Source organism: Bos indicus x Bos taurus, chromosome 28, assembly GCF_003369695.1.
Source record: "Bos indicus x Bos taurus breed Angus x Brahman F1 hybrid chromosome 28, Bos_hybrid_MaternalHap_v2.0, whole genome shotgun sequence".
Classification (NCBI taxonomy): domain Eukaryota; kingdom Metazoa; phylum Chordata; class Mammalia; order Artiodactyla; family Bovidae; genus Bos; species Bos indicus x Bos taurus.
The window spans coordinates 20803844-20948022 of record NC_040103.1 but is presented as its reverse complement, the minus strand read 5'-3'; positions in this window follow the sequence as shown (position 1 = coordinate 20948022).

Below are 144179 nucleotides of genomic sequence, written 5' to 3'. Positions count from 1 at the left end.
GGACATGACTGAAGCGACTTAGCAGCAGCAGCAGCAGTCTCTTAGATACCAGATATTTGAAGAAAAACTTGGCAAAAACAACATCCAATTTATAAGATAATACATATGTACTTGTGTTGCTGGTCTTTTACTTTAATGTTTGGCCAAAGTGAAACCTCTGCAACAATTATGCTATGTGATTCCAAATACAATCATCCTTCCAATGGAGTTATTTCCAGTCCTCAGGATCAGAAAAGTCAAGATTGCATAACGTTTTTTAAGGTTAATTCAATTACCTGATGAATTTTCTCTTTTATGTTCATTAAAAACTTAGCAAAACTATATTTTTATGGTATTAGAGAACATCCTCCCACTTCTAGTTTGCACTGATGCTGTTTGGTTACTTCCCCGTATCTGCCTCTTTGCAACCCAATGGAGTACAGCCCATCAGACGCCTGTGTCCATGGGATTTCCCAGGCAAGAATACTGAAGTGGGTTGCCATTCCATTCTCCAGTGGATCTTTCTTATTGAGGGATCCAAACCAGGCCTCCTGCATTTCAGGCAGATTCTTTACCATCAAGCAATCAGGGAATCAAGCACTGTACCTTATATGTCTAAAATAATAATGAAAAAAGAAATAGTATTATAATCACTATCATCACTGCAACTTTGCAAATCCTCTATTCTTGTTATTTTGAAGTATGTGCTCTAACTTGAGACAGCTAATATTTAAATTAAATATGAAAGGCTGATAGATCTGAGTCCATTTAGTAGTTTAGGAGTCTATTGCATCAAAAGAAATTAGCGAACTGAGGATAAGGAATACTGGTTGTTCTTAGATCTCTTTTGATTACAACCCTTAGAGCATAAGTGCTCACTGTGGCTATGATATCCCTGACATCAGCTAAAAGCTAAAGTTCAGAAGAGAATCACAAAGGAAGGTAATGAAATTTCCATCAGTTCAGTTCAGTTCAGTTCAGTCACTCAGTTCAGTCCGACTCTTTAAGACTCCATGAACGGCAGCACGAAAGGCATCCCTGTCCATCACCAACTCCCAGAGTTTGCTCAAACTCATGTCCATTGAGTTCGTGATGCCATCCAACCATCTCATCCTCTGTTGTACCTTTTCCTCCCACCTTCAGTCTTTCCCAGCATGAGGGTCTTTCCCAGTGAGTCAGTTCATCCCATCAGGTGGCCAAATATTGGAGTTTCAGCTTTAGCATCAGTCCTTTCAATGAATATTCAGGACTGATTTCCTTTAGGATGGACTGGTTGGTTTTTCTTGCTGTCCAAGGGACTCTCAAGCATCTACTCCAACAACACAGTTCAAAAGCATCAATTCTTCAGCATGTGCTTTCTTTATAGTCCAACTCTCACATCCATACATGACTACTGGAAAAATTATAGCTTTGACTAGATGGACCCTTGTTGGCAAAGTAATGTCTCTGCTTTTGAATATGCTGTCTAGGTTGGTCATAACTTTCCTTCCAAGGAGTAAGCGTCTTTTAATTTCATGGCTGCAGTCACCATCTGCAGTGATTTTGGAGCCCCCAAAAATAAAGTCTGACACTGTTTCCATTGTTTGCCCATCTATTGGCCATGAAGTGATGGAGTCAGATGCCATGATTTTAGTTTTCTAAATGTTGAGTTTTAAGCCAAAATTTTCACTCTCCTCTTTCACTTTCATTAAGAGGCTCTTTAGTTCTTCACTTGTTGCCATAAGGGTGGTGTCATTTGCATATCTGAAGTTATTGATATATCTCCCGGCAATCTTGATCCCAGCTTGTGCTTCATCCAGCCCAGTGTTTCTCATGACATACTCTGTATAGAAGTTAAATAAGCAGGGTGACAATATACAGCCTTGACGTACTCCTTTCCTTATTTGGAACCAGTCTATTGTTCCACATCCAGTTCTAAATGTTGTTTCTTGACTTACATACAGATTTCTCAGGAGGCAGGTCAGATGATCTGGTATTCCCTCCTCTTTAAGAACTTTCCACAGTTTGCTGTGATCCACACAGTCAAAGGCTTTGGCATAGTCAGTAAAGCAGAATTAGATGTTTTTCTGGAACTCTCTTGCTTTTTTGATGATCCAACGGATGTTGGTATATTGATCTCTGGTTTCTCTGCCTTTTCTAAAACCAGCTTGAACATCTGGAAGTTCAGGGTTCACGTACTGTTGAAGCCTGGCTTGGAGAATTTTGAGCATTACTTGCTAGTGTGTGAGATGAGTACAATTGTGCAATAGTTTGAGCATTCTTTGGCATTGTTTTTCTTTGGGATTAGAATGAAAACTGACCTTTTCCAGTCCTGTGGCCACTGCTGAGTTTTCCAAATTTGCTGGCATATTGAGTGCAACACTTTCACAGCATCATCTTTCAGGATTTGAAATAGCTCAACTGGAATTCCATCACCTCCACTAGCTTTGTTCATAGTGATTCTTCCTAAGGCCCACTTGACTTTGCATTCCAGGATGTCTGGCTCTAGGTGATTGATCACACCATCGTGATTATCTGGGTCATGAAGATCTTTTTTGTATAGTTCTTTTGTATAGATCTTCTGTATAGTTCTTCTATAGTGTATACTTGCCACCTCTTCTTAATATCTTCTGCTTCTGTTAGGTCCATACCATTTCTGTCCTTTATTGAGCCCATCTTTGCATGAAGTGTTCCCTTGATATCTCTAATATTCTTGAAGAGATCTCTAGTCTTTCCCATTCTATGTTTTTCCTTTATTTCTTTGCACTGATCACTGAGGAAGGCTTTGCTATCTCTCCTTGCTATTCTTTGGAACTCTGCATTCAAATGGGTATATCTTTCCTTTTTTCATTTGCCTTTTGCCTCTCTTTTCACAATTATTTGCAAGGCCTCCTCAGACCTTATGGTAATGTAAGTACCTTATGGTAATGTAAGTTTCCATGTTACTCTCTCCATACATCTCACTCTCTCATCTCCACAAGTCCATAAGTCTATTCTCTATGTCTGTTTCTTCATTGTTTCCCTGCAAACAAATTCTTCAGTATCATTTTTCTAGATTCTGTATCTATGCATTAGTATACAATATTTATCTTTCTCTTTCTGACTTCCTTCACTCTGTATGATAGGCTCTAGGTTTATCCACATCATTAGAGCTGACTCAAATGTGTTCCTTTTTATGGCAGAGTAATATTCCATTGTGTGTGTGTATATATATATATATATATATATGTATATACCACAACTTCTTTATACAGTCATCTGTCGATGGACATCTAGGTTGCTTTCATGTTCTAGGTATTGTATATAGTGCTGCAATGAACAATGGGATACATGTGTATTTTTCGATTTTGGTTTCCTCATGATATATACCTAAGAGCGGGATTGCTGGGGCATATGGTGGTTTTATTCCTAGTTTTTTAAGGAATCTCCATGCCGTCTTCCATAGTGGCTCTGTCAATTTACATTCTCACCAACAGTGCAAGAGTGTTCCCTTTTCTCCACACTCTCTCCAAAATTTATTGTTTGTAGACATTTTGATGATGGCCATTCTGACCAGTGTGAGGTGATATTTCATAGTAGTTTTGATTTGCATTTCTCTAATAATGAGCGATGTTGAGCATTTTTTCATGTGTTTGTTAGTGATCTGTATGTCTTCTTTGGAGAAATGTCTGTTTAGGTCTTTTTTCCACTTTTTGATTGGGTTGTTTGTTTTTCTGGTATTGAGTTGTATGAGCTGCTTGTATACTTTGGAAATTAATCCTTTATTGGTTGTTTTCATTTGCTATTATTTTCTCCCATCCTGAGGGTTGCCTTTTCACCTTGCTCAGAGGTTAAAGCATCTGCCTCCAATGCAGGAGACCCGGGTTTGATCCCTGGGTCGGGAAGATCCCCTGGAGAAGGAAATGGTAACCCATTCCTGTATTCTTGCCTGGAGAATCCCATGGATGGAGAAGCCTGGTAGTTTACAGTCCACGGGGTCGCAAAGAGTCAGACACAACTGAGCGACTTCACTATATACTAGTTTCTTTTGCTATGAAAAAGCTTTTAAGTTAATCAAGTCCCACTTGTTTACTGTTGTTTTTATTTCTATTACTCTAGGAGGTGGGTCATAGAGGACCTTGCTGTGGTTTATGTCATCCAGTGTTGCTGCCTATGTTTTCCCCTAGGAGTTTTGTAGTTTCTGGTCTTACATGTAGGTCTTTAATCCATTTTGAGTTTATCTTTGTGTATGGTATTAGGAAGTGTTCTAATTTCATTCTTTTATGTGTAGCTGTCTTGTTTTCCCAGCACCATTTACTGAAGAGGCTGTCTTTGCCCCATTGTATATTCTTGCCTCCTTTGTCAAAAATAAGATACCCATAGGTGCATGGGCTTATTTCTGGGCTTTCTATCTTGTTCCATTGGTCTATATTTCTGTTTATGTGCCAGTACCATACTATCTTGATGACTGTAGCTTTGTAGTATAATCTGAAGTCAGGAAGGTTGATTCCTCCAGCCCTATTCTTCCTCAAGACTGCTTTGGTTATTAGGGTTTTTGTTGCTGTTGTTGTTGTTTCCATGCAAAATGTGAATTTTTTTGTTCTAGTTCTGTAAAAAATGCCATTGGTAATTTGATAGGGATTACATTGAATCTGTAGATTGTGTTTGGTAGTATAGTCAATTTCACAATATTGATACTTTCTACCATGAACATAGAATATCTCTCCATCTGTTTATGTCATCTTTGATTTCTTTCATCAGTCTAATAATTTTCTGTGTCCAGTTTTTTGACTTCTTAGGTAAGTTTATTACTAGATATTTTATTCTTTTTGTTGCAATGGTGAATGGAATTGATTCCTTAATTTCTCTGATTTTTCATTGTTCATGTATAGAAATGCAGGTGATTTCCGTGTATTGATTTTGTATCCTGCAACTTTGCTAATTTCACTAATTAGCTCTAGTAATTTTCTGATAGTATCCCTAGGGTTTTCTATGTACAGCATCATGTCACCTGAAAACAATGAGAGCTTTACTTTTCTGATCTGGATTCCTTTTTTTAAATTTTTCTTCTCTGATTGCTGTAGCAAGGATTTCCAAAACTATGTTGAATAATACTGGCGAAAGTGGACACCCTTGTCTTATTCCTGCTCTTAGGGTGAATGCTTTCAGTTTTTCATCATTAAGAATAATGTTTGCTGTAGGCTTATCATGAATGGCCTTTACAATGTTGAAGTAGGTTCCTTCTATGACCATTTTTTGAAGAGTTTTAATCATAAATGGGTGCTGAATTTTGTCAGACTTTTCCTGAATCTATTGAGATTATCATATGGTTCTTATCATGTGGTTTTATCATGCGGTTGTATCACATTGATTGACTTGCAAATATTGAGGAATCCTTGCATCCCTGGGATAAACTTGATCATGGTGTATGAGCTTTTTAATGTCTTGTTGAATTCTGTTTGCTAAAATTTTGTTGAGGACTTTTGCATCTCTGTTGATAAGTGATATTGACCTGTAGTTTTCTTTTTTGTGTGTTGTCTTTGTCTGGCTTTTGTATCAGGGTGATGGTAGTCTCGTAGAATGAGTTTGGAAGTGTTCCTTCCTTGCAATTTTTTGACAGAGTTTTAAAAGGATAGGCATTAGGTCTTCTCTGAATGTTTGATAAAGTTATCCTGTGAAGGCATCTGGTCCTGGGCTTTTGTTTTCTGGGAGATTTTTGATCACAGCTTCAATTTCAGTGTTTATAATTGAGTTGTTCATAGTTTCTATTTCTTCCTGGTTCAGTCTTGAAAGATTGAACTTTTCTGAGAATCTGTCCATTTCTTTCAGGTTATCCATTTTACTGCCAAATAGTCGTTCATAATAGTGTCTTGTAATCCTTTGTATTTCTTCATTGTCTGTTGTAACCTCTCCTTTTTCATTTCTAATTTTGTTGATTTGATTCTTCTTTCTTTTTTTCTTGATGAGTCTGGCTAAAGGTTTGTCAATTTTGTTTATCTTCTCAAAGAATCAGCTTTTAGTTTTTTCAGTCTTTACTATTGTTTCTTTCATTTCTTTTTCATTTATTTCTGCTCCAATCTTTCTGATTTCTTTCCTTCTGCTAACTTTGGGAGTTTTTTTGTCCTTCATTTTCCAGTTGTTTTAGGTGTGAAGTTAGGTTGTCTATTCGATGCTTTTATTGTTTCTTTAGGTCGGATTGTATTTCTATAAACTTCCCTCTTAGAACAGCTTTTGCTGCATCCCATAGGTTTTGAATTGTGTTTTCACTGTCATTTGCTTCTCGAAATTTTTTGATTTCCCTTTTGATTTCTTCAATAACCTGTTGGTTATTTAGAAATGTATTGTTCAATCTCCATGTGTTTATGTTTCTTACAGTTTTGTTTTGTTTTGTTTCTTGTAATTGATATATAGTCTCATAGCATTGTGGTCAGAAAAGATTCCTGATACGATTTCAATTTTCTTATATTTACTGAGGTTTATTTTGTGACCCAAGATGTGACCTATCCTGGAGAATATTCCACATGCCCTTGAGAAGAAGGTGTATTCTTCTGCATTTGGATGGAATGTCCCTAAGATATCAATGAGATCCATCTAATCTAATGTATCATTTAAGACTTGTGTTTCCATATTCATTTTCTGTGTTGATGATCTGTCCATTGGTGTTAGATCTGTCCATTGAGTGGGGGGTGTTAAAGTCTCCTACTATTATTGTGTTACTGTCAATTTCTCCTTTCATGTCTGTTAGTGTTTGTCTTATGTATTAAGGTGCTTCTATGTTGGGTGCATAGATATTTACAACTTGAACTGATTGTTCCCTTGATCATTATGTAGTGTCCTTCTTATCTCTTGTAATATTCATTTTAAGGTCTATTTTGTCTGATATGAGGAAAGCTACTCCAGCTTTATTTTGCTTTCCATTTGCATGGATTATATTTTTCTATCCTCTCACTTTCAGTCTCTATGTGTCTTGAGGTCTGAAGTGGGTTTCTTGTAGACAGCTTATATATGGGTCTTGTTTTTGTACCCATTCAGTCAGCATGTATCTTTTGGTTGGAGCATTTAATCTGTTTACATTTAAAGTAATTATTGATATATATGTTCCTATTTCCATTTTCTTGATTGTTTGGGGTTTGATTTTGTAGGTCTTTTACTTCTCTTGTATTTCTTGACTATATAGGTTCCTTTAACATTTGTTGTAAAGCTGGTTTGGTGGTACTGAATTCTCTTAACTTTTGCTTGTCTGAAAACTTTTTATTTCTCCATCAATTTTGAATGAGATCCTTGCCAGGTAGAGTAATTTTGGTTGTAGATTTTTCCCTTTCAGTACTTTATATATAGCCTGCCATTCCCTTCTGGCCTGCAGAGTTTTCTCCTGAAAGATGAGCTCATAAATGTATGGGGCTTCCCTTGTATGTTACTTGTTGCTTTTCCCTTACTGCTTTTAATATTCTTTCTTTGTATTTAATCTTTGTTAGTTTGATGAGTGTGTGTCTTGGTGTGTTTCTCCTTGGGCTTATCCTGGATGGGACTTTTTGCACCTCTTGCACATGATTGCTTATTTCCTTTCCATGTTGGGGAAATTTTCAACTATAATCTCTTCAAAATTTTTCTCATATGCTTTCTTTTACTCTTCTTCTTCTGTGACCCCTATAATTTGAATGCTGGTGCATTTGATATTGTCCCAGAGGTCTCTAAGACTATCCTCAGTTCTTTTCATTCTTTCTAATTTATTCTGCTCTTCTGAAGTTATTTCCACCATTTTATCTCCCAGCTCACTGATTCGTTATTCTGCTTCAGATATTCTGCTCTTGATTCCTTCTAGGGTGTTTGTTAATTTCAGTAATTGTGTTGTTTGTCTCTGTATGCTTATTCTTTAATTCTTCTAGATCTTTGTTAATTGATTTTTGCATTTTCTCCTTTTCGTTTTCATGGGTTTTTTTTTTTTTTTATCATCTTTACTATCGTTATTCTGAATTCTTTTTCAGGTAGTTTGCCTATTTCCTCTTCATTTATTTGGGCTTCTGTGTTTCTAGTTTGTTCCTTCATTTGTGCAGAATTTCTCTACCTTTTCATTCTTTTTTAAACTTATTGTGGTTGAGGTTTCCTTTTCCCAGTCCTCAAGGAAAGTTGAATTCTTTCTGCCTTTTGTTTTCTGCCCTCCTAAGGTTGGTTCAGTGGTTTGTGTAAGAGTCATATAGGGTGAGAGTTATGCTAAGTTTTTTGTTTGTTTGTTTTTCCTCTGATGGGCAAGGCTGAGTGAGGTGGTAATTCTGTTAACGATTGGGTTTGTATTTTTATTTTGTTGTTTGGATGAGGTGTCCTGCACAGAGTGCTACTGGTGGTTGGGTGATGCCAGGTCTTGTATTTAAGTGGCTTTCTTTGTGGGAATTCTCACTTTGATATTCCCTAGGGTTAGTTCTCTGGTAGTCTAGGGTCTTGGAGTCAGCGCTCCCACTCCAAAGGCTCAGGGCTTGATCTAGATTTGTGTCTTCTCTATGCTCCCTCTAGAACAAAGTCCATACTCCAGGCATCCTGGTAGTTGACAGTTGCAATTGGGAATACCACGGTTCTTATTGTGGCACAGTTCAGTAGCCTGTCTCTCAGTAGCAGAGATTCTGCATTCAATGTGCTATCAAAAGCTGTTGATAGAGTTCTAATTTTTTTATCATTTTGTTGACTGAAAATTGCATTTACTTCTCACCCAGGCTGAGTTGAGATACCAGGAAGCCACCTGTTGCCAGAGCACAAGATCTGGCCTTGATTTTCTGAGATTTTCTTCTACAAGGCCATGTCAATGCTGTTATGGATCTCTCATTCCCACCTAGCATTGCTCCACCAAAGTACTCGGCTCCTACCACATTCCTCAGAAGTGTGACTTCCTGGGTGATGTGAAAGTCTCAGCCAAAATTTTGTTTTTTAAATTAAGATGAAATTTAAATAAACTGGAAAAGCTATGAACAAATTACAAATATTATATTAATGATTGCAGACATCCTATCTGAAATAATACAGTATTTTATACAATTGTAACAATTAAAACTGAGTGAGCAAAATGGCACTGGCAAAATAATCTGTAGAGAGATCAATGAAATTGAATACTTATCCCTGAAATAAAACCTCATACATGATACAGTATATTCTTTAAGACTTTATTAAGCAGTCCTTTTCTTTTATTAGATTTTGGAGGAGGGTTGGAGTGGAGGAAACGTGTGAATCCAAGTGATTTTGGAAAACTCTAGATAAGCAAAATTTAAAGACTTTCCTATAAATAGAATGATACAAATATATGATAAAAGTTTTTAAGAGATAATTACAATGTTTACCAAATAGAAAACTTGTTTATGGGGAATCTTTCATGACTGACAGAATACTCTGTCTTGGAATATATGTATATGTAATAAAATACTACAACACAACTACTTTAAAGCCAGATTATGCTTTTAGAAATACTGACAAGCTATTTGAATCAGAAAGGCTTAAAATAGATATTTAACAAATTCAAAGCTGGATAAGAAATTTCTAAAGATAATAATAATAATGGAAGACATAACTGAGGGAAAAATGTTCAGTTAACACTTAAAATTTCTAAACACCCATAGAAGCCATTTATAGCATTAAAAATTACTAAAAGATAAAATCATAATAAATATGAGAAACAAATGGTTAACACCCTGCAATCTAAACATCTAACTTTAATAATAATGGCAATAAACATCATTATTATTATGCTAATTCTTTTAACTAAGACAATAATCCCAAATGGGAATTTTTTTTTAAAGTTTTATGTAACCACATATAAACCAAGTTAAAAATAATTAAGCGATAATTCCGAGATTGCTGTAATAATAATCATTGCTGCTACCGTTTTTAAACATTATCATTTCAGTCAAAATAGGTTACAGATAGAGATAATTTGGGGCTTTTTCTTAAGTTTCTATACATAATCAGGATTTCTGTGTTGTCAACATTATTATCTTTATCATCAATATTACTGTCTTCATCATTATCATTTTTTCTGCATGTTGGGTTTCAAAATGAGACAGATAATCCCTAGGCAATTGCATATTTTTACTAAACTTCTTATTAAAATTTATGATGTTTAGAGATGACCTTAACAATAGATACATTCAGGGATTTTTTTTTTTAATAACGGCATAGATGTTACTTGTAAGATGCCACGTTTCTCTTCCTTCAATATGGACTGTTTGTATAATGGAGTTTAATATTTCTGTACGAGCAGTTTTACAATGATTACCTCGAAGAGGAACAACAAGAAAAATATATTTATCAAATAGATTGCATGCTTTATTCTATGTTTGCATCTTAATTTTATTTGGGCTGAATATCATGATGTTTAGGAAATGCTGATGGCTTGCCATTATGATCATAAGAATAAAACAAAAACTGAGTAGCAATGCATTGATTTATCTAGAATACTTGAGTTTGAGTCAGTACTGGGGAAAAAAAAAGCATAATTTTGTATGAGCAAATAAGCAACTAGATTCCAAATTAAGAGGATAGAAGATCATTTTATGAAGCAAAATATTTTGACAATTGATTTTTTGGTAGGCTATCAGACTGGGAGATAATGATTTGTACCACAGAACTGTTATAATATTTGCAGTGAATTGAGCATACTGACCTGGATTGTTTCTGGTTTCTATTCATTATTCAATTCTATAATCTTATGGATTATAACCTTGCTATTCATTGACATAAAGCCTAATTCTATCCTTTACATTCTTATGAACTTGCTCTTAGTTTAACTATACAAAGAGTTAAAGCAGTACTTTAGAAATGTAGCTAATTTCTTGTGGTAAATAAACATTTTTAGGATTAATATAGGCCACATTGGTTCCATGTCATGAACATGTAAGAACTATATTCTGTAATCACAACTTATTCAGGTGGCATTTCAGTCTCCCATATCAGGAAAAAATGGGTTATAGATTAGAAGCTGTATTCATAGTTCTACACAATGAATAAATTTACCTTCAAAGTCCATAGGTATACATTGCTCTGCTTTATGTGTTATCAATTCATTTTACATATATATATATGTGTGTGTGTGTGTGTATGCTGCTGCTACTACTAAGTCGCTTCAGTCGTGTCCAACTCTGTGCGACCCCATAGACGGTGGCCCACCAGGCTACCCCGTCCCTGGGATTCTCCAGGCAAGAACACTGGAGTGGGTTGCCATTTCCTTCTCCAATGCATGAAAGGGAAAATGAAAGTGAAGTCGCTCAGTCGTGTCTGACTCTTCGCGACCCCATGGACTGCAGCCTACCAGGCTCCTCCACCCATGGGATTTTCCAGGCAAGAGTACTGGAGTGGGGTGCCATTGCCTTGTCCAATGTGTGTGTGTGTGTGTGTGTGTATATATATATATATATATGTGTGTGTGTGTGTGTGTGTGTGTGTGTGTGTGTATGTGGGAGGGGGTGTTGAATTACTAAATGAAATTGCATTTCTTATCTTTTTAAGTCAGATTCCTATTGCAATGTTTGTGTGTATGTTTGTGCAAAACACTTTGACACTAAAATTTATTTCTATTACCATCTTCACTGGAGAGATGAGAGTTTCGGCCAAAATAGTTTAAAAACTTTGCCTAATGTATCAGAGACAGTGAAACCAGTCTCAGTTCACATTCTCCTTAATTTCCAATCCTTGCATCTTCTCTATTTTTGGACTCTGACATTGTACCATGCAAAGAAAGGCGTTTATAGATTTTTTTTTTTATATTTCTGCTTTCTTTGTGTCACTGCCTCCACTGGCTTGAATATGTGAGGACTGAATTCAAATCAATATTTTTTTTGAGCATCATTTAGTGCCAAGAACTGTGGTAGGCATTTGTAGTACAATAACAAGTAAATATCACTTCTCTTCTAACAACTACACTTTTTGCTGGAGAACAGAACCATTCCACAATGTAATATGATGATAATGCTATGATTAGTAAGGGTAAAAATAAACAAAATCATAACTTACATTCTTTAGTGCCCGTGATAGCATTTTTCTATGTGCTTTGTTTATACACTGTATAAGCCAGTTACCCTCACAATATCTTATGAAACAGGTATTCTTGTTTTCTTCACTTTGTGTATAAGAAACCTGAGCAAACAAAGTGGTTATGTAAAATATCACCAAAGTAAATGGCAGAAGTAATATTCTAATCTGAGCACTATAGTTCCTGGGCCTTTCCTTGAAACCACTATACTACCTCTCTATTGAAATCATAGTTTTATACAACTTACATTTAAGGGCTAAGGAGAACTGATGTCAAGGAAATTTCACAGGAGAAATACAAGTTAAAATGGGCCTTACTTCATGTGTTTGATAGGTAGATACATGGTAGATAAGAGTATAAAACATTATGGGAAAAGCATCAACCTAGGGGAAATGACTACCACACAGCTCCATGGAGACAGAGACCACGTCTGATGCAATGCATGAATGCTGGGTAATTGCTAAATAGCATTAGGGACAAAACGCATGTGCCACTAAATTTTATATTCTACACCATAAGCAAAATTGTTGGTAGTCATACAAGCACCTTAAAGTGCTCACTGCAAGGATAGTAAGGTAAAAGATTTTAATTTTATATTTTTGTCTTCATTAAGTACTATTTGAAAATAATATTTTCTCAAAGCCCTCTCTCCCCACCCATAAACATCATTAATTTTTTTTAATTAATGGAAATGTAATCACATCCAAATATAATCTTTTTGATACTAAAGTTGTCATTATGCTATAAATGATCTTTTATAATTTTCATATTGGATGTGTTTTCATGATTTACTGAAGTTTTTTTTGAGGTTCCATCTCACATATTTCCCTTTTTTTAATATCTGGGGGAAATCTCCTTTGGAAAGCTAATGAAGTTATAGAGGTAATAGCTCAAACAAAGAAAAATTTAAATGTAAATAATCGAAGTCATTAAACTTTCAATGACAATTAAGGAAAGTTAACAATCTTGTTAACATACCTGAGTATAGCAACTGCACTTTTATAAATATATAAATGGATTCTAGATAAATATTCTCAAACCATAATCAAGATTAAGTGGCAAAGCAACAGTATTAAAAAAAGTGTACATTTTTATTAAATCATAATCAGCATTTTTAAAAATAAAATAATGATCAGACCAAAAAAAGACAAAGTAATTGAACAAGAAACTGATCATCATGAATTGGTCGAGTCTGTGTGCCAGTGTCATAGTGTAATGGGACAAATGTTACTACTGAAAATGCCACACCAGCATCTGGGTACATGTCCTTGACAATGAAGAGTTACATTTTCTTCGGTCTGAATTTTCAGAGCATTGAGGATACCTAACATATAAGTGACTTTTGGAAAGTCAGTCTTCAAACTCTCCTTGGCAAACAGTTGCCATCGTGGGGATTTGCTTTTCCATTCCTCTCTGAGAAAAGCTTCGCAGCTTTATACAAATGGTTCTTTATGGATGCTCTCAGCTGTGGATTTGTGTAGAAAAATGTCAGTGCTTCAATTATTTCATAATGATTAATGAAAATAAAACTAGGGATAGATGAAACATGAGATGACTTTTATATTCTAAGTCATTAGTAGCCATATAGGGAGTTCTGAAAAGCCCATTAAAATAGATTATTATAACAAGGCAAATTAATGGTTTCTTCAGAGTTTAGAAAATAAGCTTGATTAGTTATATGAGAAATTCATTACCCAAAATCATTTTTCATATCTGAATAATGAATTACAGGCTATATACAACTAATTTAGATCCATTTTTGTGATGACATATTTGACCTGCTTTTGTTTATGGAATAAATGCAACTGCTAAATGTGTTTCTATAATAACTAATTAATGTTTGATGGTCCATCAACTTGATCTATGAACCCTATTATAAAGAAAGCAAATAAAAGCTACCAAATTGCATGCCATGTCCTGACGTAGTCAAGATTCTCTTGGGGAAAATACTTTCAAAGAATTTTTTAGCAAGGTAATTTTATTATCTTACACAGTAATATGCAAATTAGATACATCGCTTCAGAAGTGCTGGTTTCCCCAAGTAAATTGATTACAAAGTCCTTACTCATTTCTTTCTATTTAAAAGGAACACACATTCATTTCAAAGCATCACTTTTAAGATAATGTATTTTGATGTGGGCAAGTTTAGTGTGAATACTTTATTTCTTATAATAGAAAATTGTATACCTATATTAGATTTACACGTGTGTGTGTGCTCAGTCGTGTCCGACTCTTTGAGACCCCATGGACTGTAGCCTGCCAGGCTCCTGTGTCCATGGGATTTCCCAGGTGAGAATAGTGGAGTGGGTTGCCATTTCCTTGTACATATTGACATTTTTCTATTCAAAATATAATAGTGAATGTTAAATTTTCTATGTAAATCATCACTGGAGAGCAGGCATTTGTCTTCACTCTCTTTTGAAACCCCACTGTCATTTGGTGAAAGCTATAAAAAGGAATAATCTGGTAAACCAAACAAAAACATGATGCATGTATCAGAAGATGAGAAATAGCAATACATTTTTAAGAAACAGAATATGCAAAGTAAATTGATGGATGAAGTGAGAAAAGCCACTGTCTGGGATATATACAGCTTAGGTGAAAATGCTCTGAGACCCCATGTCCAGGAAATGGACAGAGTGCAGAGGATCAACTAAAAAAGGAGGATTAACCTTGTGTTTAACTATGGAATTCTTAGACAATTCAACCACTCTCCACAGTCTCCTTAACATCACAGCAAGCAACCATTTTTTTTACTCCTTACTCAAAATATAAAGGAATTTTCTCCAAGTTTCCAAAGAAATTTAGTGAAATCTTTGGCTTTTAATATTGAAGTTAAACACCTCTGAACTGAGTGCTCTTCACTCTGACTTTTATTACCTCTTCATGGGGTCGCAAATAGTCAGACATGACTGAGCGACTGATCTGATCTGATTACCTATATAAAAGAAAAAGAAAACACATTTAGCAGCAGCAGCAAAGAGCTTTGAATTTTTCTGGTGGAGAGTGGTCATTAGAAGACAAGATATGGGAGCTAAGTGTGCTCATTGCTACTGGGGTATTGCTACCAGACCCTTTCAGTGAAAAGAATTGGTGAATATGTGTTGAACATACACACACACACACCCCTACACTTACAGGCATTTCTGTATCTATAAATATACACTGAAAACCACAAGTTCACACTGATATCTTCAATTCCAAACCAACACCACACAATTTTTTCTCATTTTCTCCCTTTCAATAATGGTAATTATCTTTTTCAAAAGTAAAAAGCCTGCTTCCAAAATTCTTATCCATTTAATGGTTTTACCAACCTCCTTTATGTAATCTATCTCCCATAATTACTGCCACCCTTTCTTCATGTAGATGCCTTCATCACTGAACTCAGGCAATTACCCAGCTCAGGCTTCAATACCTCACATATAGTTGTCCTTCCACAAGACATTCTCAGCCTGCTCAGACTCTGACAGCCTTCTCCAGGCTTCCCCAGTCTATAGACGTCCTTCTCACTCCTTTCAGGCTTCAATAAGACACCCTTCCTATGGATGCTCTTACTGAGCTTTTGGGGCTTTGACTCCCACACAGAGAAACTTTTCTCATTCAACTAAGGTGCCAGCACCCTCAGTCAGGTGCATCTTTCACAAGGAGAAGTTTCTCATCCAGCTTGAGCTCCAACACTGCGAGTCAGGCTGCCTCTTGGGACATTTTGCTCACTTCATTCAAACTCTAGCACCCAGACACCCTACATGAGTCAGACATCACTGGGATTCTTACACGGACTTCTTACACAGAAGCCTCTTAGACTTCTCTTTACACATTTTTCTACACTCTATGTTAGGTTACCACTTCCAGGCATGGACACCTCCTTACATGTCTTGGGTCTCCCCCATCTCTCTCAGATGTGGACCGTCATCTTACTTGACCCCTTCTAATTGCTTTTGGACTAAATTGCTCAATGAGGAAATAAAGAGATAGATAGGAGGAAAAAAGGAAGAGTAATGATTATGTTTTCATGAAAATGAATTTCTAGAATTCTTACCCTGATGTTTTATCATTTATAAATGGACTTCCTTACACAGTGGAAATGTTCTTAATATCATTAACCAGAAGAAAATTATGTTTATTCTTCCTTTTTTTAAAAAAATGAGATAGTTGAATGTTAAAAGTGATCAAACTTTATAGTCACTGAGGAAAGGGAGAACTCTGAAGGATTTGTCTATGCAGGACAAATAGATTATATTGGAAACAGATATTTTGTGCCTGGAGCCAATTTAGCAACTATTTCTAATTCTAAGAAGTGTCTGCATTATGCAATTATTCATATTTCTTAGCCTTTTTCTGGGTCACTGTTCCCTCTTGAGAATCTAATGAAAATTACAGCTCTTCTCAAGTAAAGCATATATACTGATGCAGATACACAGGCATGCATAAGTACACACAACTTGCATTCAAGTTCACCGTGTTAACATTTTTTTCTATAGAGTATTTAGACTTCAAGGTCAATGACAGACATAAGTCTTTCAATAATATGTGTGCTCCAAATGTTGTTCCTTGTTTATGGCTTGTCTTATCATTTTCTTGACATTGTCTTTCATGGAGCATAAGTTTTTAATTTTAATGAAGTTCAGTTTATTAACTATTTCTTTCGTGGATCGTGTCTTTCATGTTGTATTTTAAAAATTACCACCAAAGAAAAGGTCATACAGGTTTTCTATTATGTTACATTCTGGGAGCTTGATAATTTTGCATATTATATTTCATTCTATAATTAATTTTGAGAATTTTTTGTGATGGGAATAAAGTCTGGTCTAGATTATGTTTTTTTATTTTTGCACATGAATGTCCAGTTGTTTCAGCATCATTTTATGATAAGACTATCTTTGCTCCCTTGTACCGTCTTTCCTCCTTTGTTAAAGGTCAGTAGTCTATATTTGTATGGGTCTATTGTCTGATATTTTAAAGGCTAGTGTAACATTCTTAACAATTTTCACAACATCCCTTTGGAGATGTTTCTGATTTAGTAGCTGGGACAGACTCAAAAAAGAAAAAGAAAAAAAAAAGAAGAAGGGAAACTTAGGAAGGAAAGAAAGTTTAAAAAATTAAGTCTAATCTATTAAAACAAATTTACATGTAAGAATTGCACACATACTAAATTAACATCCAAAAGGTACATCATTTTCTGTTATAAAATTATTCCCTGGAGAAAATGTTAGTTAGAACTATGCTTCCAGATTCTTCTCAATGTGTAAATTATGCATGTAAAAATGTATATAAAGTTCCTTCCTACTCCATATTCGAACAGTTGTCACTGACGTAAAACAGTATTTTCCCTTTCATAAACCTCAAATTTCCTTTTTCTATTTTGGATCAAAAAGAAAAGACATACATGACAAAGTGGAGCTATTGATTCTTAATCTGGTTCCTGGGTATTAAAGGAATGAGATCCATGTACAGATACATTGGTAAGGAAAGTTTCCAGTTATTTTTATTTTTTTTTAATTTTGTTGAGATTAATTAGCATGATCTATCATAGACTCCAATATAACTTATACTTCCATTAAGGATAAAATACCTGCATGCTATATGTGACCAAGAGTATCAGTAGGTAAACAGACTCATTATGGGTGTGATTATTAGGTGCTTCAACCATATTAAGGTCTATTAATTGTTTTATATTTGTTAAAGATTCAGAAAATGTTCTATCATAGGACCACAATTTATATTCTTAACCTAGGTTGAAATGCATGGGCTTCCCTGGTGGCTCAGTGGTAAAGAACCCATCTGCCAATGCAGAAGATGCAGGAATCACCTCTGAAGAAGGAAATGGCAACCCACTCCAGTATTCTTGCCTGGCAGGCTACAGTCCACGAGGTCACAGAAAGAGTTGGATACAACTTAGAGACTAAACAACAACAGGTTGATATGCACAAATATGTATCATAAACCTGATTGTAATATGACAGAAATGAGGTTAGATTGAGTGCCTTTCCAATATCTGGCAAAGTGGACACTGATACTTTTCCCATATTATGTGAAATTAATTTTCTTCAGAATTTAGGTCATCTACATATACACTGTACTCAGCACAATGCCTGCTCAAGGTTACAGCAGAAAGGGATCAGAATGGGCATGTAGGGGACATCCTTGATTCCCAAACCAACCTCTTACTATAACTTAAAATAACTCTAAACAGTCTAGGAACTATGATTGTACACTGAATGGGAACTATATTGTGATACTCTGCTTTTTTGTTTGGATGTGTAAAATTTGCCAAGTTTCATTAAATAAAAAAAAAAACAAAAAAAAAACCTGATACATTGTGAAGATAAACCCATAGAAGCATATATCATGCTTTATCAGGTTATTCATCCCCTGATATATTCCCCCGCCCCAAACCATCACACCTCATTGGCAACATTAAGCATCCCCTAGACATCACTTTTCACTTTCATGCATTGGAGAAGGAAATGGCAACCCACTCCAGTGTTCTTGCCTGGAGAATCCTAGGGACGGGGGAGCCTAGTGGGCTGCCGTCTATGGGGTCGCACAGAGTCGGACACGACTGAAGCGACTTAGCAGCAGCAGCAGCAGCAGACATCCCCAAGGGCTTTCCCAGCGGCTCAGTGGTAAAGAATCGGCCTGCAATGCAGGAGACTCTGGAGACATGGGTTCGATCCCTGGGTTGGGATGATCCACTTGAGGAGGAAGTGGCAACCCTCTCTAGTATTCCTGCTGGGATAGGAAAGGAAGAAAGAAAAAAAGAGTAAGGAAAGGAGGGAGGAAGGAAGGAAAAATTGTCTTCCTGATTAAAAAACAATTAACAAAATATTTCATTATTTCCTCCACTCGAGTAATATAACTCTTTAGGTAAATTTGTATTTTATATGCTCTAAGATCTAGCAAGTGGAAGTCTTCAGTTAATGAGGAAACAAAATCAAAATGTATGCTTTATTTATTAATTCAGCTCCTGTCTATGTTTTGCCTGAGTGTTATGTAACAGTGACTGAGCAAGTTTTTACCAATTTTTCAGCATTTGTGTGGGACAGCCTCACTCAAAATACAGTCAAAATGATGTATGTGCTATTCCCTTGGGGCCTTTAGGAAGACTGCTATGCTCCATGGTGACAGACGCTGGGGTATAATAAGAAACCCATGTATTGCTGATCGGAAGAAATTCCTTGTGATTTCTGACACTGTAAAGAGTGGTTTCAGACTAAACTCCAAACTCAAAGACAAAAAAGTACACACAGAATTGCAAGTATTATTGTCTATGGAGACGCTTCTGTTTTGAGCAATGCTGCTCCAGGAGAAGCAGCCTCAGAATTTTGTTTGCTCATTGAAGGAGAATGATTCTGAGGACTTTCAGATAGGCCAGAATTTATTTTGAATATATGAAAGCATACGGCTTTAGCATATTAACAGTGTCTTAAATAGATCAGTGCATCATGAACATACATTCCTCTCACAATTTTAGGCTCCTGTCCTAAGCAATTTGGTTTGAGGATCAGAAGGATTCTGAAACCTAAACTTACTGATTTATAAGCAGATTGCTGCCACTGAAGTTCTAGTCAACTATCTGAAGTTCTAGCACCTACCCTTACAGCCCCTATAAATTCACAGTTCTTAGGGCTCTGGTCAAATAATCAACTGGGTCCATTTATATTTACATTTATTATGAGATTTGTGGTTAATATCTTCAGAATTCTGGTTCTTAAAATAGTGTTGATAATACTTTTAAAGGACTTTAATTGTGGAGATAAAAGTCAGCTCTTAAATTTGAATTATTTGCTTCCTGTTTGCAAATATATTCTTGACATATTATTATTTAAATCCTGAAAAAGATTGAAAGAGCACTTTAAGTTTTTAAATGGCAAGTAACCTATAACTTTAAGGGTCAAATTCTAAAAATATTCTAAACAATTTCTAGAAATTTAATACTTTTTATTCATAGATGGATTAAAAAATTAAAGATCTCTGTATTTAGTCTATCCAATATTGGAAACAATTATATAACAGTAAATTGAAAGAATGAACCATTTATTCTGATATCAACAATTAGTGAAGAAAACATCTTTGGAAAATATAGTTTAGTTTATGGTAGTTAAGTTTAAATATATTATTGAAAACTGTGATACATATTATCCTAGATAAAATTGAAAATAGCTCATAAACAATACATGAACAATTTAACAATGCCAGCTAATGTCTAGAAAGATATCATTTTTCAAATATATGTTTCTCAGCAATGGAAAACTTCCAACTTTCATAACAGCCTACGGAAAAAACAAATTTAGATATATTCAGTGTGACTTGAGAGTATACATATAGACCCACATAATTAGACAAGTTATATGCCAGAATTTTATAATATGCTTTAGCAATAATTATTACATGTTGACAAAATTAAATGGATTATTTCTATGAAAATCTAGAAAATCATCTCTTTTGAATATGGATAATTTTCTAGCTTTTCACAGAAAAATCCACCTCATTTTGCATATTCCTTTATTTTAGGTGAGATTTGGAAACATATGACTCTTATGATCCTTTCTGACATCTAATAAGCTATGATTTTTCACCCCTCCCCATTCACACAAACATACCGAAAAGTACAACTTTTCTAGCTCTGGGTTTGTAAAGCAAAAATGTCCTTTTGGGTTTATGCTACGGACTTTTTTCTAGGCACCAAGAGGAATTTTTCTTGATATTGAGCTGCAATGCTCTCCATGTGTATAGTCTGAAATAGCTCAGTTATATCTTGCTTCTCTGCTTAAGATTTATTTGGCAGGGTGTTCAAGACTCCATTTAAGATGATCTCTCTGCCACCTTTCCTGACACTCTTTCACTTCAACCAAGTAAAATCAGTCCTTTCTTTTTTCTTTTTATGGTTTGTATTCTCACTGCATTTTAAACAATTTTCTAAGTCATAAATCACTATAATGCTATAATGCCTATGATTCTTTGCAAATCTGTTTTCCCTTGGTAAACATAAGCTATTCAAGGACAAAACAGTATTCATCCTTTTTGTCTCTAGGGTCGAGCATAGGCACGTTATAGGTCAGTCAGTTCAGTTCAGTCGCTCAGTCGTGTCCGACTCTTTGTGACCCCATGAATTGCCTCCCTGTCCATCACCAACTCCCGGAGTTCACTCAAACTCATGTCCATCGAGTCGGTGATGCCATCCAGCCATCTCATCCTCTGTCGTCCCCTTCTCCTCCTACCCCCAATCCCTCCCAGCATCAGGGTTTTTTCCAATGAGTCAGCTCTTCGCATCAGGTGGCCAAAAGATTGGAGTTTCAGCTTTAGCATCATTCCTTCCAAAGAACACCCAGGGCTGATCTCCTTCAGAATGGACTGGTTGGATCTCCTTGCAGTCCAAGGGACTCTCAAGAGTCTTCTCCAACACCACAGTTCAAAAGCATCAATTCTTCGGTGCTCAGCTTTCTTCACAGTCCAACTCTCACATCCATACATGACCACAGGAAAAACCATAGCCTTGACTAGACGGACCTTTGTTGGCAAAGTAATGTCTCTGCTTTTCAATATGCTATCTAAATTGGTCATAACTTTTCTTCCAAGGAGTAAGCGTCTTTTAATTTCATAGTATCCAATAATTATTTTGAAAAATAAATAAATTCATGTATAAATAAGTGTTTCACAGATGACTCCTATAAGTTTGCTTTGTTTTCCAGAGTCTTTAAATTCTGTTAAAGTTATGAAATATGTTTTTTTTTCCTAAAACTTGATCTCCACTATAAAATAATTTCAGTATACTATTTAGAAAGTGTAAGATTTATATGAAAAGTCAACAAGAAAAAATTGTTTGTAACTAAGATTTTTAATTATTTTATTATGTCATTAAATATCAATCATCTCTAAAAACTGATATCTGATAATATAAACAAAATCCACTTCAAATTTAAAATAACCTAGTAAAAGAGGAGTAAATGAAATTACTGATCAAGACTTAGATGATATTATCAGAAATGTGAATTTAATATTTGCTTTCCATTTCCTATCGCACATAAGTCATTTCTTCTCATTTGATAGTTAACTTCTGAAAGACTGGAAATAAAGTTTATACTAGCCTGCTTTTTTCCAATCTGTCTGTGCTAAAGTATACATCATTAGAAACACAGGATATTCTTTAAAACCCAATATAAGCTGTTTCAATGTCTACTATCAATAAAATGGAATATAAATCACAGAGCAGGCTACAAATTTTTTTGGTAATGATTATATATACTACTCATTTTGATGTCTAAAAATGGTCGCTTTTAAAAATCTGTGTATGGAACCCATCTATTTCATCTGCTATATGGTATCAAAGAGACCCCAATCTTACTGTTAGTTAGACAGAGTCTCAGTATTTCCTATTGCAGTTTCAGATTCCCTTGAAGTCCATTCTTATTCTGCAAAATGTGATATCCAGAGACTTCACTGGCAGTTCAATGGTTAAGACTCCACGCTTCCAATATAGCAGGCACAGGTTCCATCCCTGGTTGGGGAAGTAAGATCCCACATGCCACATAGCCAAAAAAAAAAAAAGGTCCAGATGTCAGAGTTTCTTTTTTCATTTGGTTCACAGCATAATTTCAATGATCTTGGGGAAAAATTATTTTGCGATAATGATTTCTAACTCGGTAAATCCAGGGAAAAGGAAAAAAAAATATTATGATGAGAAAAACCATTACAAATACCTAAAGTAGATTTTAAAATAATTCACCATGAATCTTAAGGATTTCAATATGAATTTGCATTCTCAAAAGTCTGTATGTGATGACCAATAGGTACATGAAAAGCTGCTCAACATTGGTAACTATTAGAGAAACAAAAATCAAAAATATAATGAGGTACCACCTCACACCAGTCAAAATGGCAACTTTAAAATACCTACAAATAACAAATTCTGGAAAGGGTGTAGAGAAAAGGGAGCCCATCTATATTGTTGGTAGGAATGTAAATTGGTGCAGCCACTATGAAAAACAGTATGTGCTGCGTGCTCAGTTGCTTCAGTCATGCCCAGCTCTTTGCTATCCTATTGACTGTAGCCCACCAGGATCCTCTGTACATGGGATTCTACAGGCAAAAATACTGGAGTGGGCTGCCATGCCCTCCTCCAGGTGTTCTTCCTGACCCAGGGATCAAACCCACATCTTTTATGTCTCTTGAGTTGGCAGGTGGATTCTTTACCACTAGCTCCACATGGAAGCCTGGGAAACAGTATGGAGTTTCCTTAACAAACTAAAAATAGAACTTCCATATGATCTAGCAATCCCACTTCTGGACATATATCCAAACAAAATTATAATTCAGAAACATACCTGATCCTTCATAGCAGCACCATTCACAACAGCCAAGACATAGAAGCAACCTAAACGCCCATCAACAGATGAATAGATAAAAGAAATGTGGTACATATATACAATGGAATACTATTCAGCCATGAAAATAGAAAGAAATAATGCCATTTGTACTTTATGGATGGACCTAGAGATTATCATATTAAGTGAAGTTAAGTCAAAGAATGAAAAATACTGTATGGTATCACTTATATGTGGAATCTAAAATATGACACAACTTATCTACAAAATAGAAATGGACTCAACGACATAGAAGACAGACTTGTGGTGTCAGAAGAAAGGGTGATAGGGGAGGAATGGGTTCTAAGTTTGGGATTAGCAAATACAAACTATCATATATAGAATGGATAAATTGTGTCCATCCTATATAAGATCCTACTGTATAGCACAAACAAATGATATTCAATATCCTGTGATAAATCATAATGGAAAATAATATTAAAAAAGAAAATCTATATTTGTATAACTGAATGACTTTTCTGTATAGCAGAAATTAACATAGCATTGCAAATCAACTGTACTTCAATAAGATAAATTTTTAAAAGTTTATATGCAGATAGATTAGTATTAATCAAATATTATTAAAGACCAGTGATTGAAAGAGAATGTTTCACAAACCATTTGATTAAAAACCCTTTCATAAGGTGGTTTCAGTTTATCCTTAAAAATATGTTAACATATTTAGGGCATACAAAGTATTTTATGCTTCTTTTATATCCAACTATTTTTTCTAATGGTATGTTTCAGTTTTATCTGATGATAAAACTCCATGTGTTGAATAAATGAATAACATTTTGTGGTGTTAAAAATAGAAAAATATGAAAGTAAAATATTAAAGCAGTCATTTCTATATGGGGTAACCTAAACAATATAATTTATAAGAAACTTCTTAAATTGCTTTTATATTTTTCTAGAACCTGGTCTATTTTTTTTTAATTTTATTTTATTTTTAAACTTTACAACATTGTATTAGTTTTGCCAAACATCGAAATGAATCCGCCACAGGTATACCTGTGTTCCCCATCCTGAACCCTCCTCCCTCCTCCTTCCCCATACCCTCCCTCTGGGTCGTCCCAGTGCACCAGCCCCAAGCATCCAGTATCCTGCATCGAACCTGGACTGGCGACTCGGAACCTGGTCTAGAAAGATTATTAAAAGGTGGCAAATATTTCCACTAACTTTCCACTTATTAATGCTTCTTGAGAAAATTTTGTCTTTTTTAATTTTGCAAATAAAAGGGCACAGAATTTTTGTATGCAATACATTTGAGGTGACAACAGGTAGAATGCTTAAATCCTCAACACTTTGAATGCAGAAAGTTATGTGATTTTACCTCTTACTTTTCCTCGTGTCTCTAACCATTTCAGAGTAACTTCAACTTTCTTGTCATTGTCCTTTCATTTGATAAGCAGAACATAAAAATAGATGACATAAAAATCTGTTACCAATTCAGAGAATCTGTCAGAGGTGAGAAAACAGGAAGTGACAGCAGGTCAATAACTTGTTTAAATGTGAACTGGAGCGAAAGGGTATAAACCATTTGAATTCCAATTACTTCCACACTTTTCAGATATGTTGTTAGCAAGCAAAAGACAAGATGTAGAAACATTTAGTTCCTCTAAGTCCTTATCTTTTAGCTCCTCTCTATGAGGATTCTTTAGCTACAAAAGTGCATGTATAATAGTGAGCTATTTAATATAAAGATTTTAGTTTCTTATATTTTAGGGGAATCAAAAAACAATTAGCAAAAATAATGGTAAGTAAAAAGTTTTGTTTCAGACAAATACTTAACTCCAAAATGTAGAGTGATGGATTTCCCTGGCAGTCCAGTGGTTAAGACTATGCTCCCACTACAAGGTGCACAGTTTTAATACCTGATCAGGGAACTGAGATCTCTCATGTCTCACAAAGTGGCTGAAAAAAATAAAAAATAAATTTAAAAAGGAGACAAAAGAAGCTTATAAAGTCTTTCAGATAGAAATTGTTAAGATATTCTAGGAAAATTAATAATATCAGCTTCATACATCCATAGCTGACCCTTGAACAACATGGGTTTGAACTATTAAGGTCCATTTACATACAGATTTTTTTTCACTAAATATGTACTATGGTACTGCATGATCTGAGGTTGCTTGAATCCAGAGATGCAGAACTGCAGATACAGAGGACCAATTACACAATTATACAAGGGTTTTCAACTGCACAAAAGATTGGCACCCCAGTCCCTGTATTGTTCAATAGTCCACTGGATATGTCTTCTGTCTTCTGATTACAAAATAATGTATATTTATAATAAAAATAAACGATAATATATAGAAGAAAACAGTAGAATTTTTTTTTAATTTCAGTAACTCACATAGTTCTATTCACCAAAATTCTGCAATATGTTTTTTTATTAAATATCTGTTACATGTATTACTCCATGCATGCTAAGTCAGTTCAGTCGTGTCCGACTCTTTGCGACCCCATGGACTGTATGTAGCCTGCCAGGCTTCTCTGTCCACGGAATTCTTCAGGCAAGAATACTGAAGTGGATTTCCATGCCCTTCTCCTGGGGATCTTCCTGACCCAGGGATCAAACCCTCATTTCTTACGTCTGCTGCTGCTGCTGCTGCTAAGTCGCTTCAGTCATGTCCGACTCTGTGTGATCCCATAGAGGGCAGCCCACCAGGCTCCTCTGTCCCTGGGGTTCTCCAGGCAAGAACACTGGTCTTGTGCTTTGGCAGGCAAGTTCTTTACCACTAGCACCACTCGGTATTGCAGTGCCTTAAATAATTAGGTTTTTCTATTCCTCTCTCGTGATTTTCCGAAGCATTTTCTCTTTTTTGTTTAAACATATACCCAACTTATGTTTAAACTCATATAAATCATTTATAACATATGCAGATTTATTTTTTGAAAGAAAGAAACACTAATATGCTCAAATTTTGGTTTAAGGAATAACATTTTGCTGAAGAATATTTCAGATTCAACTGTCCCATAGGCACTTAAGAATATGGATGTATCATCAGAGATTATGTAAACTATCAATTTATACTGATAATCAAAAATATAGAACAAATATTGGATTACTTAGGAATTCAAGAAGTCTGAAGAGGAATATCAATTTATTAATTGTATAAGCTACCTGATATGTATTTTTACCTTTGTTGTGCCATAATTATAATACCTTAATCCTAAATTATTTATATTTTAATAGTCTGCTTCCTTAATCATGCTACTTTAAAATATGAAATATTCCTATAAAATGCTCTGGTACTTTTCAGAGAATATTCAAATCTAATGGTATACTCATTTCTTAGAGTATAAAAGCATACTTTTAAAAAATTAATGACTCTTTGGCCTGGCAGTTTACATCTATTTTTTTTTTATTATGTCTTTTTAAGATTCTATAATAGTTATTTTAGCAGCTTTAAGTTTCCATATGCATTTTAGAATCATGTTGCCAAATCACTTCTCCATTGCTTTAATTTTTTTTAATTAAAGTATAGCTGTTTTACAATGCTGTGTTTGTTTTTAGTACATAGCAAAGTGATTTCTGTTATGGTTTATTGAAGGATATTTAATATAATTCCCTGTGCTGTAGAGTAGGACCTTACTATTTATTTCTTTTACATATAGTAGTTGGTATCTAGTAACCCCAAACTCCTAATTTATTCCTCTTCTACCCACTTTTCCCTTTGATAAACGTAATTTTGTTTTCTTTTTCTGTGAGTCTGCTTCTGTTTTGTAAATAAAGACTTAAATATAAGACATAGCACCATGATACAAATGGGTATTGTATTTTAGATTCCACATGTAAGTGATATCAGATAATTTTTGTCTTTGTCTTACTTCACTCAGTGTGATAATGTCTAGGTCCATAAATGTCTAGCAAATAGTATTGCTTCATCCTTTTTTATGTCTGAGTAGTATTCTTATACATCTGTGCTAAGTTGTTTCAGTCATGTCCTACTCTTTGCAACCCTATGGACTGTAGCCTGCCAAGCTCCTCTGTCCATGGAATTCTCCAGGCAAGAATATTGGAGTAGGTCGCCATGCCCTAACTCCAGAGGATCTTCCCCACCCAGGGAATGAACCCACATCTCCTGAGGCTCTTGCATCACAGGTGGATTCTTTTACCAACTGAGCCACCTATATATACATATATATATGAATATTATATATATATAATTATATATATACACATATGTGAATATTGGGCTTCCAGAGACTGCCCAAGACTGGCAGGAATGTTGGAGACCCAGGTTTGATCCCTGAATCAGAAAAACTCCTTGGAGAAGTAAATGGCAACTCACTCCAGTATTCTTGTCTGGAAATCTGATGGACTGAGGTGCTTGGAGGGCTATATCTCATGGGCTCACAAAGAGTTGAACATAACAACATTTAAACCACCACCACCACCATCACTATATATATATACGCCACATCTTCTTTATCCATTCCTCTTTTGATGGACACTTAGGTTGTTTCCGTATCTTGGCTATTATAAATAGTGCTGCAATAAATATTATACAGCATATATCTTTTTGAATTACAGTTTTGTTCTGATATATGCCCAAGAGTAGGATATGCTGGATTATATGGTAGTCCTATTTTTAGTTTTTTAAGGACCCTCCACACTGTTCTCCATAGTAGCTACACCAATTTACATTCCTAACAACAACATAGATCAGTTCCCTTTTCTCCATATTCTACTGAGAATTCTGTAATTTCTTACCCAATTCAGTGGTTTGAAAGTTATCAGAAACTTATATTAGTTAAAAAATTCTTTCTGTGAATCTTCTTGAAGATAAACCATTTTTATCAAAGCATCAGAGCAAAACAATAGCTATCTATAAATGACAAAAGATTCAAAATGTTGTGGTTAAATACCTAATTATAATGCAATTTATGAAAAAGTTGGTTATTTCTTTGACATGTAGCTTTCTAAGATAAGATTTTAAGATAATAACTCAAATTATGACTGAAAACATTACAGATGGATGCAAGCTTATTCAGTTGTGTCCAACTCTTTGCAACCCTTTGGACTATATAGCCCATCAGACTCCTCTGTCCATAGCATTTTTCAGGCAAGAATACTAGAGTGGGTTGCCATTTCATCCTCCAGGATAGCATTATACCCAGATATATTCAAATTTTAGTAATACCATATATTGTCTAGCACATTTACACTAATAGCATTCATCCTTGTAGGGGAATAGAATTTGCTACCCCACAATGTGTCTCTTTGGCATATTAATTACTGGTTACTTTCTAAGAAAAAGAAAAATCTGAGGAAAAAACCTGAAAACCAAGTAGGAGTTACCCTTTTGAAAGAAGCATTTATACTTGTAAGAAAAGTCTCTATTTGTAGGCTTGTCTCCCTCACTGTACCAGAGGGAAGAGGATGAGCAAACTCTGGTCAACAAAGAAGACAGTGATTGAAATCTGCACAACAACCTCATCCTTGTTGACTGTGCTTTTCCTGATAATGTTCCCAAATTGACTCTCTCCATCCTCAACTTCCTCTTTTGGTTTTAGCTGAGGATGACATTTAAGGTGAAGGTTTTGGCCATTTGACAAGTTACTCAATTTTCCTGGGTCTCTCCCATGTATACTTGCTATTCAACTCTAGTTTGATCTTTCTTCCATTAATCTCTCTCATGTCAACATAATTCTTAGCCAAGTCAGAAGAACCTAGAAGGGTAGAGGAAAATTTCTTCCTTCCTGACAATCCACACAATATAACCCAAGAAGATTTATCATCACTTATTTGACAGTGCTTCCCATGTAAGTTAACAAGCCAAAAAGGATAATAAGTTTAATATTTCTTATTCAGATACTTCAGAGACTCTCTGAAAATTCTAAAATTTGCTTCAAGTCAAAAGGACTTCACTTAGAATTTGATTTGAGAAAGTTTGTCAAACGTTTCAAAAGATTTTAAAACTTTGGTCAAATAGGACCATAGGTCACTCTGAAACCATTGTCAGCTATCCGTTTAATCAAATCTAAGGCAATACAGAAAGTTAAACACGTGTTAAAAAAATAACTTAGTTCTTGTACTAGTGAAAAGACTCAGTTTAAGTAATCAAAGACCTGATAAAAACAGCACAGGAAATTATTTTGATTAAACATAAAACCCCTGCTTTTTAGGCAGACTACTAGAAAGTAAAGAAAATCCTTTTACAATTTATTTATCGAGAGCAGACTTTTGTCTTCTTAACAGAAAGAGAAAATCGAATTCTAATTTTGCAACAGCTTACTTTGATATTCCATTCCCTTAATTAAATTTATTCCAGTCTTAGCCAGCTTGACCAAGCATAAAATTCTTTTTCAGGGTTTTTTTTTTTTCCTCTATAGCTTGCTTTTTTTACATTCACATTTTGCCTTATATTTTCTCTGTCTCTGTCTCTTTTCCTTCCTTCCTTCCTTCCTCCCTTCCTTTCTCTCTATCACAATTAAGTCTAGAAAAGCTTCTCAATCAATATTTCCTCCAATTGGACTAAAATGTCTCCAAGGAAGGCAAAGTGTGGAAAAGTGGATAGACCTAGCTATTCATCCATTTTATTTGAAGTAATTTGCTCAGCTTCTCTGATCTGCTTCTTTAACTATTATCTGCAAGCTTCCCAGGGGGAGCTAGTGGTAAAGATTCTGCCTGCAAAGCAGGAGATGCAGGTCAATCCCTGGGTCGGGAGGATCTCCTGGAGAAGGAAATACCAATCCACTCCAGTATTCTTGCCTCAGAAATCCCATGGACAGAAGAGCCAGGAGGCCTACAGTCTGTGAGGTCCCAAGGAGTGGGTCATAACTGAGCATGCAACATAAAACTATTATCTATCATGTATAATTTATTTTGAATATTTAAGAAGATAACATGTAGAATATCACATCACCTACTCAATAATTTGTCATTATTTTAAAAACTGATTAGTCTTCACCATTTGACAATATTTTAAAGCATCTGATTAATTCTAAATAATTTAAATGAGTCCCTTTTGAAAGATAAATTCTTATATTTTGCTGTAAAGACAGACTTGGGTTGATTAGTTTTCATGCTTTTTAGAAAGCTTTCATGCTTTTTTTTCTGTGTGTCTGTGGCTTTTTATACTTGAGTTGTTGGCCACAGGTCCGTCTAGTCAAGGCTATGGTTTCTCCAGTGGTCATGTATGGATGTGAGAGTTGGGCTGTGAAGAAAGCTGAGTGCCAAAGAATTGATGCTTTTGAACTGTGGTGTTGGAGAAGACTCTTGAGAGTCCTTTGGACTGCAAGGAGATCCAACCAGTCCATTCTGAAGGAGATCAGCCCTGGGTGTTCATTGGAAGGACTGATGCTAAAGCTGAAACTCCAATACTTTGGCCACCTCATGCAAAGAGTTGATTCATTGGAAAAGACCCTGATGCTGGGAGGGATTGGGGGCAGGAGGAGAAGGGGACGACAGAGGATGAGATGGCTGGATGGCATCACCGACTTGATGGACATGAGTTTGGGTAAACTCCGGGAGTTGGTGATGGACAGGGAGGCCTGGTGTGCTGCAATTCATGGGGTCGCAAAGAGTTGGATACGACTGAGCGACTGAACTGAACTGAACTGATACTTGAGTTGCTTTTCCCCAAAGCTTGTCTTCTGCAGTCTGATAACATCTCTACTCTTCTTCCTGTGTATGAAGGGTTTTGCTTATTAAGACTCTCTATCTTTGAATTTCCAGACTCAAAGAATCAACTGACTAAATCTTCAATGTGCCCATGGATGAGGGATCATATAGATGAGTCCCTTGTCAAGTTCAATAGTTCTCCATTCCAACTGACTAGCAAATCCCCTGGAGGGATTTTAAAAACATCCAGGGCCACTTAACACCTCTAGAGATTTTAATTTCATTGGTCTGGGATGAGAACCAGGCATAGATTTTTTTTTAATTATTTACATAATTAGAAACCATAATAATGACTCCAATGGTTGGCCTTTGAGGGTCAGTCACAGGACTGGTTGATGGGAGTGACAAGAGAGGAGGTAAGATGGGACTTCCCTGGTGGTCCAGTGATTAAGACTTCACCTTCCAGTGCAGGGTGTGCAGGCTTGATTCTTAGTCAGGAAGCTAAATCCCACATGACTCAAGGCCAAAAAGCCAAAACATAAAAAAAACAAAAGCAACATTTTAACAAATTCAACTCCAAGCTAAGTTGCTTCAGTCATTTTGCACTCTTTGCGACCACATGGACTGTAGCCGGCCAGGCTCCTCTGTCCATAGCATTCTCCAGGCAAGAATACTGGAGTGGGTTACCATGCCCTCCTCCAAGGATCTTCCCTATGCAGGGATCGGACCTGCATCTCTTATGTCTCCTGCATTGGCAGGTGGGTTCTGTACCTCTAGCACCGTCTAGGAAGCCCTAAAATGGCCCACACCAAAAAAAAAAACCTTAAAAAAATACAAATAAAAACTGAAAAGAGGTAAACCAAGGTTAATAGCTCAGCTCAATTCCAAACCAATATCGACTTTGAAAATAATGAATTGCACTTACAATAGGCTAGTTTTTATTTCCGAAGTATTTTGGCTTTGTAGGTTGTTGTTGTTCAGTCACTGAGTTGTGTCTCTGATGCCAAAGCCCACACCTTTAGGAGCTACGCTGCATGCTTCCCCCAGCATCTCTACTGTGATAGGCACCCATCATTTTGATAACTGATGGTGCCAGCTCCTTGGATAGCCTGATTAGCAATAAAACACACTGATCATTCTTACCAGAAATGATGAAATCTAAATGAAGCTAATTCTTCAAACTGTCCCACTGGTTTGTGTTACCTTGATTTAGAAGGAGAAAAGTTCATGAGCAGGCAAATGGTTTATTTTACTTCTAATCACAGAAAGGCCCACTCAACAAAGATGCAATAATCACAAAGATACTGAATATGTACCTGATTAGTCTAGAAAAAACAACAGTGTAATACTAGTAACAGTGATATATAACTAACAACATGTATGATAGCCAGTATAAGCCAGGCACTCTGATTAGCCCCACTGTGCACTGTCGGTTGTTGGTGCACTCAGTCGCGTCTGACTCTGTGCCATCTGATTTAATTCTTATAAGAATCTTAACAAGTAGACACTTTATCATCATCCCATTCTATAGATAAGGAAACCTAGGCACAGAGAGGTTAAACAGTCTGAACAAGGCCACTTGGCTAACTGTAGTAACGCAATTGCACAGATGCATACCTTGGTGTATGAGTCTTGGTGTACTCATACCCTGGTAGCTCAACTGCTAAAGAATCTGCCTGCAATGCAGGAGATCCCACTTGGATTCCTGGGTTGCAAAGATCCCCTGGAGAAGGGAACGGCTACCCACTCCAGTATCCTGGCCTGGAGAATTCCATAGACTGTAAAGTCCATGGGATTGCAAAGAGTCAGACATGACTGAGCAACTGTCACTTCACATGCCTCTTGGTGTGCTTGACTTCTAGTCTCAAGCTCATTATTTTTTGCTCCATTAAGGAAAACTGTTAGTCACTCAGTCATATCTGACTCTTTGTATCCCCATGGACTGCAGCATGCCAGGCTCTTCTGTCTGTGGAATTCTCCAGGCAAGAATACTGCAGTTGGTAGCCATTTCCTTCTCTAGGGGATCTTCCTGACCCAGGGATTGAACCTGTGTCTCCTGCATTGCAGGCAGATTCTTTATCACTGAGACAGCAGGGAAACTCATTAAGGCACCAGGGAAGCCTAATAAAGAAGGTTCCTTCTAAAGATTACTTTTGAACCAGTGATTAGAAATTATTTTTTTAATTTAAATACTAGAAAAATAAGCTCGTTCAACTCATAAATGGATACTAGACCACAACACTTATCTGTGGATATCTAAAGAAGAGTGGAACATAGACTTGCCATTCACATCAATGAATGCCAATAGCTGTAAGTTTGATTTGGCACCTAATCACATGTATTTTATTAAAAGCCAACTTCATCTGGCTATAGAATTAAATGAGGTTGGCATTGGTCCAGGAACGTAACCTAAATTTCAGTCTGTTAAAAATTACTTCCTTCACATAACACAAAGAAGCTATGAACACAAAATTATCCAGTAGAAGAAAAGTTTCTCAAAGACTGGCTAACAAAGTAGAAATTTATTTGAGATAAAGCAAGCATTCTGTGAATTTGGCTTTACCTTTAACATTTGTACCATAAAAGGAGAGGGAGAGGTAAGACCAGAAAATATTAAAAGACAGTACTGATTTTACTTGAAATGCCTTTGCAGAATCTTTTTTCCATTTTTTTCTTCCATTGTGGTCCCTCCCCACTTCAGGGAGCAGAAGACCACAAAGCCCATCTTCAACATCAAACATAAGTGATAGAGATCTCAAGACCTTCGAAATTTGCTTAACATGAAAATCATCCTAGATATATCTTCCAGCAAAGTTAAGATACAGTGCTATGGCAAGGCTACATCCATCACATCCTAAAACTCTCTTTTGGGAGAAGGTAGCATCCTTCTCATCTAGAAATTTAGCATAAACATTTCCATTTCTATGGGAAATCTAAAAGCAATAAGTCAAAGTAGTAAACGGCACATAAAAGTTTTCCAATATTCTCAAGTGTTACACACACTGTATTCTTCCCATCCATCACTTTGATAAAGCTTTTTATTACTGGGTACACGAGGAAAACTGTTTTGTGTGACTGATTAAGACTACATTTTCCCTGGCTAAGGCTTTTTATAGGCTGTCTCCAGGTGGGATAACTGATCACATTCGTTAATCCACTTATTTCTGGTGGAAGCTTCAAATGGCATTACCTAATTTTAATACACTTCATAAATTTGCTCTGCTCTCTAAAACTTCTGCCTCAAATGTGCTTGTTTCTTTCTCAGCCTATTTTGCTTCTTCAATATATATCTCCTGTCATTCCTCCCTCTGAATAATCTTTCCTCTGCTTATCAGAGAACCATCCCTATCAGAACACTCCCAAATATGTCCTTAACTTGATTCATCTTTTCATACTTCATTTTTCATCTTTATTTTCAGTGAAAGTATCCTACTCCATCTCATATTTCTTTGTTTTTCTCTTTTTGACATTAGTTACTTTTATAAATGTATTTATTATTTACAAAAATTCAGTAGGGATATGTCCTTAGAAATACATTGCATGAAAGACGTTAAACACAATCAAATTTCACTTTTATTTTTCATTTTCAAAAAAATCAAAAGCTCAACTATTAATCTGCAGATAAAAGTTGTTGCATTTTCAGGCAGCCTCTCATGGGTCCATATAATGGTAAGGACTGGAGGTATGCACACACTTGTATCCCCAGAGGGAGATATTAATAATAGATATTCACTTTTTGTGGAATGTTCAGAGACAGAGTGACTTATCTCTCTACATCCCCAATTTTCAATGTTGTGTCTGCTTTGGGACAAAAAGGGAAAATTATATTTAATCCATGGTCTAGTTTCTCAAAGCTTTTAAAGTTATATGTGAGTTTAGAAGACTTAGCTAGAGTATTCTTGCCTGGAGAATTCCACAGACAGAAGAGCCTGGCATGCTGCAGTCCATGGGGATACAAAGAGTCAGATATGACTGAGTGACTAACAGTTTTCCTTAATGGAGCAAAAAATAATGAGCTTGAGACTAGAAGTCAAGCACACCAAGAGGCATGTGAAGTGACAGTTGCTCAGTCATGTCTGACTCTTTGCAATCCCATGGACTTTACAGTCTATGGAATTCTCCAGGCCAGGATACTGGAGTGGGTAGCCGTTCCCTTCTCCAGGGGATCTTTGCAACCCAGGAATCCAAGTGGGATCTCCTGCATTGCAGGCAGATTCTTTAGCAGTTGAGCTACCAGGGTATGAGTACACCAAGACTCATACACCAAGGTATGCATCTGTGCAATTGCGTTACTACAGTTAGCCAAGTGGCCTTGTTCAGACTGTTTAACCTCTCTGTGCCTAGGTTTCCTTATCTATAGAATGGGATGATGATAAAGTGTCTACTTGTTAAGATTCTTATAAGAATTAAATCAGATGGCACAGAGTCAGACGCGACTGAGTGCACCAACAACCGACAGTGCACAGTGGGGCTAATCAGAGTGCCTGGCTTATACTGGCTATCATACATGTTGTTAGTTATATATCACTGTTACTAGTATTACACTGTTGTTTTTTCTAGACTAATCAGGTACATATTCAGTATCTTTGTGATTATTGCATCTTTGTTGAGTGGGCCTTTCTGTGATTAGAAGTAAAATAAACCATTTGCCTGCTCATGAACTTTTCTCCTTCTAAATCAAGGTAACACAAACCAGTGGGACAGTTTGAAGAATTAGCTTCATTTAGATTTCATCATTTCTGGTAAGAATGATCAGTGTGTTTTATTGCTAATCAGGCTATCCAAGGAGCTGGCACCATCAGTTATCAAAATGATGGGTGCCTATCACAGTAGAGATGCTGGGGGAAGCATGCAGCGTAGCTCCTAAAGGTGTGGGCTTTGGCATCAGAGACTACAAGTCTGTGTCCTGATGTTGCCCTTCACAGAGGATTAATGACTCTTGGGCAAGTCATTAAGCCACTTTAATTTTAGTTTTGACACCTCAATAGTGGAAATAATGGTAGTGTGTATGCTTAGTCACTCAGTCCTATCTCTTTTGCGACCCAATGGATTATAGGCCTTCAGGTCCCTCTTTCCATGGAATTTTGTAGGCAAGAATATGGGAGTGGGTTGCCATTTCCACCTCCAGGGGATCTTCCTGAACCAGGGGTCCAACCCATGTCTCTTGCATCTCCTGCACTGACAGGCAGATTCTTTACCGTTGAACCACATGGGAAGCACCAAATAATAATAGAGCTTATCCCAAAACGTTTTTTGTTTGTTTGTTTACTTGTTTGTCTTTTTTGGTGGAGTTTAAAGAGATATTGTGTATAAGGTACTGAGTAGAATGCCTGGCATATGGAAAGTGCTTGCTGCATGTTGCCTCAACCAAAGCAATCATGACAATGGCAACAACGATGGTCACGGCTCAGAGCAGGGAGATGTGCCATCAGTGGAGCCAAGGTGTGGGTTAAGCCTAAAATAATAAGCAGGATTGGAATGGTGTGGTAGAATATAAAGAGTGGCACTGGCATCGTGGAGACCATAGCCAGAACTTACAAGGTGAAAGAAAGGCAAGAAGTTTCCAATAGAAGGTGATATGAGGTCTTTATATTTAAGAAGACTTTGCATGCAAGCCTTTAATCTTTCTGTTCAGTTTAAACTTTAACCAGAAGAATCATCATTTCTGAACTATACATCCAGGTTTTCTGAAACAGGAAATCTCAGATAGCATACAGGGATCAGCATTTATTCTATGGCATATGGAAGGCTCTATTGCAGGTGGTTTACAGATAACAATTTGAGGATTCTGCATTAATAAAGTGATGAGTCCCTGAAGGTAATCGAGAGGAGAGAGATTACCTTTATAGTGATAACGCTGCCTCATAGTTGCTCTTAAAACTGTACGTTCAGGATGGGGAACGCGGGTATACCTGTGGCGGATTCATTTTGATATTTGGCAAAACTAATACAATATTGTAAAGTTTAAAAATAAAATAAAATTTAAAAAAAAACTGTACCTTGGCTTAGGGGACATGTTAAAGAATGGATATGGTACCTAATTACTAGAAATCCAAATGAAGAGTATCCTGGAAAAAAATGTATATTTGAAGCCATAACCACAAGCAAATAAAGTTTACCTAAGGGAGGAATTTGAATGTCAGGATTAAAGGTTCTACTTAAATGTTTTTATGAAAATACAGTGGTGATATGCATCAAATTTTAGCTCAAGTAATTTGAAGCCTAGTGGGTTGCTTAAGGACACAAATGTAAGGAACAATGTCTAAATGTCAAATTAGAGGTTTGGGGCTTGAGATTTAAACTCAGAGCTGACCTAATCCTCCACCTGCCTCAGCTTCCTCAGTGTCTAATGAAGATAAGAATCCCCACTTTGTACAAGGGCCTTCAGAGATGTTGTGAAGAATGGGTGATAATATACTAAAACATGGTTGTCCAACTTTGCTTACATTTAAGATAATGAAATTTCTCTAAGTGTTGTGATAAAGGAATGAAATGGGGTGAAGTCTTAAATGAAGAGAAACCCAAACCTGAGACTGGAGGCAGGGAATCAGGAATGACTTCATAGAGGTGGCAGCATTACAGTGAGTCTTGGGGGATGGATTCCATGTGATGAAGGCTGATGGGAAGTGTGTGGGCCTTTCAGCTGGCCAAGGAAATAGCATGAACAAATGACTGAAGCTCAGGAAGGTAGGGTCTTTGAGAGTTATCAGAAGTGAGGGTCCTTTACTAGGAAGAAATAGTTAGAGAATATGGGGGAAATACGGTCTCAAGAGTCTGATTTTGATGAATAATAAGTTTGTTGTTAGGCTTTCCAGGTGGCACAGTGGTAAAGAATCCACCTGCCAATGCAGGAGATGCAAGAGACTCAGGTTGATCTGTGGGTCAGGGAGATCCACTGGAGTAGGAACTGGCAACCCACTCCAGTATTCTTGCCTGTGAAATTCCATGGGCAGAGGAGTCTGAAGGCCCACAGTGCAGGGAGTCTCAAAGAGTCAGACATGACTAAGCAGGCAATGAGGAACAAGTTTGTTGCTGTTATTTGCTAAGTCATGTCCAACTCTTTTGTGACCCCATGGACTGTAGCCCACCAGGCTCCTCTGTCCATGGAATTTTCCAGCAAGAATACTAGAGAGGGTTGTCATTTCCTTCTCCAGGGGATCTTCCTGACCCAGGGATTGAACCCACGTGTCCTGCATTGGCAGGTGGATTCTTTACCACTGAGCCACTGGGAAACCCAAATAATTAGGTACCATACTTCCCACTATGTGTTTTGGCAAGTAAAATTTCTTCTTTCAACTGCATATTATTCCAGATAGGGCAATTAATTTATTTTAGCATAGATATTTCCTTAATCCTGTGAAAAATAAATACACCTTAACGGTGCACACTCTCATATCTAGGATGACTAGCTGTCCGATTTGCTTGGGTCTAAGAAATTTTCCCATGACATGCAAACTTCAGTGCTAACATGGGTACAGTCAGTTTCAGGCAAACTGGAATGCTTGGTCATCCTAACACCCACGTACAGCACATTACACCCACAACAGCTTTATGTTGGGTCCATTAGGGAGTTACAAGTGGAGTTGCTTCTGATTAGAGGTAAGTTCAGTTCAGTTCAGTCACTCAGTTGTGTCCGACTCTTTGTGACCCCATGAATTGCAGCACACCAGGCCTCCCTGTCCATCACCAACTCCCAGAGTTCACTCAAACTCGTGTCCATCGAGTCGGTGATGCCATCCAGCTATCTCTCCTCCTGCCCCCAATCCCTCCCAGCATCAGAGTCTTTTCCAATGAGTCAACTCTTCACATAAGGTAGCCAAAGTATGGGAGTTTCAGCTTTAGCATCAGTCCTTCAAAGAACACCCAGGACTGATCTCCTTCAGAATGGACTGGTTGAATCTCCTTGCAGTCCAAGGGACTCTCAAGAGTCTTCTCCAACACCACAGTTCAAAAGCATCAATTCTTCCGCACTCAGCCTTCTTCACAGTCCAACTCTCACATCCATACATGACCAATGGAAAAACCATAGCCTTGACTAGACGGACCTTTGTTGGTAAAGTAATGTCTCTGCTTTTCAATATGCTGTCTAGGTTGGTCATAACTTACTCCTTCCAAGAGTAAGCATCTTTTAATTTCATGGCTGCACTCACCATCATCAGTGATTTTGGAGTCCCAGAAAATAAAGTCTGACACTGTTTCCACTATTTTCCCAATCTATTTCCCATCAAGTGATGGGACCAGATGCTATGACTTTAGTTTTCTGAATGTTGAGCTTTAGGCCAACTTTTTCACTCTCCTCTTTCACTTTCATCAAGAGGTTTTTTAGTTCCTCTTCACTTTCTGCCGTACGGGTGGTGTCATCTGCATGTCTGAGGTTATTGCTATTTCTCCTGGCAATCTTCATTCCAGTTTGTGCTTCTTCCAGCCCAGAGTTTCTCATGATGTACTCTGCATATAAGTTACATAAGCAGGGTGACAATATACAGCCTTGACATACTCCTTTTCCTGTTTGGAACCAGTCTGTTGTTCTATGTCCAGTTCTAACTGTTGCTTCCTGACCTGCATACAGATTTCTCAAGAGGCAGGTCAGGTGGTCTGGTATTCCCATCTCTTTCAGAATTTCCCACAGTTTCTTGTGATCCACACAGTCAAAGGCTTTGGCATAGTCAATTAAGCAGAAGTAGATGTTTTTATAGAACTCTCTTGCTTTTTCCATGATCCAGCAGATGTTGGCAATTTGATCTCTGGTTCCTTTGCCTTTTCTAGAACCAGCTTGAACATCTGGAAGTTCCTGGTTCACATATTGCTGAAGCCTGGCTTGGAGAATTTTGAGCATTACTTTACTAGTGTGTGAGATGAGTGCAATTGTGTGGTAGTTTGAGCATTCTTTGTTTTTGTCTTTCTTTGTAATTGGAATGAAAACTGACCTTTTCCAGTCCTGTGGCCACTGCTGAGTTTTCCAAATTTGCTGTCATATTGAGTGCAGCACTTTCACAGCATCATCTTTCAGGATTTGTAATAGCTCAACTGGAATTCCATCACCCCCACTAGCTTTGTTCATAATGATGCTTTCTAAGGCCCATTTGACTTCACATTCCAGGATTTCTGGTCTAGGTGAGTGATCACACCATCATGATTATCTGGGTCATGAAATCTTTTTTGTACAGTTCTTCTGTATATTCTTGCCACCTCTTCTTAATATCTTCTGCTTCTGTTAGGTCCATACCATTTCTGTCCTTTATTGAACCTACCTTTGCATAAAATGTTCCCTTGGTATCTCTAATATTCTTGAAGAGATCTCTAGTCTTTCCATTCTATTGTTTTCCTCTATTTCTTTGCACTGATCACTGAGGAAGGCTTTCTTATCTCTCCTTGCTATTCTTTGGAACTCTGCATTCAGATGCTTATATCTTTCCTTTTCTCCTTTGCTTTTCACTTCTCTTCTTTTCACAGCTATTTGTAAGGCCTCCCCAGACAGCCATTTTGCTTTTTTGCATTTCTTTTCCATGGGGATGGTCTTGATCCCTGTCTCCTGTACAATGTCATGAACCTCTGTCCATAGTTCATCAGGCACTCTATCCATCAGATCTAGGCCCTTAAATCTATTTCTCACTTCCACTGTATATCATAAGGGATTTGATTTATGTCATACCTGAATGGTCTAATGGTTTTCCCTACTTTCTTCAATTTCAGTCTGAATTTGGCAATAAGGAGTTCATGATCTGAGCCACAGTCAGCTCCCGGTCTTGTTTTTGCGAACTGTATAGAGCTTCTCCATCTTTGGCTGCAAAGAATATAATCAATCTGATTTCGGTGTTGACCATCGGGTGATGTCCATGTGTACAGTCTTCTCTTGTGTTGTTGGAAGAGGGTGTTTGCTATGACCAGTGCGTTCTCTTGGCAAAACTCTATCAACCATTGCCCTGCTTCATTCCGTATTCCAAGGCCAAATTTGCGTGCTACCCCAGGTGTTTCTTGACTTCCTACTTTTGCATTCCAGTCCTCTATAATGGAGGGGTAATCAGAGGTAAGGTAGAGTTTAATTTTGGAAGGCTTTGACTTTCAAGACAAGGATATTTTATTTAATTCCCTAGGAATCATGGCACCATCAAATGTTTCTGAACTTGGAAGTGACATCATTACAGATACACACTAGAACATTGATTTGGCAGCAGTATAAATGATGGGATTGTAGTATGAAAGAGATTTCTTAGCAGTTGGTATGGGTCTTGTGGAAAAGCCCAGATGAAATAATTACCATACTGTGGATAGGTTCTGAGCCAGATAGAGTCATCTTTTTGGAAACACCAAGAAAATGACTTCAGTACACTATTGTCAAATTGTCAAGTTTGGGTATTCAGTGCAACAACAATTACAGAGTGAAGAAGTCAGATGACTAATCTAGTAAATCATTTTGGATAAGAAAGTACTGGAAGAGATACATTTGACTTTTATGCTGATAGGGGAGATCAATCTTACTCATTTTTAATTGTCTTCACTACAAAATGGTTGTTACTTTTCAAAAATCCTGATCAAGTTAAAATAAATTTTGGTATCTTAGGTTGATTTTTCCCCAAAGCAGATCTTGAGGTGGGGATGAGAAGAATGAAAGGATTTTATTTGGGATGTGATTCCAGGAGAGAGTTAATGAGAAAAAGAAGAGAAAGAAGATCAGAAGGGTAGCATCAGAGAGCTTATTGCTGTGGGCATTTAGGAGCTCTGACTCCTAAACATCATTATAGCATATGCCTTAGGGTTAATCTGATGTGAATGGCAAAAAAAAAAAAAAAAAAACAACTCATGTAATTATTTTTCAGTTCCCCTTGGCTATTGGCTGATAGTTGTTTTCAGAAGCATTAATTTTACCTGGTGCCTATGATGCCTCACTGTTTCATTGCTCATTGACAGGAAATCCAATTGCTACAATTTATGCCAATTTCACAGAGGTCTTCCTCTGCCCATTGGGTTTGCTAAAAGTCCCTGGGAATTAGGGACTTTGCTTCTACCACAAACTGCCCAACTCTTGGCCCCTCTTTGGGAACCTCTAAGGCATGTATTCTATCCTCAGTTCCCAGAGTTTTCCAACAGAATTAGGTTCAAGTTATCCAAAGTGGCAGAGAAGGCAATGGCACCCCACTCCAGTACTCTTGCCTGGAAAATCCCATGGATGGAGGAGCCTGGAAGGCTGCAGTTCATGGGGTCTCTGAGGGTTGGACACGACTGAGCGACTTCACTTTCACTTTTCTTTTTTTTTTTAAATTTTATTTTTTAACTTTACAATATTGTATTGGTTTTGCCATATATCATGAATCATGTGGCAACATGAATCCGCCACAGGTGCATTGGAGAAGGAAATGGCAGCCCACTCCAGTGTTCTTGCCTGGAGAATCCCAGGGACTGGGGAGCCTGGTGGGCTGCCGTCCATGGGGTCGCACAGAGTCAGACACAACTGAAGTGACTTAGCAGCAGCACCCAAAGTGGAGATTTGTTTGATATTGTATCTTCATAGGCTCACTTCCATTCTGTGTCTCTCTCCCCCACTTTTCTAGCTGTGCTTGCAAAGATCACATCCAAAATTAAATATCTGCACTGGAATCTTTGTTCTAAGATCCATTCCTGGAAAATCCCAGGCAAAGAAACATTCACCATTCCTTTTCATTTTTAATACAAATGAAATATTTATTTCCAAAACTAGTTATAGGAAGACGACCTTTTATCCCTTTCTAAGGGCAATTGTTAAGGAAATAGGCATCAGTCATTTGCTCAGTATTGTTTCGGGTATAGTCTGACTGGTGTAATTTGGAAAACACTGGACAATTTTGCATGGCTCTGCTAATCCTTTCCTCTACTATTTAATTTTAATAATGACCAGATCCCAGCTGGGGGGAAGAGGAAGAAGGGAATATATACATTCAAATGCTAAAATGCCTTCACAGTTTATAACAGGTAATTAATAGCAAAGCATCCTAATTTCAGTCTTATTTCAAGCAAAAAAAATGTGGATCCTAAAACCAAAAGATGAAGAAATTTTACTTTAAAGTGAAATATAAAGCTCTGGGGTTGTATAACTGCATCATTACTCATCTGCTTAATGACTACAGTTATCATTTCAAAAAGGAAATAGATATTCAATGATTTTACTGAATGTTAAAGAATATAGCATACTACACAAGAGCTCATTTTTAATTGAAAAATGTCAATGTGCAATAGAAAATAACAGATTATTGTCACCAGGCCCTTACTCTATGCTTTAATATCATTATGTTGCCATATTTTCAGGACACATTGTTTCAGAAAATTAGTCTCAGGTTTCCATACTTTATGAGAAGATGATTTCATTAGCCATGGAATGTCTATTTTTGTTACTGCTAAGGGAAGCTTGGGAACTTCAAATCATAATTGAAATAGTTAATTGACATTGTAGCTTAGCAACAAACTTTTATACAAGCAGACTAATTATTTTGCTTAAAATTTTGTGACTTTAAACTTTTTAACATGTTGTCAGCAGATGACCTTGCTTTATTTTTTTTTGTTTGTTTTTTTGTGTTTTTTTTTTTGTTTTTTTAAATTTTATTTTATTTTTAAACTTTACATAGTTGTATTAGTTTTGCCAAATATCAAAATGAATCTGCCACAGGTATACATGTGTTCCCCATCCTGAACCCTCCTCCCTCCTCCCTCCCCATACCATCCCTCTGGGTCGTCCCAGTGCACTAGCCCCAAGCATCCAGTATCGTGCATCGAACCTGGACTGGCAACTCGTTTCTTACATGATATTTTACATGTTTCAATGCCATTCTCCCAAATCTTCCCACCCTCTCCCTCTCCCACAGAGTCCATAATACTGTTCTATACATCAGTGTCTCTTTTGCTGTCTCATACACCGGGTTATTGTTACTATCTTTCTAAATTCCATATATATGCATTAGTATACTGTATTTATGTTTTTCCTTCTGGCTTACTTCACTCTGTATAATATTATACAGAGTGACCTTGCTTTAAATGTGTATTTTCCTCCAAAGTTTTAAATGTATATCTGTATGAGATGTATGTTTCATAGAACTCGGCCAAAACTTGGTTTCCTCTGAACTGTCTCCATAGACCAAGTGGACCTGGCATCACTGAAATTATTGGAACTTTGTGACTTGCAAGTCTTTTTTTTTAACTTGACAAACAACTCAATTTATGCTCAGGCTGTTAGCAGCAATTAACTTTGTTGTCATTTCAAAACAACAGGCACTGAAAGGAAAAAAAAAAAGGAATTCCATGATGGTCCAGTTGTTAGGACTCCATGCTTCCACTTATAGGAGGCCTGGGTTCAATGCCTAGTCAGGGAACTAATCCTGCAAACTCAGGAAAAGACAAAAAAAAAACCAGACCCCGGGTCTCACATGTGCTCATTCTCCCAACCTCCTCATCACTGTTTGAGCCTTTCCACTTTCATTCACAGTCTCTGACGGAGAATATAGCCCTCAGATAACCAACATAGTAACAATCATTTCTCTGGTAAACTGCTCAGATTATAATAGCAAAATTTCTCATTCCTTTTCTTGTCAGTGTGTAATGTTTTCCATGCAGGTTCATAAAATGCTGTGGGTATAGTGGACAATGTATAAGCTCTGGAGTCACAGAGACTTTGGTTGAAGTCCTTGCGTCATTATTTACACTTAGGATAACCTTACCTAAGTTAGTTTATACCTCTGGGCCTCATTTACACAAGGACCATAGAAATATACCTTATAAAGGCTGTTATTAGAATTAGAAAGGATATGCACAGAGTGGATCCCTAGATGCAGGTGCTCAAGAAAGGTCAAAACTGAAAATGTGGCAAAAAGGTGTTTCAGAGATCATCTAGTTTAAGGTCAGGACAGACTACTGCACTCTGGACCAAACAACATCTAGATAAATACACAGCTGTTACACCTGAAATTGCCGGTCAGTGTATCTTTTCCATCAGAGTATATTCTGAATTATTACTCTCTGTTGGTCACCATGGTGTGTTTGGGAGGTTGAAATTTAGTGTAAAGCAATGCTTTCTGCTCTAAAGTCAGTGTCTCATTGGAGTGGAAATTGAGTTTAAAGAATATTAACTGTCCCTAGTCTAGACAGCATAATTTTAAATTTATTTAATATATAGCATTTGGATACATGTTGTTATTCCCCTCTTCTGTTCCATGTAAGTGAAATAGCATGGTCACATGTAATTCCACTGAAAACACTGGACTTTTAGTTTATGTAACTACCAGTCTAAAGCAAGCAGATATAGTAAGGGGTTAGCGTACTTGAAAACCAAGATATTTATGAAACAAAGACATACAATAGATTCACAAAAATCAAGAAGAATACTCAAGCCTAATACAAATGAATACCATCAAATCCACAAAAGGAAAAATAAAAAGAGGAAGAAATAAAGAAGAAATACAAAATCATCTGGAAAACAAAGTTTAAAACTGATAATGCTGCTGCTGCTGTTGCTAAGTCGCTTCAGTTGTATCCGACTCTGTGAGATCCCATAGACGGCTGCCCACCAGGCTCTCCTGTCCATGGGATTTTCCAGGCAAGAACACTGGAGTGGGGTGCCATTGCCTTCTCTGAAAACTGGTAATAGATACATACTTATCAATAGTTACCTTAAATGTCAATGGACTAAACACTCTGATCAAAAGAGATTGAGTGCGGAAATCCCTGATGGCCCAGTGGTTAAGATTCTGTGCCTCCAGTGCAGGGGAGCAAGAGTTCCATCCCTGGTTGGGGAACTAAGATCCCATTTGCTATATGGTGCAGCCAAAAAGCAAAAACAATTTTAAAGAGTCATAGAGTGGCCGACTGGATAATAAAACAAAAGCCTATAAAAGTGTTGCTCGCAAGAGACCCACTTCATAGTGAAGGACAAATACAGATTGAAAGCGAAGGGATAGAGAAAGTTATTTCATGCAAATCTGAAAATCTAAATCATTTTGCTGTACACCTGAAACTAAAACAGCATTGTAAATCAACTGTATTGTAATAAAAAAAAGTTTGTGTTTTCTCAATCTGATTGTGAAGGATGAAAGTAATGAAAGTATGCACCTACATTTTAATACAATTTTATCCATGTATGAAATTAAATTTTTACTTCCCACTAATGACTTAATTCAGCATAGTTGGAACAAAGAAACCTGCGCCATGCAGATCCAAGTATGATGGTTTGTAATCGTTCCTACAAAATAGAGCTCTTAAGGCTGATTTATCTTTAGTTATACACAAGAGGACACTGCTGGAAAATTCAGCCTTTCAACTCTGATCAAATTCAAAGTGAGCAAAGTCAGTCTACTGGAAAAAAATACAGTTTTTGTTGGATATACAATATCTTTAATGGAGGTGCTTATTTGCCTAGGGGAGTCCCAATTTTGTAGCTCTAAGATATTAATTGCATGTCTTCAATTAGCTTCTATTTATTAATAATCTATTTATTCTCTTGTACATTTACTGCTGACAATTCTCTTATCAGAACTTGGCAAGGTGGTGAGGAAGGGTTCAAAATGAGTACTTGTCTTTTTTTTTTTTTTTTGGCTGTACTGGGTCCTAGTTGCTGGTGGGATCTAGTTCCCTGACCAGGGCTGGAACCTGGGCCCTCTTCATTGAAAGTCTCAGCCATTCACCCACCAGGGAAGTCCTAAAATGAGTACTTCTGTCTCAATTTTTCGTCAGGCAAGTTCTGACACAAAGCTTGACAATTTCATTTAAGTTAACAGGAGGTTAACACCTACAATTATCTGTGGTTTTACCACGGAGCTTCCCAGGTGCTGCTGCTGCTGCTAAGTCACGTCAGGCATGTCCGACTCTGTGCAACCCCATAGATGGCCTTCTACCAGGCTCCTGTCCCTGGGATTCTCCAGGCAAGAATACTGGAGTGGGTTGCCATTTCCTTCTCCAGTGCATGAAAATGAAAAGTGAAAGTGAAGTCGCTCAGTCGTGTCCGACTCCTAGCGACCCCATGGACTGTAGCCTACCAGGCTCCTCCATCCATGGGATTTTCCAGGCAAGAGTACTGGAGTGGGGTGCCATTGCTTCCTCCGCAGGTGGTGCTAGTGGTAAAGAACTCCTCTGCCAACGCAGGAGATTGAAGAGACAGGGGTTTGATCCCTGGGCCCGGAAGATCCCCTGGAGTAGGAAATGGCAATGTTTCCTCCAGTATTCTTTCCTGGAGAATCCCATGGACAGAGGAAACTGGCAGGCTACAGTTCACAGGGTCACAAAGAGTTGGACACAACTGAAGTGACAGCATGCACCACGTACTTATGAATTTGTGAGGCAAATGTTTTCTGACAGTCACTACTGATTGCTTGTCTTAGTGCTTCTCTTCTATATGGAAGGAGTTGATCATGACGAACTGTAACAGTTTGATTATTTCTGTTATGTTTAAGATGTTAACTTACCTTCTTAGTTGATGGTATCCCAATCCCTGTGTCTGAACTAAGTTAGTTCTTACTTTTAACACCAATATATTTACATCAAAATACTACTCACATCATGGTTTTCATTCTGGAAGCTATTGTTCAAAGCAACATTTGTCTTGTCCTAATATAGTTGCTATGTAATGCAAATGTTTAAGATAGTTTTAACTCTTGTGCATGGGTGGTATTTGTGTCATGGATGTTGCTATTATGAGTCAGTATGTTGCCTAGATCAAATTGGAAGGGGGTGACATGTTTTGCTTTGTCTAAGGATGCCCCCAGCTCTTGTGTGGACGTAACTAGTGGCTGAAATGGTAAAGAATCTGCCTGCAATGCAGGAGAGTCGGGTTCAGTCCCTGGGTTGGGAAGATACCCTGGAGGAGGGCATGGCAACCCACTCCAGTATTCTTCCCTGGAAAATCCCATGGACAAAGAAGCCTTACGGGCTACAGTCCATGGGTTCACAAAAAGTCAGACACAACTGAGGGACTGACACCCACTTTCAGCTAATGTGGCAATGAACTATGCAGGACAACCCATTGGTTCTTTACTTATCAGCAGTCCTAAGCCAGTATTTTGGAAAGCAGCTGCTTGGATGGAAATCATCTGCACATATTACACTGTATGACTTTATGGTGCATAACTTCCTGTGCTGTGCTTAGTCGCTCAGTCACGTCCGACTCTGCAGGCAAATTCTTTACTTATAATGACCCAGTTTGCTGGAGCCCCACAGTTACATTATATCACTTTGGCACTGTGCTCTGATGACTGAAACTCTTCCAGAAATCCTCTGATTTGAAACTCTTTCCCAGTTCTTTGCTAGTTGGTCAATTGGTGTCTTTTTTTTTTTTTTTTTTTTTTTAAGTTGGTTCTATTACTGAGCCCAGGTCTGGTTGCTTGCCATTCAAAAGCCAATAAAGAAGCCAAGTTGGTGGAAAAGAAAGTTTGCTTCATATTGGATGCAGGCAATTTGGGGAAGGTAGGTGTGGGATGAACACCTGTCCCAAGGCCAACTCCCCCGCTTCACCCCTAACAATCAGGGGGCAAGAACTTTTATAGACAGAGAGAAATTAATTTTCAGTTTCAAAGCCGATTTGTTTCCATTTCCTGAGACCAGTTGTCAGAATTGTGGTAGCACATGTTATGGCTACAATCTGGTCATCATGTAGTTAACTTCTTCTGGTGTGAGTTTCGGGATCTATATGACAGCTAACAGAATATGCCTTAGAATATTATCTATTGCCCTTGATAAGGAGCTAAAGATCCTTGAGTGTGCTTAGTGATCAAAATCTTATTATTTGGTCTCCTTTGACCACTTTCCTTTGTTTCTATATTTTTTAACTTCTCTAATTAAACTTATTCTTTGGCTAAAGCTTTTCCACAGACAAAAAGGAGGCTAAGGACTTTTGCAGCAAAGACTTTAGGGTCCTGCTCTGTTTCAGTTCTGTTCCTGTTATCTGGAGACCCTAAATTTCTTCCTGAAAACACTCTTACAAAGGTGTTTGCAAAGGAAGTCTCTTTTTAGGGTTCTATCACTGTCTACTCTTCTGATATCATTACCATTCCAAAAAAAAAGTGCAAGAAATAGTTCTCATTCCTTTCTAGTCATTGTTTTTTTCTCAATCTCAAGTCATGGTCCCCTTGACCTACCCCCACCTACACCCCTTTGTTATTTAGTCATTCAGTCATATCAGACTCTTTACAATCTCATTGACTACAGCATGACAAGCTTCCCTGTCCTTCATCATCTCCTGGAGTTTGTTCAAATTCATGCCCATTGAGTTAATGATGCCATCCAACCATCTCATCCTCTGTCACCTCCTTCTCCTCCTGCCCTCAATCTTACTCAGCATCAAGGTCTTTTCCAATGAGTTCAGCTCTTCCCATCAGATGGTCAAAGTATTAGAGCTTCAGCATCAGTCCTTCCAATTAATATTCAGAGTTGATTTCTTTTAGGATTGACTGGTTGGATCTCCTTGCAGTCCAAGGGACTCTCAAGAGTCTTCTCTAGCACCACAGTTCAAAAGCATCAATTCTACAGCACTCAGCCTTCTTTATGGTCCAACTCTCACATCCATACATGATTACTGGAAAAACCACAGCTTTGACTAGACCAAATTTTTGGCAAAGTGATGTTTCTGCTTTTTAATATGTTGTCTAGGTTGGTAATAGCTTTTCTTCCAAAAAGCAAATGTCTTTTAATTTCATAGCTGCAGTCACCATCTGTAGTGATTTGGGGGCCCCAAAAAATGAAGTCTGTTACTGTTTCCATTGGTTTCCCATCTATTTGCCATGAAATGATAGGACCAGATGCCATGATCTTAGTTTTCTGAATGTTTAGTTTTAAGCCAGCTTTTCTACTCTCCTCTTTCTCCTTCACCAAGAGGTTATTTAGTGCCTCTTTCTGTTTTGCCATAAGGGTGGTGTCAGCTGCATGTCTGAAGTTATTGATATTTCCCCTGGAAATATTGATTCCAGCTTGTGATTCATCCAGCCTGTTATTTCACATTATGTATTGAGAGAGTCATTTCCTAGGCAGGTTGATAGGGAGTCTAGGGGTCCCCAAAGAGAGAGGGGTCTGGAATTCTCAAGGAGGAAAAAAGGACAAACTTTTTTCTTTCTCCACATTCCTTAGGATTATATACCAATAATGTATCCTGCCTAAGGACAGTCTTTGGATTCAACCTTCTGTTATTTTAAAAAGTTAATTATGGGAGTATACCTGGTCTTTACAAGGATGTATCTTGCCTGAGGACAGTGTTATCTTAAAATGTAAATTATGGGAGTAGGTCAGAGGAGGTCTTTACAACCTCCAGACATTCTTTGGATTATATAACCTCATTATTAACACTAGCAAGCGGGTACTCTTTCTGCCCCCTTCTGATGCCTATGTCAGAAGCTTTCTCTATCTCCTTTATACTTTAATAAAACTTTACTACACAAAAGCTCTGAGCGATCAAGCCTCGTCTCTGGCCCCGGATTGAATTCTTCTCCTCCGGGGGCCAAGAATCCCGGTGTATTCGCATGATTCAACAACAACCTTTCAGTATTCTGCATACAAGTTAAATAAGCAGGGTGATGATATACAGCCTTGATGTAGTCCTTTCCCAATTTTGAACCAGTCTGTTGTTCCATGTCTGGTTCTGACTGTTGCTTCTTGACCTGTTTCTCAGGAGACAGGTAAGGTGGTCTGGTATTCCCATCTTTTTAAGAATTTTCCACAGTTTCTTGTGATCCACACAGTCAAAGGCTTTAGTGTAGTCAATGAAGCAGAAGTAGATACTTTTCTGGACTTCCCTTGCTTTTTATATGATCCAATGGATGCTGGCAAATGGCCTACACCCTTACTGTGAAATTGCTACTTTCTGAAGCTATTCTGGAGGGTTTATCCTGGTATAAGACCTATAACAAGATTTTAAAAGGTGATAAGTCATGTCAGGATAGTAAATTATAAGCAATTTCTTCCAAATTTGTTAACATTGTTCTTACTTATGTTAAAAGAAACAAACAAACCAAAAAAAGAAAAAGAAAAAAAAATACCAAACTTGTATCTCTTGCATTATGGTAGAGAGATTAAGGCAACAGATTTGAAGTCTGGCTCAAGATAGAACCCAAATCAACCCACTTAGTCCTGTGACCTTGGAAATGTTACTCATTTACTATGTTCCTCAATTTTATCATTTTTCACAGGGGAGATGGAAGGATCAATGAAGATTAACATAATGACTGGCATAAATTAAAACTACAAATAGTATATGTTTTATCATTATAGTCCATAATCTTCCACCTGCAATTTTAAAATCCCCAAAGATCTAAATACTGAAATATTTTCAAAATTTTTGTGCTAAAACTTTTTTGGAAAAAAAAAAAAAAAAAGTTGACCTGAACAGATTCGAAGGTACTTACACTTTATTTCATTTTAATATTCTTTCATTTTTACATGGAAATATTACCATTGTTGATTTGGGGGTTCTGCTATATACACAGATTATGTTTCTAAAATCAAGGAAGTTCTGAATTCTGAAATATGTATGATCTCAAGGATTTCATAAGAAAGCCCAAGATTTGGCATTCCCGTTTCTTTCATTCACTCAGATTTTGCTTGTTATTCTTAATAATCCCCAGAATGTCATAGAAATCATTGCTGGGATTTGCTAAAGGTCAGTGCTTATACACTGGCACATTCCCCTTTTCCAAAGATCCTGAGAGCATTTGAAATAAGGATGAGATCTCTTCTGCACTTTTGCTGGCATTCATGTCATAAGATTTTCATAAAAGTCATTTAAAAAAACAAGAAAGCGTTGTCAGAAGTATGAAAATGGACTTGCTTTATGCTGCAAAAATTCTAATTTTTGAATGTGCTTTGTCTCATTTCAAAGTAAGTGCTTCGGGCCCCATGGGACACTCAGCTAAGAGCATTGAAGGGGCACCATGAGGCAAGGGGAGAGGATGGGTGGTGGCTGGCCTTGTGGCATACGACCCACCCACTCCCAAGATCCAGCTAGGAACTTTTTAACTACAGTAACTTTAATATATGTTATTGAAGCTGGACTTACCACTGACTCATTTATAATACTTAAAAAGGCAGAGTATTTTCTGATCTCCCTTACACATTGGTCTCTTTTGGGAAGTCTTATGAAGCAAGATGGAGAAGGCAATGGCAACCCACTCCAGTACTCTTGCCTGGAAACTCCCATGGACGGAGGAGCCTGGTAGGCTACAGTCCATGGGGTTGCTAAGGGTTGGACACGACTGAGCAGCTTCAATTTCACTTTCACTTTTCACTTTCATGCATTGGAGAATGAAATGACAACCCACTCCAGTGTTCTTGCCTGGAGAATCCCAGAGACAGGAGAGCCTGGTGGGCTGTCATCTGTGGGGTTGCATAGAGTCAGACATGACTGAAGCGACTTAGCAGCAGCAGCAGCAGCAGGAAGCAAGATCCCTGAACCTGTAATTCAGGAGCTTTCAGCAGCCACAGACAACAGACTATAATGTTAATTGCCCTCAGCTCCATGAGTTATTTAAAGCATGCCATGAAAACCACAATTCCTTTCTTTCTTTCTTTGATTGCTGTTTTGTTTGTTTCTTCTTCACCACTTACTTTGGGTCTTTCCCTTTTGTATGCTTTGCTTCTGGTCTTGTGTATGGTCAAAAGGTCACTGCCCTTCATTCATATAACCCTGACAGGAAGATGTATCAGTTCAGGATCTGCTGCATAACAAATTACTCCAAAATTTAGTGGTTTGAAACAACAAACATTTTTTTGGGGGGTGGGGTGGAGTTCTGACTCAGGCTCTCTCATGAGGCTGCAGTCAAGATGTCAAATGGGTTTGCAGTCAGCTGAAGGCTTGACTGAGGCTAGAGCATCAGCTTCCAAACACTCATATGGCTACTAGTCAGAGGTCTTAGTTCATCTCCATACGGGCTTCTCTGTAAGCACTAATTTGGGCTTCCTTACAGCATGGTGGCTGGGTGAAAGAGGCAAGCATGGTGAGTGATAGGATCATAAAAGCATATCATCTTTGACGAGCTGTCATCAAAAGCCACACCATATCACAATCTACCACATTCTTTTGGTCAAGGCAGTTGAGAGAATGAACTTTCCTTCTTAATGGGGAGTGACGGATTTCTGCAAGAGAATGCAGAAATGTGGAAATGTTGCCATGGCAAAATTTTTATAAAATTTTATTTATCACATTATGGATTTTCTCAGTCTTAGAGTGCTCAGACAACACAAGATTTCTGAAGGTACATTCAGGACTGAACTAGATGAAGAAAGAAGTAGTAGAGAGATAGAAGGACCACCAGCAGGCTTTGCACTGACTGTAAAGGTAAATGGCTGGGGCTTTCTCCCAGCTCCATTTTATCCACCATGTTTTGAAAATGTATCCCCATTTGATTAGGCTGACTGAAGACACGATCATGTAAATTTGAGACATATATCTTTGCACTTGGTTTTCTTACTTATAATTTCTTTACCCCTATTTTCTAAGGAGATAATTAGAAGTTAGGTGTTGAGATCATCATTCTTTATTACTCAGAGGGAACGGCCTGAAATTTATCTTAAAAAGTAAATTTTTCCTAATCAGCTGATAGCTGATTAGAATTGAATGATATGAGATCATAGCATATCCTTTTTTCAAAACTCTGATTTTTAAATATAAGCAAAATAGAGGTCAGTTACAGAAATAACGTGAATGCATGAGAAATTACAGGCAAATAATATAAAATGAACTCCATATCTCATATTAGGATGAGATACACTATGTATATCTATGTACATAAAGGCTATGCTTTGACAGAGTGTGACTTAAATCCGTCAGAATGATTCTTTTAAAAAAAAATCCATTGAGAGAAATGATCCCTCTTTAATCTTACTCTTTCCTTCTCAGGTTTATTTTTAGGTGTGAAGTTCCATTTAACTAGTTCTGTCCTAAAATGAAAGGCTCTTTCTGGAAGCTGTGGGGTTTATGTGCTTTAAGTTTGGCTGATATTAAGAATTCACTTTGAAGAGATCTTGTTTACCTGGAGGACAAGGCAAGATAAGGACCAGGAAGAATCCATATCTCTACCATATTAATCAAACTGTCTAGTTAGGATGTCCATATTGCAGGTGATTAATTCTGTCCTTGATTGACAAAAGCTTCACTAACACTTCTTTGTATATCCTTTGCTACCTATCATCCAAAGCTCTTACTGATTTATTCTGTGCATATGTAATTTGTGTCTATATAAAGCAACACGAACAAGGTACTCAGCTAACACAGAAACTGCTTGAGTTTTAAGTTGTGCAGGGAACTGTGTAAAAATATATATTAACCTAAGAAAGAAAACCAAATAAAAGGGTGAAAGGGAAATCCCCTCATATAGGAACAGTGGGATCTTTACCACTTAGAAACTTCTCAATTGTTTAATGTCTAAAAACATGGTTAAAAATTATGCTCATAACAGGTTCATTACTTTAGGACCAAGAACAGTTGGACATTGGCTTCTGTGGCTTCTGTTTAATTGCTATGACTGGATGTTGGAACATTTTCTTGCTGCTGCCTGCTCCATGAAGTCTATCTTCCTATTCCCATGTTTTAAGCCCTCCTAATGGCATGTCACCCTCAACCCTGGGACATCTGATTTCTACACACTTCCCAGTACATAAAGTCCTTTAGTCCTTTTCAGGGTGAATTTCTTGCTTTGTCTCATAGGCTTCAGGCTTCAGTTCATGCTGTTTCTTTGTTCTTAGAGGCAATACAACATTTATTGAGTGTATCCTATGTACCATGACTACCAGATGAAAGAAAGATCTTAATGGTTGGGTTAATAAGCTTTCACTTTTGAAGAGGCAAATATCTTAGTTTGGGTTATATTAAGAGCCAGTTTTTTTAAATATTAGCATACTTGTTTTCATCAGATTGACTACAATATAAAATTAATATTAACCATACCTTATAATTCTATCCTACTTTTAGAATTTTAAAAGAAGATACTCCTATTATTTTATTTGATGCTATGTAGCTCTTATTCCTATATTTTTCTTTCTGTACTGTGGATTAATACATTAAAACTCATACAATGTATCAAAGAATCATAATATAAGAAGTATATTCCGCAGGTAGGATAACAACCCATATGCCGTGATGATTAGCTGTATCCTCTTTCCACTAAACCACACCTTTTCATTTCTCACCAAGCTCCTGTGTCCATGGAATTCTCTGGGCAGGAATACTGGAGTGGGTAGCCTTTCCCTTCTCCATTTAATTTAATAGTTAACTAAAATCGTTGCACTCAAATAGAGGAAGTTGGTCCTAAGGGGGGAGAAAATAATTTCAGATTTTGGTACAGTGTTAGAGATTGCAACACATCTGAGTAGAGGGCTCTGTGTAATTGATTACAGTGAAGACCAGAGGTATTTGGTGGCCCAGCGGCAAGGTACCAGACCAAGCTTATCTATTAAAAATGTTGCTTAGGGTCAGCCCTGCATTTCAATGACAAAAATGGAAGCTTTTCCTTTTCTACTTCCTTTAATTTTTAAATTTAGCTATGATACTTCCTGCTCCTAGATCCCCAAACTGAAGACCAACACTATTTGTAGTTCTAATATTCTACAACTGATAGATTAAATTGACCCTTGTGGATCAATATAGGGACACAACCACTATGTATGTCTTGGTTCTATGTAACAATTCATGTCTAGGTTCTGATGATCCATTCTAATGTGAACTGTTCCTGCTGTTTCCTGTGTAATCCCATTCTGTTCTTAATTCAGAGATGAACTTACAAATTCTTAAAGCAGGACATAAAATTTAAGTGGACTTAAATTCTTTAAGAATTCTTAAGAATTAGAATCTCTGCAATTATATCATGGGTATGCTAATCTGGGGAGAAGGCAATGGCACCCCACTCCAGTACTCTTGCCTGGAAAATTCCATGGGCGGAGGAGCCTGGTAGGCTCCAGTTCATGGGGTAGCTAGAGTTGGACACGACTGAGTGACTTCACTTTCACTTTTCACTTTCATGCATTGGAGAAGGAAATAGCAACCCACTCCAGTGTTCTTGCCTGGAGGATCCCAGGGACGGGGGAGCCTGGTGGGCTGCCATCTATGGGGTCGCACAGAGTCGGACACGACTGAAGCGACTTAGCAGCAGCAGCAGCATGCTAATCTGGAGTGTAGACAAAACTGTAGTTTTCTGAGGGTGAACGAAACACAGGGATTCACATAACCCTCAAAGCCCCACCACCCCCCCCTTTTTTTTTTAGCCATGCAAATATAAAGATGGTGATTAGGTTAAAGGAAGGAAATGTTGATTAATCACCACAGTTAAAGATTCATGACTTTGACCTGAATATTAACCACATCAAATTCTACTGATTTGAAAGGAGAAAACTCTGTCATTGTCAATCATCAAATGTCAAATGTCGAAAATTGCTTGATGTTATGAGTTTTTTAGCTTAATGGGAATCCTTTACCTTCTTTTTAACCTCTATTTTGGGAAATAGCAACAGAAGACATTTCAAAATGAAACCTATATTTATATTGCTGCATTGCCATCTTCTAGTTTTGTTTTGTTTTTTAACTTTGGACAAACTTTAAACTCTTCAGCTTCAGTTTTCTCATCTGTGCAGACAAAACCCACTTTAAAAAGATAAGGTATTCAACACACCAAACCTGCTTTTTACCACATAGCAGACATAAAAATGTCTTTTCTTTTTCTTCTCAGCTCCAAACATATTCTGATATTATTTAAATTACACTTAGAGTTAAAAAAAAAAGAAATCTCATTTTAAAAATATGATGGCTATGGATTTTGAATTGTTAACATATTTTATTCTAATATATTTAAATTTTTTCTTAACATTTACAAATGCTAGACTATGCCCATCTTTTGAGCAGAAGGAAAATAGCTAACTTGACACCAAAGCAAATTAAATGCAAGTGGATAAATTGTTTTCAGTGTAAAAATATAATCTAAGATAAATACAAAAGCTTTCTTCTTGTAAGCCCCTTTGTCTTATAGCAGTTATTCATAAAGCCCTATGCAATAATGGCAGAGTAATGAGTCCATTTCTGTGGAAATGTACTCATTTCAATTCAGCTTGTTGATTCCCAGGGGAATTATGAATCGCTTTCCTAGTTTAAACACGTAGTTCATGAATCTCAAATTAAAAAAAAAAAATGTAGGAGTCAAAACTACCAGTTTACCTTTAGATAGCTAGACAACTGTTCAAACAGTTTGAAAACAAACTGAAGAGATGAAATAGAAAGGAAAACTGAACTACTTGTTATTTGTGGAAATTCCTACACTCTCTAAGTAATACAGCCTTCCTAGGATGCAGATAAAATGCACAGGGTCTACTACAAAGCCACAGTTATCAAGACAGTATGGTACTGGCACAAAGACAGAAATATTGATCAATGGAATAAAATAGAAAGCCCAGAGATAAATCCACGCACATATGGACACCTTATCTTCGACAAAGGAGGCAAGAATATACAATGGATTAAAGACAATCTCTTTAACAAGTGGTGCTGGGAAATCTGGTCAACCACTTGTAAAAGAATGAAACTGGACCACTTTCTAACACCATACACAAAAATAAACTCAAAATGGATTAAAGATCTAAACGTAAGACCAGAAACTATAAAACTCCTAGAGGAGAACATAGGCAAAACACTCTCCGACATACATCACAGCAGGATCCTCTATGACCCACCTCCCAGAATATTGGAAATAAAAGCAAAAATAAACAAATGGGACCTAATTAACCTTAAAAGCTTCTGCACATCAAAGGAAACTATTAGCAAGGTGAAAAGACAGCCTTCAGAATGGGAGAAAATAATAGCAAATGAAGCAACCGACAAACAACTAATCTCAAAAATATACAAGCAACTCCTACAGCTCAACTCCAGAAAAATAAACGACCCAATCAAAAAATGGGCCAAAGAACTAAATAGACATTTCTCCAAAAAAGACATACAGATGGCTAACAAACACATGAAAAGATGCTCAACATCACTCATTATCAGAGAAATGCAAATCAAAACCACTATGAGGTACCATTTCACACCAGTCAGAATGGCTGCGATCCAAAAGTCTACAAATAATAAATGCTGGAGAGGGTGTGGAGAAAAGGGAACCCTCTTACACTGTTGGTGGGAATGCAAACTAGTACAGCCACTATGGAGAACAGTGTGGAGATTCCTTAAAAAACTGGAAATAGAACTGCCTTATGATCCAGCAATCCCACTGCTGGGCATACACACTGAGGAAACCAGAAGGGAAAGAGACACGTGTACCCCAATGTTCATCGCAGCACTGTTTGTAATAGCCAAGACGTGGAAGCAACCTAGATGTCCATCAGCAGATGAATGGATAAGAAAGCTGTGGTACATATACACAATGGAGTATTACTCAGCCATTAAAAAGAATACATTTGAATCAGTTCTAATGAGGTGGATGAAACTGGAGCCTATTATACAGAGTGAAGTAAGCCAGAAGGAAAACATAAATACAGTATACTAACGCATATATATGGAATTTAGAAAGATGGTAACAATAACCCGGTGTACGAGACAGCAAAAGAGACACTGATGTATAGAACAGTCTTATGGACTCTGTGGGAGAGGGAGAGGGTGGGAAGATGTGGGAGAATGGCAGTGAAACATGTAAAATATCATGTAGGAAACGAGTTGCCAGTCCAGGTTCGATGCATGATGCTGGATGCTTGGGGCTGGTGCACTGGGACGGCCCAGAGGGATGGTATGGGGAGGGAGGAGGGAGGAGGGTTCGGGATGGGGAACACATGTATACCTGTGGCGGATTCATTTTGATATTTGGCAAAACTAATACAATTATGTAAAGTTTAAAAATAAAATAAAATTGGAAGAATAAAAAAAAAAAAAAAAAAAATGCAGTTAGGGAGGTTGCAGTGAAAATCTGGGCCACCACTGTGAAACTGTTATTGACTTTTCAGGGGCATAATTTTGTGCCCTGACCCATCTCAGGCTTTTATGAGACACGAAAGGCAAGAGTAATTCACAGGGAGTACCAGCAATTCTGAGGACCATGGGCAGCCCCAGGATTTATAAATGGCGGGCCCCAAAGCAGGTTGCATGTTGTAAAATCTTCTATTTAAATCCTGTAGAAGCATATTTTCTCTCCAGCTTCCCACAATCCCAGTCACTCCCTCTCATCTTCTATTTGGCTTCTGCACTCGTTCACTCTGACTCAGGTCTGGGTATTTGATTTGAACCCCATCTTCCCCTCTCCTCTTCTGTTACAGGGGAACAAGCAGTGATGGCCAGCCTCTGCCCTTTTTCGGATCCCCATCTCCTCTCTGCCACTCAAGTCCTTTGCTCCTGCCATTACTCCCCCTTTCTCCTGTTTCATGAATATCTCATCTTCTGTTGGACTTTGTTTCATTTAGCATAAAAACATGTTTTATGTTCTCCCACCTCCATGAAGACAGAATTTCCAGCTTGCCCTTGACCTCACACCCTGCTTCTGTCTCTGTTTTGTTTGGGTGCTTAGTGTCCTCTGCTGAATGCTGGGTGGCCTCTGCCAGGAAATGATGCCATTCATGCCAGGCATGAATGACACGTGGGCACCAGTAAGATATGAGATAAGCTTTATTGTTCACACATTAAACAACAAAAGTACTCACCAAGGAGAAGTGTTCTGGTTTGGTCCAGAGTGAAGCAAGAGCAAAGCAGGGTGGGTGACATTGGATTTTTTGATTTGGTAGGAGCCCGGGGTAGGTTGAGGTGGACTAGGGCACCTTGAGCACTGGATGGGGTTTGTGTGGGGTCAACTTTCCCATCTGCACCAAAGGAGGAAGCATGTGAACTTTCTTATTCAGTCACCCAGACATGGGCCAATAGGATCAAGGGGGAGGGTTGGGGCATAAGAGTGTTCAGAGATCAAACATGATAAATGGAATCTCTCTTTATTATGATCTTTCCTTCACCCTTCCCCTTCAGTATAAACCTTCTCCATTTCTACACTACCACCTAATTTTTAACTCCTTTCCAGTTGCCTTTTTAAATAATATTTTCTAGCTTTATTATTTTAATATTTATTTATTTGGTTGCTCCTGGTCTTAGCTATGGCATGCAGGGTCTCTAGTTGTGGCATGTGGGATCTAGTTTCTTGACCAGGGGTGGAACATGGGCTCACTTCATTAAGAACAGGAAGTCTTAGCCACTGGATCACCCAGAAAGGCACTGAGTTGCCTTTTAATTTCTAGTAATTCTACCATGAAGATTCTTGTCAGAGTCATGAATAGCCTCCATGTCACCAAATCAAATAACTTCTCTATGCTTATCTTACTAGACCCATCAGGCCACTTTACTCTCCTTGTTTCATTCTTATCTCTCTGTTTCTATAGCATTACACTCCCTAGGTTTTCTCCTATCTCCCTGGTTACTCTTCCCAGTCATCTTCATGTGCTACTTCTCTCTGACCTGAAATATTGGGGTCATTTAGGACTACGTCCTCCTTCTTCTTTTATATCAATCACAGAGTCATAGCAGATATCATTTACTTTTGTGACTTTACATATCTATATATCATAGCTATATGGTATTTTTATATATGGCAAATTTATATCTCCATATAGTTATTTCATATAATTTCCAAGCTTAAATACAGGCTATTTGAAAGTGCTAAATGGACTTCTCATAGAAATCCAAAACTTAGAATTCCCCAAGGAAAATTAGATTTCCCTTCCAAAATGTTTCTCTTTCAATCTTCTCTGTTTCAGTAAATGACATCACCAAGTTTCCATGACTGAAGCCAGAAACCTAGACTCTTGACTGATTAATTCTTCCATTCTCTCACCTTCTACATATACTCCTTTGGCATGTTTCATTGTTCTGCCCCTCAAAGACAGCTAATCCTACCCATCTGTCTATCTTTTCTATAGAATAAGCCATCACCAGGTCATCATCCTTCTCCCCAGGTCACTCCTCCCAACTCAGCTCCACCTTTGCACTCTTTCTCCGCCAAGCCAGCCTTTCAGAGTAGTCAGAGGGATATTTAAGCAATAAATCAGATCACATAACTCTCCTGCTTAAATCTCCCCAGTGGCTTACTGATGTACACAGAGTAAATTCCTGAGTCTCTATCATACCACATACAGTGCCCTCTGTGTGGCCGAAATGATTGGGTGATTATTCTGCGTTATACATTATTCTGAGGGCTTTCCAAGTACTCATTTATTTAATCTTCACACCAGCCCTGTGACGTAAATGTTACTATATCCAGTTTAGCAGAGGAAATGAACCATGGGGGATGTTAAGGATCCTGCTTAAAGAGACACAACTAAGTGGTGGATCCGGATTCAAATGCAAGCCACTTGACTCCAGGGTTCATCCTGAACCACCACATATGACTGCTTCTTGTGAGAAAAGGCATGGATGAAGAAACGAAGCATGAAATGAATGGTCATTCAACCATTTCTAAACTGATCTAGAGAAGCAAAACCCCTGCTTCGAAGGTCAGGACTGAGAAGCTTTGGCAATTCTCTGCAGCACAATTTTTGTGCCAGCAATAGGCCTGGGTTTTAACCTGATTGATCTTTTTCTTCTTTTCTTTCAACCATACTGTCAGCATAGAGACTTGTGGATTCCAGCCTGAGAGTGCTGTGCTGCTTGCAATTGGCATGGGGAGTATAGCAATGACAAAATGAGATCCAGCGCATTGCAGTGTGTCATGTACCTGCCATGGGCAATTAGCAGAATTGAATCCACCTTCCTTGTCTAGATATAAAGTTCTACCTTTGTGGCCAGCACCATTTTTTTTTTTTTTTTTTTGTACTTCCACAGTTCATTCTTCTGGTCATGTCAGTAAATCATTAATGTTGAATCCTGTTCTGTACAAGACAAAGTATGGGATACAGATTGAACTAGAACTAGTTTCTGCCCTGAAGATAAGAGGAAGAGACAGAAACTTTGTTACTAAATATAACAAAAGTCAATTCATGGAAATGTTATTTAAAATGCACAAAAATTTGTCAGAGCACAGAGAGGGGAATTAATTCTTCTAGAGGTAATGCAGTGGTTTCATGGAGAAGGTAATGGGCATTTATGAAATCAACAAATATTTGAATTTTTGGCTCTGGACTGGGTGCAGCATCCATTTCATGGGATTTATCAATTTAAGTCAGATAAGCAAAGAAAAGGTCATCTCTTGACTGCAGTCAATATTTATTTCCCAAGACTGAGAAAGTTTTTCTAATTTGGTAATCCTACTTGCTTAAAACACCCTCCTATCTTCATGGTGTGTGTGTGTTTAGTCAGTCAGTCCTGTCTGACTCTTTGTGACCCCATGGACTGTAGCCTACCAGGCTCCTCTGTTTATGGTATTCTCCCATGCAAGAATACTGGAGTGGGTTCAGTTCAGTTCAGTCGCTCACTCATGTCCGACTCTTTGTGACCCCATGGACTGTAGCACACCAGGCCTCCCTGTCCATCACCAACTCCCAGAGTGTGCTCAAACTCATGTCCATTGAATCAGTGATGCCATCCAACCATCTCATCCTCATCCTCTGCCTTCTCCTCCCACCTTCAATCTTTCCCAGCATCAGGGTCTTTTCCAATGAGCCAGTTCTTCACATTAGGTGGCCAAAGTATTGACACTTCAGCTTCAGCATCAGTCCTTCCAAAGAATATTCAGGATTGATTTCCTTTAGGATTGACTGGTTTGATCTGCTTGCTGTTCAAGGGACTCTCAAGAGTCTTCTCCAACACCACAGTTCAAAAGCATCCCCTTTTCCAGAGGATCTTCCTGACCTGAGGGGGGAAACTGGGTCTTCAGCATTGCAGATTGATTCTTTACCATCTGAGCCACTAGAAAAGCCTCTGTCTTGCTGGGAAAAGGCAGAAATTAGAAAGGATGGAGTCAGTTGCTTCTGCTCTGTTTTGGAGAGAGATGTCTAGGAATAAACTGCTCTTGATCATCAGGTAGTGAGACTATCAATACACATGTGATATTCTGGAAATTCTTGCTGGGACATGAAATTATAATTGTTACAGTAAAACAATCCTGTATGCAGGCTTTGAAACATTTTGAAAATAGTTTCTTTTGAAAGTTTCTGTTTAGCATTTTCTTATTAAATGAATAATTTGCATTTCCTCCAAACTTCTTCCAGTATATTCCATAATTGCATACTACCTTTGAGTAGTTGAAATGAGAAACATCTACTATGCTGTGCTTTTGAACCAGACATAGTAGTTATTCTGGGAAGAAGTCAGGAGATAAAAAAACAAAATAACTGCTAAGACAAAAGAATACATTTTTAAAAAGCAACCTGGTGTGTGATACACTTAGAATATCATTCACATCAAGCTCTTGACCTTCAAAAATCTTTATTTTGTTGTAGACTGCTGGGTTTGGAGTGGGGAAGAGAAGATACAGGGAAGATGTTTGAAGAGTTTTGTAAGTGCTGTTTTGGGAGATAATCTAACAGAGAGTGCTGTTGCTTCAGTTCCTAATTTCTAGGTTCATTTGTTCAGATATGATAGTCCTAGATTTATGATGTTGATTTAGCTGAACTCACCTGATTGGTATGATATCCTCCTTCAGCCTCATCAGCCTGAAAAGAGTGTTCTTGGGCATGCGTGGTTTGGTAACTTTTCAGAAACCTAAATTTTCTGGATGATACATCTGCCCTTCATGAAATTCATTTTACCTGTCCCCACAAGTATCTGTGGGGTGGTCAGGAATAAAAACACAACCCATAGAGTATAATATTGAATGCTATGAATTGTTTCTGAACACTTTGGATTCAGAAAAATCTAACTTTGAATTCTGTGCATGTTCTCACTTGTAGTGTGAACTGGGGTAAGTTATTTAATGTCTCTAAAACTTAGTTTCTTTATGTACACACTGAGATAAAGATCTTACAGTGATGAGAAGATAAAATGAGATAATCTATGTAAAATAGCATTTGTTATATGGTTAGTTCTTTGTCCAGCAGAGGGAAAAGTATAGAGACAAGTAATCCTGGGGTCAGAATCGATCCTAATCATTTCTACTGATGATCCTAGTTAGCCTGGCTGAGTGGGGAGAGTGACACCATGTCATGCCACTTAGATCCCTCTTAAAGAACTTGGCACTTACACTTAAGTGGTTGGCAGTGCTGACTGCTGACAGCTCAGAACTGCATCCCTTTCTGAGAATTGCCCTCTAATGAAAAGGCTGCTTACTTGAGGTTATTCCCTTCTCTGGGAGCAGCCCTTATCCAGAAATTGGTCACTATTGGGCAGTACTAAAGCCCATATTCCTTGCCTCAATAAAAACACCCTTGGAAGACTTCCAAGTTTTAGAACTTTTTGATTGATTGACTGAGGCACGTTGCAACCTCATCTCCTTTTGTCTTCTCCTTCTGTTCAACCCTGTTTCTGTTGCTTCCTAAGAGCTGTTGCTGAGAACACATCCCATTAAGCCTTCTGCATGCATATCTCAGCATCTTAGAGTTTCTTTGTTCAGGACACCTAGAGAGACAGGAGGCACCTCCCAGCTCCATCTTCCCACACCATTTTGTGTTGTATTGTTTCTGAGGGAAGGGATATAAATTTCCAGAGGTGGAGCTTCCCAGAGATAGCTGAGGGCATTTGGTGATAACAACAGTCCACAGAAGACTATTTTGTTGGTATTATCAAAATGGTCTTTTTCTTTCCTCTGTATATTTCAGGCTTCCCCAAGCTTTTCTGTATTTTTTGTCCACACAGTTTTGTTCACTCCAGATTAATTCTCTGCTTTTCTTCCTCTACCTGGGTGATCAGAGCTAGGAGCTAGACAGAAGACAGCAGCTCCTGACATCAATTCCACATGTTCCTTCATCCCACTGTCCTTTAAGAAAAAGTGACAGACACTTTACTAAGACAGTATAGAAAGAACCGAATGAAGAAATGGAATGCGAGTCCCTAAAAGACTGCCTGTCTGTTGGGCTCTGATTTTGAAGTGGCTTGAGTATTACCTGGCAGGACCACAATAGACTTTTGAAACGACAAAGAAGGAAGCTCAGATTTGTTAAAGCTGTAACGAGCTCGAATCAATGCCAGACTGCCAAAGTCTGGCTGACTTTAGGCTACTCCCAGGTCTTCTAGCCTCAGAGGTTTTCCCTGATAAATAAATTAAATATTTTATTTATTTTAAAATAAATCATATAAACAAATTATTGTCAATCGCTCCTTCACCACCTGCAGGGCACTGCTTCTGCCATTCTTATGTTTGGAAAGAACCATTTCTGCCTTTTAAAAGTCTTGGGTTTGGCTGGAGTCACAAGAGATATTGCATAAAACTTTAGCCACACGATTTCAAATGTTCTAAAATTAATTCTAAAATCAAGATAGCTTTCAAATCATATGACAGGCAAGCCACCATCACCATGTACTGTAACTGCCTTGGAATACAACCTTTACAAGGTGAACAGATTCTTAGTATTGCAGTTAACTCAAGTGAATATTCTTACATTTTACATTTTCTCTCTCTCTCTTTTTTTTTTTGAACATTCTTGAATAACCTAGTTTGTTTTATAGACAATTAAGGACAAAGTGAGTGAAATGCTATAGTCAGTGTCTAGTTTGATGAATGTCCTCCCATGAATGATACCAAATGTCAGGGGGGAAATGTCTGTTTTCATATAGCAGTATTTTCCTTTGGTAATCCGCCTCACAAAATCTATCAGCAGCTATTGGACTCTTAAATCTTTCTAAGTGTTATGTATTATGGAAAGTAGAAAAGTTATTAAACTTGTGCCCATAGGGAGATATGAATCATAAAAATTCAATCAACTAGAATTAAAAGCTTCAGATTTATAATTTATGCTGAGATGAGCAACACTAAAAACATAAATGTACTAAAACCAAAAAACAGTAAATGAACTCATCTTTAGCTTTCAGAATAGTTTGTATTTGAGAACATTCCTAACTGTACAGGAATGAATTATAAGTCTTGTTATGTAATTCAGTCCAAATTAATTAACCAGAAAGCATAATTTGCAAAAGAAAAATACATTTTTAATGTTTTTAAAACCCATTGTTACTGTTTGTGTTAAGCTAAATTTCTTCTTGTCAAATGAAATTTTACCTGAAATCCAATTTAAAACAGGTGAATAAAATCATGATTTAATCAAATATAGTTCCTAAAGTACATTTAGTAAAACAGTTCTGATAGGACATTGTGGTTCTCTATTTAGGTGTCTATATGCTTCTGTGACTGTGATGCTGGGAGGGATTGGGGGCAGGAGGAAAAGGGGAGGACAGAAGATGAGATGGCTGGATGTCATCACCGACTCAATGGACCTGAGTTTGAGTGAACTCTGGGAAATGGTTGGGACAGGGACGCCTGGCGTGCTGCAATTCATGGGGTTGAAAAGAGTCGGACATGATTGAGCAACTGATCTGATCTGATCTGATCTGATGCTTCTGTGAACCCCTGGAAGAAAAAGCATTGTGCCTTATTGACTCAGTGTCTAGAATTCTTCCTGGCTCTTAGGAGTCAGAGGAAAAAAAAAAGTGTGTTTTTCACACATGGGCTGAGTAAATATGTGGGTCACCAATAGTCTCACTGTCAGTGAAATCATGAGTTAGTAATGGATTAGATCTATTGGCACTTCAGTGTTATTGATAGCTTGCTTTTATGCACAAATTGTTCAGCATTTCTTTTGCTCAAAGGGTTGTCTTTCTAGAATCCCCCACAAAGAACATAATTTGAATAATCACACCCATGTCTGTCGTAGTGAGGCTGGACCCTGAGAGGGTAGTTAGTGGCTCTCTTGATATAATCTGCCTTCTTAAATCTCTCTGATCCTAATTAAATCAATCATCCTTCTTAATGGGTCAGATGATTAAGGCAACCAACCCATTCTTCCTAAAGCAGATTGATTTAATGGGAGTCAGGAAACCTAAGGGGATTGATTTAATTGGGGTCAAGAAACCTAAGGAATTTTGGTGGTCTAATGAATGACAGGAGATTTAGGAAAGACAATAGATTTAATGGGGTCATGATATTTAAGGGAGTTGTTTTAATCAATGTGATTCACTTAATTAATGGGGACTGACTTAATCAATAGGGGTCACATGATTTAGGGTGCTGATTAAATCATTGCAGTCATGTGATTACAAGCAGCCAGATTGAAATGTTGGTAGTCCCATATTTTAAGGGGACTGATGGAATAAAAGGCAATCCAATGATTTAAGTGGGATTAACAGTGGGATTAACAGATTAGGAAAGCTGATTAATTTGGTTCAGATGGTAAAGCCTCTGCCTCCAATGTGGGAGAACTGGGTTCAGTCCCTGGGTTGGGAAGATCTCCTGTAGAAGGAAACAGCAACCTACTCCAGTACTCTAGAGAATCCCAGGGACAGAGGAGCCTGGTAGGCTACAGTCCATGGGGTTGCAGAGAGTCGGACACAACTGAGCAACTAAACTGAACTGAACTGAATTAAATCCCATTAAAGCAATCTGCCTTCTGAGTTCTCCTGAACCCCATTAAATTAATCAGGTTTCCTAATCTGTTAATCCCACTGTTGAAGAAAGTGAAAGTGAAGTCGTTCAGTCATGTCTGACTCTTTGCGACCCCATGAACTGTAGCACGCCAGGCCTCCCTGTCCATCACCAACTCCCAGAGTTCACTCAAACTCACGTGGTGATGCCATCCAGCCATCTCATCCTCTGTCGTCCCCTTCTCCTCCTGTCCCCAATCCCTCCCAGCATCAGAGTCTTTTCCAATGAGTCAACTCTTCTCATGAAGTGGCCAAAGTACTGGAGTTTCAGCTTTAGTATCATTCCTTCCAAAGAAATCCCAGGGCTGATCTCCTTTAGAATGGACTGGTTGGATCTCCTTGCAGTCCAAGGGACTCTCAAGAGTCTTCTCCAACACCACAGTTCAAAAGCATCAATTCTTCAGCACTCAGCTTTCTTCACAGTCCAACTCTCACATCCATACATGACCACTGGAAAAACCATAGCCTTGACTAGATGGACCTTTGCTGGCAAAGTAATGTCTCTGCTTTTGAATATGCTATCTAGGTTGGTCATAACTTTCCTTCCAAGGAGTAATCGTGTTTTAATTTCATGGCTGCAATCACCATCTGCAGTGATTTTGGAGCCCAAAAAAATAAAGTCTGACACTGTTTCCACTGTTTCCCCATCTATTTCCCATAATGGGATTAGGAAACCTTAAGGGTTTGATTGCTATAATAAGTGTCAGGATTTAAGAAGGGTGATTGATTTAATGGGGGATCAGGATATGTAACAGGACTGATTTCATCAATTGGAGTCACATGATTTAAGGGGCTAATTTGACATAAGGGAGTCTGGTGACAAGGCAGTACAGACTGAATCTTGGAGTCACCTAATTTATAGGGGCTGGTTTAACAATAGGAGTCTCCTGGTTAAGGGGCTTATTGAATCAGCCTGAGTATCTCCCCCTACCAAGGGGGACAGCACCCTCCCATAACTGTGGCATGTGCCCAGTGGGTGGCCCTGTTCATGGGTGTAGTATATTGCTTAATTGATGGAGTTAAGCCATTATTTAACTTGACTTCTTCCAACTGAAGTTTATTGGCAAGCTCAGAGGGGCATCCAAGGCAAACTGTATCATTTTTTTCTGAGCCTTTCAAGAGGGCATGAAAGTGTACCAGGGCAACTGTGGGAGGCAAGGGAATGACAGTAATGAATTTATATGGAAGACATTTTGAAGCACCTTCTTACTCTTCTATGAAGTTTTGGAGAATCTGAATCATGTAAGCCCCTGATTAAGCCATAACAGGAACATGCAATCCATGGGGTTTGTGCAGTCCTTGGGGTCACAAGGACTCAGATAGGACTGGGCCACTGAACAACAACAGGAATATAAATGGACAGAAAATGTTAAGAAATGACAAATCAGATTAGCTCAGAAATAGAAAGATTTAGAATACAATCATTATTTTATCAAATTAACAAACAAAATCCATGATTAAGAAGTGCTGCATTCTCCATAAAAACTGACATTTTCCAGTCCTATGGCCACTGCTGGTTTTCAAACTTGCTGACATATTGAGTGCAGCACTTTAACAGCATCATCTTTTAGGATTTCAAATGACTCACTGGATTTCCATCACCTCCACTAGCTTTGTTCCTTGTAATGCTTCCTAAGGCCTGCTTGACTTCCCTCTCCAGAATGTCTGGCTCTAAGTGAGTGACCACACCATCATGGTTATCTGGGTCATTATGACCTTTCTTATATAGTTCTTCTGTATATTCTTATCACCTCATCTTAATCTTTTCTGCTCCTGTTAGGTCCTTACCACTTCTGTCCTTTATTTTGCCCATCCTTGCTTGAATTGTTCCCAAATCTTGTGTTCATTCCAGAAGGTGTTGTAGGTCTTCATAGAACCAGTCAATTTTAGATTCGTCAGCATCACTGATGGGATCAAAGAGGTAGTTGGAAATAACCATGTTTCTTTTTAGTATCTATTACTATCTAATGAACTATGTAATATACATTTTATTTTGTTTATGTCTGTCTCCTTCAACTGGAAATGTAAGCTCCATGAGGGTAAGGGTTTTGTTCTGTTTGATCTGTTTGTTTGCTACTATATCCCCAAAGCTTAGAATAGTGTGCATAAAATGATAAGCACTCAGTAAATATGTTCTGAATGAATTAACTGTTTAGTAGGATATAGCCATATCAAATACCATAGAAAGTGGCATCAAGAAGACTACTTAATCCTATATTCTTTGAAATGCCTTCAGTGATATTCCTCTCAAGTTAATTTATTTTCCTTCTGGAATTGAAGGTAATTATGAAAAGTAGAACATAAGTATTTATTGAGACAAAATACTAAATCGTGTACTGTTTGTCATTGGACTTTTAGATTCTCTTTATTTCTAGAGTACCATCATCTTAAAATTGTTGTCATATATTATCATATTTCCATAAGAATAAGCATCCCCATTAATATTGAAAGCAAGATTTGCCACTAAACTATGAAGTGAAAATATAACAATTGTTTCAGTTCAGTTTAGTTCAGTTCAGTCACTCAGTCGTGTCCGACTCTTTGAGACCCCATGAATCTCAGCACACCAGGCCTCCCTGTCCATCACCAACTCCCGGAGTTCACTCAGACTCACGTCCATCTAGTCAGTGATGCCACCCAGCCATCTCACCCTCTCTTGTCCCCTTCTCCTCCTGCCCCCAATCCCTCCCAGCATCAGAGTCTTTTCCAATGAGTCAACTCTTCTCATGAAGTGGTCAAAGTACTGGAGTTTCAGCTTTAGTGTCATTCCTTCCAAAGAAATCCCAGGGCTGGTCTCCTTCAGAATGGACTACTTGGATCTCTTTGCAGTCCAAGGGACTCTCAAGAGTCTTCTCCAAAACCACAGTTCAAAAGCATCAATTCTTCTGCACTCAACTTTCTTCACAGTCCAACTCTCACATCCATACATGACCACAGAAAAAACCACAGCCTTGACTAGATGGACCTTTGTTGGCAAAGTAATGTCTCTACTTTTCAATATGCTATCTAGGTTGGTCATAACTTTCCTTCCAAGGAGTAAGCATCTTTTAATTTCATGGCTGCAGTCACCATCTGCAGTCATTTTGGAGCCCCCAAAATAAAGTCTAACACTGTTTCCACCGTTTCCCCATCTATTTCCCATGAAGTGATGGGACTGGATGCCATGATCTTTGTTTTCTTAATGTTGAGCATTAAGCCAACTTTTTCACTCTCCTCTTTCACTTTCATCAGGAGGCATTTTAGTTCCTCTTTACTTTCTGCCATAAGGGTGGTGTCATCTGCATATCTGAGGTTATTGATATTTTTCCCGGCAATTTTGATTCCAGCTTGTGCTTCTTCCAGCCCAGCGTTTCTCATGATGTACTCTGCATAGAAGTTAAATAAGCAGGGTGACAATATACAGCCTTGACATACTTCTTTTCCTATTTGGAACCAGTCTGTTGTTCCATGTCCAGTTCTAACTGTTGCTTCCTAACTTGCATATAGGTTTATCAAGAGGCAGGTCAGGTGGTCTGATATTCCCATTTCTTTCAGAATTTTCCACAGTTTATTGTGATACTGAATATTAAATCAACCTACATTTATAAACTTTTTTCAAACCCCAAATACTCACATACATAAAAACAGTTAGAAATCAGTTTAACCAGTAACATCACAACATTCTCAATGGAATTGATATATAATTTATTGTAAGATTTTATTTGATAAGAAACTTTTTAAAGTCAGGTATCAATATAGACCAATATATTTGGAAGTATTGATTTCCTTAAAAATATTTCCAATAGAACTTACAATGCTGTTGCTGCTGCTAAGTTGCATCAGTCGTGCCCGACTCTGTGTGACCCCATAGACGGCAGCCCACCAGGCTCCCCCGTCCCTGGGATTCTCCAGGCAAGAACACTGGAGTGGGTTGCCATTTCCTTCTCCAATGCATGAAAGTCAAAAATGAAAGTGAAGTCGCTCAGTCATGTCCAACTCCTAGGGACCCCACGGACTGCAGCGCACCAGGCTCCTCCATCCATGGGATTTTCCAGGCAATCCTGGAATGGAGTGGGGTGCCATTACCTTCTCTCAGAACGTACAATATTTAATTACTAAATAGATCCTATATTTTGATTGCTCATGCTTTAACAAAGTGCTTTGATTTTGCTACAAATAACGGACTGTAGCCCACCAGCCTCCTCTGTCCATGGGAATTTTCCACACACGAATACAGGAGTGGGTTGCCATACCTTCCTCCAGGGGATCTTCCCAACTCAGGGATTGAACCAGCATCTCTTATGTCTCTTCATTGAGAGCAGGTTCTTTACCACTAGCACCACCTGAGAAACTCTAAAACAGTCCTACATAAAAAACTGGCCGCCTATTCATTTCTTTCTCTTTCCATATCATTTCCATTCCCCTCCTTCAAGAGACACATTAATGCAAGCTTTTGAAAATGTATCTTCAAACCACTTTCTATTCATTTATATGTATGTTTTTATATATATATATTCCCCTTCATGATCACATCCTTGTCATGGCAAAGGAGCCTGTGTAATTCAATGAAGCTATGAGCCATGCTGTGAAGGACCACCCAAGACACATTGGTCATAGTGATGAGTTTTGACAAAGTACGGTCCACTGGAGGAGGAAATGACAACCCACTGCAGTATTCTTGCCTGGAGAACCCCATGTACAGTGTGAAAAGACAAAAAGATATGACACCCCAAGGTGATCCCCTCAGGTTGGAAGGTGTCCAACATGCTATAGGGGAAGAGCAGAGAAGTAGCTCCAGTAGGAATGAAGAGGCTGAGCCCAAGCAGAAATGATGTTCAGCTGTGGATGTGTCTGGTGGTGAAAGTAAAGGCTGATGCTGTAAAGAACAGTATTATATAGGAACCTAGAATGTTAGGTCCATGAATCAAGGTGAATTGGATGTGGTCAAGCAGAAGATGGTAAGATTGAACATCAACATTCTAGGAATCAGTGAACTAAAATGAAGGGGAATGGGCAAATTTAATTCAGATGACCTTATATCTACTATTGAGGGCAAGAATCCATTAGAAGAAATGAAGTAGCCCTCACAGGCAACAGAAGAGTCCAAAATGCAGTACTTGGGTGCAATCTCAAAAACGGCAGAATGATTTCTGTCAGCAGAATGATTTCTGTCAGCAGAATGATTTCAGTTCATTTCCAAGGCAAACCACTTAACATCAGAGTAATCCAAGACTATGCCCCATCACTGGTGCTGAAGAATCTAAAGTTGACTGGTTCTATGAAGACCTACAACACCTTCTAGAATGAACACAAGATTTGGGAACAATTCAAGCAAGGATGGGCAAGATAAAGGACAGAAGTGGTAAGGACCTAACAGGAGCAGAAAAGATTAAGATGAGGTGATAAGAATATATAGAAGAACTATATAAGAAAGGTCATAATGACCAGATAACCATGATGAAGTGGTCACTCACTTAGAGCCAGACATTCTGGAGAGGTAAGTCAAGCAGGCCTTAGGAAGCATTACAAGGAACAAAGCTAGTGGAGGTGATGGAAATCCAGTGAGCTATTTCAAATCCTAAAAGATGATGTTGTTAAAGTGCTGCACTCAATATGTCAGCAAGTTTAAAAACCAGCAGTGGCCATAGGACTGGAAAATGTCAGTTTTCATTCCAGTCCCCCAAAATGGCAGTGCCAAAGAATGTTCAACCTCCTTTACAATTGTGCATTTCACATGCCAACAAGGCTGTACTCAAAATTCTTCAATCGAGGCTTCAGTAGTACATGAACTGAGAACTTCCAGATGTACCAACTGGATTTAGAAAAGGCAGAGGAATCAGAGATCAAGTTGCTGACATTTGTTCTCTCATGGAGAAAGTAAGGGAATTCCAGGAAAACATCTACCCCTGCTTCACTGACTATGCTGAAGTCTTTGACTGTGGATCACAACAACTAAGGAAATTTCTTAAAGATATGGGAATACCAGACCACCTTACCTGTTTCCTGAGAAACCTGTATGCAGGCCAGGAAGCAACAGTTAGAACCAGGCATGGAACAATGGACTGGGTCCAAATTGAGGCAAAATGATGGAAGGTAGCAGAGGATGATATAGCAACACTGTCTCAATGGACATTAATTTGAGCAAACTCTGCGAGATAGTGGGGGTCGGAGGAGCCTGGCATGCTACAGTCCATGGGGTCACAAAAAATTGGACATGATATAGCAAAAATGACAACAATTCATACATTTAGACGTATGATGGACAGGGAGGCCTGGCTTGCTGCAGTCCATGAGGTCACAGAGAGTCAGACATGACTGAGCGACTGAACTGATACATTTTAGAAGTTTTAAAAATGCATGGGAATTTTCTCCTTTTGTTGTTTTTATTCTTGGACTTTTAACTTGATAATGTATTGAGACTCTCTTTATAAGCCACTGTTTATATATTTCCATGGTTCTTTTACTGGTTATATAGTAGTGTGTTGAGTGGAATGTGCCTAGTTCTTAAAAAATTCATTTTTAATCTTTTCCTTCCTCCCCCTCGATTTTGTGAAACAAATGACGAATTGTCATGAATATATTTCCTTTCAATAAATAACTTTATGATGTCTGTGTAATATGATTATGGATCTTAGAGAGGACTGGAAAGGGGATACTGTGCATGGTTTGTCACTTTAGAACGGTCATAGCTCTTAGTGAAAACATTTTGTAGTGTTCATATTATCAGTAGGTGTTGAGTAGAGTACTGGTTTATTTGATAGCCTAGCAAACTCGGCTGAAAGCTTACTGAGTGAATACTAGATTTGAAAGACTGTCAAATAATTATTGTATTTTTTATTATAGTTAATAAATATTTATTTTAAAATATGTGGAAATAAAGAGTGCATTTCATACCATGCAGATATAACTTTTGTTTTCCTTTGGGTGCATTTCTTTCAATATTTTTTCTAGTTATATATTATTGTAGATATGTAAGCCTGACTTCTGAAACCAGACTTTCTCAGTTCAAATACTAGTTCTATTTGTAAGCTGTGTATTTTCAGTTTCATGAGCATTGTAAACCTCATGTAAAGTTTCTTCACTTATAAGGTGGGATGGTGGTTGAATATCCCTCCTAGAGTTGTGAGAATCTAGTAATATAAATAGATGCAAGTCATTAAGTCTTGCATACAGTATGTACTCAATAAATCATGTAAACAATTTAGAACATAATGCACATAATTAGGTACCTTCTTTACTCATTTAGTATGTTATGATGAGCCCCAGGTCATTAAGATAGTCTCCTTAATTAATTTTTATAACAAAATAGGATTTCATTGTATCATCAGGTGATGTATTACATATTTCATGTAACAATCCATTATTCTTAGGCAGTTAAACTAGTTAAAATTTTATGTTCTTGAAAATAACAGATTTATAGATAATTTCTGTATTATTTTCTGTTTTTAAAAAATTGAATGGCTAAAGTCAATAATATGTGGTCCACATTAAGGATTTTGATGTGTTATGCTGTGCTTAGTCACTCAGTTCTGTCAGACTCCCTATGACCCCATGGACTGTAGCCCACCAGGCTCCTCTGTTCATGGGGATTCTCCAGGCAAGAATACTGGAGTGGGTTACCATGCCCTCCTCCAGGGGATCTTCCCAACCCAGGGATCAAACCCAGGTCTTCCTCATTGCAGGCAGATTCTTTACGTTCTGAGCCACCAGGGAAGCCCAAGGATTTTGATACATGTTTCCAAATTGAACAATGGGATTTTATGGATTTCAAAATTCCTATTTTTAAAATTATTTCAGTTATTTTAAATAAAATGATTTGTATCTATGCCTGATTTATTTCTTATTGGATGAAAATATTTAACATTGAAAAACAATAATTGTCACAGATTAGATATGTGGTATAAATGATGGACCTAACAGAAATAGAGGATATTAAGAAGCGGTGGCAAGAAGAACTATACAAAAGAGATTTTAATGACTCAGATAATCACGATGGTGTGATCACTTACCTAGAGCCAGGCCATCCTGGAGTGTGAAGTCAGGTGGGCCTTAGGAATCATCACTACAAACAAAGCTAGTCGAAGTGATGGAATGCAGGCTGAGCTATTTCAAATCCTAAAAAGTGATGCTGTGAAAGTGTTGTACTCAATACGCCGGCAAATTTGGAAGACTCAGCAGTGGCCACAGGACTGGAAAAGGTCAGTTTTCATTACAACCCCAAAGAAAGGCAATGCCAAAGAATGTTCAGACTACTATACAATTGCTCTCATCTCACATGCTAGCAAAGCAATGCTGAAAATTCTCTAAGCTAGGCTTCAACAGAATGTAAACTGAGAACTTCCAGATGTTCAAGCTGGATTTAGAAAGCACAAAGGAACCAGAAACCAAATTGCCAACATCCATTGGATCATAGAAAAAGCAAGAGAATTCCAGAAAAACATCTACTTCTGCTTCTATTGACTATACTAAAGTCTTTGACTGTGTGGATCACAACAAACTGTGGAAAATTCTTAAAGAGATGGGAATACCAGACCACCTGACTTGCCTCATGAGGAATCTGTATGCAGGTCAAGAAGCAATAGTTAGAACTGGACAAGGAACAACGGATTGGTTCCAAATCAGGAAAGGAGTATGCCAAGGCTGTATATTGTCATCCTGCTTATTTAACTTCCATGCAAAGTACATCATACAAAATGCCAGGCTGGAGGAAGCACAAGCTGGAATCAAGATTGCTGGGAGAAATATCAATAACCTCAGATATGCAGAGGACACCACCCTAATGGCAGAAAGGGAAAAAGAAATAAAGAGCCTCCTGATGAAAGTGAAAGAGGAGAGTGGAAAAGCTGGCTTAAAACTCGGCATTCAAAAAACTAAGATTATGCATCTCGTCCCATCACTTCATGGCAAATAGATGGGGAAACAATGAAAACAGTGACAGACTATTTTATTTCTTAAAATTACTGTGAATGGTGACTTCAGCCATGAAATTAAAAGATCCTTGCTCCTTGGGGAAAAAGCTATGACCAATCTAGACAGCATCTTAAAAAGCAGAGACATTACTTTGCCTATAATTTCCATATAAGTCCAAGCTATGGTTTTTCCAGTAGTCATGCATGGATGTGAGAGATGGACTATAAAGAAAGCTGAACACCAAAGAATTTATGCTTTTTAACTGTGGTGTTGGATAAGACTCTTGAGAGTCCCTTGGACAGCTAGGAGATCAAACCAGTCAACTCTAAAGAAAATCAATCCTGAATATTCTTTGGAAGGACTGATGATGATGAAACTGAAGTGCCAATGCTTTGGCCACCTAATGTGAAGTGGAAAATACCACTTTTCATTGGAAAAGACCCTGATGCTGGGAAAGATTGAAGGCAGGAGGAGAAGGGGATGGCAGAAAATGAGATGGTTGGATGGCATCACTGACTCGATGAACATAAGTTTGAACAAGGAGTTGGTGATGGACAGGGAAGCCTGGCATGCTGCAGTCCATGGGGTTGCAGAGAGTTAGACATGACTGAACAACTAAGCTGAACTGACTGATAAACAATACAAGAACTTATTCATCTAATAAATTTTGTTTTTCAAAAAAAAACCTAGGATCTCACTTATACTTACACTTGAAAATATCTTTGAGATTATTCTTTAGCTATTGAATAAACCCATAAACACTTTTCATGTTATGGTTATGATTATTATCTATATCAAAATATAATTGGAAAGTATCTCAAATTTGTCATAAGAGTTGACCTAAAGTAAACTGTTTGCAATATTTTTCCAACTCAATGTCCAATTTCTATCTTAATCAGAATCTTTTCCTTTCTTTCTTTCTTTCTTATTTTCATCTAGTGTGGGTGCAATGTGTTTGGCCCTAGCACATTTAGGCTGGTTCAAACCATTTCTCAGAATCTCTTACAACAAGACCTAGTCTTAAGAACCTGTTCTGCTAATAAGATTTGATAAGAAGTCTACTAAGAGGGTGCTTGCTAAGGCTTTTGCTTTCTTGATGGTTATAGCTGTCCACCCTTTCTTGCTCTCCTCTCTTCTGCCTGCTTTGAATAAAGCCAAGATGGTTGAAAGTACAAAAGTCTCTTGTGACTAGAAAATCTCATCAACTTCAATGAACTTCTGAGTTAATACAACAACTGCCCACTGCCAGATGTATAATTATATGAGGAAAAACCTCTTCTATTTACTTAAAATTACTGATCACTTTGGTCTTAATAGATTTGAAGGCTAAAATCTAAAATAGATTTGAAGGCTAACACAAACTCTAATAATTTTTCAGCTGCTTTTGAAACACACTTCTTTAGAGACTTCATCAAAATTGATTGCTCCAGGAATGTATAGGATTTCATGAAAAATATATATATATATATTGGTTTTTCAATACGTATTTCAATGAAATTGTGGGATTTAGAGTTGGAAAGGACCTTAGAGATCATCTAATTCATAAATTATTTTTATTTTTTACACTTTTTAAACTTTTAATTTTATATTGGCATATAGCTGATTATCAATGTTGTGATCATTTCAGGTGGACAGCAAAGGAACTCAACAGTACATATACGTATATCCATTCTCCCCCAAACTCCCTCCCATAGTTCATAAGTTCTTAATGGCAGTTGTTTGTCAAAATTACCATTGGCTCTTAAAGAAATATGCATATCTGAGCCTTATGCTGAAGCATGTTGATTCAGAAGATCTCAGGTAAGACCCATCTGTATTTTTTAAAACTATAGGGAGATTCTCACAGTCAGAGGTGAAAATTATTGATTACTATGTACCCTTCTCAAACAGTGATCTGTGGACCAGCCTATGATATCCACATATAATATCTAGCAACAAATTAGAATTTATCAGTTTACAAAGGAAAAGTAAGTTTATATAACTGTATTACCAAACGTATCCAAGATCTTAATAAATAGATGAACTTTTTAAAAGGTCAATGTAAGTCTCAGTTAATTGTAGCCACTTTTTTTTTTCTGGAAAGTAAAAATATTGAGAATGGAATTTGTTATCAATCTTTCAAGTCTCTCATGCTTTCATGAGAACTTCACCACTAGTTCCACTACTCATATTTGTTCAGATTTTCAGTCTGTTGAGATTTAGTTCAATGGTGTGGATCTACCTTTATTTTGGGGAAGATTAGACCCAATTTAACTAATAGAAGCTTCCCTGGTGGCCCAGATGGCAAAGACTCTGCCTGCAATGTGGGAGACCTGGTTTCCATATCTGGGTCTGAAAGATCCCCTGGAGAAGGGAATGGATACTCCAGTATTCTTGCCTGAAGAATTCCATGGACAGAGGAGCCTGGTGGGCTACAGTCTATGGGATCACAATGAGTCAGACATGACTGAGTGATTAACACATACACACACATGCAACTAACAGAGGCAGCTTGGGTGGAAACAGAGTGTTAGCTTTCACTGCACCTCCCCTCCACCCAAACCCCTAACTTCTCTGCTAAGAGAAAATGAGTTTGCCAGTGAAGCTGACTTGGACCTCTTTGGCTGGTTCTTATTTCAGTCATATGTACAATTACTTTTTAGAAATTCTTCCAGACCTCATCTAATAAGTTTTTTAGGTTTCTGTTTAATTTGAAGTCTCAAGCAATTTAAATAATTTATCGTTAATAAATAGCCATTCTTCAAAATGAGTGCCAGTAAATTTTTAGATATAAAGAAAACATTCAAAAATAGTTATTAGTTCTTGGCCTGAAATAATAAGGAAAAAAATCTTTGCAACCCTATGGATCATAGCTTCCCATGCTCCTCTGTCCATGGAATTCTCCATTCAAGAATACTGGAGTGAGTTGCCAGGCATACCTGGGTTGGGAAGATGCCCTGGAGGAGGGCATGGCTACCCACTCCAATATTCTTGCCTAGAGAATCCCAAGGACAGAGGAGCCTAGTGGGCTACAGTCCATGGGGTTGCAAAGAGTCAAGACACGATTGAGCGACTATCACATACACATACATATATACATATGTGCACGCATGGTAAGTCGCTGCAGTCATGTCTGACTCTTTATGACCCTATGGACTATAGCTCCTCTGTCCATGAAATTCTCCAGGTAAGAATATTGGAGTGGGTTGCTATTTCCTTCTCAAGGGTATCTTCCCCATCTAAGGATCGAACACATGTCTCTTAAGTCTTCTACATTAGGAGGCATTTTCTTTACCACTAGCACCACCTGGTAAGCCCCATACACATATGAAAGCAAAATTCTGCTCAGTCGTGTCTGACTCTTTGAAACCCCATGGACTGTAGCCCACCAGGCTCCTCTGTCCATGGGGATTTTCCAGACAAGAATACTGGAGTGGGTTGCCATACCCTCCTCCAGGGTATTTTCCCAACCCAGGGACTGAACCAAGGTCCCCCGCACTTAGGCAGATTCTCTATCATCTGAGCCACCAGGGAAGCCATATACATATACAGCCATATTTAATCTGAAGTCCATTACATGGTCTTCTAAATAATAGAAAATATTTTTGAAAACAATTTTTTCTTCCCCTACCTACTTCATTTCTCACAATAAGATTCCAGGCTGCTTGTAGAAGTTAAGGTATGCTGTAGGCAGTGCTAGCTATGGAGAATACAACTATGTAATTGGATCCTAATAGCTGTGGTTCCTCAGAGACTTCATTATGTTGTTCTCATTTTACTCCAGGCAGCAACTGGCAGAGAAGACTTAGGCTCCAAGAGGACCAGATTCCCCTCAGCTATGTTAGTGTTGGAGCCCCTGCAGGGCGACGCAAAGATTTTGCTTGCTGGCCTCCATTTCAAAGACCCCTAGTGCCAGACCAGAAGGCTGCCCCGCCAGGCCAAAGATCCAGAACCAGCAAATAGGCCTTTTTCATGGGAAGACTGGCCGTTTGTCTCAGCGGGTTATCTGTGCAGAGCCCTGGGGTTGATAGTCCCTCTCTTTGATTGTACCCGGAATTGCAACCATCCCCACTCAGGCCTCCAGAGCCGGGTAATCATTAAATCAAACTTGGTTCTGCTTGCGCACAGTCAGTAAAGTCAGCTACTGACACCAGAGTGTTGTGAAGGAAAATCCAGCTTTTTTATTGTAGGAGGCCAAGAAAGGAGTCCAAGGCAGCTAGTGCTTCAAAAACCTGAACTCCCCAAAGGCTTTCAGAGGAATGTTTTAAAGATAGGGCGGGGTGGGGGGTGGCGGGGGCGCGGGGCCGGGGGTGGGGGTTTGTGAGGCGTGGGATTGAAATGAAGCAGGATCCTATGGTCTTTGTGCCCTGTGTCCTCCACCTGTGTTTTGTTTGTGAAAAAAACTTTCGCAATGTATAAGTTTAATCAGAGAAATGAGAAAATAGAGAAGCAGAGACAAAAGCTGTCAATCAGGACAAAACAATAATAGTAAGCAAAGTCAGGGGCTTTTAGTTCCTCCTCAAGGGCTCTAGAGGCTTCCCTGGTGGCTCAGACAGTAAAGAATCTGCCTATAATGCAGGAGACCTGGGTTCGATCCCAGGGTCAGGAAGACCCCCTGGAGATGGGAATAGCTACCAACTCCAATATTTTTCTCCAGTATTTTTGCCTGGAGAATTCCATGGACAGAGGAGCCTGGTAGGCCATAGCCCTTTGCAGGGGTTGCAAAGAGTCAGACACAACTGAGTGACTAACACTTTTACTTTCTTCACTTCAAGGGCTATAGATAGTATTCTGAACCATATCCTGTGAACTGTCTTGTAGATACTGAACCCTCACCAGACAGAAGTTAACTACATGATGACCAGACTGTAGCCATGACCTAAACTGCCACAATTCTGAGAACTGGCCTCAAGGAAATGGGAACAAACCAACCCTGGAACTAAAGATTAATTGCAATCATTTGCACTTAAAACAATCAAGATGAGGCTAGTCAGACTACTGATAACTAGTTTGAAGATGACTGTCAGAGCTGACTCTGTTTGGAGCTCCCTCCCTCTTCCTATAAAAGCTCTTACCCACTTGTAGTGGGTGTCAGCCTTTGGACAGGAATCCACCCTTCCCCTGGTTGCCTGCATCCAAAATAAAGCAAACTTTCCTTTCCACCAACCTTGCCTTTTTATTGGGTTTGGAGTTGCAAGAAGCTGGATCCCACTTTCAGTTACAGAGTCAGCTCATGGACATTCTTCTGATAGGTTGGTGGGGAGATAATTAATTCCATCTGGTCTGGGTAACTTCTTCCACCTGGTGGTGGTTTTAGTCTCTGCCCAACAGCTCAAAAGCCATGGCTCAGAGCTTGCTTGTTTTCCTTTTTGCGTTTTCTCCCTTCTCTGATTAAATTTATTCTTAGACTAGTGTTTTTCTACAGGCAAAAGGCAAGTGGAGGATTCCTGTACTGAGAAGGCCCCACAGGGCCATGCTCAGTTATAAGTGGGGCTGCAAAACAGAGGGAAGCAAACTGGAGAAAAAGCCCCCTCCCCAGACCCCAAGATCCTGCTGCCCACAGCAGAGGGCAAGCATGAAGATGGCAACTGCTGAGGAAAAAGAAACAAAAAGCCCTAATGTTAAAAGAGAAAGATAGAGATGCCACCAGAACATGAAGATGGGCCTGCCTGCCCGTTGGAAGAAAGCAAAGGAAGGGCTTATAGATGGGGTCTCAGGAAAAAGGTAAAAGAAAGAAGATGGAGCCCAGGTGAGAGCCAGGCTGGGAGAGAGACCCAGAGACAGTGCCCAACTGGTGGCAGGCTTCCTCAGAGGCCTGCTCCTTAGGCTGAAGCTCCAGGACAAGCAGACCAGCCTTCCCCAACGTGAAGTCTGGACACCCAGCAACCAACTGCTTCACACAGGACCCTGGAGCAGGTAAGGCCCAGCACCAGGCCTAGAAGAGCCATTTCTCAGGTTACTACAGCCTTTTGGGTCTTGGGTATGAGAGCTCCTTTGGTTTTCAAAGCTAAACATTTGGGAGACTTGTCTCTCAGGGGCAGATCTTAAAAGCTGGGGTGACTGCTGTGGGTATTCTTTGCTCCTCAGGGAGAAGCCCAGGGTATTTCATTCCCTCCCGAATGTGGATCACCGGCCAGGGTGGGGGTTGGACTTTATGGTGAGACTGTTCCAGCCTTTCCTATCCACTCTAATGCGGGCCTTTCCTCCTCCCCCTGGTTGCTTAGTGGTTGCTTTTAGAGTTTTTTCAGAGGAAGTTGTTCCATATGTAGCTGCAGATTTGATGTGTCCACGAGGACAGCCCAAGATCCTCTTATGTCACCATCTTGAACTGGCTAAAAACTAAAAAAAAAATGTTAAGCATTACTCTGGTTGCTGTGTAGAGCCTAAATTGGAGGTGGCCATTTTGAAACAGTGAGCACAAGCAAGCTGAAACATTGGAGTTTGGATGAGAAACATTTATTAGTCGAGGAGGCGCCAACCTGGAAGACAGGAAAGTTAGACTTGTCTCAAATCCATCTTGCTGGCTGGCCAGGAGATAAGAAGTTTAACAGTAAAGGGGGAGAGGGGAGGACGTTCTATGGGATTCTCGTTTTGTGATAAAATCTTAGCTGTGGACTTTTTGGCATCACTGTATGATTTTGCTTGTCTCGGGTGACTGTGATTATTCTATATGTTCCTGTAAAACAAGCTCAATGGTCAATGTCTGGTGATCCTTTACCTTTCCTCTAGGAGGCATTTATGATTTGTTTAGGGTTTAGATGATGGTCCAGATGGAGAAGGCAGTGGCAACCCACTCCAGTACTCTTGCCTGGAAAATCCCATGGACGGAGGAGCCTGGTAGGCTGCAGTCCACGGGGTCACGAAGAGTCGGACACATCTAAAGCAACTTGGCAGCAGCAGCAGATGGTCCAGGAGTTTCAGTTCTCAGTTGACCCTTCCAGTGTCATCCATTTCTAAGTCTGCTTGGGGCCAGCTGTTTAAAGTCACAGGACATTATCTCAACAATTTGGGGTCATAAATCAAGGTATTGGTTTAAGCTAGTGATCATGAAAAAGGTTATGCTGGGCTTTCATTTCCTTTGTTTCTGAATTCTCTCACTTCCCTAATTAATAAGTGCTTGAATTGGCTCTTTGGAACCAGGGAATGTGTAGGAGACTAACTTTTTTTTTCTACAAATAACAAACAGGGACACGGAAAGGCTTTAGTGTCTGCTGGGTCCTGCTTGGTTTCAGAGCCAAGTCAGTGCAGGGAAACCAGTTAGGAAAGATAACTTTGGCTTGAACTGGAAGATGGAAAGGAATGGATCAATATGCAAGCATTTGAGATATGTACTTGGGAGTATTTACTCACAAATTGGATATAAGGACAGTGAGAGTAGGAGGAATGAACATTCTCCTCTAGATTTTTGTCGAGCATCTGAGGGTTTGGTAATGCAATTTGCTGAGATTTGGAGCATTATAGGAAGATGTGGAGCTTTTCCTGGCTTGGCCTTATTCCCCTTTAAAATGTTTTATGATAATCTTTGCTTTCCCTTTACATCCTCAATTAGAAACTGAAATTTCATTTTGATGTGTTATTATTTGATTAATAACCTTCTCCTTCAATAGACCACAAGCTTTATTTTATTTTCCTGGCTTAGAACATGGAACATGGTAGGCTGGTTATAATGGTTGAGTAGATAAATGTGTGTTGCGATTGAGATGTGAACTACTTGAGAATTTTGAGTGCCAACTTTTTGTTGGACATAGATGTGTCTGGAGGTAGGAAGAGAATTGATTGCAGATACTCACCTTCAAGATGATGAAATCACCGGTGGAGTGTAGAATGAAATTAGAAGAAAGTCAAAGAAAAGAGGAAGCACAGGTAAACTAAGAAAAACTGAATAAAGCATCTTACCTAACAGTGGAAAACGGTTAGCCTAACACCTGGAAACCTAAATAATAGCTTTTCATGCACAAACACCAGGTAATCACAGGTGATCACAATCTTCTACTTTAGTTGTCCCAACCAAAGTTTCCTTTAAAGTTTTTAATTTGCCTTTCTCTGAAATACAAACACAGAAAGAAATGGGATGTTCAGTAAATGCATGGAGAACTTCAGGACTTAACCATATGCAATCTAAAAAATAATAATAAAAAATAAATAAAAATTTATGAACAAAATTAAACTACATTCCCTGCTGAAACTGAAGGTAACACAAATCCACATATGTATTAGTCATCTGTGGAAATCTTTCCAGAAAATTTCCTCTGAAGCACTACACTATTCATATAGCCAAGTGAGTCCTGGTTGCCTCCTGAAGTTCCTGTAAAACTGTAGTGAATCCAAAAGTAAGATAAGCTTGGGCTAGTTGATTGTAACATGTTCTACATGAAGTAATAATGTCATGACAAACACTTTCTGTGACTGAAAAGCCTATTGATAAACAGTCAAATAATTACCTACCTCTTCTTTATCTATGGGAGAGAAAAACCAAGATAGATTTTCTAGTTAGAGCACGGACTATGCTTAGGGTGGAGGTGGTTGCACTGGGTACCACAGCGGTTTGATTACATAGACCCTTTATTTTGTTTCTATTACTACTACCGCTAAGAATGACAAGAGGTTCTGACAAGGGTAGCTCTTTGAAGTGCTAAAGGACTCTGCTAATCATTATCTCACTTAACACTCACAACAAAAATGTAAGTTGACACAATTGTTTTCCTGTCATTCTTATGACGAAGTAGAGGATTTGAGAAATTGGGTGAATTATCCAAAATCGTGTAACTAATGAGTGACAGAGATGAAACTGAGATCTCTTGTGTGATTAGTCTATGAATCATCAGATGGTCATTTTGTTTTCTTTCTTTGTGGAATGGTCAACATAAGTCTATCAAAATGTCATACAGAGGACTAGATCCAGAATTCAAAACTTCACCAAAGCACATTTTTTTAAATGTTATTGAATTATAGTTGACTTACAATGTTAATTTCAGCTGTACAACACTGTGACTCAGTTATATATATATATATATATACATATATATTCTTTTTCATGTTCTTTTTCATTCTGATTTATCACCGGATACTGAGTATAGCTCTGTGCTATATATTAGGTCCTTTTTGTTGATCCATCCTATATATACTAGTTTGTATCTGCTAATCCCAAATTCCCAAGCCTTCCCTCCCCCACCTCTCTTCCCCCTTGGCAACCACAAGTCTGTTCTCTATAAAGCATAGCTTTTGTGTGCATGTGATAGGTATGTTTAATAGGTGGAATGGGATCATTATTTCACAATATAATGTATATCAAAACATCACATTAGATACTTGCACACATTATATGATATGCATACAATTTTTATTTATCATTTTACCTCAACAGTGAGGGGGGAAAAGTATAGAATATCTTCTTTTTATTTTATTTTATTTTTTGTCCTTCTATCTGATTTATTTCACTTAGCACAATGCCCCCAAGGAACATCCATGTCGTCACAGCAGACATTCTCTCTTACTTTCTGTAATATTCACTCTTTAAGATTTGTTTTCTAAATTGTCATTTTTTAAACTATTACTCTCAGCCTTTATTATTTAACTTTTAATTGACGTATGATTGCTTTACAATGTTGTAGTCATTTCTGCTGTACAGTAATGTGAATCGGCTATAGGTATACATGAATGCGCCCCCTCTTGGGTCTCCCTTCCACCTTCCCGTCCCACCCCTCCAGGTTATGGCAGAGTACCCAGCTGAGCTACCTGGCTGTACACTGGCTTCCCACTTTAGTCTGTCTTGCACAAGCAGAGACAGTTCTTGAGACCCAGTCTAAAATAACCAGCGGAGCTTCCCCACGCAGCTATTACAGTAGTCATCCATCCACCAGCTCTAGTTTGTCTAAGGTAAGCACCAGAGATCTCCTTAATGCTGCTTTTGTGAATCTTTAAAATCCTATTATTGGTTTCTGAAGGCATTCATCCATCACCCTCTCATGATAAATCTCCAACAAGGCTTTTGGTTCTCTTTTCACTTTCAGATTCCCTCATCCTCCATAAATTTCTTGGTGAAGTCACAATTAATCTTGAGTAGCACATTAACCTTGCTCATATCAAAGTAACCCTGCAAGTTTTGCAGTTTTACATGTGATTAGAGACAGGTACTCACATACTGAGAGTCTCCGTTTACCACGGGCAGGAGGGTAACAATGAGGTTTCTGCTCTCTGCTCTCATTTATCTCTGTTTCCTGGCCAGGCTTGGATATCTGCAAGGTTCTGCTTGTCCCTTGGCTTTTAGATAACTCTGCTGATCTGTCAGCACTTTCCTCTCATCGCCACTTATCAACTGATAAAAGTCCCTTTGCGTCATTCCATTTTCGTAAGTGCCATTGCTTGACATATTAGTTTGAATTAAAAATTTAAGCCCTCAAACTATATGAAAAATTTAAACCTTTTATTTAATTGATTAAAAGAAAAAAAAAAAAAAAAACACTAACATCTGAATGGTTAGATTCCCTTTCAGAAAGCATCGTCTTTTTGCATTCAGAAATTGAGCTAATAATTCATAATCACTCTGCCTCCAAAGATAAGAAGATTGATTAACTCATCAAGGTTCCACCAGATATAATCCCTTCAAACTGTATAATTATCCAGTTGCAGTCTTCGGTAAGCAGGGGCAGTCATGCTCAGGTTCAGAGGAAAAGCTTTATAAGTAGTATTAGTATGATTAGAAGGTGACATGAGCCCTGTTATCATCCACATGTGGTATTTCCCTCACTCGTCTGCCATGGAATTTGAAGTTCCCACCATTCTGCAACATTTCAGTTTATGGTATTAGAAGCACTCTGAAAATATAGTTAAATCTCCTGAGAAGGGTCACCTTTTAAGTCATTAATGGCCATTAACATCAAATTGAATTTTAGTTAGGATAAGCACAAACAGTGATGTGCTTTGTGGGGACAGTGATGAACTTTGAGGGGACAGTGGGGACAGTGATGAACTTTGAGGGGACAGGATGTCAGGGAAACTGTCCATCAGGCAGTTTTACATCTGCAGGGCAGGTTTGACTTGGGGGCACCATGGTGGAATGTGCGGGAGAGGCAGAGTCAAGGATGAGGTTTTGCAACATATAGGAGCCAGAGGCGAAGGAATACTTATAAAGGTTGAAGTGGGCTGAGATAGAGAATCTGCAAAGATACTGAGGTGCGTATGTCTATCCTACAATTTTGTCAGAGATTCAAACTTACTTTAAAGTGGAGAGTTTTAATTCAATACTTCCCCTCTTACAGTTGTGATCAGATCACAGCAAGGATCACAGTAGAAATATTGCCGTACCTAATGAAACTGGCCCGGCAATATAAGTTTCTCAGAGAAGTTGCTAACTGATGGTCTAGATTGGATGAAACCAGAATGATGCACATTCATCATATGGGAAGTTTTTCATATTCTTTTGTGGAGTGTGGCTTTGAGAACATCCTTTAGATTCAGTTAATTAGCCTCATAAAATATAGGTTAGATGAAAGGAAAGGAGTATAGTATGCAGAATTTACAATGGGGAGAAGAACTTTTTAAATAGAACATTGAACATTTGAAGATTAAATAATTAAACAGAATAATCAGGGAGGAAAAGGAAGGATAGCTGATCCATGTATAATATCAACAGCAGCAGATTAACCATCTCAAACTGATTATTAGCTCATAAAAGGACAACCAGTAAAAAAAAGGTCAAAATGGACAAATATAGAAACATAAAACAGAAAGATGAGTTTTGAAAATTAGCAAAAAGGTGAAAGCTATTATTATGAAAAAGATAAATCAGTAGAGCAGGGAAAAGATCACTAAGGATGACAGCATCTGGAAAACCAACAGCAACAACAACAAGTTTCTGAATAACAGGCTGTATGGGCTTCTCTGGAAGCTCAGATGGTAAAGTATTTGCCTGTAATGCAGGAGACCTGAGTTCAATCCCTGGAGAAGATTGAGGGGATCAAGAAGATCCCCTGGAGAAGGGAATGGCTACTCACCCCAGTATTCTGGCCTGGAGAATTCCATGGACAGAGGAACCTGGCAAGCTATAGTCCATGGGGTTGCAAAGAGTCAGACACAGCTGAAGTGACCAACACTTTCTCTTTTAAGGGCTCCAGAAATCATTGAAGAGAAGAAAGGGACAGAGAACCTGGTGGCCAATAGAAGGCTAAGCAACTTAGGAATAATGCAAGGGAAATCTACATCCATAAAGAACTTCACAAGGAAAAGATAGGGAGATCTGGAATTCTTCATTGTTGTTGAGGAAATCTATTACAACCTCACTATGAAACAATTGTTTGAAAAAGAACAAATTTTGTAAAGAACAAATGTAAGAACAAGATCTCATGTTTACAAAATGGTCTCTGTGAATCTCTTAGATTGTCTTGGGAATTTTCTCTACTTTTGGAGTATAGGGGATATATCTAAAAATGGCAGCTATGGGGAGTTCAGTTCAGTTGCTCAGTCGTGTCCGACTCTTTTCAACCCCATGGACTGCAGCATGCCAGACTTCCCTGTCCATCACCAACTCCTGGAGCTTACTCAAACTCATGTTCATCGAGTCAGTGATGCCATCCAACCATTTCATCCTCTGTTGTCCTCTTCTCCTCCCGCCTTCAATCTTTCCTAGTGTCAGGGTTTTTTCCAATGAGTCAGTTCTTCACATCAGGTGGCCAAAGTATTGGAGTTTCAGCTTCAGCATCGGTCCTTCCAATGAATATTTAGGACTGATTTCCTTTAGGATGGACTGGTTGGATCTTCTTGCTGTTCAAGGGATTCTTAAGAGTCTTCTCCAACACCACAGTACAAAAGCATCAATTCTTTGGCACTCAGCTTTCTTTATACTCCAACCCTTACATTCATACATGACTACTGGAAAAACCATAGTTTTGACTAGATGGACCTTTGTTGGCAAAGTAATCTCTGCCTTTTAATAGGCTGTCTAGGTTGGTCATAGCATTTCTTCTCCTACTTCATGGGGAGTAGGAGGAGCCTTTTTTATTTTTAAATTATCTTTAAAGTTGAGCTGCCTAGTGGAGGACCCTGAGAGAGGAAGAGAGACTTGGAAAGAATAAAGTCAGAAAAAAAAAAAAAAGAGGGTAGAGGGGAAAAGAGGGAACAGTACACAAAAAAGAGAAGAAAAAAAAAAGGAAACAAATCTGAGATTTTATAAGCCTTTTCTGATGTGCCTAGTACCATGGTAGCACTCTTAATATCTTTAACTCTTTTTATTCTTTCAACAAATATCATACCCATTTTATAGATGATAAAACTGGGGCACAGAATTATTAGGTATCTGTAGTTGAGGACCATCTTGTGACTTGGTACTTTTCTGAGAACTGGTACTTGTATGAATACATCAAGTTTCACAAGATTTGGGATTCTCTCTCATATATTTGCTGTGAGATTCATTAAAGCAACTATTTATTTATAAGTATTATTAGTATTTAAGTGAATACTATGTGCCAGTTGCTCTTTAGATGCCTAGGGTATAGAAAAGGATTAAAAAGATACAGATTCCTACTTTTATAGGACATGTATTCCTGTAGGTAGAACTGAGACAAGTCAATATATGTATCTAAGGTGGTTTCATTACTTCTAAAATGAGATGTATAATATTCACAGGACCTGTTACTATACCTGAACTTCACAGTTATAAATTGGGATACACTTTCAAAGTACTGTTTCCCCTCTGATTTCCAAGAACCACCCCTGGCATGAAGCATTACTCAATGATATGAAAGAAAAGCACTGAGGAAAACAAGGGAAGCAGTAGAGGAGACCACAGCTTTCATCAGGAAGAGAGTGATATCCGTGACCACCGTTTAGTGGCTTCTGTTCAGAGACCACCTGGTCATATTTTTGAAAAGCAGAGTAGAATATTGCCAGAGATAGAGATTTTTCAGCTCAATCTCCGGGAATACTTTACTTGGAAAATATGAAATTTCATCTGAGCAGCTTTCAAAGTGGTTAATTTTATATTTGGATGGGAATGATAAGACTGGTATGGGGTAAGTAAAGTAACAAATAATGGATGACATGGATAGGACTGAAACATTCAGACTCAGATCAGAGTATGTTAATATTAGAATGGATGTTAGAGGTCATTTCCTAGCCTTGGCCTTCTCCAACTTTTAAGATAATATAGTTCTGGAATCACTGGCCAATAAATTAGCAAGTGGGGTTAACATGGAATCAAACCTTAGGCCTAGACTCACCATCCAGCACTCCGGCAACGATGGTTCATTATGTCTAGTGTTGTGTAGGCATTTCTGGCTCATTCAGTTCCCCAAGGTAGTTAAGACTAGTATTTTATTGGTATTTCTCATCTGCAAACATTAGTGAGTCCATGCTTATCTTCCCTCTCATCTAGTGAGCCACTGGTCCTTTGAACAGATTGAAGTAGTCAAATTTGTCAGATTTTCTGAAGTTAAAGACTAGATTTCAGATACACACACACACTCACATATTCACAATATGAAGGTAAAGTAGAACTTCACAACAGAAATGAGGGAGGCTTCAATATTATAACCTTGATTTGCCTTACAAGATGCCAAGGAGATATGGGCTTAAACTTTGGACAGGATCTAAAACTTGGCTTTGTTTTCACACTCACAGCACTTCTGTAAGCTTCACATTGCATGGCCTGAGCCACCCTGTGTACTTAAAATATGTCATGAGTGGTGGTTTGCTCCCCAGTCTCTTGAGTGAGGAGGTTGTGTCTCCTTTGCAGGTTTACTTGGTGGTAAATGCCCCAGTGATATCCCCTAGGGAAATGACCATTTAGAGAGAAGGTGATACAAAGGGACTAAGCAGGTTTGGGCTAATAGATATTTTCATGATTCCAGGTGCCTCATTCTTACTGTATTCCATCTTTTCATCATATGTTCATTATGGATCAGGCAGCAATATCAATGCCACACAATCCAGTTTTAGGGGTAAGATCATTCTGACATCCTTTTAGGGGGGCATTGCTTATAAAGGCAGTACTTGGAGCTGATTTTGGTTGAAGAGCCCTTGAACAATTTTGTAATCATAAACTATTTTAAATGTAAAGAAAACAACAACAACAACCTAATTCAAGATAAAATAACAATTTGGTGACAGCAACACACTCTGTAATGATTCTGCTCCCAAGTCTGCTAGAACTAAATGGAAGGTTATATCTTCTGACTTGAGAAAGCCTGCTATTTATAGAGCATTTATTTATGTCTGAAGCCCATTTAAATATAAATTGCGATACTTAATGCCTAGTTTTATAACATGTCATTCACAATCCATTAAGTATTTTATTGCATGAATTGTATAAGAAACAGATTTATAGCCCTCAATTATGGCATTAATAAGGGATGATGGAATCTCACTGAAGATGTATTTCCCTTCAGTTTTTACTCAACTTTATAGTTTCAGCATGATGTGAACTAAACTCTTAATGTTTTGTTGTAGGAAGCCTGGAAACAAGTGCTCTCCTAGGCAGAAGGTACAAGAAAAACATTAATATTCCCATTAAACATTATTGTTTTAAAACAAAAGCAGTAAAGTTAACTAAAAGCTTGCTTTGGGTTTTGATAATAGGTTATTTTAAATCATTAGAAATTAAAGTTAACTTTGATCTTATGACCATACAATTGTGACCTTTTCTAGAATGTTTTTCTTTTTAGATAAGAGCCCCAAGTACTTGCTGAATGAAGTAGTTCACTTTCTGTTGTTGTTGCAGGCTAAAGACATCCATTTCACATTTTGATTATATAAATTTTCAAAGAATTTCAAGATAATTTAGCACTTTGGGGTTCTTTTAGCAGGGGGTATGAGGGACAGCTCAGTGGGTATAAAAAAGGAGGCTATACATCTGGAATAATGAGAACACTGCATTCTAAAATCAAACAAGTCAGAGATTTAATGTCAGAAATAAAATAATGCAAAAAGCAGAGGGACCAGAGATCAGCAGGTCGAGGTTTCAGAAATATTTCGGGACTGAATAAAGTGGCACCTGACACAGAACATACAAAGCATGCATTTGGGGGGAGGCGTAAGACCTGGGATGTAGAGCATAGCCTTGGATAGCATAGGATGTCAGCTTGCTCTTGCTTAGGATGGGTGGTAGAAGGAACCCTGCTGATAAGCCTGCCAACAAATGAAACAGACACCTGGAAACATCTTGAGCTTTATGAGTCAAAAAATAATTCTCCTCCAGTAACAAATGCTAAATACAGCTCTGCATTTAGCACTGAGAATTTTTACGATTCATTTCCTGTTAACATTTTTGAAACTTTAACTGGCAGTACAAAAGATGCTAGGTGATCCGGGATACAATCTAGTTAGTACCCATACTATTACCTAGGCCGAAATTATATGTAGAGTTGAAAGATTTTGAGGAGTCCATGAAGACTCTGAACAATCTGGTGCAAGCTCTTTCCCAGGAATCATGCAAGGCGATGAAACAGCCCTACCATTGCCATTGCTACATAGAAGCAGCATACAGGGATTGTAAAACTGTCTGGCTGTGTTCCCTGTGTAGGAGCTGTGAGTGGGAGAGCTCCGAGGGCCAATTTCATGGCCCACATGTGAGGATTTCAATCCACTTAAAATGATTGAGTATAATTCTTAAACTGTGATTTGCAACCACTGGTTAAAGAAATGTCTCCATTCCCCTTTATTTGTAAATGATGTGCATTAATTACAGTCTTATTTCTTTAAGTCAATCAGTCAGACTGACTTATAGTGATAGGCCCACTTATATTTGCTTTGTTCCCTTTATTAATGAAACAATGAATGTCTCTATTACTGTTTTAAATGTCTCATTTCCTTTTGCTATGGGCATTATCAGTTTTACTAGTCATTACTTTTCCTGTTTCTAACATGGCTCCAAGACATTGATGGTATTTCATTATCAACTTAAAAGTTTGCAATATTTACTTCTTTATATGCAATGCACATTATAAATGATGTACATAATGAGGGAATCATGGAATTTAGCCACGGAAGATGCAAAAATTATCTGTTTGAGATTGAAGTCTGTTTTAAATATGAGTACTACTGCTGCTGCTAAGTCACTTCAGTCGTGTCCGACTCTGTGCGACTCCATAGACGGCAGTCCACCAGGCTCCCCTGTCCCTGAGATTCTCCAGGCAAGAATACTGGAATGGGTTGCCATTTCCTTCTCCAATGCATGAAGGTGAAAAGTGAAAGTAAAGTTGCTCAGTCGTGTCCAACTCTGAGCAACCCCATGGAATGCAGCCTACCAGGCTCCTCCGTCCGTGGGATTTTCCAGGCAAGAGTACTGGAGTAGGGTGCCATCGCCTTCTCTGAAATATGAGTACATGGAAGCCCAAAGAAGTGAAATAACTTGGCCAGTGTCATATAGGGAATTAACAGTGATTCTGGGACTAAAATCCAATAACATTACCATTGTATGAAGTGGAGCTACTATTATCTTCATTCTACAGATTAGAAAACGAAGACATAGAAGAATTCAAGTGGTGGAATAAAGATTAGGACTCAAATGGTCTATCCCTAAGACTGACCTATTCTAATCTCAAATTCCAACCTCAAAAATCCAGTTTCCTTCTAAAACACTTCATATACTTGCAAGCTCATTATTTAAAATATATCTAGAATCCTTTTCATTTACAAACAACATGGAAAATATTTTTATAACAACCTAAGGGAGATAAGGATGAAACATCCCAATATAGGGGTGAACAAATGAGAGGTAAACAACGTATCTAGTTTAGGTAGTGAATCAATGGTAATCCAGAGCAAAACTCTGTTTTATTCTACCCACCACTTAAATGTTAAGAGAAAATAATGAGTTGACCTCTAACAATGGTGCCAACCCCCATCCCATTTTCTGTTTCTGTTTTCTGTCTTCTGTTTCCCAACCCAGAGAGGCACTTTTTCCAGTAAGTCATCTGAACTCTCTATGTTGCCTACAATGAAGTGAGGGTTAGTATTGTGTTGGCCCAAAAGTTCAGGATTTTCTGTAACATCTATGGAAAAACCCAAATGAACATTTTGGTCAACCCAATATCAAACCACTTGTCTACTCCCAAGATCCTAATTTACAACTGAGAACTTTTATTGCTCACTGGACCAAGGCCAGAGCCAGTGTTTCTCCTGCATCCCTACGGTTTCTAAGACCTATACTTTATTCCCCTATGTTATAGGGGAATATTCAAATTTTTGAGCCAAGTAGCCACTTGTGCCACAACCATATAACTGGGCATCTGTCAGGGCTCTTGATTCGGGAGACCTCTTTTTGTGTATAGTCTTAGCCTCTTTATAGGCAAGGCATCCCAGGTATTTCTTTCTCTTATTCTAATATTCTGTGGTAAGAGGAGCATGGGATCATGTGTGCTACATGAAGACTGTAGTACTATAAAAATCAATATAAGTGAGTAATATGATATCATTAGTCTAATAACTTCTAGCACTGAACACCACTCTAGAGGAGCAGAGGTGGCCCTATACGAACACCCTGCCTCTTGTTTTCTGATGATGAAGCACTTCATATGCTTTCCAATATCATTGTAGCAAGATCCCTTTCAGATATAAAGTACTATAAACTACCTTGTACTAAGGTGAAAATGACTGATAAGCACTTTTTCTTTTTTAAAATATATTACTAAGTTTTTATCAAAATTATTTTGGGTGGGGGAAGAATAGTAATGTAAGCCATTTGCATTTGAGTGTAGAAAGAAACTGAAGGCAAGACGTTTCTAGATTCCTTACTGCCAATTAATGAGAAGTAACTGCTTACTGATAAATAATTCTCCCCTTGAGGAGAAGTAACCTCTGCATTGTTTGCCTTTTTTCCTCCCTTCCTGTTACCTTTGTTGAAAGCAAGTGACAGATGGCATGACCTAAGAAAGAATTATTTCTATGCTTATATACTCTCTGTCCTAAATTTATTACCTGGAAGAAGTTTGACCTACACATCGAGGGCTGAGTGAGCCAGTGTTAAGCTCCACTGGTTTGTTCAACCTCATGACTGGGAGAAAAGCAAAAGAGATGCCAACATTTTCACAAAAGTGACGGCACCACAGAGAAGTATCAAGTGCGAGACATGCACAAGTACAAAATACCAGGGATAGAGTAGGGAGGTGTGAAAAAAATACTGGAGCAATAGTAGGCATGAAAGATGTTGGGTGTCATTTTTAAGTTTCCGTATGACTCTATGATGATAGCTATTCCTTCATTTGGGAGGATTTCCAAACACTATATATCCATTATCTCCTTGGGTCCCGTCCACAGTCTTCATAGGAATGCAAGGATGATGTCATTAGCTGTTCTGACAACCAGAGCTCCAGCATTCAGTGGCTTAAATAATTTTCCTATGCTATCAAAACCTCAAGTTGCCACATGAGTAAAATGTGGATAATAATAGGAGTACTTGCCTCAAAGTGTAATTATAAAGAATGAAGGAACACATGTAAGACACTTAGTGCATTTTCTGGCCCATAATAAATGTTTCATAAATATTATCGTGTTACCATTAAAACTTGCTTATTAATGGAGATTCCAGAAGGTGAAATAGTTTCCCTCCAGATATTTCTAATTAATAGTGGAATTAGAACTACGATCTAATCTTTTTTGCCTAAGTTCTCTTTTTCCTTCTCCTGGGAGTTATCCTAGAATGAATAATTTCCTTTCCTACTGCAGCAACCGCTCACTCTCCCGTTTTAACTCAGGATTCCTTCTCCCTTATTGCTTTTGTCAAGTCAGGGGTTGCTATTTCTCCTACTAATCAGCCGAGCAATTGCCTATGGAGGTCAGTGGTACTGATAACATCTGCTTCCACAGGGAATCCAGAGGCTGTGCATCAGCATTAGTGCGTCTGTCTCCCCTGGGGCCCCCCTGATGTTACAAGGTGGTGTCACAGGTAAAATAGATTCAGTGCTGCTGGACAAGCAAGGAGTGGTGCAGAGTGTGTGAAGGTCAAAAGGGAGTGGAACTGAGATGTGGGGTTTTATCTGTAGCTGACAGACAGGCCTCTGCTATTGGGGAAAGACTCCAAACAAAAATAGGATTACTCCTTCATCCCTTTTTCCTTATAGCTGCCTTCCTTCTTCTTTCTAGTTAATTAAAGTTTTAAAAATAGTATTAAGCTGAAATGAAGGGAAGGTATAGAGATTTTCTACACACCCCATGCTTCTACACATGCATAACCTTCCCCAGCATCACTTACTAGAACGGTAATTTTTTTTTTCCTTTTTTAACCAAGGATGATGTCAATGATACATCATAATCATCAAAGTCATCAATCATAATTGTCAAAAGTCCGCAGTTTATCTTAGGGTTCACTCTTGGTATTATACATTCTATGGGTTTGGAATATAAAGATATAGTGACACTTCTCAATCATTATTATATCATACAGAGTGTTTTCATTGCCTGAAAAATTCTCTGTGCTCTGCTTATTCATCTCCTTCCTCACTAACTGTCACCCCTGCCAATCACTGATTTCCTTTTTTTTTTTTTTTTTGCTGTCTATAGGTTTGCCTTTTCCAAAATATTATATAGTGGAACTACAGTGTATAGCTTTCTCAGATTGGATTCTTTCACTTAGTAATATACATTTAAAGTTTCTCCATGTCTTTACATGGCTTGATAGCTCATTTCTTTTTGGAACTGATTGATATTCCGTTGTCTGGATTTACCACAGTTTATTTATCTGAGGATATCTTGGTTGCTTCCAAGTTCTGGCAATTATGAATAAAGCTGTTGTAAATACTGTATGTGGGCTTCCCTGGTGGCTCAGTGGTAAAGAATCCACCTGCCAATGCAGGAGATGTAGGTTCACTCCCTGGGTCTGGAAGATTCCCTGGAGGAGGAAATGGCAACCTACTCCAGTATACTTGCCTGGAGAATCCCATGGACAGAGGAGCCTGGCCTCACAAGAGCTGGACATGACTTGTACCAGGATTTGGTATTATTAGTGTCATGGATTTTGACCATTCTAATATGTGTAATGGTATCTGATTGTTGTTTTAATTTGTATTTCTCTGACAAATGAAGTAAGCATCTTTTCATGTGCTTGTTGCTATCTGTTTATCTTTGGTGTAGTGTCTGGCCCATTTTTTAATCAAGTTGTTAGTTCACTTATTGTTGAGTGTTAAAAGATCTTTTTATATTTTGGAAAACTGTTCTTTCTTAGATGAGCCACTTGAAAATGTTTGTTTTCAGTCTGTGGCTTGTCCTCTAATCCTCTTGATGTAGTCTTTTACATAGAGAACAGTTTTTAATTTTTGTTAGGTCCAGGTTATCAATAATTTCATTCATGGTTATTACTTCAGTGTTGCTTATAAAAATACGTCACCATACCCAAGATCATTTAGATGTTCTCCTATGTTATCTTCCAGTAATTTTATAGTTTTGCATTTTACCTTTAGATCTGTGATTTTGGTCTCATTTTACAAAAAGAGGTCTGTGTCTAGATATATTTGTGGGTTTTTTTTTTTTTTTTTTTTTTGGCTTGTGGATGTTCAGTTGTTTTAGCTCTATTTGTTTAAAAGACTCTTTGTTCCATTGTATTGACTTCTCACCTTTGTAAAAGATAACTATATTTATAGGAGTCTATTTCTGAACCCTCTATTCTGTTCCATTGATACATTTGTTTCTTCTTTGCTAATACCACACTTTCTTGATCACAGTGGCCTTATATAAATCTTGAAGACAGGTTGTATCTGTTCTCCAACATTGCTCTTCGTCTTAAATATCGTGTTGACATAGTGGGTCTTTTGCCCCTTCATATAAATTTAGAAACCTTTTGTCAATGTCAATAAAATAACTTGTCAGAATTTTGATGAAACCTTGAACTCAAAAAGTTTCAGTTTTCTAAGATCAAGTCTTCTGAAATAAGGGAAAAGTTGGACCATAAGATATGTAGTACTGACCATGAGTATATTGAGTACTTAAGGAATAAAAGAAATAATGTGCTTTCATGGTTGAAAAGCTATTTAAAAAGATAAAATATGCATTTGTAATATCTAAGTAAGCTCTTGCTATTGTAATCATGAAGCGTTGTGATACAGCTTAAAATATGTCCACTCAGGTAGCTTTTGGGAGAGTGGTTTATCTTCCAGAGGTGAGTATATAATGTTAGTTTTCTTAATAATTTGGAAGAAGTTGAATTAACCTTTAGGAAAAAAAGTGCACATCTGAAGTCTAATGGCAGAGGGAAATGTGTATAGTAAATCTTATGGATTTAGTCCTCATTAGCTGAGGGAGATGGCTTGAATGGCAACATCAGTATACATCCATTAAATTAAATCATGTGACCCACTGATATGTTCTGTCTTTTCAAATTTGGTCCTCCTTTCTTAAATCTTACAGGCTCTAACTCCTTCCCCCTATTACATTTCTTTGGTCATTATATTTAGCAAACTTGATTTTAAAAACTGTCTTTTCCTTCATATTGACTTTTCTCATAGTCAGGTTAAAAGTAAAAGAGACGAAAATCTGTCAGTATCCAAAAATTTCATATTGGGAATGCAGGATAGCTAAGAGCTTATAGCATTTTGTGGTTTTAGTTTGCTTTATAGACATAACTCTAGCATGTTCTCCAATTCTTAAAAATCATAGAAATGAGTCGAATATTTATTTCACTTTATTTTACTTAAATTATTTTCTTATTATATATCTCATCATAAAAAATAATGAAACCAATCAAGTGAGCAATCTAACACTAATTAATATATTGCACCAGAATTGTTGTCAACTAAAACCACAAGCATTAATATTATGAGATGTGACAGGTATAGAAATTTGGAAGTGTCCGGGTTCTTTTAACAACTAGAAACCAAAGAGATCAAAGACCGGGGTCAAAAAAGGTGAGTGGAAATGATTTGTTAGTATAGATGTAAACAGATGGCCCCCTAGAGAGCCATGAGGTTCAGCCTCCTGCATCCAAGTTAAAGACTCCTTTAATCATTTCAGGAAGGTGATTATCCCCTTAAAAGTTCCCATGGCGCAGATATCCCACTTTCCCTTTATAGACTGAACATGGCTATGAAGGAAAGTCTATCATGGGAATTAGGATTTTCACTAACTTGAAAGCATGGATTTCTCTTCCTTGATCCCCCATCTTGATTTAATTCTGATAAGCTCCAGGTACTTGTTTTTTGGTGTTTGTGATAAAGTAGAACATAGAAGGATAAGATACTTGCATCTTAAACTTTCACTCCAATAGAGTGAAATAGATAACAAAGACATAAACAAATGAAATCATTTCAAACTGTGATAATTTTTATTAAATAAAAGCATAGATTGATACGGACAGAGATGCTTTAGATAAATTGGTTAGGTGTGGCTCTGTGAGGAAGGGACATCAGGCTGATACATATCTTAATAAAAAGAAAGATTGAATGGACTAAACTACATGGTATAATGGAAAGAATTCCAGAGGTATGACCTTGGGTAAACTTGTTAACCTCTGTGATTACCATTTATTGGTTCTATTAGCCAGCATATGTCTTCATTAGTATTGGGCTGGCCAAAGAGTTTGTTTGGGGTTTTCTGGAAGAGGTCACTGAAAAGCCGTAACACAGACTTTTTGGCAATCCAGTAAGATTAAGTTGTTTTTTTTTTTTTTTTTTAATGATTTAATAATATTCTTTTTTGTTATTTTTAAACATTTGTATTAGATTATAACTAACACACCATTACAATGGTGTGTTAGTTTCTGTTATATAGCAAAGGGAGTCAATTATACATATACGTATATACCCTTTTTTGGATTTCCTTCCCATTTAGATCACCACAGAGCACTTAGTAAAGTTTCTTGTGCTATACAGTAGGTTCTCATAGGCATCCCTGGTGGCCACGGTAAAGCGTCTGCCTACAATGCAGGAGACCCAGGTTTGATCCCTGGGTCGGGGAGATCCTCTGGAGAAGCCAATGGCACCCCACTCCAGTACTCTTGCCTGGAAAACCCCATGGATGGAGGAGCCTGGTAGGCTACATTCTATGGGGTTGCAAAGAGTCGGACACAACTGAGCGACTTCAATTTCAGTATCTGTTTTATACATATAGTGTATATATGTCAATCCCAATCTCCCTAGATTAAGTTCTAATCAAATTTTATCTTCACTGGACAAGCTTTCACAAGCCAAATGTTTCTAAAGTGGATTGTTAATGGGCATCTTTAAATCAATGTTGGAGTCCTGGTGAGTTTCCATTGGTAGAGATCTTAGAACAGCTTGAGAGAGAACAAGCAGGGCTGTCTTCTCAGCCAGGTTCATTGTCTCATTCTCATTGAAAAGTATCATAAGAAAGCCTAATGCTTGAGGGAAGTTATTCAACCCAATGAGACAAGGCTGTATTACCTGCCAGGTTACCTCCCTCTGCACCTATATAGATTTAGGCTCTAATACAGCCAGATGAAGTCAGTTGGTAATCCCATCTCTTCACTGAGATTGGTGACATGTAAAGGTGACAGATATTCAGTAGAGGCATAAAACATGCTTGATTCCTGGGTACCAGGGCTTCAGAGACCCCAAATCAGGCTTTTTCATCCAGGATGGATGGGAGAAGCTGGTCATTAAATAGAACTGGCTTGTGGAATAAAGCCTCAAGCGGCACATTTCCGTAACACAGGTACAGTCCACTCTGTGAGACTCACTAATCCCACCTACAGTTTTCCTTATTACTGTCTTTCAAGGATGTTCTTCCTAAGTTCCATGGGAATGAAGTCTGAAAGATAAAAATAGTGTTTTGGGGAAAAAGAAGGAGGAGCTTAACTGATGCTAAATGTTGACTCTTTAAAGAGGAGGCTAAATGCTCAAGAGAATTCCTGTAATTAAGAAATCTGTTTAAGTGTGTTTTACCAGCCAGCCTCAAGCTTAGTTAACTATGTAAACTTATTTTTTTTTTTTTCCCTCACAGAACATTTATTAGCATCTTATTGAAAGCATACGGATTTAGAAACATTGCTTCAGAGAAAATATTTAAGAGGATGCATGGTGGAAAGCTGATTGGCTTGCTGGGATTGATTGCTTGAAACAAGGCTTTTGTTTAGAAAAAGGGATAGAAAGGGATAGAAGCAGACTGATACTGAAATGGTCTCATCAAATTCTCAATAAGAGATTTTCTAAAACAGGATTAGGACTAGGATTACAAAAAAAAAAAACCAAACCTTTTTATATGCAGAACTCTGGTAAGGCAATTTCAAAATGTTTACCCAGTCTCAAAATTGACCACATAATCTTATTAGAACAATGTGTGCAATTAGAAGCTTATATAATTATTAGGTATTTCTTAAGTTTCTTAGTCTTTAATGCCAGAATTGGATAACAGAGCATGATCTCAAAGGAACAGAAATTGCTTCTAGCTTGCTGCTGTTGTATTGGAAAACCATTCTTAACGGTTTGCAAGTGATTTTGACTTCCAATGCTTCAAATTTAGACTTCTCATTTGGAAACTTTGAAACCTTTATACAAGGTCATGCAGGAAACAGCTTTTTTTTTTTTTTTCAAACAGCTAGGCTAACTTATTCCTTTTTTTGTTTTTTGAATTTCCTAAGTGAAAATGTGTTTCAGGAAATAGATGCTCAAATTACGTAATTCAGATTTCTGCAGACTCTAGTCTCTGTTTTTGTTTTTATTTTATTATTATTTTAAATCTTATCTTTGTCATTGCTCTCCTGATGCTCTTTAAAACTTGGCTCTGAGATTGGTCTTTGTCATTGTTATTATCTGTGTGTTCTGAACAACTACTCTGATAGTCACCTAGACACCATTGATCAAAAGATGTCTGGCCTTCAACATGATTATATTGAGATTGATATTAGTCTTCATGGAGAGTGGATCTTAGGGCCATGGATGAGACTGTTTCTTTTTTAGCCTGTTGGCTTTAAGATATGATTCATGAATATTTTTTGCCATTGGGTAGAATTATTTAATGACTGAAAAAACTGGTAAAGCTAGGGTAACAGCAGAGAGACTAAGAAGTCAAAATGAATTGCTCTCCATTCATTCAGCTTTCAAAGCTTCAAGCAGCAATGTACAAATGTTTAGGTCCCCATATGGCCCATTTTTCCTTTGGCTCTGGTTTCTGCTTTTAGCACATAAAATTAGAAAAAAAGAAAGAGGTATGCAATTGTCACGAACAAGTCTTTATATAGTCTCAAGCAATAGTCTTTTTTTTTTTTTTTAAAGCAAATGACCTTTGATTGTAACTTGGATAACATTTATGCACTATCAATGTAAATGAACTTTGTTAATATCTTTTACTTATTTTGGCAGTTTCTATTGGCCAAAATAAGGTCTTAGTTCCTCGATCAGTGATTGAGCCCAACCCCCCGCCCGGCTTTGGAAGCCTGGAGTTTCAACCACTGGACCACCAGAGGAGTCCTCAATTAACACTCTTGAGAGTGAAACAAACAAACAACAAAACAAATCATAGTAATCTGTTCAAGTACTAACTCAAGTCTATTTTGATACTTACTAATATGAATTTTCTCGCTTAATATTGATGATATATTGTTATTGAGTTGTTAAGATTTTTGTACATAATAAACAGATTAGCTCCTCTTTCTATCATCAACCCCCTCTTGCTTATTCTCCACCATTCAAAATTGCCTTCAGATCCAGGAAACATTTGTTTTCTTGATCTTTGTTTCCTGTTCACTTGAAATCTCTGTTCCTATACTATCTAGTTTAAGGATAACAGATAATTAGATATTGATGAAATGATCCTGAACCCCAAACTGGGACTTTTCCTTCAAAAAGGGTGAAACTTCTTTTTGAGTTAGAGATTGTAGATTATAAACATTTCATGAGGCTCTGTTAGTGTCTGCCTCACCCTTAATCCTGGTGCCAGCCCCAAGCTTTTTCACAATTTAGGAAAGTCAGAAACATGTCCCACTGGGTCCAAAGAAACTGAAAGTTTAGTCAAGTCATTAGTTCATCATCAGATTATCAGATTTTTTTTCTTGAGCCCCCATAACATCTATTCTTACTGTTTCCAAACCACTGGTGCCCAGTGGGGTCTGTGGGCTATTTCTGAGAGAACTCTCTAGAGACCTGAAAGCTTTGGGACAATACAGCATTATATTGTTTTTACTAAGAATTTTTGAACATTTAAGAACTATAACTTTCTTTTACCACTCAATAGGTGGCTCAGATGAATCTGAGAAAGAATCTGCTTGCAATGCAGGAGACCTGGGTTCAATCACTGAGTTGGGAAGATTCCCCTGGAGAAGGGAACAGCTACCCACTCCAGTATTCTTGCCTGAAGAATTCCATGTATAGAAGAGTCTGGCAAGCTACAGTCCATGGAGTCTCAAAGAGTCAGGCATGACTAAGCCACTAACATGCACATACACCCTGTAAACTATTTTTTTTTTTTTTAAGTGTGCTTTTTTTTTTTTTTTTTTGCCTTACACTGGCTGAGGGACAAGATAAGAAACAGTTTTATGAATCTTCCTATTTCTTTTGTTGTAAGAATGCTGTTGAAGACGTAGGTCATGACATTGTATTTCCAGGGATTTCCAGGAAATACTCCTATCTGACTTCACCCACCAGAATCATGGCGGGGCTCCTGAACAATTGGACAGTTTGTATCTATAGGTACAGGGAATTGTGCAACTGATCACAATGTTTCCCTTTTAGAATTGACTACTGAAAAGCTTAGAGTCAAATTTATGACTAACTTTCTATAGCAAATGTGTTGGTTTTATAGCAGGCATTTTTAGATTAAACTTATTTCTAACTCAGTTTTGCACACATAACCATGTTGTGTTCTTTTTTAATCTCTTTTTTCCTTTGTCATTTTGTCCAGCTTGTGTAAGAAGTCTTAAATTCTTTCAGGAATAACATGGAGAATAAGCAAATAACTGAGAGCGTTCAGCTCTCCTCTAACTCAGCATTCATTGCAGTAAACAATGAATTTTGTCTGTTTGGCTACTTTTTTCTGCTTTTATCTTTCCCTCCTTTAGCTGAGTCTCTTAGTGCTCAGCCTTTAATCTTTTCCTGTGTTGTTTAGCATTTTTGATGTTACAACATTATTATTATTTGTTGTTGTTTTTGTCATTATTATGCTTTGAGAGTTGACTACCGGAAAGAGCATAGTATGTACTTCCACTTCAAAAACAGTTCCTGTTCAAAGAACATAGATGAATATAATTTTTAAGTATGCTGATAGAGTAGTCTTGTAATTTTCAGAGTGAAAAGTGCTATGAATTCTATGCTTTCTCAGGCAAATAGTGACAAATAACAAGATAAACAGGCTATTATGAAACCATGGACAGTGAAGCTCCTCTTTATGATGAAGTATCAGTAATCCAGTTGACTTTATTAACCCTATTTGAAAGTACACTTTGAAGTACTGGAACTAGGCTTATAAAATTTCACCCTGAGTACCACTATGCCAAGCAATTTATCATGGTGTGTCATGGTATGTATCTTTACTTGAAATTAAAAAATAAAAAAATAAAACGACCACTGAACTTCAAACTGGGATCAGTTTTTAATACTAAGAATTGGATTGTCTAGCTCTTAACTGGCATCAGTCTAATGGCAGCAAGATTATAAGGATGATGATATGGGATATATTTAGAAAATGCAGTTAGGGCAATCATGACCATAAGTTGACCTGTGGATATAAGTATTTTTAAATATCCTTTGTTTCTTCTTGACAGTTGTTTTCCTTCAAAGAATATGTGAGTCACAGATAATTCAATGGCAATGAACTAGGAGATGGAATGAAATTTTGCTATATTGAAACAGCTAATCTTTTGATTACTTTATCCAACTGATTTTCTAAACTAGAAAGAAGCCTTTGATTATCCTTGATTCTCCCCTCTTCACTCCCAATATATACTCATAGGTAAACACTGTTCATTTGGCCACCTGCCTTACATCTTTGGAAACTTTCTAGCTTCTTGGGCTCAACTGCTGTTCCCTTCATTCAGGAAATAGGTTCAAATCATACCTTGGTGCTTTGTTTATACTCCCTAATTCTAATCCAGTTTCTTCTCTTGGACAAAACAGCTACTGGGGCTAGTAGTTATTGAGCCTTATTCCCTGGGAGAATTCAGACAGAATAGCTGAAACGTTTTTTGTTTCATGGGCCAAAGCCAGTGAGCTCTCGGAAGAGATTCTGAATGTAACAGGTCTTAGACCATGGACAGAAGGTTAATATCAGCCCCATGTGTGCTTGCCTGGTTTCTTAAGTCCTCAAGGAATCCAGGAGGAGAGGAATGAATGAGTCAAGTTCTCCCACACTTGAGGTGAGGCTATGCAGGGAATCTGGGCAACAACGTGGATTACTCATGTGATCTACTGAGGAACTGGGAGTCACATTGCTGGCCCGTAGGGATATGAAAGACTTAACCTTTTCCCACTTATAGACGTACAGCTATATAGAATGCTCCAGCTACCATACCTGACACACAGCTGACAAAGAAGATGTCAACAGCTTTACGGGGACTCACAGCCAGAGATAAAAGCATCAAATAGATCTGCTAAAAGAGACTAGTAACAATTTAACAGTAAGAAATGTCATAAGCACACAAAAGAAGATTGACATATAGCGCTGCTGCTGCTAAGTCACTTCAGTCGTGTCCGACTCTGTGCGAGCCCATAGATGGCAGCCCACCAGGCTCCCCCATCCCTGGGATTCTCCAGGCAAGAACACTGGAGTGGGTTGCCATTTCCTTCTCCAATGCATGAAAGTGAAAAGTGAAAGTGAAGTCACTCAGTCATGTCCGACTCCTAGCGACCCCATGGACTGCAGCCTACCAGGCTCCTCCGTCCATGGGATTTTCCAGGCAAGAATACTGGAGTGGGGTGCCATTGCCTTCTCCATGACATATAGCAGAAGAACCCAATTCTTTGTATTTAAAACATTGTTTTGTTTTAGTCAATGTTTAGATATTTGTCTAATAGTTTGGAAGATGAGGTGGAAGAAATAGTTCAAAGCCATGATGGAAGAAAGATCGAGAAGATCCATCTAGGAGAACAAATGTGTGAATAACCTCTATTCCAGAAAGAGAAAAAGGATCAGATGAAAGAGAGGCAACTATTCAAACAAATTATTGGGGAGAAAGTTCTCATATTGCATAAATACTTGAACTGCAGATTAAGAGATTGCAGCAACTTCTGGTAAGATTTGATTATATATATATATTCTTGAGTGTATGTTGACAAAATTCTAAATTCTAAGAAACAGAGAAACCTCTTAATGCATGCGAACAAAGAATAGATACACATAGGGACAAGGAAAAAACTTTTTTTTTTTTTGTTTCTGCAGAGTGAGGGCTATTTTAATTTTATTGAAACTTGAGTCCTGCACTATAAAAACAAGTGTGCGTGCTCAGTCGCTCAGTCACGTCCCACTCATGATGACCCTACAGACTGCAGCCCACCAGGCTCCTATGTCCATGGCATTCTCCCAGCAAGAACACTGGAGTGAGTTGCAATTTCCTCTTCCAGGGGATTTTACCAACTCAGGAATTCAAACTGTGGCATCTCCTGCCTCTTCTGCACTGCAGGCTAATTCTTTACCACTGAGCCAACAGGGAAGCACCCTAAAAATAAGTGTGGAAGTTAATTGATGACTAGTTAAATAATAAGGATTCCAGAGATAGTTGCCTCTGCAGAGGTAGGAGCTATATAGTTACATTTCAAAGCGGATAACCCCAGGATCAGGGAGCAATCCATAGACTGCAAAGCTGAATGCTCAGGTCTTAGCTCTCCATGGAGAGATTTATTTACATTCCAAAGGGTTAGAGTAAGAACATCTAAGAGATATTGTGAATGCTGGGGAAGATGGACTAACCTGGGCTTTGGTGTTGGGGCCAGGGTCTGTACTGTGTATCCAGGAGGTGGTGGATTATGTCATATAATTGAGCTCAGGCTGTGTACAGTGGAAGGATAAAAAGGGACTAGTCACCTGATGGAGAAAAATTGTGCACTGCTGGGTTGAAAAATTAGATTTTTATCGAATCCTTCTGCTGTCATCAAGTCTTGAGCAAAGTTCCTACAGTCATGAATCTGTTTGAGTTCTTTGGCAAATGTCCATAAAACGGTGGTCTATGTGTACTAGTTAGCATAAACACTGGATAGAGATCTCATCCTCAGAGGTTAACCCATAAGCTGAGGCAACACTGAAAAAAGAACAGAAGTTTACTGAAAATGAGGACAGTATTGGACTCATGTAGGTTGCAAAATGAGATATTTGATTTAAATTTGATTCCAGCCAGAAGGCTCTAGTTAAATCTGAGTTATGGTGCTGAATCCAAAGATGTCATAGTTAAATATGAAGACACCAAGCAATTCACAGCATGGTATAAGGTCTATAGTGGAGGAAAGGGCAGATTGCTTGGGAAGGAGAAAGGAAGAAATTGGGGGTAGGGCAGGGAAGATCTCTCTAAGGTGAGAACACATTGAGTTTGTTCTGAAGGGTTTAGGGAAATAAAGGAATTAGTTGAATATTGCAAGAGAAATTGAATCACATGCTTCCACTTGGGTAAATTTAATCGTTCCTTGTATTTTAGGCAGTGAGTGGTCATAAAATACTTAATAGGTGTTTATGAACAACTGAAAATTACTTTGAGCAGGTGAGAAGCTGTCAGTTTCTTTATGGGATTAATAATCTAATGGAGAAAATGAGGAATGACATTAAATATGTAAAACTGTGTACAAATAGAGAAATTTAAAGCACATTGGAAGGTAAAAAGTAGGTATTGAAAATAGAATTACTATTTTTATATTATCAGGGGTACAATTTCTAATTTCTGAGTTTCTCTTCCAACATATTTAAGCACCAGGCTGTGCCTGACTTTTTGACTTTTCCTCCGGGGACAGAACATTTTCCTTCTGTCTTTCTTATCTATAAGCAGATCTAAAGATGATTAATGTTTTTGTTGTTCATTTTGCTTAAACCAGGTTGAATCTGCCTTTTGGAACTGCAGGATGTAGTCTCTGACCTATTCTGAATTTTAGTATCTTTATATGAAAAGAAATTCTTTCATCTATGTGTATCTCAAGAATCATCTTTTCTGTCAATTTTAAATTTTAGCTTTAAACATATTCTAACATACAGTTTAACATATTAACCCCAGGTCTTCATCATATACCATAGGTTCCAGGTCAGTACTTTCTAAGCTTTAATGGACACATGAATTGCCTGGTAAAACATAGATTTAATTTCAGTAGATCTGGTGTGAGGCTTCAGATTCTGTATTTTCAAAGCTCCCTGGCGATGTGGATGCTGCTAATCTGTGAACCACATCTATTGCAAGGCAATAGGTGATTATATGGATAGAAAATGCCAGACCTAGATGCTGGAATAGGCCTTGAAACTTTAGGGCAGATTTCTTGTTCCCCTATTTTTCCTCTACTCAGCTTGGTAAACTCTGAAATCAAGCAATATTTTTCTTTATTTAAAGACAGAGAAGAAGTTTTTCCATTCAGGACCTTTGTCTACACACCCATTTTCACTTGCCCTGATATTTGGAAGGGTTTGTTAAAGTGCAGCCATTTTCAGAGGTGTGTTTTTGTTTGTTTGTTTGTTTGTTTTGAGTCCCTTAACTGATATTAGATTACTGCAGCATCAAGGGAATGTGTATGTCTCACACATCTCAAAGTCATTCCACATAAGACTTATGAAAGAAAGAAAACTATCCCTTTCTCACTGCACAAATTCCATACTCAAAACATATTAAGAAAAAGTGGTATGTTGATGATGGTTGCGGGTAGACATTTTTATGAGATAGAAGGCTTATACCTATGACTGCTATTAAGTAGAAATTTTTTTCTAGATTATCTTCTATTTACTTGCTGGCACTCATCACATTTTTTTGTGCTTATTTTGGACTGAGGATAGGCCTCTGTGACTAGCATAAATTGGTTGAGAAAATATCCACAATTATATATTGGCTCCCAATTATGTTCCAGGCAGCATGATAAGCAATTGATACAATGATGAGTAAAACACACTCTAAGCATTGAAGGCAATGGCACCCCACTCCAGTACTCTTGCCTGGAAAATCCCATAGATGGAGGCACCTCGTAGGCTGCAGTCCATGGGGTCGCTAAGAGTCAGACACGACTGAGCAATGTCACTTTCCCTTTTCACTTTCATGCATTGGAGAAGGAAATGGCAACCCACTCCAGTGTTCTTGCCTGGAGAATCCCAGGGACGGGGGACCCTAGTGGGCTACCTTCTATGGGGTCGCACAGAGTCAGACACGACTGAAGCGACTTAGCAGCAGCAAGCATTGGATATTTACGGTCTACTTGGTGAGACAGAGCTTAAAAAATCTCAGCATTACCATTTAATAAAAATTGTGATCAATGCTTCATTTGCTCTCCTGTCTAACATGACAGTTCCTTTGGGTGGGTTCTTTGTTGATAGTAAGAGGAAGTAAAGTCTCTTAGTAAGCTAAGAGCATTCTAGTAGCCCAAGCTGATTCACTACTTTTTTTTTTTTAATGTTCTCTACAATCACTTAGGAGGAGCCTGGTGCAGGCTACTGTCCATGGAATCGCAAAGAGTCGGACAGGATTGAGCGACTTTACTTCTACAATCACTTAGCCATAGATTTTCCTTCTAGGAAACAATGCCTTGGGCAGAATAGGTGGGGCATTGTGGATAAGTCTGACCATGACAACATCAAAAGCTCTCATTCGATCTCATTTATAGCCCAAGTCCATCGTTTTGTCAACTTACACTTTATGCGTTTGATAAATCCTTTGCAAATGCCCCTTCTGAGCTTTCCTCAAAGTGGAGGTGGCTAGTCCACATGTTATTCTGCCCTTAATTCCTATTGGCTTTATCTGTATGTTGCATTTTCATTATTTACATTGCAGAGAGGGCCCTGGACAAGGTAGGTGCTCTTAGACACAGTTCAGTCTTGGCTGGACTCTGCATTCCCCTGGCTATTTGTCCTTGACCAAACTCTCTTAAGGTTTCAAAAATTTTACTATCTTCTCCTTAGCTTGCATGTTTTTCTCAGTATTTCCTTTAAGTTAATTGTTCTCATTCTTCTTCTTCTTCTTTTTTTTTTTTTTTTGTAGTAACTAAACCTAATACACTGTGATTTCCCAAACCAGAATTTTCTTAACATCTTCCTATTAATCCTGTTCCTCTACTTATAATGAGTTCAATGTGCTCTGAGAGTGATATTTAAAAGCAGATTTGATAGCATAAGTAGGCCGAGGCAGTAGTAGGAAGGGAAAGGCTCTCCTTGTTTTGCCTGAGATGAGAAACAAATCTTCCGCTGAAGAATTTTAGGAAAGCTTAGTGTGGTTGGAGCCCAGATAACCAGGGCATTTGCACTGAGATGAGCTGGTAAGATAAGTGAGATCTTGTAGCTTCATTAAGGATTTTAAATTTCGTGCCATGAGCAACTTGTTGCCCATGGACTGAGGAGTCTGGTGGGCTACAGTCCATGGGGTTGCAAAGAGTCGGATACAACTGAGCACACGGGCAAGCAAGTTGTTGAGCCTCTCAATCATGTCTGATTCTTTGCGATCCCATGGACTGTAGCATTCCAGGCTTCCCTTTCCAAAGGGAGCACATTAAAGGGCTTTCAGCATGGGTTTAAAGGAAATTCTGTGGGGTATGTGTGTGTGTGTGTGCGTGTGGTGACAAATTGGATTTGCATTTCAAACTAGGTAAAAGCTGATGTTTCCTGACACAAGGAAGTACAGGGTATGACCTGGTGACTGTTTCATCACCACTGAAATCATTTTCACATTGTTTAATCAGAGAAAATTTAACTAGTTGGATTTTAGATCCCAAAATACTCACCTAATGTTGATTGAAGTCATTCTGAGGAGAAATTGCAGGGATTCACGTCCCTCTATCACATATCATTTTCTAAGGAACAGTTTTGATGGCGGAAAATGAAAGTCACTTAAAGTGACAGCGGGAACTAGGGCAGAGGAAAGCAGAAGGGGGTCCACCCTTGTCGATGACAGTGCTTCCTAGTATCCCTGTATCTGAACATTTACATGAAAAGAAGACCCTAACTGCTTAGGAGCACTCATGAAACACTCACCAAATGCAAAGCACGCACATTTAATGGCTTGGCATCAAGGAGCATTTAGTGCATTATCACTTGGTCAATGAGACATAAAAAAGAAACCTGTTACCTACTGAGCATATTTGCTAGGAATTTGGTGATAGTAGTCAGTTGGTTAAGAATCCACCTGCAATGCAGGAGACCCCTGTTTGATTCCTGGGTCAGGAATATCCCCTGGAGAAGGGATAGGCTACTCACTCCAGTATTCTTGGGCTTCCCTTGTGGCTCAGCTGGTAGAGTCCACCTGCTATGTGGGAGACCTGGGTTCGATCCCTGGGTTGGGAAGATCCCCTGGAGAAAGGAAAGGCTACCTAATCCAGTATTTTGGCCTGGATAATTCCATGGACTGTATATAGTCCATGGGGTCACAACGAGTAGGACACAACTGAGCGACTTTCACTTTCAGAGGAAGTCTCCATTTTGTTCTTCTATTTCAGAATTTATGATCTGGGTCTGTTGTTCAGTTGCTCAGTTGTGTCCAACTCTTTGCAACCCCCTGCAGCAAGACAGGCTTACCTGTCCTTCACCATCTCCTAGAATTTCCTCAAATTCATGTCCTTTGAGTTGATGATGCCATCCAACCATCTCATTCTCTACTGTCCCCTTCTCCTCCTGTCCTCAATCTTTCCCAGCAACAAGGTATTTTCTAACCAGTCAGTTTTTCGTATCATGTGGCCAAAGTATTGAAGCTTCAGCATCAGTCCTTCCAATGAATATTCAGGCTTGATTTCCTTTAGAATTGATCTCCTTGCAGTCCAAGAGACTCTCAACAGTCTTCTCCAACACCACAGTTTGAAAGCAGTTGGGTCTTGGCTACTCCAAAAAACTGAGACTAATGGTTTGCCTTTAATGTCTTTCCTTTCTCGTGCAAATTCCCTTGTCCATGGAATTACAAGCCATAAATGTATCCCCAGAATATAGAGATCTCTCTCTTATCCATGTATTATAGATAGACAGACAGATAGACAGATAAATAGATGGATATAGATTTGGGCTTCCCAGTTGGCACTAGTGGTAAAGAACCTGCCTACCAATGCAGGAAACTTAAGAGTCGTGGGTTGGATCCCTGGGTCAGGAAGATCCCCTGGAGGAGGAAATGGCAATCCACTCCATTATTCTTGCCTGGAGAACCCTATGGACAGAGGAACCTGCCAGGCTATGGTCAATAGGGTTGCAAACCCTCAGACACAACTGAAGTGACTAAACACAGTATATGTGTATGTGTGCATGTGTATTTAGTTGCTCATTCATGTCCGACTGTGACCCCATGGATTGTGTGTGTGTGTGTGTGTAAAATATTCATGGACTTGTTTTATTTCTAAAAACAACCTTGTGCCTTTTGTATTTTCTAAGGCAAAAAAAAACAGGATATTTGTTTTAGCCTGACATGCTTTTTGTGCTTGTATCCTGAGGAATGAATTGCTTTGTTCCTAACACTCACTTATTAGATAAGCTTGTATGGGTCATAAGGTCCTCAGAGGAGCTCTCCCTCCTTACCAGTGCTCTGACTGGGTCAGCAAGAAAGAACCCTATAAGTGTGGTTTATGCCCTTTAGATGTCCGAGGGATATATGGTTAGGAAAAAGGTTCTAAATATCAAGGATAATCTTGAATGCTTTTTAACTGCTTTCTATTATAGAATGCTAATGCTAAGCAGCCAGTAAAAGTGCCATGTTAAAAAAAAAAAAAGAATTGCTGAGTTTCTGGGACCACTATTCAAATAGTCTTAATGATCTGTGATTTTAAGGAAGACAGGCCTGGTTTACTTCCAAGGATGCCAAGCGTACACTCTCATTTAAGGCTGTTGGAGGCAGCTTCTCCAAGACTGAAGCTGAGAAATGAAGAGTCTCCCGCCACAGGACTGTCATTCCACAAGTTCAGCATAACCATGATGATTTGGGAATCAGGCAAGTGAAGCCTGGGAACGAATGCATTAGAGACACACTCGTGGGCATGTGGGCACACACAGTGTTTGTCATATAAACTTCTCAGGTGGAGCAGGAAGGCTGCTTTCTGTCCTAGTACCAATGTGTCTTTGAAACCAGGAAAAGCGTGTCCATTTCTAGGCTAAAGAAAAATTGGACAGAGGTTTTGGAGAGTGTGTATGTGTGTTGTTCCCCTGAGATTTTTTGGTTTTGATGATACTGTTGCAGGAAAGGGGACTCCTTCCAGGGCCCAAGAGTGGACTCTTATCTAACACCCAGAAATGAGTTGTCTGAGGAAAAACACATACTGAGAAAGCCAGAGACTTTGCTGGGAAGGGGCATCCAGGCAGAGAGCAGGAGGGTAAGGGAAACTAGGAGGACTGCTTTGCCAAGTGGCTCACAGTCCTGGGTTTTATGATGATGGAATTAGTTTCTGGGTTGTCTCTGGCCAATCATTCTGACTCAGGGTCCTTCCTGGTGGCACATGCATCACTCAGTAAAGATAGATTCCAGCGAGGAGGATTCTGGGAGGTTGGTAGGACTTACAGACTGGCTTCTCTCTGCTTTTGACCTTTCTGGTATTCTTCCAATTGGTAGTGGCTTGTTAGTTCTGCATTCCTTACCAGGACCTCCTATTGTAAGATAACTCATGCATGTGACTATGATCTTGTCTGGCCAGGGCATGTGGTTTCTGTCCTTGTTTCCCCAAACAATAGTAAATCTTTGTCTTATGATTTATGTTTTACTATCACGGTGATAGCTGTGATACAGCAATGGTTACAGAATATCAGAACTTCCCACTCTGCTAACAGCTAACTGTACTGCCCCTTCTTGCTTCAGTTCAGTTCAGTCACTCATTCGTGTCTGACTTTCTGCGACCCCATGAATTGCAGCACGCCAGGCCTCCCTGTCCATCACCAACTCCTGGAATTCACCCAAACTCACGTCCATCAAGACTACGATACCATCCAGCCATCTCATCTTCTGTCGTCCCCTTCTTCTCCTGCCCCCAATCCCTCCCAGCTTCAGGGTCTTTTCCAATGAGTCAACTTTTCACATGAGGTGGTCAAAGTATTGGAGTTTCAGCTTTAGCATGAGTCCTTCCAATGAACACCCAGGACTGATCTCCTTTAGAAAGGACTGGTTGGATGTCCTTGCAGGCCAAGGGACTCTCAAGAGTCTTCTCCAACACCACAATTCAAAAGCATCAATTCTTCAGCGCTCAGCTTTCTTCACAGTCCAACTCTCACATCCATACATGACCACAGGAAAAACCATAGCCTTGACTAGATGGACCTTTGTTGGCAAAGTAATGTCTCTGCTTTTGAATATGCTATCTAGGTTGGTTATAACTTTCCTTCCAAGGAGTAAGCATCTTTTAATTTCATGGCTGCAGTCACCATCTGCAGTGATTTTGGAGCCCCCCAAAATAAAGTCTGACACTGTTTCCACTGTTTCCCCATCTATTTCCCATGAAGTGATGGGACCAGATGCCATGATCTTCATTTTCTGAATGTTGAGCTTTAAGCCAACTTTTTCACTCTCCTTTCACTTTCATCAAGAGGCTTTTTAGTTCCTCTTCACTTTCAGCCATAAGGGTGGTGTCATCTGCATATCTGAGGTTATTGATACCAGAGGTTAAATGAACAGTTGTATCAGTTGAGCTATAAGCAAGTGTACATAAATGTTTTAAATGAGCATTTTACATTTCTATAAAGACAAACCCCCTAAACCTGTTTGAAATTATTGTTGTTAGGAGTGGAGATGCCTGGCCTCTGAATTCTCATTTTTAGCTGTGCCTTAAGTAGACAGATTCTGAATCGATGACAAATGTGCAGCAATGGCGAGAAGGTGAGAACTCATTAAGACCATGATAACCTGCTAAGTCTACACAAACAGTCCCTACTTTGCTAATAAGTATTTCAGTTCTCTTGTAATTGGCTACTTTTGAATTGTATAACCCTCTAATTAAGTGACATACTTGGGATGAATTCTTTTGCTTCTGAAAAACTGATAAGAAGGAAAAGTTAACCAAAGTTTGGAAGAGTAGGAAATGAAACAAAATATAAACAAAAATGAAACTTGGACACCTAAAGAAAATAAATCAGTGTTGCATTTAATATTTGTAAAGCAGATTCCATATAGAAACTGCTGATTACAACTAACTCACTTTGATGCCTAGAGTTTATCACATCATTTGATTATGCCATGATTAACATATTGGTGTTCATTTGAATAGCAGTGAACCTTGACTATTAAAAAAAAAAAAGAAAACTGTAGAAAATTCATAATGAGACCTAAGAAAACTGCATGAAAGGAAGATTATTACTATTGACTTCATTAGCTTTTATTTCTTAAACCTAAAGATAAAAATGAAAGCAATATGGAAATCATACAACATCTCTCAGGAATACTTTTTGTTCCTTAGAAAATTAATTTGCAACTGATTGAATTAAAATGGAAAGGCTTCAAGAAGATAGGCTCTTGTGGCAAAATGAAAAGCTTACAAGGAGAAAACAAACATCTACTAATGCCTTTTTATTCCTGGTTTCCAAAGCATGCTGAAAGTGTCAGTTACTAATAATCCAAAAATTGCTCATATATTTTAAAAGAAAATCATTCAATTCTTCAGTTTATATCTTAGCTGCTGATAAGTACTGTATTGGTAGGTGGTATATTTTATTTATATAGTCAATGAATGCTGCTTTTCTTTTTTCTTTTTCAATGAATGGTGTTTCTGTGAACTTCATTGAGCATCTCTCTAAGGCTTTTTCTGGAATACATGCTGTTGTACTGTGGGTGAGGCCATTTTGCATCATCATCTTCATCTCCTTCTGTTTGCCAGATAGAAAAATATAGTCTCAAATAATATAGGTGAGTGAATGAAGTGGTCTGGGTAGGAGAGAAGAATTGATTATATTGAAGTAATCAACTTCAAATTTTGAAACTAGAATATTTTAATGGAGAACGCTTTTATCTAACACCATACACAAAAATAAACTCAAAATGGATTAAAGATCTAAACGTAAGACCAGAAACTATAAAACTCCTAGAGGAGAACATAGGCAAAACACTCTCCGACATACATCACAGCAGGATCCTCTATGACCCACCTCCCAGAATATTGGAAATAAAAGCAAAAATAAACAAATGGGACCTAATTAACCTTAAAAGCTTCTGCACATCAAAGGAAACTATTAGCAAGGTGAAAAGACAGCCTTCAGAATGGGAGAAAATAATAGCAAATGAAACAACCGACAAACAACTAATCTCAAAAATATACAAGCAACTCCTACAGCTCAACTCCAGAAAAATAAACGACCCAATCAAAAAATGGGCCAAAGAACTAAATAGACATTTCTCCAAAAAAGACATACAGATGGCTAACAAACACATGAAAAGATGCTCAACATCATTCATTATCAGAGAAATGCAAATCAAAACCACTATGAGGTACCATTTCACACCAGTCAGAATGGCTGCGATCCAAAAGTCTACAAATAATAAATGCTGGAGAGGGTGTGGAGAAAAGGGAACCCTCTTACACTGTTGGTGGGAATGCAAACTAGTACAGCCACTATGGAGAACAGTGTGGAGATTCCTTAAAAAACTGGAAATAGAACTGCCTTATGATCCAGCAACCCCACTGCTGGGCATACACACTGAGGAAACCAGAAGGGAAAGAGACACGTGTACCCCAATGTTCATCGCAGCACTGTTTATAATAGCCAAGACATGGAAGCAACCTAGATGTCCATCAGCAGATGAATGGATAAGAAAGCTGTGGTACATATACACAATGGAGTATTACTCAGCCATTAAAAAGAATACATTTGAATCAGTTCTAATGAGGTGGATGAAACTGGAGCCTATTATACAGAGTGAAGTAAGCCAGAAGGAAAAACATAAATACAGTATTCTAACGCATATATATGGAATTTAGAAAGATGGTAACAATAACCCGGTGTACGAGACAGCAAAAGAGACACTGATGTATAGAACAGTCTTATGGACTCTGTGGGAGAGGGCGAGGGTGGGAAGATTTGGGAGAATGGCAATGAAACATGTAAAATATCATGTAGGAAACGAGTTGCCAGTCCAGGTTCGATGCATGATGCTGGATGCTTGGGGCTGGTGCACTGGGACGGCCCGGAGGGATGGTATGGGGAGGGAGGAGGGAGGAGGGTTCGGGATGGGGAACACATGTATACCTGTGGCGGATTCATTTTGATATTTGGCAAAACTAATACAATTATGTAAAGTTTAAAAATAAAATAAAATTGGAAGAAAAAAAAAAAAAGAAAAAAAAAAAAAGAGAACGCTTTTAAATCCTATCTAGTAATAGTGATACTAATATACCAGTAGGAACATAAACAAAGTGAGTGAACTGGCAACTTGTGACAGAAGTTATATTACTGATTGGAGAAATATAAATTGATGTTAAAATTCATTAATAATCTATACAAAGAAAGTTGTAAAAGAACTAATATATTAACCTGTGAGATAGTCATTTTAACTTTTTTATTTTTTTAAGTTAAGATGTTTTATATATTATCACGGTTCAATCATTCCATGCTCTGACTTTTCTCAACATTTTTATTTTGTATTGGGGTATAGCCATGGCAATATGCATTGAAATCTCATGCGAGGAAGAACTTGTTGACACAGCTGTGGGATTGCTCTCAATAGATGCCGGTACCGTGACTTTGACAAATACATGGAGTTCAGATGGCTGCAGAAAGCCACCATTCCCGAGGCAGCCCATATACTATGACTTATAGAGTAGAACTGGAGTTATAACAGGACAGATGTTAGACAGAACTCAGTGTGCTGTAGACCTTGCTGGTTGCGGAGCCAGCACTGCGGCCTGATTGTTTTTCTCTGCTCAACCTGCTTTCTTCCTCCCCCAGGTGTGGACCCTAAAACCCTCCTTCCAAAATATTCTACACCCTAAACTGAGTCTGCGTTAGCTTCCTGGAGAATCCAATCTGCCATGGATATGCACAACCTACAAAAAATCTATAATTAGTGGATTCTAATGTAGAATTTAAAATTATTTTAAGGAAAAGTTTATGGTAAAATAGAAAAGTATCTTGGTCTAGTGGAAAAAAAAACTCTCAGATGCATAATTACCCAGCAATTCATCCCTCTATCAATGTAAATTATGCACATGAATATAAAAAATTAAAAACCAGTAACATGAGATAACCATAATTTGACCAGTTGTTTGCCTCTCTCCCTCCTTCCTTCCCTCCCCTCTTTCTTCCTCTTTGCTTCCTTTTGCTCCCACTACTGATTATTGATGGGCCTGTATCACTTTAGTTATGTTCAATACAAAAGCTTTAAAAAAATTATACTCAAGTTAGAAAAATAAAATATTTTAAAAAACATTATGTGCCTAACAGGGCAAAGAGGTTTTGTGTTTCTTACTCTTAATATATTTATAGTCCTAATATCATTTGGCATACTGTCTGAGATGTTCTGTGATGTCCAATAATTTTACAACTAGCTATTGGGAGGTAAACTTGCATGCTCAGTTGCTCTGTTGTATCCAATTCTTCATGACCCCATGGGTTGTAGCCCACCAGGGTCCTCTGTCCATGGATTTTTCCGGCAAGAACACTGGAGTGGGTTGCCATGCCCTCCTCCAGAGGATCTTCCCAACCTAGAGATTGAACCTATATATCCTGCATCTCCTGCATTGCAGGCAGATTCTTTACCACTGAGCCATGGGGGAAGCCCAGTGGGAGGTATAAAACATATTTAAAAAATTTAAAACTGAACTTAGAATAGAGATAAAACCATGCAGCATAGCATATAGCACATGTAAGTAATTCCAGTGAAGTGCAAGTTGAGCAAATTGTTCCCAGTGGTCCTCAGGATCTTGGATACTGTTCTTCTCTGAAACCTGAGGTCTCTGGGAACCATACTGTCTTTTTTGCCCCAGTGTATAGTCAAAGCTATGTTTTTTCCAGTAGTCATGTTTGGATATGAGAGTTGGACCATAAAGAAGACTGAGCACTGAAGAATTGGTGCTTTTGAACTGTGGTGTTGGAGAAGACTCTTGAGAGTCCCTTGGACTGCAAGGAGATCAAAGCAGTCAATCTTAAAGGAAAACAACCCTGAATATTCATTGGAGGGACTGAAGCTGAAACTCCAATACTTTGGCCACCTGATGCAAAGAACTGACTCATTGGAAAAGACCCTGATGCTGGGAAAGATTGAAGGCAGGAGAAGGGGACAACAGAGGATGAGATGGCTGGATGGCATCACTGACTCGATGGACATGAGTCTGAGTGAACTCCAGGAGTTGGTGATGGACAGGGAGGCCTGGCGTGCTGTGATTCATGGGGTCGCAAAGAGTCGGACACGAATGAGCGACTGATCTGATCTGAACTATCTGATGGGTTTGCAAAGAGTTGGACATAACTGAGAAACTAAACTGAACTCGCCATGTAAATATATGCATATCAGAGCTTAAAGAAAGCTGTGGACATCTAGTATCTAGCTGTGTTCATGGGAATCACTTTACCAATTTTCTCATTCTGTGTCTGCTCTTGACCTTGCGTCTGTAGATACTTGAATTTGTAGCTTGCCACTGCCTCCTGGTCTTTGTATCAGCCTTGGTCTGTTTTTCAGCCCTGTTCTGTTCTGTAACAAACACACCTGGCTTTTTTAGTTCTCTGGCTCTAGCCAACAGTCTTGCTAGTATTAACTTCACCTTCTTTTACTGGCCCCAGTAGTTAAAACCTCGCTCTGGCCACATGAGAGACAGTGAGACACAAATACTTCTCTATATATAGATTTTATTTTTCCCCCAGTCTGAGCTGACCAGAGCCTTGTCATTTCACACTCTTTACCAAATTGAAGAAAACCGGCCAGAAGATACTCTACAAAATTAAAAAGTGAAGTGACAGTTTGTAAATGCCCCAAGTATTACAAATGAAATATTTTTGCAAATGTGCTTGAAAATATAAAATTAAGATCATCCTTATTCAGGTGAAAGAATGCCCAGAATGACACACTTTCCTAGGAAACTCTGAATATGAATGAGGTCTCTCTTTTTTTTAAGTGCCTGATTTTAAAATGAACTTTTAAATAGATAACATATTCACATGTAAAACTTAAATTCCCAATATACCCTTCTAAGGGGCTTCCCAGGTGGCTCAGTGGTGAAGAATCTGCTTGCCAATGCAGGAGATGCGGGTTCAATCCCTGAGTCAGGCAGATCCCCTGGGGGAGGGCATGGCAACACACACCAGTGTTCTTGCTTGGGAAATCCCATGGACAGAGAAGCCTGGCAGGCTATAGTCTGTGGGGTCACAAAAGAGTCAGACTCGATTTGACTTAATAGCATAACCCTTTTACTCATAGTACATAGTGTATGGACTGTTTTATATTAATAACATGATCTAACTTCAAGAGATCAGGGCATGGTCTATTTTGTTCATTGTTTCTTCCCCAACATATAACACAGTTCCAGGCTCACAGTAGATTATGTTCAGTAAATATTTACAGGATAAAATACAGATATTTAGTCTCTATAATCTCTCTTTTTCAGGCCTTTAAATCTACCTAGCAAGTTTGGTTGATTCATCCACAGGAATATTTATCAGCTTTATCTCTTATTTCTACAGTCACAGTCCAACCTGAGGTCCTCATCAATCTATGTCTTAGACTGTTAAAGCTTCCTACATGATGTTCTTGCTTTCTTACACATAGATAACCAGCTCTGCAGAGAGGCAGGCAGTGCAGCAGCATGACTAAGAGCATTGGAACGGGCAGTCTCCTTGAGTTCATATTCTAGCTCTACCACTTATAAGCTTTGTGGTGGTTTTAGTTTATTTGAAGCAGAGGACTATTTCTTTTGATGCAGCAGCTATAAAGGAAAAATCACAGTTACCCTAATGTGAATTGATTCTAAATTTTAAAAATTAATCTCTATAATTGATGCTATAATTGAAATTGAAATTCCAGCCAAGGATGAGATAAACAGATGACATTACTGTTGAACAGCTGGTTGATGTTAAATCTTTCAAAGAACCAATAGAGTGCTAGTTTATTAGCAGGGCTTGAGAAGATGTGTCTTTCTAAGTGCTAATAACACCTGGTTCTTCAAAGTACTAATTAAAGAGAATGGTAAAACAGATTTCTGTTAGTTCCTCTAAGATACAAGAATTTTCATTGATGTGTGAAGTGATAAAAATATTTTGCCTTTAGTTGGAGTTTGGAGCCTAGCCACGATGTAGGCATGGCTTCATTTTCCTACTGGCTTCCCTAAATGTGTGAATTTAGATAACACTTAAAGATGTTTGCATGACTTATGAAATTAAAACTTGGACAGCTTTCTGTCAAATTATGAGCTGTCCCCTCTGTGAGTTCTAGTTATGTGAACCAAGACAGAATTTTGTTTTGAATTCCCATAGTATAATTTTCTTATTGGTATAACCAAGGTATTAAATGAGTGATAAATATGTGTGTTTACTTTGCAGGTGAGGTTTTTTTTGGTGGTGGTGGTGGTAGTTGTTTTGTTTTTAATCCACAAATTGATGACCAGGAAATGCTCAAATAAATATTTTTAGGGAGCCTTTTCCCAGTAAGCTTGGAATGATTTATAATCTCTCGACAGGGCTGGCAAGCTCATGAACAAGATTTGGCTGCTTTTCCACTAACAACAAAATGTGAACAAAGGCTGGATCACTGTGTGTTACTTTTAACATAATCAGCATCTTTTTTCTGGTTGTACTGGACTCTTCCCTAATTGGACTACTCTTCCAAAGATGTTATTTCTTGACCAACTCATGCCCAGACAGGAAATGATTTCAAACTTTCCATGAAGTCAAATTTATATTCTGAGGTATTATCTTTTCTCTGAAAACTCTTTCAATCAAAATTAATCTCTAAGGTAGAGTTTTTTAATAAAGTTAAAATTCTAATTTAGTGTTGGGCAAACTATATCCCACATGTCAAATCTGGCCTGCTTTATGCAACCTGTAAACTAAGAATGAAAGTGAAGTTGCTCAGTCGTGTCTGACTCTTTGTGACCCCTTGTACTGTAGCCCACCAGGCTCCTCTGTACACGGAATTTTCCAGGCAATAGCACTGGTGTGGATTGCCATTTCCTTCTCCAGGGAATCTTCCCAAACCAGGGATTGAACCCGGGTCTCCCACATTGTAGACAAACACTTTACCGTCTGAGCCACCAGGGAAGTCCTAAGAATAGGTTAATATTTTTCTTAGGTCTTAAAAGAAGGCTGAGCGCCAAAGAATTGATGCTTTTGAACTGTGGTGTTGGAGAAGACTCTTGACAGTCCCTTGGACTGCAAGGAGATCCAACCAGTCCATTCTGAAGGAGATCAGCCCTGGGATTTCTTTGGAAGGAATGATGCTAAAGCTGAAACTCCAGTACTTTGGCCACCTCATGTGAAGAGTTGACTCATTGGAAAAGACTCTATGCTGGGAGGGATTGGGGGCAAGAGGAGAAGGGGACAACAGAGGATGAGATGGCTGGATGGCATCACTGACTCGATGGACGTGAGTCTGAATGAACTCCAGGAGTTGGTGATGGACAGGGAGGCTTGTCGTGCTGCGATTCATGGGGTCGCAAAGAGTTGGACACGACTGAGCAACTGATCTGATCTGAATATTTTTCTTAGGACTATAAACTAAGAATAGGTTAATATTTTTCAATGGTTGAAAGCAATCAGGAAAAGGATTAATATTTTGTGACACATGGAAATTATTTGAAATTCAAATTTTAGTATTATAATTATTTTATTCGACTATAGACACTTATTTACATATTGTCTCTGGCTGCTTTCATGGAGCAGTGTCTGAGTTGAGTAGAAACTATAGAGACCATGATTTGCAAAGCTTGAAACATTCACTATCTGAATTTCTATGGGAAAAGTATACTCACCCTATTTTGTTTTCATTTTTGTTTGTTTGTTTGTTTGTTCATTTATTTATTTTTATTTTATTTTATTTTTTAACTTTACAATATTGTATTGGTTTTGCCATATATCAAAATGAATCTGCCACAGGTATACATGTGTTCCCCATCCTGAACCCTCCTCCCTCCCCATACCATCCCTCTGGGTCATCCCAGTGCACCAGCCCCAAGCATCCAGTATCATGCATCGAACCTGGGCTGGCGACTCGTTTCATATATGATATTATACATGTTTCAATGCCATTCTCCCAAATCATCCCACCCTCTCCCTCTCCCACAGAGTCCAAAAGACTGTTCTATACCTTCGTGTCTCTTTTGCTGTCTCATATACAGGGTTATTGTTACCATCTTTGTAAATTCCATATATATGCGTTAGTATACCGTATTGGTGGTTTTCTTTCTGGCTTACTTCACTCTGTATAATAGGCTCCAGTTTCATCCACCTCATTAGAACTGATTCAAATGTATTCTTTTTAATGGCTGAGTAATATTCCATTGTGTATATGTACCATAGCTTTCTTACCCATTCATCTGCTGATGGACAGCTAGGTTGCTTCCATGTCCTGGCTATTATAAACAGTGCTGCGATGAACATTGGGGTACACATCTTTTCATTTTAAAATTTATATTATTGAAATATAGTTGATTTATGTTTTAATTTCTACTATACAGCAAACAGACTCCATTGTACATACACATGCACATACACACACATTCTTTTCCATATTCTTTTCCATTCTGGCTTATTGCTGGATACTGAGTATAGTTCCCTGTGCTATACAGTAGGACCTTGCTGTTTATCCATCCTACATATAATAGTTTACATTTGCTAATCCCAAAGTACCCACTCCATTCCTCCCCCACCCCCCTTTCCTTTGGCAACACAAGTCTGTTCTCTGTCTTATTCACCACATATTCTCCTGTGAAGAGAGAAAAATAGTATGTCATCTTAAGGTGAAGAAGAATCAAATTAACACATGGTCGATTGTGATTATGGCATTCTGTGGAGGAAGCAGTTAGGAAAATTAGTTTAGCAAAATTGAAAATAAAAACCATGGATAGATATTTAAGAAACATGGAAAGGTGAAAATGAATATGTTTATATTGGCTGTGCCTCATGAAGCAATCAATTCACTATTTTTTATTCCCATTATTTTTCTCAAAAAAAAAAATGCAGGAGCAAATAGAAACAGTCTAATAATTAGGGGGTAAAAGTGAACCTTATCTTTGTCTCGGGGGTGTGAGCTCTGTAAGGGGAGCGTCTGCCTCTTTCCCCCTGTGACTTCAGGGCCCAGTGTTTAGCACTAGGTCCTTAGCTGAATACTCTGCAATGGACATTTTGGTGAATGCCATTTGGCTGGCCCCTGAAGGGTTGAAAAGAACCTCTGAAGGTTCAATCTCTGAAGAAAGGCTGAAAGAGAAACAGAAAGTAAGAGGTATTTTCCTTAGAAAACAGAAGGAGCAGAAAACCTTTTCCCCCCATTTGTTCACCAGCCTGGCCTTTAGCTCAGCAACAAGTTTGTCATCAGTCTCTTTCTACCGCCTCATGGATTTTAATTCATTCACTGTGACTCTTCTTTATATCAGAGTCATTACTTTGTTTATTATTTATAGATTTTAGTTTTTGCTTCCTAGATAAATTTTTTCTTGACCATTATATGTCACATAAGTGCTTTTTGAACACTCAATAATGTTATTTATAATGGGACCCCTAGGTTGAGAAGATTCCTTGGAGGAGGGCATGGCAACCCACTCCAGTATTCTTGCCTGGAAAATCCCATGAACAGTGGACCCTGGGGGGGTTGCAAAGAGTCAGACACAACTAAAGCACGACAACTAAAGCACTTAGCACTTACACAGGAAAAGTAACTGCACAGCAGTGGGAACAAGGAGTTCTCTGAGTGAAAGTTCCATCTCTTCCCAGCAGTGCATTACCATGGAAAGAGTACTCTTTTTTGAGGCAACTGGTTTCTAGCTCTTTTTCTTCCAATGATATGCTCAGTCTCCCTGGAGTATTAATTTGCCTTTCTAGGCCTAAACTTCTTTATCTGTAAAAACAAGAGGTAAGGCTAAATTGGTATCTTTTAAAGCAACATAACAGTTTTTATATAAATTCTCAAATAAACCCTAAGATAGTAAAAAATAAAGAAAGAAATTATTGTGTTATTATAGATTTTCATTTTACTAAAAATTTGTAACATTTACTCTCTGTCAAAAACACAAAGCAATATATTAATATTAGTGATCTCTCAAGGGCTCAGATATGAGTCTAGTTCACAGTTTAGTGTGTATTTTGAAGTAAAGCTTTAAAAATGGTTAAAATACATTTGACAAATTCTATCAGAATCAAGTCTTTGCAGAAGTTGTGGGCATCTCTGTAGTTTTGAAAGGTCTCTATAGTATGTCCCCTGATCATTTTTTCTAAAGTGCTGTGCACTACAGATGTGTTTGCAAGAAGTGATTTCAGAGGATTAGAGTACTATAGTGTGCAGGACTCACTTATTTAATGCATAATGCACTAATTCCAGGGGAAAACCTTGAATTTCACTTCCTCCATTATCCTCACTTTTCTAATGATCTCTGCCTATGATGCTTCTGCATACTTAGCACTATGGCAGAGGCTGGGGATAAAATGGTATGCAAGACATATTCTCTGGTCTCAAGAGCCTAATGGACTTCCTCTTTTAGAACTGTTGCTCCTCTTGTTTGAGAGTTCACTTAATTCCACTATCTAGTCATACTAGCTGGAAAACTTGGGATTTTTTTACATTCCCCTCTCCCTCTTTACTCCTACACAGAACCAAGTCCTATTTTTTATTTTATTTTTTTTCCATTTCTACAGCTGCTATTCTATTTCAGAGCTTTGTCAACTTTTACCCAAACTATTAAAATAGCTTTGATTCATCTTGATTCCTCCTGTTTTGTTCATCTACATTGTTGGCAAAGTAATCAGTGTCAACTCTAAATTTGATCAAAAGACTCACTAAAATCCTTCTAAGGATTCCTAAGGAGCATAAAATAGTGTGCATAACTTTCCCTGGTGGCTAAGATGGTAAAGAACCCACCTGAAATGCAGGAGACCTTGGTTTGATCCTTGGGTCAGGAAGATCCCCTGAAGAAGGGAATGGTTACCAACTCCAGTATTCTTGCTTGGAAAATCCCATGGCAGAGGAGCCTGATGGGCTACAATCCATGGGGTCACAAAGAGTCAGACATAACTAAGTAACCTACACACACTAACACCCTCTACTGTGGATTAACACAGTTTATAAATATCACTGTGATATGGACCTATGTTAGTCAGCTTGAATTGCTATAACAAATAGATTGAGTGGCTTAAACAGCAGACATTTATTTTTCATAAGTCTAGAGGCTAGGAAGTCCAAGATTAAGGCACTGGTCAATTTGGTTAAGGTCAGGGTCCTTTTTTCTTGTTTGTAGATGGACACCTTCTTGCTATATCCTCATATGACACAGAATTTCATGTCTCTTCCTGTTTTATAAGGAATTAATCCCATCATGATGAGGACTTGCTTCTTCCCTGGTGGCTCAGAAGGTAAAGTGTCTGCCTGCAATGTGGGAGACCGGGGTTCGATCCCTGGTTTGGGAAGATCCCCTGGAGAAGGAAATGGCAACCCACTCCAGTATTCTTGCCTGGAGAATCCCATGGACAGAGGAGCCTGGCGGGCTACAGTCCACGGGGTCCCAAGGAGTCGGACATGACTGAGCGACTTCACTCACTCACTCAACCCTAATTAGGCAGAGGAACCAGAGACCAAATTGCCAACATCTGCTGGATCATCAAAAAAGCAAGAGAGTTCCAGAAAAACATCTATTTCTGCTTTATGGACTATGCCAAAGCCTTTGACTGTGTGGATCACAATAAACTGTGGAAAATTCTGAAAGAGATGGGAATACCAGACCACCTGACCTGCCTCTTGAGAAATGTGTATGCAGGTCAGGAAGCAACAGTTAGAACTGGACATGGAACAACAGACTGGTTCCAAATAGGAAAAGGAGTACGTCAAGGCTGCGTATTGTCACCCTGCTTATTTAACTTATATGCAGAGTACATCATGAGAAACGCTGGGCTGGAAGAAGCACAAGCTGGAACCAAGATTGCCAGGAGAAATCTCAATAACCTCAGATATGCAGATGACACCACCCTTATGGCAGAAAGTGAAGAGGAACTAAAAAGCCTCTTGATGAAAGTGAAAGTGGAGAGTGAAAAAGTTGGCTTAAAACTCAACATTCAGAAAACGAAGATCATGGCATCTGGTCCCATCATTTCATGGGAAATAGATGGGGAAACAGTGGAAACAGTGTCAGACTTTATGTTTTTGGGCTCCAAAATCACTACAGATGGTGACTGCAGCCATGAAATTAAAAGCCGCTTACTCCTTGGAAGGAAAGTTATGACCAACCTAGATAGCATATTCAAAAGCAGAGACATGACTTTGCCAACAAAGGTCTGTCTAGTCAAGGCTATGGTCTTTCCTGTGGTCATGGATGGATGTGAGAGTTGGACTGTGAAGAAAGCTGAGCGCCAAAGAATTGATGCTCTTGAACTGCGATGTCGGAGAAGACTCTTGAGAGTCCCTTGGACTGCAAGGAGATCCAACCAGTCCATTCTGAAGATCAGCCCTGGGATTTCTTTGGAAGAAATGATGCTAAAGCTGAAACTCCAGTACTTTGGCCACCTCATGCGAAGAGTTGACTCATTGGAAAAGACTCTGATGCTGGGAGGGATTGGGGGCAGGAGGAGAAGGGGACGCCAGAGGATGAGATGGCTGGATGACATCACTGACTCTATGGATATGAATCTAGGTGAACTCCAGGAGTTGGTGATGGACAGGGAGGCTTGTCGTGCTGCAATTCATGGGGTCTCAAAGAGTCGGAGACGACTGAGTGACTGAACTGAACTGAACTGAGCCCTAATTAGTATCCCAGACTTTCCACCTCCAAATAACATCACACTGAAGATTAGAATTTCAACATATGAATTTTGAAGGGACTAAAACATTCAGTCCATAGCATTCAGCCCCAAAATTCATGTCTTTCTTACCTGTGAAATATATTTAGTACATCCTAACGACTGAGCGACTGAACTGAACTGAACTGAACGGCCTCAAGAGTCTTAGCTCATTTGACATCAACTCTAAAGTCCAAAGTCTTACCTAAAGTGAAAGTGAAGTCGCTCAGTTGTGTCCTACTCTTTGCGACCCCATGGACTGTAGCCTACCCGGCTCCTCTGTCCATGGGATTTTCCAGGCAACAGTACTGGAGTGGATTGCCATTTCCTTCTCCAGGGGATCTTCCCAACCCAGGGATTGAACCCAGGTCTCTAGCATTGTAGACAGACACTTTGCCATCTGAGCCACCAGGGAAGTCCTAAGTCTTATCTAAATAGCATCTAAATCAGACATGGATAGGACATGAAGTACAATTCTTCCTGAGGTAAAATTCCTCTCCTGTAAACCTATGAAAGTAGATCTGTGCTTCTAAAATACAGTGGTAAGATGTGTGCCTGCTCAGTCATGTCTGACTCTTTGTGATCCCATGGACTGTAGCCCGCCAGGCTCTTCTGTCCATGGAATTTTCCAGGCAAGAATACTGGAGTGGGTTGCCATTTCCTTCTCCAAATGGTGAGATAGGCTTTCTAAAAGAGAGAAATCAGAAAGTAGAAAAGAGTGAGTCTCAAGCAAGACAAACTCCTTTAGACCTTAAGGCTTGAAAATGATCCTCTTTGGCTTGACGATCTTCCCTCTGGGCCCACTGAGGTGGCAGTCCCGCCTTCAAGACCCACTGGGGTTGGGGTCATATCTCCAGAGCTCTGCTGGGCAGTGATCCTGCCCTTTGAAACAAAAGCAGAGACAACCTTTCTCACTGGGCCTGTGCTGGGAGTGGCAGCCTTGGTGATCTCTGGATTATCTTCCTTTTGAACAGTGCACAGCTAAGCAGCAATATATTCCAGTCCTGTAGGATCTAAGAAGTCCTTCAGCCCTCATTCATTTCATCTAGTTTCTAATCTCTCCAGTTCAGGCTATAAGTGTTTCTACTTGGGTGGCTGATTATGTCCCTGGTTCTTACCAATACTGACTCCCTTACCAGTCCCTTACTCACTCCCTTACGACATCTTTAGTGTTCTCAGCATTCTAGATAGGCTAGCAATTTTCCAAGACTTTAAATTCTGGCTCCTTTTTGTTTGGCAGTTCTATCTTCAATTCATTTCTCTCTTCTTGCACTTCAAGGAATTAGAAGCAACTAAAGTGCTCCTTCAACACGTTGCTTAGAAATCTCAGCTAAATATCCAAAATCTTTAATTGAAACTTGTACCTTACAAAAACATTGTAAAACAAACACAATTTGGCCAAGTTCTTTGCCAGTTTGTGACATGGGTTACCTTTTCTCGATTGTCCAATAACATCTTCCTCATTCTACCTGAGGTCTCATCAGAATGGTCTTTACTGTCCATATTTCTACCACCATTCTGTTCATGATTGATATATTTTCTTAGAAGATAGATGCTTCCTCTACAATTCTTTTTTTTTTTTCCTGTGCTCTCACCAGAATGGTCTTAGCTGTCCTTTCATAGCAATATCAGCTTTTTCTAGTATGTACCTCAAAATTCTTTCATCGTATTTTTGTTACCCTGTTCCAAAACCACTTCCATATTTTTAGGTATTTGCTATAATTGCACCCCACTTCTCCATATCAATGTCTATATTAGTTAATGTTCTTCAGTTGGGTTCTACAGACTCAGTAGAATACATATGTGAGATTTATTATAAGAAATTGGCTCCCACAATTATGGAGGCAGAGAAGTCTCCCAATCTGTGGTCAGGATGAAAACTAGCAATCCAGGAAAGCTGTGCTGTAAATTCTAGTCTGATTCTCAAGGACTGAGAACCAGGAGCCCTGATATTATAATAAGATTTAAGTCCCAGGTCAAGCACAGGAGAAGATCTGTTTCAGCCCCTGCAGTTAGAGAGAGAAAGAATTCAACTTTCCTCTACTTTTTTTGTTCTATTCAGGCCATCCACAGGCTGGATGATACCCAGCACCAACATTGGGAGACAAACTGCCTCTCTCAACCCACAAAGTTTCTTTTGTTTCCTTGTTTTTAAAATTTATTTTTAATTGGATGATAATTGCTTTACAATGTTGTTTTGGTTTCTGCCTTACAAAACATGGATCAGCTATAAGTGTACATATATCCCCTCCCTCTTGAGTCTCCCTGCCTCCTATCCACCTTCTTACCCATCTGGTTCACCATAGAGCACTAGGTTGATCTCCCTGTGCTGTATGGAAACTTCCCACTAGCTATCTATTTTATACATGGCAGTGTGTATAGGTCAACGCTACTCTCTCAATTCATCTACTGTCTCATTCCTGCACTGTGTCCACAAATCCATTCTCTACATCTGGGTCTCTATCCTGCCGTACAAATAGGTTCATCTGTACCATTTTTCTAGAATCCATATATATGCATTAATATACAATATTTGTTTTTCTTTTTTACTTACTTTACCCTGTACAACAGGCTCTAGGTTTATCCACTTAATTTCAACCAACTCAAATTCATTCCTTTTCATGTCTGAGTAATGTTTCATTGTATACACGTTCAGTTCAGTTGCTCAGTCATGTCCACCTCTTTGCAACCCCATGGACTGCAGCACACAAGGCTTCCCTGTCCATCACCAACTCCCGGAGCTTGCTCAAACTCATGTCCATTGAGTCAGAGATGCCATCCAACCATCTAATTGTCTGTTGTCCCTTTCCCCTCCTGTCTTTAATCTTTCCCAGCATCAGGGTCTTTTCCAATGAGTCAGTTCTTTGCATCAGGTGGCCAAAGTACTGGAGCTTCAGCTTCAGCATCTGTCTGTCCAATGAATATTCAGGACTGATAACACAAGTAAAGTATAAATGCAGTCTCATTTAAAATATATATAGAGAGAAGGCTAGAGATGCCTTTGATTTACACTGCTCGTCTCTTATTTCAAACTTTAAAAAAAAGGAGACACAATTGTCCATGTGTGGTTTTTCATGTACAACGTCAGTCACTGTAGGAAAATGGGCTCGATAAATGGTGGTGGTCAACTTGATGAGCAATGCCAAGAAAAGGGTTGCATAATACATCTTCAAGATTGCTCCCAAAGAACTCATATGCATAAGAAGCCAGGTGCCTAAGTCTGATTCCTTTCATACAAAATTATTTGTTGTGATAGTGAGTTTTATAAGATCATGTTTTTGATAGTCTTCAAGAGTTTAGTATGTGTGTGTACTCTTTGCCTTTGCTCGCTATTATGTCACTATAAATAATTGACTTTGCCGATTAATACTGATGGCATTTTTTTCTTGTAAAGATTTTATCATATCTTCACTTATCATTTTAAGGCTTTAAGTGTCCTTGAAGAGAATCTACTTTAAGCTGTGTCAAATTGTCACCCTAAATGTTAATGATTATTTTGTTTTGTACTGTATTATTCTGTAAAGGGTACAACTTAATAAAAGCCACACTAAAAGAAATTTGTCTTTTAAAACTGATTTTGAGGTCATAAATTCTCCAGTCTTTTTGGAATGTGAGGTAATCAGATCATTCTTTAATAAGATCTACTCAGGAAACAGTAATGAGCACTGGACCTGGTTTTGATGTCCTATTTCCAAGAAATAGTTTTCCCTGTAAGAGAATGAGAGAGAGGAAGATGTGAGAGAAGGAAAAGAGAATGATAAAGAACCTTGAGAAACAGGATAGCACCTTATAAATCTTTTGTGTTCCTAATACTTTATTCAGTAGCTAAAATATATTCGGGGCCCCCAATTTTTTTTTTAAATTGGAGTATAGTTTTTTACAATGTTGTGTTAGTTTCTGCTTTACAGCTAAGTGAATCAACTCTTTGTATACATGTATCTTCCCTCTTGAACCTCCTGCCCATCTACCCCCCATCAACTCTCATTTAGGTCATCATAGAGCACCAAGCTGAACTCCCTGTGCTATACAGCAGGTTCCCACTAGCTATTTGACACACAATAGTGTATATATGAGAAGGAAATGGCAACCCACTCCAGTGTTCTTGCCTGGAGAATCCCAGGGATGGCGGAGCCTGGTGGGCTGCCGTCTCGGGGTCGCACAGAGTCGGACACGACTGAAGCGACTTAGCAGCAGCAGCAGTAGCAGTGTATATATGTCAACTCCAATTTCCAAATATTTTTGGATTAATCAATGAGCCTCTGGATCAGATACTTTGTTCTGCCTTATTTAGTTCTCTTGAAACCTATTTATTTTGTTTACAGTTTTGGTTTGCAGAGAAGTTAACAGCAAATAGTAAATGGTTTGAATATTAAAACTACATAATCAAGTTTTTCTCTTCTAAAGTGTGTGTGTAGTCATGGAGTAGAACTGAGGATATTTTATTTTTCTTTATTATTCTTTTTTCTTTTGAAGACATTTTGGTATTTACTTTGGAACTAAAGAATGTGAAATGAGCAGAATCATGTAACTTTTTTAAAAAGACTAAAGAAACTTTAGAATTTTAAGGAGTATGATTTCTCTGCATTTGCTTGACAGATGAGTTGCTTAATAATTGTGAAAAGGAAATGATCTTAGATATATAGGAGGAAAAAAGAGATATGCACTTTTGAAGTCTTTTACTCCCCAGAGGATTCCCCTACCCCAGCCGCCATGTAATAATATCTTTGTGAACTGTAAAGGGATTAAGGTGTCTTCAGGAAGATTGATCACACTGAAGGCAAAGATTAATTTCTGTGACTTAAGACTGACTTAAGGCATTGAAAAAGGGCATCTAAATTTTAATAAATATGATTCAAAAATTAGTCACTATCTCATCAGCTTCAGAGACTGTGGGTTGTTGGTTGAACCCAGGCTCAAGAGCAATGCTTCTTCTTTGCTCTGACAGTAAGGTCACAGCAAATGTCCAAAAAGCTCCCCCATGGAAATTGTATGGTAATAAAATTGTCTCTTTGTTCTTTATCTCTTGGTATAAGGAAATTGTGAAACCTTCATGCAAAGGTTATTTCTTGCTTGAAAATAAAAATGTGAAAAGTTTAGGTAGGTTTGCACAGGATCCTCATCTCTCAGTCAGAGCCATCTCCTTATTAGAGAACAAATTCTAAGGATTAACTTGCTAGTGAGAATCAAGCTGGTTTTAGACATTGAAAGCAGAAGAAAGAGCATTAGGCAAGGTCCAGTTTTTTAAAACATTATGGGCCTATGGCGATTAATCATTTTAATATGATTAGAGTGTAAAGTGTAATATGATTGAGAGGTAAGAGGAAGAATCCAATGCAATAATGAAAATATAGTGATTCTTCTTTACCAAGAAAAAGATTCAGATCCAGATGAAATCATCTGTCAAATATGTGAGAGATAACTTACATATGTGAAAGATTTTCTCAAAAGGGAAGTACTGTCTTTATAAATCACCATGCTTTACAAATCTAACTAGATTGTTAGTAACATAGTATTTTAAGATGTAATGAGGCAAGATGTCTTTATCAGCTCAAATTTTTAATCTGGGGGTCCTGACATCAGAATTTTTAACCCAATTAATTTTTAATCAACTTATTTATATCATGCTGTCATGCTTTCGCTTTTGACCATGGTATTATCCAAATTACTGACATTATTTTTTTCATGACCACCTTAGCCACATAGCAACATAAGCCTGAGCCACACTGAGATAAAAGGAAGGGAGGATAATTGAAGTGACTTCAGGAAAAAGCATGAGCAATACAATAGAATGGAGGGCAGGCTATAGAAAATAATATCTATTCTTGTGTGCAGAATTCCATGAACAGAAGAGTCTGCCAGGATACAGTACATGGGGTCTCAAAGAGTCAAACATGACTAACATACTTTCCATTTTTTTTTTTAATGAAAGAGAACAAAAACCAAAGAGAGTTGGGGAGAGTGAGCAGCGAATGTTTGGGGACATGATAAGCAGACCAGAGATATTGGACTATCTTGTATTTCCAGTGGTACCAGGAAGTACCACTGGACACATTTTTGTTCTGAGAAGAGACAGTTGCTATTTGAGGGAAGTGTCAAGCTTGGAAGATGTTAATACTTGGTGACAAATTCTTATACTTTTGTTCATTGTGTTTTGAAGCTACTTCACATTCACACCACTGGACATTCCATACTTCAACCTGGTTTGTCTATTCAAAAATTTCCTTACCTTCTAATTCATGGAAATAACTGAAGCTATACAGAGTGTTTCTTCATAAACATTCACCTTCTCATTGAATTATTAATGGCCTGAAGCTATCCTTCCATCATTTCTCTTCCCTACAAGCATGGCTTTGGGAATTTTCTTTAAGGCTTCCATTCAGTTCCACAAATGCTGACATGTGCTTCTTATACATTGCAGCCCTATTGAGGGGCAGACAGAATATGACAGACACCACTAATTGTTCACCTAATAACCATTCTTCCCTCCTGTCTTCATTAGAGAGCTCACATTTTGTTTGGAGCATCAATGTGTCTGGTTGAAAGCCTTGCCTTACCAGAGTTTTCCTAGAGATAGACCGCTGTGCAGGATTCTGACCTTTGCAGTGTCAGTAAGAATCTTCTGGAAATTTCTGAGAAAGGTTTTTCTTTCTTTTAAGTGCTATCCTTTTCTTCTCCACCTTTCTTCTTGCCTGAAATGGAATAGCCATTGTGACAATGAGGTGGCCGCATAAAAACAGTCTATAATGATGGCAGAGTAGAAAGCAGGGAAATGGCCTGGAACACTGATGATATTATGAAGCCAGAGCTCCAAACCTGGATTGTCTACCTGAGGATAGTTCTTGTTATATAAGCAAAGTGTGTTTTGGGGAAAAAATAAACTTGGAAGAAAAATATACAGAATACATTCATCTTCTCTAGATTAAATACAGACACACACACACACACACACACACACACACTCTTAGTTGGGATTTTGTGCCATGCAATCCCTGAAAAGCTCCAATATGTGTAGGAGTGGGTTCCTGTATTTAAGGTTTTGAAAGTTTACCAAAAAGAAAACAACAACAATGGGTTGAATAAGGAAGAAAAGGGGAGAGGACAGGGCCACAAGCTATTTTTCCACATTGCAGGTTGGACAGAGCTGGTAATCCTTGTTCATTATTTGATCAAACTGCTGCCTGTTGTTCCTTAGGAAACTTACCATGGGCTGACCAAGACTATAGTTTTAGAAGAAATGGTATAAAAATGTGTGTTTCTGGATGCTGCTTGTTCTTAAAACTCTTAGGAAAGCCCAATAAAAAGGATGAGCTTGAACTAGAGCTAGTCACTTCTGCCACCAAGATGGAAAGATCATAGTCCTCAAACTGTGGCTGAAAAAGCTCTTTGCAGTTGTCATTGGCGTCTAACTATTCAACCCGGCCAGGCAGTCCTTAGGTACCTGAACAGGTACCAGGAGGAAGTACTCTGCTAAACCTCTGGAGCCTCCAGGGAAGTGGCTTCTTCCTCCAAAATGCTCACATCAGATGTGGTCATGAAGGAGGATAGAAGGAAGATTCTAAGGATGACCGGTCCCTAGGGCAAGGGACAAAGAGGGTCCAACCAGAGAGAGACTAGAAGCAGAGATGGTGAAGAAGTGTAACCCCAGGACCAGGGGGTTGCCCACTTGATGTGCTTCCTAGCTACATCCCTGTTTACAAATGAAAGTTTTTATTTGTTTGTACTTTTCTTACTGGGTCTGTTGAAGGCAGATAACATTTTTATGCATTCAAGATTATCAGACATGGAAACCTTCTACAGTACCAAAAGAACCTGGAATTTGAACTGGGTCTATACCAGCTTTGGAGAAGGTAATGGCAGCCCACTCCAGTACTCTTGCCTGGAGAATCCCATGGATGGAGGAGCCTGGTAGGCTGCAGTCCATGGGGTCATGAAGAGTCAGACACAACTGAGCAACTTCACTTTCCCTTTTCACTTTCATTCATCGGAGAAGGAAGTGGCAACCCACTCCAGTGTTCTTGCCTGGAGAATCCCAGGGATGGGGGAGTCTGGTGGGCTGCCATCTATGGGGTCGCACAGAGTCGGACACAACTGAAGCGACTTAGCAGCAGCATATACCAGCTTGTATAAGAATTTGGGATTGTTAGTTGGGGAAAAGGAGTAAATGTATGTATCAGTGTTGAGTAGAAAAAGGTTTAAAATGTGTCAGATATTATTTGTCTGATCAGTATACATACTCACTCATTTTCTCTTTAAAAGAACCTCAATTTTGGAGGGAAGATCAATAATGTGCAAGGCCATACAGTTGTCTTCCCAGATTCCCTAGGAGATGATGATGTTACATAATTCAAGTAGTGAAATTTAAGCAAAAATCAGCCAGTTATGTTGCTTCTTTGATTAAGCTGTTTCTCCTTCCTGTTCTTTCTTGTTTTTATGGTGGCCAATGTGAGGGGAGAAGCCACAAGTAAAAAACAGCAGAGTGGAGTGAGAGAAGGTGGAGAGGCTTGGCTGGTGTGTGGTCAAGACACCGGCCCTAGGCGATTAATTGCATACTTTGTCTTATGTGAGGGAGAAAAAAAGTCACTAGATTTAGCCACTGGAGTAGTTTTTTTTTAATCACATACAGCAAAACAACCATCTTAACTGATATGCACAGATTACAAGTTCTCCATACTTTTCAGATCTAATGACCCAGCATGAGGAGCCCCTTCCTTAGGGTCTTATTCCCATAAAAATCTCCTTCTCTTCAGCATTTCAATATCTACCTTCTTTTCTGGTATTCTTTCTGTTTTATCCCCAAACATTTATCATTCTGTAAGAAAATGACTCCATCAGCTATATATCTAACTTTTTCACAAGTATAAACAGCATATATCTACATTCTCAATATAAAATATTCACATAATTTAGAAGAACCACTGATTTTATCTTTTCATTCTTTTCTTTTCATTGATGAAATCTGTAAACTGAATCTCTTCAACTCAGGATTTTCTCCCAATGGCCATCTTAATTCTATGAAATCTGGTGTCTGCCCTCATCATGCCACTGAAAGAAGCAGTTGACTGGGGACTTGGTTACTCCTAGATGATACCTTTCAGAGATTATGCTGAATTAGCCATGAACATGCAGCTGCTACAGCTCTGTATCAGTGTGCTGTGACATTTTAAATGGGCCAGAAGTATTCAAAATAAGCTTTTAAAAAAATAGAACCTATCTTCATTCCCACAAATCATGATTGGTCAAGTAAGTCACAAACTTGTCTTTCTAGGAGTGAGTGAGTGAGTGAGTGAGCGCTCAGTCATGCCTGACTCTTTTTGGTCCCATGAACTGTATCCTGCTAGGCATCTCTGTCCATGGCATTTTCCTGGCAAGAATATGGGAATGGAATGCTAATTCCTACTCCAGGGAATCTTCCCAACCCAGGGATCAAACCTGCATCTCTTGCATCTCTGATACTGGCAGAGGGATTCTTTACAACTATGCCACCTGGGAAGCCAGATGGGAAGCCCTCTTTCTATATCCAAGTCTTTTGGCTTGGTAGAAACTCCCACTTTTAGGAGGGTAATTTGCAAAAGCTAATACTAATAATTCCCAATTAAAAAAGAAGTCCCCAAATAGAACATAACAAGTATAATATGCAAATACTCTTCTTACATAGAAACAGGTGAGTAAGTAAAAGTAAAGGTATTCTTATACATGGCAAGCTAAATTAATTTTATTATCAAATTTGATGAAAATTTTTCATATAGATCCTTTTATTTTTCTTAGACCTCTGGACTTTTGCATTTTTCTAGTATTAGTATCCTGCTGTTTTCTAACCTACTATACCATGTGTCAAACTAGCTAGTGATATGTTTAAAAATTTCTGAGACCTAGTTGGGAATTGCTTTCAGTTCAGTTCAGTTCAGTCACTCAGTAGTATCTGACACTTTGCAAACCCATGGACTACAGCACATCAGGCTTCCCTGTCCATCACCAACTCCCGGAGCTTGCTCAAACTCATGTCCATCGAGTCAGTGATGCCATCCAACCATCTCATCCTCTGTCGTCCCCTTCTCCTCCTGCCTTCAATCTTGCCCAGCATCAGGGTCTTTACCAATGAGTCAGTTCTTCACATCAGGTGGCCAAAGTATTGATGTTTCAGCTTTAATATCAGTCCCTCCAATGAATATTCAGGACTGATTTCCTTTACTATTGATTGGTTGGATCTCCCTGCAGTCCAAGGCACTCTCAAGAGTTTTCTCCAACACCACAGTTCAAAAGCATCAATTCTTCATCACTCGGCTTTATTTATAGTCCAACTCTCACATCCGTACATGACTACTAGAAAAACCATAGTTTTGACTACGCAGACTTTTGTCAGCAAAGTAATGTCTCTGTTTTTTAATATGCTATCTAGGTTGGTCATAGCTTTTCTTCCAAAGAGCGATCATCTTTTAATTTCATGGCTGCAGTCACCATCTGCAGTGATTTTGGAGCCCCCCAAAATAAAGTCTGACACTGTTTCCATTGTTGCCCCATCTATTTGCCATGAAGTGATGGGACCGGATGCCATGATCTTAGTTTTCCGAATGTTGAGTTTTAAGCCAGCTTTTTCACTCTTCTCTCTCACTTTCATCAAGAGGCTCTTTAATTCCTCTTCACTTTCTGCCATGAGGGTGGCAACCTTGGAAAAGGAGTTCGTCAAGGCTGTATATTGTCACCCTGTTTATTTAACTTATATGCAGAGTACATCATGAGAAACGCTGGGCTGGAAGAAACACAAGCTGGAATCAAGACTGCCAGGAGAAATATCAATAACCTCAGATATGCAGATGACACCACCCTTATGGCAGAAAGTGAAGAGGAACTCAAAAGCCTCTTGATGAAAGTGAAAGTGGAGAGTGAAAAAGTTGGCTTAAAACTCAACATTCAGAAAACGAAGATCATGGCATCCGGTCCCACCACTTCATGGGAAATAGATGGGGAAACGGTGGAAACAGTGTCAGACTTTGTTTTTCTGGGCTCCAAAATCACTACAGAGGGTGACTGCAGCCATGAAATTAAAAGACGCTTATTCCTTGGAAGGAAAGTTATGACCAACCTAGATAGCATATTCAAAAGCAGAGGCATTACTTTGCCAACAAAGGTTTGCCTAGTCAAGGCTATGGTTTTTCCTGTGGTCATGTATGGATGTGAGAGTTGGACTGTGAAGAAGGCTGAGTGCCGAAGAATTGATGCTTTTGAACTGTGGTGTTGGAGAAGACTCTTGAGAGTCCCTTGGACTGCAAGGAGATCCAACCAGTCCATTCCGAAGGAGATCAGGTCTGGGATTTCTTTGGAAGGAATGATGCTAAAGCTGAAACTCCAGTACTTTGGCCACCTCATGCAAAGAGTTGACTCATTGGAAAAGACTCTGATGCTGGGAGGTATTGGGGGCAGGAGGAGAAGGGGACGACAGAGGATGAGATTGCTGGATGGCATCACTGACTCAATGGACGTGAGTCTGAGTGAACTCCAGGAGTTGGTGATGGATAGGGAGGCCTGGCGTGCTGCGATGCATGGGTTCGAAAAGAGTTGGACATGACTGAGCGTCTGATCTGATCTGGCAATCTTGATTCCAGCCTGTGCTTCATGCAGCCTGGCATTTCACATTATGTATTCTGCATATAAGTTAAATAAGCAGGATGACAATATACAGCCTTGACATACTCCTTTCCTAATTTGGAACCAGTCTGCTGTTCCATGTCCAGTTCTAACTGTTGCTTCTTGACTTGCATAGAGATTTCTTGGGAGGCAGGTAAGGTGATCTGGTATTCCCATCACTTTAAGAATGTTCCATAGTTTCTTGTGATCCACACAGTCAAAGGCTTTGGCGTAGTCAATAAAGCAGAAGCAGATGTTTTTCTGGAACTCTCTTGTTTTTCCTATGATCCAACACATATAGCCAATTTGATCCATAGTCCCTCTGCCTCTGCCTTTTCTAAATCCATCTTGAATATCTGAAGTTCATGGTTCATGTACTGTTGAACATTTTTTGGTATTGACTTTCTTTGGGGTTGGAATGAAAACTGACCTTTCACAGTCCTATGGCCACTGCTGATTTTTTTCCCAAATTTTCTGGCATACTAAGTGCAGCACTTTCACAGCATCATCTTTTAGGATTTGAAATAGCTCAGCTGGAATTTCATCACCTCCACTAGTGATGCTTCCTAAGGCCCACTTAACTTTGTATTTCAGGATGTCTGGATGTAAGTGAGTGATCACACCATCGTGATTATCTGGGTCATAAAGATCTTTTCTGTACAGTTCTTCTGTGTATTCTTGCCACCTCTTCTTAATATCTTCTGTTTCTGTTAGGTCCATACCATTTCTGTTCTTTATTGTGCCAGTCTGTGCATGAAATGTTCCCATGGTATCTCCAATTTTCTTGAAGAGCTCTCTAGTCTTTCCCATTCAATTGTTTTCCTCTATTTCTTTGCCTTGCTCACTGAGGAAGTGATCCCTTATCTCTTATTTCTTATAAGAGATCTCTTATCTCTCCTTGATATTCTTTGGAACTCTGCATTCAAATTGGTAAAGTTTCCTTTTCTCCTTTCCCTTAACTTCTCTTCTTTTCTCATGTTTAAAAATTTTTAAGATCTAGTTGAGAACTGTTTTAAGCCTTTTTAAAATGACAATAATGAATAACAATTATATATAGGTACTAAAAGAACTGGCTATAAAAAGTCAGATTTTCATTTTGTATATCAGTTTTACTATTAATTTTTGCACACATCCTCCCATTGCCCTCAACTGGTGATCAATAAGTGTTTAGAAAACAACAATATTTGACAGCACAAGTCTTCATTTGTCATATGTTTCTGGTTCAGAATGGATATCAATTTTGATTCACTGCTTTCAGAACAGCTAGAGCAGAATGGATTAGATTAGCAGGCATGAATAAATCTTAATTTTGTTGAGATTTATACCTGTCGCATGATAAACACAGATAAATGCTCCTTTATCCAATCAGTTGCATCTATTTGGGTCTTACAAAAGTTAAATGTTAGTCTAAAATTAAATTTGTGGTGACATGGTAAATGTAACCTGAGGTAATGATGGTATAGGTCAGTATATGGCAGGGGCGACAGCACAAGGGTTCTACTAGCCCATAAAAAGTTTGCTCAAGTACATAATCAGGCAAAATGTACACGCAATTCATGGAGATGGGAAAACAGAGCTCTTTTTAGGCTCAAAAATTGTAGAATTAGGAATTACCTAAACTCTTCAGTTGATTATGCAATACCAGCCCTTGGAATCAGGAGGATGATTTATCATTCATTATAAAACTAAACTTTAAAGCTGTGTTTCTAAGAAATTTTGGTTGCATCTGTGGAAGGGAACTAAGAGGATGAGGGAGAGACTTTTTTCATAATATATCTTTGTACAATTTGAATTTCATATCATGTTCATATAATACCTATTCAAATAGCTGAATATTAGAAAGGAGAAAAGGAAACAAAGTAAAATAAAGATAAAACCAAGGCTTCCTATCTAAAAAGAAACTCCAACAACTTAAACACTTAGGAAGAATTTACTTGGGTGACACAGTGACAAAAATCCACCTGGCAATGCAGGAGACACAAGAGATGCAGGTTAGATTCCTGGATCAGGATGATCCCCTGGAGAAGGAAATAGCAACCCAGTCCAGTATGCTTGTCTGGGAAAGCCCATGGACAAAAAGAGCATGGTGGACTACAGTCCATAGGGTCACAAAGAGTCAGACACGACTGAGCACCAGCACCTCCTGTCCTGTTAAATCACCTATACTCAGCATACACCCTTTGTTCCCTTTGCATATTGTATTATTCATGGGCCTCTGCATTTTAACACTCAAAGTTATTTTGAGTGCATTGACTTTTGCCTTTTCTAGGATATATTTCTCTAGGATATCTTACAGTACTCTGCCTATAGAAGGAATTCATTAAATAGATGAAAAATAACTGAGAAAATAAACTGCTCAGTTGTTCATCACTAGCCTCTTAATATGGGGCCAAAGTTAATAGCAGTATAATCAGACTGGTAAACATATGTCCAGCAAAAGGCAGCAGACATTTGATGGACATTGAACATTTAAGAGTCAAGAACTCCATAAGATGGTCAAGGAAGGCATGGTTTATATTGTTAAAGAAGAGTTAGGAAACCTACAAATCAGAGGTCATCAAGAGGGAACAAGTAAATAGGTGCTGAAAAATTGGATTAGTCAGGAGATTGAGAGGATTGCAACCCACTCCAGTACTCTTGCTTGTAAAATTCCATGGATGGAGAAGCCTGGTAGGCTAAAGTCCATGGGGTCACAAAGAGTCAGACACAAATGAGCGACTTCACTTCACCTGAGAGGATTGTATGTGGAAGGGTCAGCATTAGAGAAGAGAACATGAATTTGGATCTCAGAGTAGAGCCCTTCCTATTTATTGTACTTTTTTTCTAGCTTTGTGTTAGTAGGGGACTACGCTAGGGCCTGTTGAAGAAATGTGATATGAAACAGTCATAGGATTATAAAATCAAAAAATATAAGGGCTGTAAGGTACTTAAAGATTACCTAAGTCTAGTTTTTTCTCATTTTATAGATGAGGAAACTGAGGACAATGAAGGTTTTTAGAAGTTAAGACTGAATTTTCAAGTTCCAAGAGGTTCACATTTTTATTTATTTTTTTAAATTTAATTTTATTTTTAAACTTTACATAATTGTATTAGTTTTGCCAAATATCAAAATGAATCCACCACAGGTATACATGTGTTCCCCATCCTGAACCCTCCTCCCTCCTCCCTCCCCATACCATCCCTCTGGGTCGTCCCAGTGCTCTAGCCCCAAGCATCCAGTATCGTGCATCGAACCTGGACTGGCACATTTTTAATATCCTGTTATACATTCATTTTCTGAGAATCAAATTCATATTTCATGGAGAATTTGTCAACAGAATCATTGAGAAGTACAAGTAGCAGTATAATGAGTTTGATTAAAAGAAGTTTGGAATACCTCTTCTGGAGATGAGTAATTTATCCAGGGACACAAGGGCGTCACTGGTTTTCACATAGGTAAAAGTGAATTGACATAAAATAAAACTAGAGAGTTGTAATGCCAAAAAGATTGGGGATAAACACTTTTGAATAACTGACTCAGGCTTTTATATGCACACTCAGTAGCTCAGTCATGTCCAACTGTTTGTGACCCCATGGACTCTACCCTGCCAGGCTCCTCTGCCATGAAATTTTCCAGGCAAGAATAGTGGAGTGAGTTGCCATTTCTTTCTCCAGGGGACCTTCCTGACTCAGGGATCAAACCCAAATTTCTTGTATCTCCTGCATTGTCAGGTAGATTCTTTTACCATTGTGCTACCCAGGAAGCCCCAAGCTTTTAGGAGCAGTCTCTAAAATGAGAGAGTGTCACAAACTCCTTTGATAGCCATTTGGTAGATTGTGTTATAGGACATTAATGCCAAAGATAAAATAGTGAAGAAAGCCTCTTCAAAGAATTGAGTATTAGACATGCATGATTCAGAATAAAACGTTAGTTAAGATCATGGCATCTGGTCCCATCACTTCATGGGAAATAGATGGGGAAACAGTGGAAACAGTGTCAGACTTTATTTTGGGGGGCTCCAAAATCACTGCAGATGGTGATTACAGCCATGAAATTAAAAGACACTTGCTCCTTGGAAGGAAAGTTATGACCAACCTAGATAGCATATTCAAAAGCATATTACTTTGCCAACAAAGTCCATCTAGTCAAGGCTATGGTTTTTCCAGTGGTCATGTATGGATGTGAAAGTTGGACTGTGAAGAAAGCTGAGCACGGAAGAATTGATGCTTTTGAACTGTGGTGTTGGAGAAGACTCTTGCAAGTCCCTTGGACTGCAAGGAGATCCAACCAGTCCATTTAAAGGAGATCAGTCCTGCGTGTTCTTTGGAAGGACAGATGCTAAAGCTGAAACTCCAATACTTTGGCCACCTCATGGAAAGAGTTGACCCATTGGAAAAGACTCTGATGCTGAGAGGGATTGGGGGCAGGAGGAGAAGGGGACAACAGAGGTTGGGATGGCTGGATGGCATCACCAACTCGATGGACATGAGTCTGGGTGAATTCTGGGAGTT